Raw genomic sequence first — 144,179 nt, 5'->3', positions numbered from 1 at the left:
TTATAGGCAGTCATTAAAGTCATTTAATTTTTCAACACCTATTTATGAAATTACCTCTTTGTGTGCGATCCTGGAGGTTTTGTATGCTGGCAGAGTGCCTTAGACTAAGATTCAGGATGAGTTAGAAGCACGCATTTCTTTTCAAAAATGAGAGAAGGGCAATTGTGAAGGGTGAGATCAGAAAGGAGTACAGCACTTCCCTCCCAGATGTATTTTCAAGGACATTGATTTCATGAAAGAATAGATGTGGACCTTGAGGTTCCGGAAATCAGTTCCCACTAAAATTGTATTGGCCACGAACCCCCTGAATAGTCTCTACTTCACCCTCAAGCGTACACAACCCTAGTTTGAAGACTGTGCCCTTAGAAACACTGGTCCAGGGCCGCCTGGGTGGCTCAGTCAGTTGAGTGACCGGCTTTGGCTCAGGTCATGATCTCATGGTTTGGGAGTTCCAGCCCCACATTGGGCTCACTGCTGCCAGACTGTCAGCCCAGGGCCAGCTTCAGATCCTCTGTCTCCCTCTGTCTGCCCCCTCGCATTTGTGCTCTCCCCCCAAAATAAATAAATATTGGAAAAAAAGAAAAAAAAAAAAGGAAACACTGGTTAGTTCCAGGACACTGCTCTCTTGCCCTGCCGCCTCTCCTTCCTCTCAGGGCTGGTCTTGTGATCATGTGACTGTAGGAGAATTCACTGGAACACTCTGTGCCCTTTAGAGACCAACCTGTTTAGTATAAAGGTGAGAAGACGCCACCTGGAAGTCAGGGTCCCAGGGGTGGGGCACAATCCTATCATCTTGGAGTCTAACCTGGCAGAGTCAGCGTCCTGCCCTGTGCTCCACTTTCTCCACCGAGTGCCCCGTGTGTCTCACACTCCTTTTCTCACTTTCTTAGGGGTTTAGTTGTGTCCAAATCCAAATATCCGGAAGTCTCTGATCTATCATGAATATTAATGTTTTCATTGTTCTCTGATAGGATGGCAGCCAATCCTCTGCCCGTGCGTGCGTGTGCGCGCGCACACACACACACACACACACTCACACTGACGCTCAGTGTTGTTTTTAGGGTGAGCTCCTGGATCCTGCTCTCCAGTAATTAAGCTTTCCTGTCCTTTCCCCCAAGTCCCCCCTTCCCACAGTATTCCCCTGCTCCAGGCTGCGTTCCCCCCTAATCCTTTGCTCCTCCGTTCCCACCATCCCGCCTTCCGGATGGCCATTCGATTCCTTCAGGGGCACGCCCACCACCAATTCTCCACTGTGGTGACTTCCATCAACAGCCTCACAGATGTACCCTGAGGTTCCCAGTTTGCAACATACCTCCAGGCGTCCTCTGTAAATCCTGCAAAGCCATCCCTCAGCCCTGCCTGTCAGATTTCCCTTACCCAACTGAATTCTCTCGTTGGGTGCGGTTGGTATTGGCGGCCGGCTCTCACGCACACAGATGTGTTTAGAATCATTTCACAGGGCTTTATCAGTGTCGCTGTCTTTCTTTCCTCCTTCTGGGCTGTTTTGCTTTCCTATCACATTATGACTTCTGAAAGCAGAGGCTGTTCTAAGTTTTCTATCAGGTGAACAGCAAATATTTGAGCAACCACCGTTATCCATAAGTATTCGAACAATTACAGTTCCAACGGATTTAAGCAATTATGCAATTAAGCCATTTGAACAACTCCCGTTCAAATAGTGTCAGACGTGGCTTTGGCCATGGCCGATCCTACAGTCTTGCTGCGGGAGACTAATGACTAACTCGTTCCCATGAAACAAGAGTGAAGTCGGGTGGTGTCCACTCTGCAGTAAAACCCACTGGAGTCGTGCAGGAAGGCTTCAGAAACAGGAGTGCGGGGCTGGGCCTTGAGTGAGGAAGGGGGTGCTCCGTGCAGGAGCCGGGGAAGCACAAGAAAGAGCCTGGAAGCGGGAATTAAACTCATTGGTAAATATTTACCAGGCAAAAGATGCGTTGGACAGGGTCAGGAAACCTGGTAGAGTTACTCAACCTTTTTGAGGCTCGGTTTCCTTCGTTTCTGAGATGGGAAGACAATGTAAGCCGATCCACTCGACCCATTTCTGGCAACAGGGCAGGCACCTGGTGTAGATGAAGGTCCGCTCCACTGCAGGTTAGGTTATAAACACGCAACGGATGGGGAGCTGGAAGAGATCACTAGGGCCCCTGAGCGCAGTGGGATCTCAGGAATCCTCAAAGGCTGGCAGAGTGGGGATGGGGTGGGTGCAGATTTGGAGCGAGAGCAAGGAGAAGTTAACAGGCAACCTCAGCTTTCTGAATCAGCTCTGGTGGAACTAGGTAGAGTTTCTAAGAGACAAATACCAACCTTAGCAGACGAGGCTCCTCAACCTGATACACCTCCAGATCGTCTCAGCCCAGCCACAGAGGGGACGGTGTGGGACTGACTTTTGCTCCAGCCTGGGTCTTTCAGCTTGTCCTCCCTAGAACTGTTTCTGGGGCGGCCACACATCCAGACCAGGTGATGAGGCACCCAGTTTATTAGGACTGGTTCCTAATAAACCTAACAAACCAGTTTCCTGCATCCTGGTTCCGCCAGGGCTTATACAGCTCGCTCCAACCCCTCGTGCTCCCGGGTGACTGCTGAGGCTCAGAGCCCTGGGGAGGTGCTGGAAACAGACCCACCCCCATATCCTCTTCAGGGGTCCTGCAAGGTTCAGGCCTGGGGGAAGAAGAGCTGATCCCCTAGAGACAGTGGTCACTTGCTCCGGTCTTGAGGCAGAGGGAGCCTAGGGTCTCCTGGAGGAGTTGGCACTTACGGTTCATTCTTAACCAGCAGAAAGACTCCCTATCTCCTCCCGGGATTCTGAAGTCTGGATGAAAAAAAGTCATCTTGCCCCTTGGGAGCGGGCAGAGAACTGGGGGACAGCTTACCCAGTTTACCCAGAGGCTCTTCTTGGCTGGGCCCTAATCCTGGTCAAATGAGTTGGTGGCACTGAGCTCCATAGAGTCTGCGGCTGGGGCTAAGTGCCTTTTCTTGTTATTTCTGTGTCCCAGCAGCAGGGTTCTGAAGGGGAGTTGGGGAAATATAGGGCAGGAAGTCTGAGGCTTGACCCTGTCTACGACGCTCTCTTGGTTTGGGCAGCCAGGGAATCATCTACGGAGGCACTGGGGGCCTTGTTAACAGAATAGGTAATTTATTTATATGAGCGATTTAAAAAATTCTATTGTCAGAAAGGAAGCTAACTTCTCAGCATAGGAAATGCCGATGGGCATAAGGAGGAGCCCAGGGGATTGTTAACCAAGAACCAAGAGCACAGTGAGCATCTCCCAGCTGTTGCTTTGTCCCTCCTTCCCTCCCCTTCCTGCCCCCGCCCTGCCACCCCCACTGCTTTGAGGGTGGAGAGGGGCGGCTCCCTCCCTCCCCACTCTCAGCTGGCTGGCTCTCCAGAGACTTCCTCCCGCTGGGCCCAGCTGAGGCTACTGGTGGGAAGTGCTTACAGGTGTGTGAATCCCCCACTGTTCTAGGTGGAGAGAATTACCGAGCATGTAGCCCGGAGGCCCTCAGCTGAGGTGTGATGGCTCAGCAGGGTCTGCGTCAGGACCCGGAGAGTGCTCAGGGCACCAGCAAAGTAGAGGCACAACAATAGAGAAAGGACACATTTGAACATTTTAAAAAAAACACCGGGAAATGATAAGAAATTGGGATTTGCTTTAACATAACCTGGGTGGGCACAGGGGGGGAAAAATATAAATAAGGGCATTTTGGAGACAACTGGTGAGATCTGATATGAACTGTGTATTAGATAATCGTACCGTATCACTGTAAAATGTCCCAGTTTCGATAACCATACTGACGATGGGAGAGAAAGACGTAGTTTTTTCTCTTTAAAGATTTTATTTATTTACTTATTTTTTTCATGTTTATTTATTTATACTGAGAGAGCATGAGCAGGGGAGGGGCAGAGAGAGGGGGATAGAAAGAATTCCAAGCCGGCTCCACGCTCAGCACAGGGAGCCAACTTGGAGCTTGATCCCATGGCCATGAGATCGTGACCTGAGCCGAAATCAAGAGTCTGATGCTCAACGTACTGAGCCCCCCAGGTGAACCCTAGATTTTATTTAATTAATCAGTTAATTTATATTTATTTTATAGTTTTAAGTAATCGCTACACCCAACATGGGGCTCAAACTCATGACCCCAAGGTTAAGAGTTATATGCTCTCCCGACTGAGCCAGCCAGACACCCTGAGAACGACTTATTCTTAGAAAGTACTCACTGAAGTGTTTATGGATAATTGGTTTGGAAAAAATTTCATATATATATGAATATTCTATGTGTACATATACATATATATACAGAAATGTGAACAAGGGACGTCTCTGGGTAAAGGATATATAGACTTCCAGTATTATTCTTGCAACTTTTAGAAGCATATTAAATATATTATAAACATAAAATATGTGAAATCATGTCAAAAACAAAAGGTAAAAAAAAGTCTGGGTGGGAGGAGCATTTTCGGGGTAAATGAAGCAGGAATTGGCTGTAGGTTGATCATCGTCGAAGCTGGGCCATCAGCACATGAGCGTTAATTTATCATATTATTTTCTTTGTATCTATTTGAACTGCTTCATAATAATTTTCAAAGATATTGAAGCATCACAGAAAAATCAAAATTTTCTTGCAATTCCTTATACTGAATTTACACCTTAAAATTTACATGTGGAGTGGTACACCCCACAATTTTTCAGTGTTTATCTTTTTTTTTTTAAGATTTTATTTCTAAGTGATGTCTACACTCAGCATGGGGCTTGAACTCACAATCCAGAGACCAAGAGTTGCACGCTCTACGCATTGAGCCAGCCAGGCCCCCCTTCAGTGTTTATTTATCTTAAGGGAAACAAAAATGATGTTCCAAGAAAGGAACCCAGGGTCATGCAGCTGATTAGTTCTAGACTCAAGAATTTAGCCGGTGTCTTCTGGGTCCCAGTCTACAAAACACAACACCTTTGTCGTCTTAATTTGTGCCCGGTCAATAATTTGGGATTAATGAGTGCATAGAACTTTCTATCTTTCCCCAACACTATACTTCAGTACTTTACTGCTTCACTTTTTGGGATTTTTTTTTTTTTTAACAAATTGGAAACAGAGATCAGTGTAATAAACACCCATATGTCCACCACTTTGACTTAGTAAATGTACATGTTTTTCCTATGTATGCTTTTTGAGAGAGAGGGCTCAAGTAATCGAGGGGCAGAGAGAGACAGAGAGAGATTGAGAGAGAGAATCCCAGAATGGGAAGAGGGAGAGAGAAAGAGAGAGAGAGAGAGAGAAAGAGAGAGAGAGAGGGAGACACAGAGAGAGGAAAGAGGGCTCATGCTCACCCGAAGTGGGGCTTGAACTCATGAACCATGAGATCATGACCTGAGCTGAAGTCAGACACTTATGGACTAAGCCACCCAGGCACCTTCCCTTTTTTTTAATTTCAGAAATAACACATCAAAGGACATTGAAATCCCCATGTATTCTATCCCAGTCCCATGCCCCTCCTTCCCTAGAGACAACCATTATCATAAATTTGGCTTGTGGTCTTTATAGCCTATGAAAGCATAATTTTCAAAAAAAATTGGGACACTTTGTTGGCTAGTTGGTTGAACATCTGACTTTTTTTTAAAAATTTTTTTAATGTTTTTATTTATTTTTGAGACAGAGAGAGACAGAGCATGAGCAGGGGAGGGGCAGAGAGAGAGGGAGACACAGAATCTGAAACAGGCTCCAGGCTCTGAGCTGCCAAGCACAGATCCTGATGCGGGGCTTGAACTCATGAATCGCGAGATCATGACCTGAGCCAAAGTCAGACGCTTAACCGACTGAGCCACCCAGGCGCCCTGAACATCTGACTCTTGATTTGGGCTCAGGTCTTGATCCCAGGGTCATGGGATAGAGCCCAACGTCAGGCTCTGCTCTGAGCATGGAACCTGCTTGAGATTCTCTCTCCCTCTTTCTCTCTCTGCCCCTCCCCCAAAATAAAAAAAAAATATATTTAAAAAAAAGTAAAACTGTGACTCTTACAAATAGACACGCATATCAAAGACTTTATTCAACTTGGGACGCCTGGACGGCTCAGTCGATTAAGCATCCAACTTCAGCTCAGGTCATGATCTCATGGTTTGTGAGTTCGAACCCCAACATCGGGCTGTGTGCTATTAGCACAGAGCCTGCTTTGGATCCTCTGTCTCCCTCCCTCTCTGCACTTCCCTGCTCATGCTCTCAATCTCTCTTGAAAATAAATAAACATTAAAAAAAAAGACTTTCTTCAACTTATCAATGAGAAAAACGGTAAGATATTAAGGTCAGTACAAAGAGCATTTGAGGGGGTGGGAATTTATAGTCAATAAGCTTAACACAATTAATAGAAGAAAACTGGTTGAAAAGGCAGTTAAAAGAAGATTGCTAGCTTGGATTCTCCAGTGACTCTTGTCTCATTGGGCAATAAACTATGACCTTGGGGTTATTTTTTTCTGCAAAACAGATATTGCTTGCATTTCTACTGGACAACAATCTATAAGCTAACATGTCATTTCACTAAGTTTGGAACTTTTAATCAGCAGTAAGCATGGGTCAAAGCAGGTACATTTTCCTGAATAAATCCTTGGGTGGGCCTGTTAAACAACACCCCACTCGAACATTGAAAGGACATGCCATTCACTTTCCCCCATTATTTTCAAGTTTTGGATAATTTTCCTTAGCAAATATGTATTCCTATATGTTCCCAAAGATATGAATCTATAAATAATAATAGTAGCTATTTGTTAAGCATTAATTTGGGCCAAGCACTGTCTTAAGGGTTTTACATGTACTGAGTCCTTTGTCCCTCAAAAGCAATATTAGGTGCTATCATTATTCTTATTTTACAGATGAGGAAACTGAGGCACAAGAGTGCAGTAAATTCCCTAAGGTCATAGAGCTAGCGAGTGGCAGAACTCTGATTCAGTCCCAGGCTGTCTGGTGTCATGCTATATACTCTTTTGCAATTTGCTGTTTTACCTTCAATATCATATTTTGGAGAACTCTCCAGGATGGTATATAGTTATAGTTCATTCATTTTGACTGCAAGTTTACTGTTTACTGTTTCAACATATTACTATACAGCAGTTAATTTACCTGTTCCCTGCATTGGTGAGCACAGACGTCATTTCCAGAGTTTCATTATTACAGCGTGCCCTGAATATTTTTGGATACGTCTCTTTGTGTGTGTGTGTGAGGGTCTTTCTAAGTTACTTACCCCAAAATGAAATTTCTGCAGGAGAAGATGGGTCCTTCCGTGGTCTTACCATAGCTTCTAACCAACTCCAAGATGGGCCCAAATGTAGCTCTCAGAAGGCAGGAAGACTCTTCCCCCTTTTTCAAAGAGAGACAGAGAGTAACAGAGACGCAAAGACAGAGACAGCAGGGATTTGTATCTGAAGGGCCCGAGTCTGAATAGGAAGAAACAACTTATCTGACCATCCATCCGAAAGAAGAGGGACCGCCTTCACATGCATTAGGACAACTACTAGAAAAAGACCCCTGGAAATAACAAGCGTTGGTGAGGACGTGGGAACGTGGAACCTGGGTGCATCGCTGGTGGGAATGGCAAGTGTTACAGGTGACAGTACTATAGGTAACAAACAGTCTGGTGGTTCCTCAAACAGTCACACAGAGAATTGCCCTGGTTATACCAAGTCCATCGTCATGACTTGGAAGCAGGTGTCTGAGTTTGCTTGGGCTGCCACACAAATGACTACAGACTGTGTGGCTTAACCAACGGAAATTTGTTTTCTCCCAGTTCCGGAGGCTGGGAGTGTTGGCAGGTTGGGTTCTTCCAAAGCCTCTATCCTTGGCTGCTCCCTGTGTCTTCTCATGGCCTTTGTTCTGGGTGTCTGCCTCTTAATCTCTTCTTATCAGGACTCTTTCTTCCTTTCTTTCTTTCTTTTTCTTTCTTTCTTTCTTTCTTTCTTTCTTTCTTTCTTTCTTTCTTTCTTTCTTCTTTTTCTTCTCGAGAGGACATGAATGAGGAAGGGGCAGAGAGAGAGGGAGAGAATCCTAAGCAGGCTCTACATTGTCAGCACAGAGCCCAATGCAGGGCTTGAACTCATGAACTATGAGATCATGACCTGAGCCAAAATTAAGAGGAGGACACTTAAATGACTGAGCCACCTACGTTCCCTTAATTACCTCTTCAACAACCATTTCTCTAAATATAGTCACACTCTGAAGTACTGGAGGTTAGGATTGTAATGTGGGTTTGGAGGGGGACATAATTCATCCCATAATGCAGGGACTCAAACAGAAGCTTGTATCCAATATTCCTAGCAGTCTTATTCACAGTAACAACAAGATGGAAACGACCCAGACGTCCACCAACAGATGAGTGGATAAGTAAAATGTGGCCTATGCGCACACTGGAATATTATTCAGCCAGAATGATGAGTGGAATATCCGACACACGCTATGACGTGAACGAACCTCGAAAACTTTGTGCTAAGCCTGGCAAAAACAAAAAGACAAGGACCGTGTGATCCCACTTCTATGAGTTACCTAGGAGAGGTAAATATAGAGAACAGAGGTTGCCATGGGCTTGTGGGAGGAGGGAGTGAGAGCTACTTCTTCGTGAATATGGAGTTTCTATTGGGGATGATGAAGTGGTTCTGGAAACGGACAGTGGTGCTGGTTGCCCAAAATTCTGAATGTACTCAATGCCACTGAATGAGGCACTTAAAAATGGTTGAAATGGTAAATTTTATGTTATGTGTATTGCATAATAATAATAAAAAAGGGTGATGGAATGGTAATAACACTTGACTTCCAAGCTTGCTGTGAGAGCTAAAAATATATTTTTTGTGAAAACACCTCCTGGGCCACAGAGAAGATGCTCAGTATGCGTAGCTGTTACTTGTTTCTTCTTCTTCTTCCTCATGACTTCTATCATCTGCATTTTCTTCTGACTTGCACTAATTTCTTCTTTTTTAAGATTAAAAAAAATTTTTTTTTGAGAGAGAGAGGGGGCGGGGGAGTGAACGGTGGAGGGACAGAGAGAGGAGAGAAAGAATCCCAAGCAGGCTTTGAGCTGTCAGCGCTGAGCCCAACACAGGGCTTGAGTCCGTGAGCCCCAATCTCATGAACTGAGCCAAAATCAAGAGTCAGATGCTTAACCACCTGAACCACCCGGGCCTCCATGACTTGTGTTAATTTCAAAGTCCAGGATCTGTATGGACTGAATTGTGTGCCCCCCCCAATCATATATTGAAGCTCTCGCCCCCAATGTGACTGTAGTTGGAGGACAGTGTCTTTGGAGAAGCAATTAAGGTTAAATGAAGTCATAAGGCTGATAGGACTGGTGTTCTTGTAAAGAGAAAGAGACACCAGAGATCTTTCTCTCTCTTCTTGTGCATAGAGAGAAGAAGCCATATAAGGACACAGCGAGAAGGTGGCTGTCTACAAGCCAAGAAGAGAGGTCAAGCCAGAAACCAACCCCAATGACACCTTGATCTTAGACATCCAGCCTCCACAACTGTGAGAAAAAATAAATTGTTTAAACCCCTCGGTCTGTGGCATTTTGTGATGGATTCCTCGTAGACTAATACAGAGCCAGAGGATATGGTTTTAGGGCTGACTTTCTGTCACCCAGTTAGGCATTACTTTCCAACCAGGTGTCATTTCTAATCCCACCAGGTGGTTACCCTTCTCAGCCTGGGCTTTTTCACCCTGCCCTCAGGTGAGTATTAGAAAGTGAGTATTTAGAAAGTTCAAATTTATCTTAGTGTTAGCCTGAGATAAACAAAAATTAGAAGGAAAGCCTGTTATGAAAACAAAGTATCTTGCAGGTTTCTGAGACAAAAATGAGTTATGTTTGGAATGTCTGTGCAACTGCTCTCTCCCCATGGATACTGATAACCAAGGGCTGGCTGTAAATAAATGATACAACTACAAATATAGAAACCGAGGTGCTTATGTGGATTGAGTAGATTGTTCAAATAGCATAAGCTGATAGAAACCAATTTACATGGAGGTGTGAGTAGGTGGGAGAGAACAAAGTAGAAAGAGCAGAGCTTTTGCAATTAAACAAATTAAGACAATATGGCTTTAACAATCGTTATGGCCTTAGTTAAGTCAACTAACCTGAGCTTTTCCCTTTGCAAAATGGGAGTCAAGTGCTTATTCTCTCTATATTTTTTAGTTTATTTATTTATTTTGAGAAAGGGAGAAAATGCAAGTGGGGGAGAGAGAGAGAGGGAGAGGGAGAGAGTCCCAAGCAGGTTCTGCACTGTCAGTGCAGAGCTCCATGAGGGGCTTGAACCCACAAACTGTGAGATCATGACCTGAGTGGAAACCAAGAGCCAGATGCTTAACCAACTGAGCCACCCAAGTGCCCCTAAAATGCTTATTCTTTTTTTTTTCAATGTTTATTTATTTTTGAGACAGAGAGAGACAGAGCATGAACAGGGGAGGGTCAGAGAAACAGACACAGAATCTGAAACAGGCTACAGGCTCCGAGCTGTCAGCTCAGAGCCCGACGTGGGGCCCGAACTCACGGACCACGAGATCATGACCTGAGCCGAAGTCAGATGCTTAACCAACCGAGCCACCCAGGCGCCCCTAAAGTGCTTATTCTAAAGCATGATTGTCAGTGCCTGGTGGCTCGGTTGGTTAAGCATCTGACTCTGACTTTGGCTCAGGTCATGATCTCACAGCTCATGAGTTCGAGCTCTGTGCTGACAGTGTGGATCCCGCTTGGGATTCTCACTGTCTCTGCCCCTCTCCCACTCACGCCTGCACACTCTCTCGCTCCCTCTTTCTCTCAAAGTAAAATAAACATTAAAAAATTTATCAAAGCATGATTGTAGAGATTCACATGAGACAATGTTTGCACAGCATGGATAAACTCTAATTGCCTTCCTTTTATATTTTGGAATAGAATTAATCAAGCAGATGGTTTTGTATAGACACATAAAATGTAAAGTGCAGGAGAGGAAAGACTGATATTTCCCAACAGTGTAAGACAGCAGAAAGGCTAAGGACATGTGAGGGGATGGTGAATTTAGTAGAAGGTGAGGAGACAATAGGACTTTGTTTTTAATAGAGGCTTAAAAATAAAATCTGCTGAATTAAATAGCATTATTAGATGAATATATTACATTTGTCCAGCTATAAATAACAAAAGACTCAAGCAAGATACCTTAGGTGATGAGGATATTTATTCCTTACTTAATAATAAATTTGGTGGTTGATTTCTAAAAAATCAGTGAACAAATAAATATCTTGCCCAGAAGCCAGTTGGCTAATGTCTCCTGGAAGCTCATTGGCCAGAAGTGGATCACAGGGTTACCTCTAATCACAAAGGTGACTGAGAAAAAGAGTATTTGGCTTATTAAGCCTCTATAGTTTTGAAGAAGGGAGGGGAGAAGGAGTAAGTATGAATGTTGGGTCTGCAACACTGGGCTTAGATTGGTAGCGGAGACAGGAGTGACTCCTTAATCTGCTATTAGCCGAGCCAAAAAATGTGACCTGGATGGATTTGATATCTATATTTAAACTGCTGTCTCTAAGAATGACAAATGGGAACTTTCTCTTATTCCACTTTCTGTCTTTATTACATGTTCAAAACCTACTTACATGCGAATGCCTACTGTTCAGTCATTCATGCATGCATGTAGGCATTCACTTATTAATTCATTTAATAAATATCAATTGAATACCAACATGTGCCAGGAACCATAGATGGTTCCTTTGTCTTAGATACCTAAGGGAAGCAGAAATGGATACCTGAGGGGCCCCTGGGTGGCTCAGTTGGCTAAGCATCTGACTTTGGCTCAGGGCATAATCTCACGGTTTGTGGGTTTGAGCCCCGCATTGGGCTCTGTGCTGACAGCTCAGAGCCTGAAGCTGCTTCGGATTCTGTGTCTCCTTCTCTCTCTGCCCCTTCCTCACTCGCACTCTCTGTCTCTCTCAAAAATGAATAAACATTAAAAAATTAAAAAAAAAAGAAATGGATATGTGATAGGAGCTAAATACAGAGGACTCTAGAAACTTAGCAAACTAACATGTGCAGTTTCAGGGCCTTAAAGATTCATCAGAGATAAAACTTGCAATTTTGCTGAGATATGAATTCAAACCACCTGCACTGTCCTGCTGGTGTTTGGAGGGATCCACTTTCCTAGTGAGTAATTTAGCTGAGTCCCAACATTTGCACTCGGTGTGCCTTTGTTGACTATGCACTTTATGAAGAAATTGTATGCTACAGTGACATTTCTAAGATTAGGGATTGGGTGAGTTTTCAGAACTGTAACTCAGTAACATAAAAAGTCAAGCCTAGCACCATATTTGCTAAAAGTCCGTCATGATTTTTGCTAACTTTACATGCTACTTGTAATATTTACTTAATATTTAAAAAGACAACTCACTTAAGAATGAACAAAATCTAGCCCTACCTTAAGAAAAAAATATACCTAAAAGCCATGGATTTAATGAGACCATTGTATTTTTAATGCATATTAGAAGAAAAATGTAACTACTAAGATAAATTTGTTAACTTGTGTTTTACCTAAAATCCAATAGTCCACACTAACATGGGCTTGGGAAGCACTTTAATCAGGTTTAAATCCTGGTTCTGATATTCATTAGTGGTGTAGTCTTGGATAAATTACATCCAAGTGTCTGTGATTCCCAGGTTCCTCCTCTGTAAAAGTGGAGTTGAAAATCCTTGTCTCCCAAGGAATGCCGAGAGAACCAAATGAGATACAGTACATATAAGATATAGATTAATGTAGTCCCTGGTACATAGTAACTTCCAGTTAATGTAGTTTATATTGACCATGGATGACAATTTAGATTCACTAATTGCTGAATATAACTTTGTCTTCCTGGAAACAAAGACAAAAAGAGTAAACTATTTGATTCCATCCTAGTAGAATGGATTTGGAGGAGTGTGTGTGTGTGTGTGCGCTAAATACAGGCATCTCTAAGGAGGTCTCAGAAATCCATTAAACAGCTCTCAGAGGATTGGTAAATGGTGATTGGAATGAAAAAGAAAAAGGTGAATCTGAGGTAGAATTGAAACAAGTTAACATATCTACTTTTGAGTAGCCAATGGGAAGAGCCTGGGGGAAGGGGGTGGGGGGGAGTGCTGTCCAGTCACCAGGGTGCTGAAATGACTCCTTGAGGCAGCCAGCAAGTTGCAATTAACTGTGTCTGAACGCGTCTCTGCTTTTCAACCGTCGTATCTCAGGTACGCCTCCTCTTCTCCACCTTTCTCACCGTCTGTCACCTCAACCTTCCACCTACATCTACCATTCTCACTCAAGGCTCCACATCCCACCTTGTCTTCTTTTCCAGCTGGCTGACTGCTGACCTTCCTGCAAATAAGGCTCACTGCTGCCAGCACATGCTTCATTCCTAGGATGGTGCTGAGTGTGGGAAGTAGCTGGAATGAGTCTTTGAGGGCTGATGACTACTCAACACTTTCTCCTTCAGTCATAAATAGCCCCCGGTGTTAATGTGGCTGGATCTCAGCCTCAAAGACTGGAGATACGGAGGATGACAGCTTTCAGAAACATGGTTATAGCTGCCTCTTATTCTGTGCTAAACCCTCAGCTTTATCTCCCACGTCATCAGCATAGACTGCCCCTGTGCTCCATCCAGGCAGGCTGTTGTGTGTAACACCCTGCTCTGGCTCCTGTCTTCTTGTTCTTTAAGCTCATGATAGCCTTCCTCCTTCCCCAGTCAAGATTTATCTTTCCCATATTTGAATGTCCAATGTAAACTTGCTTTCTTCCAGATCAACCTAACGGAAAGCAATATTCCTTTCTTTTGAAATCCTACAGCATTTTCACCTCGGGTATGCCACTTAATCCTTGGTTATAAACTTAAGTTCATTTTGAAAATTGCCAAAACATGTGGCAGTTTTGTCTCTCCAGCCAAGTGATAGGCATCAGAGGGCAGGGACCACGGTGTTTGCATGTTCTCTGTTCCATATAGTTCCAGACGCCATGGCAGGATACAAAGTGGTGCTCAATAAATATTTATTGATTGAGTAATAGAAGGAAATGACTTGGGGGGGGATGAAAGGCACAAAAAATGAACTGAAAGTTGACTAATAGCATCTCAGGAAGGGTGCAGGATCAGAGAATCTGATAGGTTGTTATAGTCCCCGAAGGATAATTGGGGATTGGGCATGGGAGGAACTGGATGGAGTTGGGGCAGAGTAGGCTACAACAGGATTTACAGACACAGACTCAGGTGTACCTAAGCCAAAAATTTTAGAGTTTCATGGAATTCAATCTAATCTCAAACTATACAGGAATGTAGAGTCACTGAGTTTGAAGAGACTCAGGGGTCACTCTGAAATTCATTGGCTGATGCATGATTCACCTTTTCAATATCTTCACCAGGTGGACATCATACCTCTTCTCAGACATCTCTAGTACTGGGGACTTTTCTAGCTATAGAGACAATGTGTTCAATGGAATAGAATTCCAGTTTGGCTCAGTTCAATGATTTTAAAAATTTGAGAATCTAATGTATACCAGCATTGTGGTAGGTACTCCTGTTGGAAAGGAACAGATGACCTATGGCTCTGCATTTCTGTGGGTCCCATGCAGCTGTGAGGTGTTCTCTATAACTTTTTTGCCAGGTACATCTCTATTTTTTTCTACATTCTCTTGTCCTTTCCTCTATGGTTAATTCTTCCTCTTCCAACTCCTTTCCCCTCCCTACCCCTTTTTATATCTTCAACATGATTTAGGTTTTCTAGGAGTGCTCAAATCTTGGGGTAGCTTCCTTGGAAATACTGAGGGGCAAAGGAAACAATTGTTCTCTGTGCTAACAACATATGTAAGAACTGGAAGAAACCGTAAAGACCATGTATCCAACTCTGTTGCATAAAAGAAGTTACTAAGGGCCAGAGTGGAAAAATGCTTCATCCCTGATCAAATAGATAGTGAGGTGAGCGAGATTAGCGGTCAATCATTTCACATAGGAGGTCCAGGGGAATAGTCCCAGTGACCAACACTCAAGTATATAAAATAAAAGGACTATAAGAATTTGAGCTGGTGTGGATGTCACATTTACATATATTTGCATACACCCACACCAACTCCCTGCAGTCTCTTCTCAGTTATTTCTCAAGTGAGAATGTATCATTGCTTCCCTTGTTTGTCATTTTTAGCTTTTCATTTCTCCATTCCTTTTCACCCACTCAGTCTTTGGCCCAGATCCCCTGCAGCATGCAAGGGAAAAACGTATTCACAGATCATTAAAATTAAACTTCAGATACCTGGGTTTCTCTGACCATCTGCTTCCTCCTAGAACAGCCACTTCCCAAAGACAGGGCATCTTGGTCTCAGTTAACCATCCAGTGCCTGGAAAAGGGAGATGCTTAGTAAGAAAGGCCCAAGTTGGAGAGGATGATGGTTATAGACAGAGCCATCCAGAGATGGTTGGGATACATAGTCTGACAAGGATTAAAAAAAAATTTTTTTTAATGTTTATTTACTTTTGGTTGGGACAGAGAGAGAGAGAGAGAGAGAGCGAGGAAGAGCAGGGGAGGGGCAGAGAGAGAGGGAGACACAGAATCCAAAGCAGGCTCCAGGCTCTGAGCTGTCAGCACAGAGCCCGACGCGGGGCTTGAACCCACGAACCATGAGATCATGACCTGAGTCTGACAAGGATTTTAATGCAAGACTGTATATTCCTTGAGAGTAAGGACTTTCTTCTTCATCACCCATTTCTAACACTTATGTAAGGGTGTAAAAGCCAAATATCTGTTAGTTATCTACTGAATGAATCACCTACATGAAAAATAATAACACTTGATGCTTTTGGAAACTTCACAGTCACCCTCTTACTTGATCTGCACCACAGGTTTCTGAGAGTGAACATCTATTGGGAAAATGCTATTTGAAGTCCCAAGGGCTACACCAGAGTGATGTTATTTTTGACATAATTAACAGATTAATCAGTTTTTAGAACACATATTTCCAGCCCTAGACTAGGTTTCTGGGAGGCAGAGTTTCACAATTTATCCTCCAGACCTTATTAGAACAGAGAGACACATCAATAAATTCTCAACAAGGACATTTGAATGCAGCACGGAGGAACCCAACTTGAGTCCATTTAGACGAAAGAGAAAAATTTCCCATACGGTTGGTTATAGAGGTATCTCATGGCCTTGGCAGTGATTTAAAAATATCTCCATACTCTCTGAGAGTATTCCTTTCAAGAGGTGAGGCTTCATTCCCCTCCCCTGGAGCATGTGCTGGACTGGTGACTCACTCCTGACAAATGGACTGCCAAGAAATGACGGGTGACTCCTCAGAGCTGCTGTAACAAACTGCCACAAGCTGGGGGGCTTAAGCGACAGAAGTGTATTGTCTCAGTTCTGGAGGTTAGAGGTCTGTTACTGTATCAGCGGTCTTGTTTCCTTCGGAGGGCTGGGAGGGAGAAGCTGTTCCATGTGTCTTTGCTGGTAAACTTTTGGGTTCACGGCTGTCTGTCTTCATTGTCATGTAGTATTTTCTTTATGCGTATCTGTCTCTGTGCCCAGAGTCTCCCCCTCCTGCCCTGCCACAGAATAAGCAGAATGTATTATTTCAATATTCATTCACTTACAAATTAAGACTCCATACCATTAATTTGACCTCATTTTTAATGTGATTATCTCTATAAAGATCCTGCCTCCAGTTAGGGGCACTTTCTGAGGTCCTGGGGGTTAGGACTTCAATATGTAAATTTGGGGGAGGACACAATTCAAGCCAAAGCAATCATAAAAGACCACATGGCTTTCTCCTTGCTATCTCTCTCTTGGATCACTCACCCTGGGGGAACCCAGCTGCCATGTTTTGAGGACACTCCAGAAGACCTACGATAAGGTTCACATGGGAACTCAGGCCTCTAGCTAACAGCCCTGTGAATGAACCACCTTGAAAGCACACCTGCCAGCCCCAGACGACCTTGAGATGACTGTGGCTCTCTCTGACATCTTTCCACCCCCTCCCCTCCCTACTCTCCCCACCTTGATTGAGGTGTAATCAACAAGTAAAGATTGTGTATATTTAAGGGGTACCCCTTGATGATTTGACATACAGATCCATTGTGAAATCATCATCACAATCAGGCTAATTAACATAATTGTCACTTCACATAGTTATCATCTCTTTTGTGGGTATGGTGAGAGCACTTAGGATTTGCCCTCATAGCAAATTTCAAGGATACAAGACAGTATTAACTACAGTCACCACGCTGTATCTTAGATCTCCAGAACTTGGTCATCTTGCATAACTGAAAGTTGGTGCTCCTTGACCAACATCTCCCATCTCCCCGTCTGCCCAGCCCTTGGTAACCACCACTCTACTCTGCTTCTAGGAGTCTGTTTTTTTTTTAGATTGCACATGTAAGTGAAATCATGTATTTGTCTTTCTGTGTCTGCCTCATTTTATTTATTTAGCATAATGCCCTCCGGGTTCATCCATGTTGGGGCAAATGGCAGGATTTTCTTTTTTTGAAAAGGCTGAATAATATTCCATTTTTGTGTGTGTGTGTGTGTGTGTGTGTATACCTATCTGTCTATCATCTATCTATCAATCATCTATATCACATTTTCTTTAGTCATTCACCTGATGACAATATTCAAATTGTTTCCACATTTTGGCTATTATGAATAACGCTGCAGTGAACATGGGAATACAGATATCTCTTTGAGATCCTGATTTCATTTCCTTTGGACAAATGCCTAGAAGTGGGATTGCTGGCTCAGAAGGTCGTTCTAATTTGGATTTTTTTGAGGCACCTCTATACTGTTTTCCACGGTGGCTGAACCAGTTCACATTCCCACCAACAGGGCACCAGGGTTCTGGCTGACATCTTTTCTACAACCTCATGAAGGACACTGAGCAGAATCATCCGGCTCAGCTGCTCTCAAATTCCTGGCCTGCAGAAATAGTGAGATAACGAACGTTTGTTGTTTTAAGCTGCTAACTTTTGGGGTAATTTGTTATTCAGCAATAATTAACTGAAACAGACCCCACAGGAAGGGAGAAGGCAGAAACCAGAGTCTAGAAAGTACACAGAATGATCTGCCCCTGGCTACCCTGCCTACTGGCTTTCTCTAGTACTTCGTCCATAGAGAGAAGCCTGGTAACCCCGTTAACTCCTGAGTTTATACATTACAGTTCCAGTAACACAGAAATCCTAATTCCAAATTTCTGAGAGAATGTAGAGTCTAATCTGTGTCAGTGGTGGCAGAGGATAGGTCTAGGGACAAATCCAAGTTTTGTGGGGCTTGCAGATTATATCATTGTGGGGAGGCTCATTAAGGAAAGGAACATAAGTTTACGTCCAAAAAAAAATGATTACTGGGAGTGACTGAGAAAATAAATCACAAGGAATTAAACGTGTTCTAAAACTGACAGATACCAAAACATTACGAAATTTTTAAAAATCGCATGATATTCATAATAGCTCTGATGGCTGGGAGAGGGTTCCATAGATATCTTCTGGCTCTGTCCCTGTCAAACACACATGCATCTGGGTGCTGTAGGCTACGTGAATGCAGTGATGTGAATCCTGACTCTGTATGTTCACGCATGATGCTGGGTGAGTTGTTACGATGGGTGATGGTGACTCCTGGAAGTCATTTTCCACTGGGCTGACTACCGGAACTTAAGTAAGATGAAACTATTTACAAGTCATAGATAAATGTAGTAAGCCCAAGTATATTCCCGCCTCAACTACCCCTTAGCTGGATCTCCTATTGTCTGCAGCCACCCTAAAGCTGCAAGGGAGAACGTGTGACGGGGCAGGGGAGGGGTGGACCTGCGGTGGAAAGATACACCGGTTTTAACCAATTGTAGCTAAAATTACTTCCTCTTACAATTTTACAAAAAGCATCTGACCTCGTGAACACCTAGCTATGAACTTCCCAGAGCCTTGGAAGAGTCTGGGCAAGCGAGGAACTTGCTTCTGGGCAGGGTCTTGTAACTTTTTTCAAGTTTATTTATTTGTTTTGGAGCCGGGGAGGGACAGGAGGGGAGGGAGACAGAGGATCCCTAGCGGGCTCCAGGCTGTCAGCACAGATCCCGATGCTGGAACTCATGAACCGTGAGATCATGAGCTGAGCCCAAATCAAGAGTCAGATGCTTAACTGACTGAGCCCCCCAGGCACCCCAGGGCAGGGTCTTGTAGCACAAAATGGTAGCTGGAGACCTAACCTGAACCTGGTGGGTGAGGTGAGTGTTCCCTGAGAAAACAAACCAAAAAAATTCTTTAATGTAAATACATACAATATGCAGCGAGGAGAGGTTTGGGCAGACTGAGAGAGCACGGGAGCAGAAGTGGGGGTTGACTCAAGCTTGTAGGGTAGACCTCCCGGAAGCCTTGTGTGGAGAATGACATCTGGGGTGAATTACAAAGGGTGAGTGAGAGCGAGGTGGAGAATGTTCTGGGCAGGGAGGTGACATATGTAAATGGGGGACGTGTGGGAGCCCGTGCTGACAGCAAATGTTTTAGTGATGTTGAGTAAAGGGTGTGAGGACGGGCTTGCCAAGAAGCCAGAATCAACCAAAGCCAGATCATGAGGGGCCTTGCATGCCAGGCTGTGCTCTTTAGACTAAACCCTGAAGGACACGGGGACTCAGGGAAGGGAACAGAGAATTCAGAAGACCAGAGTGCATCAGCCCAGTACTTTTAGTCACTGTGGGTGACTTAGTGGTGTTAAAAGAAAAAGTTTCACAAATAATTTAGGGATCTAGTAAACTTTTATTTGGCGATGCATGAATCAGGCATCATCCCCTCTGGCAGATAGAAAGGAGCACCGAGGAGCTGTACAAGGTGAGGATGTTCATAGACCAAAGTGAGCAGGAACAAGGAAGCTGTACTGAGCACTTGCTACCTGGTCAAAGCAGGGTTACTTTCTGTAAATGGAGAAAAAGGAAGTCAGGGAGGTGGGTCAGGTAATTTGTGTTGAGCAGACAAGTGTTGATTGGATGACCTTGGTTTACTTTTTCTGGCAGAGCCGAGCATAGAGCTTAACCAAATTTTGGTTTGCTGCCATGGGCTTGGCATGAGCAACTCCATCTTGGACCTCATGTGGTTACTTTCGCAGTGGAAACAGGGATGCCTTCCCATCTCATGTACAGAAATATGGGGGGTGGGGGGGAAATCACAAAATCATTCAAAAGCTATGACTGGGCTCAGATGTAAGGAAAGGAAATCCCGAAGAGCCAGAACTGAAGAGCCTTCTAAAAGCCAAAATAGTGACTGGAACTTGAACAATGGTTCCAAGGGGAAGGAGACTGGATAAGGATCTTCATAGTTGAGGCCTGGGGCTTTAACGGCCATCTTGGGAGGGGAGTTTGGACCACACGCTTGGCAAGGCAGAATGTTGGAACTGACCTTAGGAGTCATGAATCTGGCTGTTGCCCAGGTTCTTATAGATAAAGGGTTAGGACATTGGAAAACAGCAAATAAGGGGTCACCCCTTCCTGAACTTCAAACATGGAGACCTCTCAGACACCCCTTCCGCCCAGGGTCTGGGCTGTGTTTGCCACCTATAACAAATTCATACATGTAGGTATAGAGATCTTACTATATGCCAAGTTTCATGCACTAGGGACATAAAGTTTTCTTTTTGTTTGCTTTTTTGTTTTAAAGCTGCTGAATGATTATCTGGGAACATTTCCAGTGAGAAAAAAATTGGAAAATTTTGGAATTTCTTCCCCTTAGATGGTCCTGGCCTCAGCATTTCTTCCTTTTCCCTTTCCTTCCCTCCTTCTTTCCTTCCTTCCCTCCTTCGTTCCTTCCTTCCTTCCTTCCTTCCTTCCTTCCTTCCTTCCTTCCTTAAGTTTATTTATTGATTTTGAGAGAGAGAAAGAGAGACAGCACATGCACAGTTGGGGAGGGGCAGAGAGAGAGAGAGAGAGAGAGAGAGAGAGAGAGAGAATCCCAAGTAGGCTCCATGCTTGGGGCCCACCCAAGCCTCGATCTCATGAACATCAAAATCATGACCTGAGCCGATATCAAGAGTCAGATGCTTAACTGATGAGCCACCCAGTGGTCTCAACATTTCTCTTTTTCCATCCAAGCTGCTGCAGGGTCTTTGTTTGAGCCAAGAAGAGTTGATTCCTAGATGCACATCTGGGCAGAAAGAATGGGGAAGACCCCACCCATAAAGAGAGACTATAACTCTCCATCCAGGGTTGCAATTCTAGGCCTGGTGCCTTGACTAGGAATTTCTCCACAAGGCTTGGGGATGTATGGATCGGCGAGAGGTGATCAACGTAACTGAGCACCTTATCTGTCTTCCAGGAAGCAGATCCGGATGAAAGGTTAGTGAATAGATAATGGCCCACAGGTTGGGGGCCACAGGGCCTTGCAGATCTGAAGTCTTGAGTGAGGCAAGTGGTGAGCAAATTGAGCTGCAGGGAAAAGAGCGGGGTGTATAAAGCCTGGGTGGACGCATCTGACTCGGGAAAATCTACACATAGGGTGGGGTTAGACTAATTTACAGCCTGAAGGTTTATAACTTTCTTCCTGACGCAGGGTGTGGCGTGCAATGTCTGAGGTCCAACCTGTGAAAAGGGCCAGAGACACCTTGGAAGCTGCTTTGTTTACCTGCCCAGGGACGGGGCATTGTTTTGGATGGAGTAGGGCTATTTTGTTCCCTGAGTTACAGATATATTCTTCTTGGAGGATGTGGTGTCTACACACACACACACACACACACCACACAGATTGAGAGAGAGGGTGGGTGCGGATCTTATCGGTTCTGTTCCTCTGGAGAACCTTGAAGAATACCGATTTTGGTACGAATAGTGGTTCCAGAGGAACAGAACGTTAAGGGTGAATTTCCTGAATTGGTTCCGGAGTTTCTGGAATTGGCTCTAATCTGATCAGACTTAAAGATACTAGAAGGAAACAGAGCCCTGGTGGTCCATGTGGCAACTGTTTACAGAGATGCACAAAAGATCTGCGTTGGTTACTCCCAATCAACCACGTGTAAGAAGCAAGGAGCTAAGTAACTCTGTATATGATACTTTTGAGCGTTTTGGAAAATCAAGAAATAGAGTGACACTGGTTGGCTGCTCCGAGGGCCTCCGGACCAGGTGGCAGAATAAAAGAATGAGCTCAAGTGTTTGAATTCCCAGCTCAAGCCGCAGAAATGACCTAAAAGCTTCCATGTGTTCTCTGAGGCAGCCCCTTATCGGTTGCAACCCCAGGACCAAAACTGCTGAAACATCAGACGCAGGATCTCATCGTGTGACTGTCTGGTTTACCAAGCGAGTGAAGGCTTCAAGTGAGGGCACTGACTGGGAAAAAAGCGGAATTTAAACAAGTGTGTTGGGGACGTGTGGGAAGATGGTGGTGAAGCTGGGAACATTGAACCCTAAATCCTGATGGGCAGTGGAAGAGGTCTCCCTACCCCCAGTGGCAGGGGCATCTCCCCACCTCACAGTGGGCGTGTCCATCTCTGGCCTCTGGGGATCCATTCGGCATTGCCTGAGAAAACAGTAATAGCCCTCCCTGAGGCAGATGCCAGGCAAGACAAGGCTGAATTTCCTTAGGATCCTCTTTGCTTCTGGACCTATAGACTGTGTGTGTGTGTGTGTGTGTGTGTGTGTGTGTGTGTGTGTGTTTATTCTTTAACGTTCATTTACTTCTGCTGAGAGAGAGAGAATGCAAGCCGGGGAGGGGCAGAGAGAATCCCAAGCAGGCTCCACACTATCAGCCAAGAGCTGGACTGGGGCTTGATCCCACGAATCGTGAGATCATGACCTAAGCCGAAATCAAGTTGGACCCTTAACCGACCGAGCCACGCTGGTGTCCCTATAACTGGGTTTAGAAGAAAAAAAGGGACTCTTGGGTGGCTCAGTCAGTTGAGCGATCAACTCTTTTTTTTTTTTAATTTTGTTTACTTATGTATGTATGTATGTATGTATGTATTTTTAATTTATTTTTGAGAGACACAGAGAGATAGGGCATGAGCAGGGGAGGGGCAGAGAGAGAGGGAGACACAGAATCCGAGGCAGGTTCCAGGCTCTGAGCTATCAGCACAGAGCCCAACATGGGGCCAGAACCCATGAACCATGAGATCATGACCTGAGCTGAAGTTGGATGCTTAACTGACTGAGCCCACCTAGGCGCTCCTGTTCATTTCAAAGCAGGCCTCACTGGGGCGGCGGGGGGGGGGGGGGGGGGGGCGCCTGGGTGGGTCAGTGGGAGGAACTTGCAAATCTTGATCTCTCGGGGTTGTGAGTTCGAGTGCCGCATTGGGTACAGAGATTACATTTAAAAAAATAATAAACTTAAAAAAAATTCCAACTGAGTAAATGTGAACGTCTAATTGGCTTTATTAAGTGATTTGTGAATGGGGGGGGCAGCCCATCTTGGAAGCAGAGGGGAGCTCTGAGGAGATGAGAAGGGTTAAAAAAATTTTTTTAAGTTTTATTCATTTATTTTGAGAGAGAGAGAGAATACGTGCTCGGGCGCTCGCAGGCTTGCACAAATGGAGGAGGGGCAGAGAGAGAGAGGGAGGGAGAGAGAGAGAATCCCAAGCAGGCTCCACACTGTCAACACAGAGCCCGGTGTGGGGCTCAAACCCACAAACCTTGAGAGCCTGACCTGAGCCCGAGATCAAGAGTCAGACGCTCAACCGACTGAACCACCCAGGTGCCCCAAAATGGAAGGTTGTTTTTGTTTTTTTAATAGGAAGGAGTGTAGGACAAGGAAGTTATTAGGAAAAGAAAGGATTGTTTCAGGCCAGGTCACCTTCCTTCAGAGGGAAAGGCAGGGGCTCTTATCATGCAGATGACCTCATCTTCCCTTGGGGAATAGAGAGGGCCCTTGTGACCCATTAGCTCATTGGTGCTGACCAGAAAATTCCTGACTGACCCATTAAGACTTCTATTTATGGGGGAGGTTGAAACTACAGTTAGGTCAGGTAGTAAACCCCGGTTTGGTGACTTGGCCTAGGGGACGCCATTTTGGGCATGTGGTTTTCCTTCTGACACTTTACATTTTTTATAAAGGAACTAACTCCGGGAACTTGATTCCTTCTCCGTGAGCAGTACTTACTGCTTCTTGCCCGCTGCTCTGAAAAAAGCAGCAGTAAAGCCCTGATGTGATTATGGCCTGAAGGATAATCTCCACGAGTTGCTAGGAGAGGCAGGTGCAGGAGAGGACAGAAGGAAGGTGGAGATCCCCGTCCCCGTGTTCTTCGTAAGGAAGGGAAGGGAGCTGGCAATCCTGATGAGGCCGGGGTCTCCACCGGGCTGACTCCCCCCCCCCCCCCGACCCCCAGCGGATGCGTGGCAGTGTCTGGAGATGTACTTGGTCGGCACACCGGGGCGTAGGGGGTGGTGTGCTTCTAGCTTCTCAGGGGGAGGTTAAGAATGCTGACAAACATTCTATGGTACCGGGTACAAGCCGCCCCCTCCCCCACAAAGAATTATCCAGCCCCAAATGTTAATAGTGTCAAGGCTGAGAGATCCTGGCCTGCACCTAGGAAGGACTCTGAACATCCTTGGACAGGGGTCAGGCAGGAGGGTGTGGACGCTGACACAGCAGAGGAACCTGTTCCACCCTCTTCCATTCCCTGGCTCTTTCTAGATCATCAGTGACTCATGGTCTTCCCCCCCTCACTGAACTCCTGAGCCTGTCTGAACTCATCCTGGTGGAGACAGAAGGAGTTCTCCTTCAGAGGTGGGACTCACCCTCCCGGAGCCCCAGGTGGAGTTCGCTCCCAGCTGGAGACAAGCCCTCTGGGAGAAAACTCTAGAAAGCAGACTGGTCCATCCACAGGGGCTGCGTTACTTGCCTACTTGTCCCCTGCCTTGCCTGTCTTCTTCCCGTCCCCAGGGCCCTCTGTAGCCGTCCTGGAGCTCATTAGAAGTTCCTGGTCAGACCAACTCTACCACAATGGTTGGGCAGCCGTCCCTGAGGAGGAAGCTGGTGGAAGCTGATAGGGTTTTCTCAGAGGGAATACAAACTGAGCTGCCCCCAGATTTCTTGAGGGAAACTGGGTCTCCAGGTGTGCAGGGGGAGCGTGCTGGGGGTTAACTCTGTAACTTTCCACCCAGATTTCCTCGAGCTCCCCACTCCCTGCCCTTAGGGAGTGCACAGTCTAGCTGGAGACACAAAGCCTGCACACTTAAAATGATTATAAATGGCTTTAAAGAGGGCTCAGAGAGCACAGGCTTCAAAGGAACAGCGCTGGGGGTCAGAGTGATGACAGGGTTACCCATATCCAGAGCTATGGAAGGAGCCTGTGCTCCAGAGCCCCCAGGCTCTCAGGACAACTTTCAGGACAGTTTTCCAACCCTGTGACCTTCTCCACAACAGGAAGGCAACAATAAAAATCTATGATTAAATGAGACCGTGAACTGCCTCTGCTCCCACTCCCATGCGCGGTAGGTAAGGCCCATTTCTAGGACTCCTGGATGCTTCCAGACGGCTGTGTGGCAACATGGTCCACAGGTGCAGCTTGGTGCTTCGGAAGTGAGGGGTATCAGCTCCTCACAGGAAAAATGCAGCTCTGTGACTTTGGAGGCATCCCCTCCGGTTCTAGGGAGAAAGGTTCCTGCCCATTATTCAGTCTCTGAGCTTCTATTACGTGTCAGGTGCCGTGCTGGGCACTTTGCTGTATTACCCGTGTAAGCCAGGCAATTAACAAAAAATGTAACATTCTCATAAATAAACTTTAAAAAAAAAAAAAAAGGCAGGGGCACCTGGCTGACTCAGTCGGTAAAGCATGCAAGGCTTAGGATGGTGAGTTCGAATCCCATGATACGTATAGAGATTATGAAAACAAACAAACAAACAAACTTAAAAAAAAAAAGAATCTAGGGGCTCCTTGGTGGTTCAGTTGGTTAAGCGTCCGACTCTTGATTTCTGCTCAGGTCATGATCTCACGGTTTGTGGGTTCGAGCCCCACACTGTCTCTGCACTGACAGCACGGAGCCCGCTCAGAATTCTCTCTCCTTCTCTCTCGGCCCCTATCCCACTCCTGCTCTCTCTCCCTCTCAAAATAAAGAAATAAACTTAAAAAAAAAAAAGGAATCTAACATTCTCTCTGTATCTAATACCAGGTCAGGGGCTGTTCAACGGGGACATAAGATTAAAAAAAACCCAAACCAAAAACAATGCACTCCAGGCACTCATGTCTCACGGGGGAGAAAACATGTTTTCTACCATGGTCTCCTGGCTTTAGAAAACCACTCTTTCTTCTTCCCCATTTTCCTAGACTGTGCTGGACTGGGGCTTCCTGCTTGAAAGTAAATGTTTCTTTTTTTCCCACTCAGCACTGTTTTTTTCTTTAAGAAAGGCAAACCACAGCGCAGAGGAAGGAATGAGAAATTCTCTCTGTAGGAGTCAGAGAAGTTTCCCAGAAGAGATTACGTTTAGGCTGGGACTAGAATGACAGCCGGAGGGATTTGTCAGGCAGGCTGATAGAAGGTTAGATCGCATATTCCAGGCGTGGGGGAAGCCATGAGCAAAGGAAGAGCAATGTGAACATGCAAGACTGGTTCTGGCCAGCCCAGGTCATGAGTTGTGGCTGCTGGGCAGGTGTTTGGTGGGACCTGTGGGGTGAGTGTTCCCTCGAAAGTTAGGTTGGGACAGGCTTGTAAGGCAACACTAAGGAGTTGAGAATTTCCCCCACAGGGCAAGGGTTGCATACTCCAATGCCTTTAAGGGCTACTCAAATACCTTACATGGACGAAAAAGGTAGGTTTCATTCTTTCTGCCTGGATGTACGATTTTGGTGGGGGCGGGGAGCTCATTTTCCATCCCTCTGCACAGTTTTCACATCCAAAAGATAAACGTTATCTTCATGCATTCAAAGAGTACTGACCGAGCCAGGCATTGTCCTAGGCACTGGCTCTCTGACTCGAAACATGTTTTCTCTTCTCGTGTTTACCAGAGAGGTGAATACAGTCAGTTTTCTTTCCTAGCAGGAAAAACTGTGATATGAAGGCAACACTTTATATATTTTTTAATGTTTGTATTTATTTTGAGAGAGAGCATGAGTGAGGGTGGGGGACAGGGAGAGAGACGGAGAGAGAGAATCCCAAGCAGGCCCTGCACTGACAACGCGGAGCCTGAAACATGGGGCTTGAACTCATTGAACCGCAAGATCATGACCTGAGCTGAAATCAAGGGTTGGATGCTTATCCGACTGAGCCACCCAGGCGCCCCAGTTCAGTCATCTTTTAAAGGCCCTGTCTCCAAATACAGTCATATTCTGAGGTGTTAGGGGTTAAGGCTTCAACGTGTCAATTTGGGTGGGGGGACACAATTTAATCCATAGCAGAAGTTGTGTACTAAAGATGCTGGGACAGGGGCGCCTGGGTGGCTCAGTCGGTTGAGCATTCGACTTCTGCTCAGGTCACGATCTCGCGGTCTGTGAGTTCAAGCCCTGCGTCGGGCTCTGTGCTGACAGCTCGGAGCCTGGAGCCTGTTTCAGATTCTGTGTCTCCCTCTCTCTGACCCTCCCCCGTTCATGCTCTGTCTCTCTCTGTCTCAAAAATAAATAAATGTTAAAAAAAAAAAAAAGATGCTGGGACAGAAAGAGGGAATTTGCCTGGATCTCCATTGTCTCCAGGGAGCCTCCATACCAGTGTGAATCACTTGCAGCCTTTAAAAAAATATATGATTCCATTACAATTCAGGACGCATGGACTTCTCCCCGATCCCTTTGTCAGCCTGAAAAATCTCTTTGTTATCAGTCTAGCCCTAGCGTCAGCCTAACTGCTCTTTGGGAAACTTCTCTGACTCCTACAGACAGACTTCCTCATAAGCAACCTTAGGACTTTAAGCCGTTAAGGTCCGTTCTCTGTTGCTAGCTGGGTAAGGCAGTTCCCAGCAGATTCATAAGGGCTTCCTGGAAGAGGAGCGATTTAGCCCAGTGTGTGTTTTCCCGAGGTGTGAGGCAGAGTAGGGGCATTTGGAGGCAAGGGAGACCCTATCGGAAGAAACTAAACCGGGAAGGCAGGGAGAGGGCAGCCCGCGGCCACGACGATCCAGAACGTCCATGTTTTCTGAAATGAAGTTGAGAAGTATGTTCTGGGGATTCCATCATGAATCCTCAGGGTGCCTGGGTTCTCTGCTCTGTGCTATTTTACCGCCATCCAGGAGGACTCGGCGCCGGCCAGTTCAACCCTCAGGTTAATTGTGATGATCTTGGTTATGTGTCAAATGGGGGTAATGACACCTGGCTTATCTAACAGCATTCGATGAAGATCAAATAAAAGCATGAATGGGAAAATGTTTCCAAAAATATAAATGATGCAGATCAGTGCTTCTAAAGTCATTCATTTGCATCCTTTGTGATGTTTTGCCTTGGGTATCACCTGTATTATGATTTTTGAAGATGGGACTTCTCTAAGCAATTTTTTTATCAAAATATACTTTTTATCATAAGTATTATGATACTTATATATTTATAAGTATTTAGCATAGTAAATAAAAATGAAAGTAACATAACATTATTTAAAATTTTTTTAAACTTTATTCATTTTTGAGAGAGACAGAGAGAGTGAGTGGGGGAGGGGCAGAGAGAGGATTCCAAGCAAGCTCCTCACTGTCAGTGCAGAGCCCAACGCGGGGCTTGAACTCACAAACCGTGAGATCGTGACTTGAGCCGAGATCAAGAGTTGGACCCTAAATGACTGAGGCACCCAGGCGCCCCAACATAACAGCTAGCTACTTACTCTTAAGTGCTAAGGCTTGCTCTCTCTTTTAAAAAGGGAGACTAGATTAAGAAAGGTTAAAAAGAAACTTTTTTAATGTGTATTTATTTTTGAAAGAAAGAGAGAGAGAGAGACAGAGCAAGAGCAGGGGAGGGCAGAGAGAGAGGGAGACACAGAATCCAAAGCAGGCTTCAGGTTCTGGGCTGTCAGCACACAGCCTGGCATGGGGCTCGAACTCACGAACCGTGAGATCATGACTTTAGCTGAAGTTGGTCATTTAACCAACTAAGCCACCCAGGCGCCTCTGGATTAAGGAAGGTTTTATGTCAAACTAACACCAAGCAGGGGCGTCTACCTTGATGTAATCGTAAGAGGTAAGGACAAAATAAAGAATTTTCTGGTGATTCAACTAAATGCTATTTAATATCAGAGCTACATGATATCATCTCATTCTTAAAAAAATACTAACGTATAAAAATATTTGGTCTTGGCGGTACATTGAGTTCCATAGAGACGGCCCCGGGGCAAGTGAGAGCCAGCCGAGCACTGGGCTACTCTGTGCCTCGCTGAAGAAAATAATTAAACATGGGCATAGGAGATACTAAGAAGTCAAGAGGCAAAAATGTCATCGTATGCATTCTTTGTGCAAACTTCCCAAGAGGAAGCATGAGATGCTTCCGTCAGCTTCTCAGTGTATTCCTTTTTTAACAAGTTTATGTATTTATTGAGAGAGACAGAGAGAGAGAGCACACAAGCAGAGGAGGGGCAGAGAGAGGGGGGAAAAGACAGAATCCCAAGCAGGCTCCACACTCAGAGCAGAGCCCAGTGCAGGACTCAAGACTCATGGGGGCGCCTGGGTGGCGCAGTCAGTTAAGCGTCCGACTTCAGCCAGGTCACGATCTCGCGGTCCGGGAGTTCGAGCCCCGCGTGAGGCTCTGGGCTGATGGCTCAGAGCCTGGAGCCTGTTTCCGATTCTGTGTCTCCCTCTCTCTCTGCCCCTCCCCCATTCATGCTCTGTCTCTCTCTGTCCCAAAAATAAATAAACGTTGAAAAAAAAAATTAAAAAAAAAAAAAAAGACTCATGAACTGTGTGGCCCTGACCTGAGCTGAGATCAAGATTCGGATGGACGTTTAACCGACTGAGCCCCCCAGGCACCCCTCTCGGAGTATTCTAAGAAGTGCTTAGAGATGGGGCACCTGGGGGGCTCACTCTGTTCAGAGTCCGACTCTTGTTTTCGGCTCAGGTCATAACCTTGCAGCTTCTTGAGTTCGAGCTCCGCATTGGGCTCTGGGCTGGCGGCATGGAGCCTGCTTGAGATTCTCTCTCTCTCTCTCTCTCTCTCTCTCTCTGCCTCTGCCCCACTGACACGATCTCTGTCTCTCTCCAAGTAAATAAATAAGTAGATAAACTTAAAAAAAAAGTTTAAAAAGAAGTGCTCAGAGAAGTGGAAGACCATGTCTGCCCAAGAAAAAGGAACATTTGAAGACAAGGTAAAGGTAGACAAGGCCCATCATGAAAGAGAAATGAAAACTAGTATCCCCCCCTAAAAGGGAAACAAAAAAGAAGTTCAAGGACCCCAGTGCACCCAAGAGACCTCCCTTGGCCCTTTTCTCCCCTCCCCCCTTCCCCCCTCCCCCCTTCCCCCTCCCCTCCCCTTTCCCCCTCCCCTCCTCCTCTCTCCCTCCCCTCCCCTCCTCCCCTCCCCCTCCTCCCTCCTCCCCCTCTCCCCTCCCCTTCCTCCCTCCTCCCCCTTCCCCCTCCCCTTCCCCCCTCCTCTCCCTCTCCCCTCCCCTTCCCCCTCCTCCTCCTACCCCCTCCCCACTCTCTCCCTCTTCCCCTCTCCCCTTCCCCCTCCCCCCTCCCCCTTCCCCTTCCCCCCTCCCCTTCCCCCCTTCCCCTCTCCCCCCTTCCCCTCTCCCCCCTTCCCCCCTCCCCCCTCCCCTTTTCTTCTTTTCTTTCCTTCTCTTTTTTCTTTTTAATGTTTATTTATTTATTTTGAGACAGAGAAAGCAGGGGAGGGACAGAGAGGGAGAGAGAGAATCCCAAGCAGGCTCTGCGCTGTCAGCACAGAGCCCAAAGTAGGGCCCAAACCCAGGAACCAGGAGATCATGACCTGAGTTGAAATCAGTAGTCAGAGGCTTAACAGACTGAGCCACCCAGGCGCCCCCTGCTGGTATTTTCAATAGCCGCTAACCTTGCCTGGTACCTTATGGGGGTTGTAAACCGGCGTGGAAATTTAAAGCAGGTTCTTGGTGCACAGCACAAATGAGTTGCATATGGGGATGGTAGTTTGTTCATTTTTCAGTTGTCTCTGATGCAGCTTCTATGAAATAATTATTGTTCTGTTAGCTGAATGCCACTCTGGAATTGCAAAAAAACCCCACAAAGTTGCAGCTGTTTTGTTAATATTCTGAGTGCTTCTAAGTAAATACAATTTTTGTATTAAAAAAATATGTGTTCTTATGAAGAGGTTTTTCCAAGCAAGAAAGGAAAACAGTGGTGTCTGAATAATTGTTTGTGAGCCTCCTGTACTCTCACGGGACCCTTACAATGACCACTTGAGATGGGTGGTTGTACCCCGTTTACGCTTGGGAAAACTGAGGGTCAGGGGGTTATGTACCTTGACTCGACGTCACAGAGATGTCAAGAGACAGAGTCACTCTGAGGTAGCATGAACTCAGGTGTGCTAAGGCCCTAGTCCCTTCTGTACCACTGTATAATTCTATAATCTGGTCCTTCCCCGTGACGTATGAATTCAGGAAAAACCGTGCCCACTGTCTGTCTGTGAAGACGCAGTCATCAGAAAGGGACAATATAGCGTATTGGCTGAGAACATTGCCTCTGGAGCCATTGCCTACCTGGATTCAAATTCTGGCTCTGCTTTTTATTAGCTGTGTGACCTTGGGCCAGTTACTCAGACTCTCTGTGTCTTGGATTTCCAGGGATAATAATAGTATCCGTTTCATATGGTTATTGTGAAGCTGAAATGAGTAGTTAGTGTAAAGCTTTGTAAAGCTTTAAAAATAGTACTCGGGGCGCCTGGCTGGCTCAGTCAGAAAAGCATGCAACTCTTGATTTTGGGGTCACGGGTTCGAGCTCCATGTTGGGTGTAGAGATTACTTAAAATTAATAAAATAAAAAAAATAGTGCTGGCATACATTTGACTCTATCTAAGTATTAATATTATCCGTGCTTTAGGGGGTGGCTACCATGGTTTGGCTGGGCTAGAATGTTCCACAGTCGGTTAGGAAGGCAGCTTGCCAAAAGCATCTCTTCTCTAAGCGGCCTTCACCTCCTTATTCCTCAGGCTGTAGATCAATCAGAGGGTCCAGCACGGCGTTGACCACAGAGTAGAAGATGGACACGACCTTGTCCTGTTGTTTCATGGAACTACAACAGCTCAGCTGAGCATCCGGTACGGAGATGCTGCGCACCATTGACGACGCAGGTGACGGTGAGGTGGGAGGCACAGGTGGAGAGCACCTGACTCAGGAGGAGCCACACACCCTGCGGATGGTGACTGGGATGTAGGCATAAGAGGCCAGGGTAACGCTGACGTAGAGAATACGGTAATCGGGGCAGAAGATGCCCTGATCACTGCCCTCAGCAGTGTCTGCACAGGTGGTCGGAGCACAGGCTCACAGGAAGTGACTAGAAGTGCTAATGAAACCAACATATGTGTGCTCTTTGAAGGTCTAGATGTGGCTTCCCCGACTGCTACTTCCTTTGACCTTCAGAATAGCCCTGGGACATGCGCTTGCTGGGGTGTGTGTGTATATATACCCGTATCGAGCAATAAGGAAGACCTGCATCATCATACTTGGTGGCTGCGTCTTGTTTTGTTGTGTATGTGTGTCGCTGTTTACTTAACTGGTCCCCTTGGTTGACAGTAAGGTATCTCCAGCTTCTCCCTGTTGTAAGCGACTCTCTGACAGACGCCCCCAGGTATGGCGTCCGGAGGCCAAGTCCAGTGAGCACAGGGTGTAGAGAACCTGCTTTTCCTCTGCCAGGAAGGAAGACTCTTGCTGGCACCTTGGGGAGCCTGGCACCCTGGGTTTCCACAGCCCCAGGGGAAATCACCGCACAGAGCAAAGGGCCTTGTTAGGCAAATGATTTGTTTGGGTAGAAGAAATTTGGTCCCTAGACTCTGATCTGGCAGACAGTCTCAGCAGATGAGCGGCTGGATTGCCCACACTTCCTGGAGGTAAGAAGGGGTCTCCCCATGGAAGTGAGACAGTGCTCTGTCCCCTGGCCTTCCCCACTGCACCCAACCTGCACTGGTCGTGGGACGCATCTCCCTGGTAAGTGCCCCCTTTGGTGGGCCAGGCCTCTGCCTGTGAATGTGCCAGAGCCTCGGCCGGGCCCTCCGTGGTGGATGTCGTTATGGTGCCCAGGAGTCAAGGTTGTTCCTTGGGGCTCCATTATCTCCGTCCCTTAGACTTAGCTCGGCTGCATGATTTGGTTTGGCCCTGGAGCATGAGAGGAAGCGAGTTGTGCCCCCTTCTGAGCGTGGAAGGCTCTGGAGCCCCCCTGCAGTCTCCCACTTTCCCCCTCTTTCCTCTATGAGGACACCAGCCATGGGCACGACATAGAGGCTCCTCTTACCTCAGCCCGAATCTGGGAGGGAGAAGGAGCAGACTCACCATGGACTCATGACAAACGGGAACACGAGTGAGAAATAAACTTATTCTAAGCCTGTGAGATTTGGGTGTTAATTGTTAATATGGCGGCCTCCGCTGCCTGATGTCTTCTTCAAGGGCAAACTTCTTTTCTTGGCTATGGCCCCAGGTCTATCTCATCTACCCTAACTCAGGTCATCCGGGCCTGTCAGGTAGGGTTCCTTGTTGCCTCCTCCAGAGGCAACGATTGTTGACTTTTATTAATTTTTGAAAAATATTTATTTTTTTGAGGGAGCAAGTGATAGAGAGTGAGTATGAGCAGGGGAGGGGCAGAGAGAGAGAGAGAGAGAGAGAGAGAGACAGACAGAATCTGAAGCTGGCTCTGTGCTGTCAGCACAGAGCCCAGTGTGGAGCTCAATCCCATGACCTTCGAGATCATGACCTGGGCTGAAGCCAGCTGCTTAACCGACTGAGCGGCCCAGGGTAAATAAAAGCCCCGACTTTTATTAATTTTTAAAAGTTAGGGGCACTCGGGTGGGGTTTGTGAATTCAAGCCCCGCATCTGGCTCCCTGCTGTCGGCACAGAGCCTGATTCAGATCCTCTGTGCACCCCCGATCTCTGCCCCTTCCCTGCTCATGTGTGCTTTCTCTCTCTCTCTCTCAAAGTAAATAAATAAATAAATAAAATAAAATTTAGATATAACATTTTATATAACATATATATAACATATATGTAACATATGTACATATATATAACATTTATATAACATTTTATAATTTCAGATATCCAACATAATGATTTGACATTTGTCTCTGTTGTGAAATGATCACCGGTGAGCCTAAGTGGACAACCGTCACATTCATAGCTGCAATGTTTTTTCTTGTGATAAGAACTTTTAAGACCATTTAATAATCTACAGTATTATTAACTACAGTCACCATGCTGTACATTACATCCCATGACTTTATTTTATTTTTATAATATGAGATAATATAATATAATATAATAAATATAATATAATATAATATAATATATAAGCAATTTATTTTTATAATACGGGATAATATCATATAATATAATATATAATATAAACAATTTATTTTTATAATATGAAATAATATTATATAATATATATAATATAAGCAATTTATTTTATTTTTATAATATGAGAAGGTTTTAGCTATTAATGGCAGGTTCTGTGTGACTCTGTTCTTGCAAACCTGGTTGACAGGCGATAGGATGCAATGAAAGAAAGTCCTGGGCTAAATTCTACCAAACTTACAAGTTCTGCCAAACAAACACGCGTTAGTAAGCAAGTACAAACAACCGATAGTCCTGTCTGTAGGTTGGGAGGGCCCTTTCTCTCTCCTCAGGTATACTGACCAGCAAAGTTTTCATGAAAATCTCACTCAGAAGTGAAATATCGGTGTTCCTACACCAGTTCCGTCAGCTGGCAGGATCCTCCAGGAAGTAGAAAGATGGAGAACCAGAGGGCTGTGCGTTGTTACCACTCGGCGGTAAGTGGGAAAGACAATTGCGTGCTATGAGCTCTTTGTGCTTCCTTCTGCATGGCACTGGGCTAAGTTCTACTCTTTTTTTAATTTAATTTAATTTAATTTAATTTAATTTAATTTAATTATTTTTTAATTAAAAATTTTCTAATGTTTATTATTGAGAGACAGAGAGAGACAGAGCATGAGCATGGGAAAGGCAGAAAGGAGGAGACACAGAATCCAAAGCAGGCTCCAGGCTCTGAGCTCTCAGCACAGAGCCCCACGCGGGGCTCAAACTTACAAACTGCAAGATCATGACCTGAGCTGAAGTCGGACGCTCAACCAACTGAGCCACCTAGGCGTGCCCCTTGATAAGTTCTATTCTGAGTAATGCAAGTCCATGGGCTTAGACGGTATGTTCTTGAGGAATGTCCCCACAGGGAAGACTATATAAAGGCTATGGAAGCAGCCATAGCCATAAAGGATGTCCTTTACTATCTTTGCATCTTTTTTGATCAAGGGTGGAAATACATTAGCAGGGCCAGATCAAAGAACCAGAAAGCCAGAGTTGAAAGGACTCCTGGGAAACATCCCACCCAACGTGTCTGAGAGTGGGAAAAGAGGCCCAGAGGGAAGATGCTTGCTAAAAGTTATACACAGCCAGTGACTCTGGGGCTGGAGACCTGGTCTTTCTGAACAAAGCATATATCCTAAAATTACCTAACAATGCCCTAATAATGTACTGCTGTTCCCAGGCCCACTGGGGGAACTGGATCCTTTTGGATGAGTGCTGATTACTCATTAACCATCTGGGGCACAGATAGGCTATGTGCACATGGCAGTGAGCTCTTTTCCAGCTGAAATGATCTCCCTATTGACTGTCCCTGCTCATTTGGTGGGGTGGGGTGGGAGAAACATTCAGAATTATGTCATCCAGTCATAATGTCATTGGTGGGGGAAGTGAGGTGATGTTCTGTCTCCAGGGGAATAGAAGCATGCCCCACAGTGGTGACTGTTCTTAACATTTTTTAATGTTTATTTATTTTTGAGAGACAGAGAGAGAGAGAGAGACAGAGCATGAGTTGGTGGGGGGGGGGGGCTGCAGAGAAAGAAGGGGACACAGAATCGGAAGCAGGTTCTAGTCTCTGAGTTGTCAGTGCAGAGCCCTATGCGGGACTTGAACTCACGAACTGCGAGATTGTGACCTGAGCCAACGGACTGAGCACCACCCAGGCGCCGCCCCCCTCCCCCCATGTGGTGTTTTAAAATAAGAAGTTGAGAGGCAACTGGGTGGCTCAGTTGGTTAAATGACGGACTCTTGATTTTGTCTCAGGTCATGATCTTGCTGTTGTGAGACTGAGCAGTGCCTCGTGCTCCATGCACTGAGCATAGAGCCTGCTTAGGATTCTCTCTCTTTCCCCCTCTCTCTCTGCCCCTCCCCTGCGCATGCTCTTTTTCTCTCTCTCAAAAATAAATAAACATTAAAAATAAATAAATAAATAAATAAATACAACAATAAGTTGAATTTGAGAATGGAGATCCTCTGTATGCACATGGCTTAACTCTCAGGAGTGAGAGCAGTGACTTGCTACGGCGACAGGCCGTAACTATTGTTCCAGGAAATTCAGCCCGGAAGATAGGACCATAACCGAAGAAGTAACTTCACTGCTTGCTTCATGAAATCCCTGCAAGAGCCAATTTTATGTAAACAAATAGTTTGCTCGTCTGGGCAAACAGCTGTCCTATTCAGACTGTAGATTGCTCACCCGGGGGAAACAATGTCCTCCTCAGTAAATCTTCCTTCTCAAGGTTGGCTTTCAGGCCCTGCTTTCCCTGTACCTGCGGATCCTAAACTATAATGTCACAAACTTCATCCAGTCCTGATGTGCTCCCCGATTTGAAAGATCCACTTTAGGGGTGCCTGGCTGGCTCAGTTAAGAGCATGCAAACTCTGCATCTTGAGGTTGTGAGTCCCAGTCCCATGTTGGGTTGTAGGGATTGGTTTAAAAACAATGACATAAATGGGGCACCTGGGTGGCTCAGTTGGTTAAGTGTCTGACTTTGGCTCAGGTCATGATCTCATGGTCTGTGTCTTCGAGCTCCGTGTTGGGCTCTGTGCTGACAACTCAGAGCCTGGAGCCTGCTTCGGATTCTGTGTCCCCCTCTCTGCTCCTCCTCTGCTTATTCTCTGTCTCTCTCTCTCACTCTCTCAAAAATAAATAAAACATTAAAAAAATTTAATAAAAAAACAGTAACAAAAAATATTAAAAAAAAAATCTACCTTGGGGCGCCTGGGTGGCTCAGTCGGTTGGGCGTCTGACTTGGGCTCAGGTCATGATCTTATGGTTTGTGAGTTCGAGCCCCATGTCGGGCTCTGTGCTGACGGCTCGGAACCTGGAACCTGCTTTGGATTCTGTGTCTCCCCCTCTCTCTGCCCCTCCCCTGCTCATGCTCAGTTTCTCTCTATCTCTCAATAATGAATAAACGTTAAAAACAAAAAATTTTTTTTTAATCTACCTTAACCCACTTGGGTCCAGACCCCCAAACTCTGTAAATATCTTCCATTGATTTCCTCCTTTTGAGACATCAAGATTCTGTGCATTCTCTTACTATAGTAGGCCGGGCAAAGACAAGCTTCGGCTGAGCAAAGGTTTTCTGGTGGTCTTTTGAAGAGTTATCAGTTGACTATCTATTCTTTACCCAGGGTTACTGTACTTGAGAACATTTTGCTTCTTGCTTTTCCTCCTCCCTCTTCCCTCTTCCCCTCCCCTCCCCTCCTCTCCCCTCCCTTCCCCTCCTTTCTCCCTTCCCTTCCCTTCCTTTCCCTTCCCTTCCCTTCCCTTCCTTTTCTTTGGCCCTTTTGCTTCCTGTTTTGACTACTTGATAATCAGGAAGAAAAGTAGAGTTACGATGCCTTGTGAAGGTTACCTTGTCAGTATATTTTTTATGGGTACACAGGTTCACTGGTAATTTCATGTGAATGTCAAGACTGGAAGACACCTTACATAGATCATGTTTTCTTAATACCTCCTTTTGCCCCAGGAATAATTGAGGTTCTGGGACAACAGACCCTTCTCTGATTTGGAGGAGAGATGCTAAACTTTAGGCAAAATCACTCCTTCTCTAAGCTTCAATTTTTTGATCAATCAATGAATCACTGCTTGTTCACTCTTGAAACCAGTCTGGACTGGCCATGAAAGAAACAGTGCCTTTATTCTTTGTTATGACTCACAGAGAAAACTCTGCGCTAGCGTTAAGATGGGGCCCGGGAAGGGCTTGACAGAGAGGTAACCGGCTTAGGGCATTGGGGCTTTCTTTTGTGGCAAGAAGGCTGGGGCCAAGGCAGGGGTACCAAGGGTCCTTTCATGCTCTAATTCCTTCTGCCTTTTCTATCCCACTTCTGTTTTCCTGTTCCAGGTTCCTTTTCAGGTGCTCAGTAGAAACTGGGAACTCCTGATAGGAGTCAAGACTCTATGGGACTAGCAGAAAGCTGGGCTCTGGTGGGAAATATGGGAGCAGCTCCTTGGAATTTTTGGAAGTAGTGGAAATAAACTTGTTGCATAATTTCCTGCAAAAATCCAAGGGGTTTTAGGCGCTAGAGTAGAGCCTAGGCTTTGGAATCAGCTGGACTTGGGTCTACCAATTACGAACTATATTTGACCTTAGAGTTCATGGGCTCTCAGTTTCCTCATATGTGCGGTGGGTACAACCTACTCACAGAATTCCTATGAGGGTTAAATGAGATAGTGTGTACAATGTGCTTCCCAGAATGCTTGGGACATAATATATGTTCAATAAATATTAGCTATTAATTATCATTGTTGGGAAAATGCCTTCCTCAGGTAGCAGTAGTATTTTGTTAGGCCTGAGCCTTAGAGAGGAATGACAGCTGGTGTTCTTTTTGTCATCTCCTGCCCCAAGACCTAAAACCCAAGAGGAAGAGATCAGATATATATGAATAAATATGCCCCGATTAAGTACCCAGCACTGTTTCAGGCTCTGTGGGGATGAAACCAAGTATGAGGCCGGGCTCCTGTTTTAGTGAGCCTGTGGTTCCTCTGGGGAGGTGAGATGCCAGCCAGGTAACAGCGGTGAGCAGAGTCTGTGGGCGATAATTCCACAGTGTCCCAGTGATGAATGTACTTGTGTTTGCACGCCGCTCCCAGAAGTGGAAGTCTCATGACCAAAACAGGAACTGGTAAGAAAACAGGGGCTGGAAAAGAGTATAGTTCCCTGCAGCCTCTGGAGTGCTGTCTTTGGCCATTGTCTCTTATCTGGGAATAGAGATGTGGAAGACAGATCAATGTCAGGGGCCAGGATCCGAGAGGAGCTTCTCAAAGCTTCAAAAGAAGCTTAACTCCAAACACATTTTGTGCATAAACAGAAGTCTGGAGGGATCTGGAAACACCCCTTTACTCTGAGTCTGGCTCCTCATGAGCTAGGTTTGACCTCCCAGTGGGCTTAAGGGCAAGAAATCCAATCTTTGTCTTGCTCCCGAGGCACCACCTGTTGGTCTAACTTCATGCCTGACCCTGATTTCACTCACGATGCTGCTTCCCTTGTTTTGAGCCAGGTTTGGAAATCTCATCTTCCTCTCCTGGCATTTGACCCGTGGCTCGTCCTTGGTTTGGAGTCACCACTCTGCTCTTCAGGATCTGATAACCTGTCCTGGGCTCTGACCCACCACAGGACCGCACGGTCGGCCCATCACGAGAGGCTGGCTGAGCATGTGTGAGCATCATGGAAGAAGATGGGACGAGGAAAGGTACAGACGGAAAGAGGTTTGCTTCGGGCTTCAGGGGCTGCCTCCTTCAGAAGGTGACTAGGACGCCCACGATGGGGAGGAAGAGAAAGCAGAAGGAAGAAAATGGCCCTGGCCTTGGCAACATCAGCACAGGTGGGTTGGTGGTTGAGAAGAGGAACGGAAGTAGGGACTAGTGATGCTGGGGCCACAGGAGAGCAAAATGAAGCTGTCATTTTGCGTGACCACATCACTGATAACCAGCAGTCAGTGCCTTGTTCAATGCCCAGAATGGATAATGCTGGGGGCCAGGGGGACAGTGTTTCAAACGAGCATCTACTCAACAGCACACTTTGTGCTAGTTTTTTTTTTGTTTTGTTTTTTTTTTTTTTTTTTTTGTCATTTGAGTATTTAATCTTTACCCAACTTTCTTGTTTACAAATCATGCCAGATTGTATGTTGTAAAACCGGATTGAGACATGGGTCTTGTCTGATTTTAGAACCCCTTAACTTCTGTTCTTGTGAATCTACATTTTTTTTCTGGCACAGCGTTTCTGGTTCACAGGGAAAGAGAAGGACATTTGGGAGTGTGACTTGGGGGCCCAGGAGGCGGCTTCATTACCTGATAGGTCTGGGCTGTATCGGGGGGCTTGTGATTTCCCAGTGACTGCTGGGCCTGGAGGAAAGGGAGTCAGGCAGGGGCACGGCAGACCGGGAGCTTGGGCAGGCCTGACACCTGGCTGCGTTTCTCTGCTCACGACATATAGAGCGAGCTTGTTGCTGGTTTGTTGCTGGGGACCCCGCCAGCCTCATGGTTATGTGAACTTGTGGCTTCACGAAACTTCCTCCCCTGCAGAGAAATAATCAGGGAGATAAAAATAATAAAATAACACAGGTTGGAGAAATGATTCAGTGTAAGCATGACTAATGACAGCGGCTAAGACGTGCTGAACACTAATTAAGGGCCTGACATCGTTCTAAGTGCTTTATAGACATTAAATCTCTTTTAATCCTCACAAACCACGTTATGAGGTAATTACTATTGACAGACTCATTTTTCAGACAAAGAGACCAAGGTCATACAGCTTTGTGTGGCAGAACAGGAATCTGGTGCCCGGTCTGGCTGTCTCCAAATGCCGTGCTCGGAGCTCAAGGATGTGCGGCCTCCCCCAGGGAAATGAAAGCGGGCTGGGACACGGCTGCACCGGCATGGAGGCCACGCCTGATGGAGCCGCTGCAGAGAACCCCGCGAGGCTTGGGGACCGAATTCCAAATAATTCAAGGACAATCCGTTAGCGGTCATTCCAGTTATTTTTACTGTATAAGAAAACTTCTTAAAATGTAGTATCTTAAAACCACATTCATTGGTTATTTTTCACAGTTAGGGTTAGGAGTTAGAGTAGGACTTGGGGCAAATCGTTCTCCTCCACACGGTGTGGACAGACATCACTCACACAGTTGCGTGCAGCTGGGCCGTCCTGGAAGGTCAAGGCCTTTCTCAACACCTGGGGCTTCGTGCTTTTCCATAGGGCCTTTCCACACGGCTAGCTGGGCTTTCTCACAGCACGGTGGTCTTAGGGTGGGCTTCCAAGATGGAAGAAGTGGACACCAACAGCCTTCTTCTTCTTCTTTTTTTTTTTTTTGATGTTCATTCATTTTTGATAGAACGCAAGTCAGGAAGAGACAGAAAGAGAGGGAGACGGAGGATCTGAAGCAGGCTCCACAGTGACAGCAGAGAGTCCAATGCGGGGCTCGAACCCATGAACCGTGAGATCATGACCTGCGCTGAAGTCGGACACCCAACCGACTGAGCCACCCAGGCACCCCCCAACTTTAAGGCTTTAAGATCTTTAAGTCTCGGCCCTAAAATCGGCACATTTTCACTTCTGCTGTGTGTTATTGGTCAGAGCAAGTCACAAATGAGGTTGCCAGAGAAAATACATGGTACCTACCTTACCGAATTTCAAATAAACAAAATAGAGTATTTTTTAGTATAAATATGTCTTATGCACTATTGGGATGTATTTATGCTAAAAATTATTAGTTGTCTGTCTGAAGTTTGATTTAAAAGATAATTAATTTTTTTTAATGTTTGTTTTTGAAAGAGAGAGACAGAACATAGGCAGGGAAGGGACAGAGAGAGAGAGGGAGACACAGAATCCAAAGCAGGCTCCAGGCTCTGAGCTGTCAGCACAGAGCCTGACGCGGGGCTCGAACCCATGAACCGTGAGATCATGACCTGAGCCGAAGTCAGATGCTTAACTGACTGAGCCATCCAGGTGCCCCTGAAATTCGATTTTAACTAGGCATCTGTATTTGTATCCCAACCTCGATGGGATGGGCAGTATGTCGTTCAGGGAAATAAGGAATTAATGGTGGCCATCCTTAGAAATTCAATATCATAGGGTCCATGGAATACTTTCTGAAAAGTAGAGGTGGTACAGAATAGTGGTTAAGCCCTCCTGGCACTCCAGAGTCTAAGTTTCAGTCCTGGTTCTGCCCGTTTTGATTTATGTAATTTCAGACAAGGGACTTCACCCTTCTGTGACTCAGTTTCTTTATCTTAAAAATGGAGCGATAGTAATTTGCGTCTCACAGGGGTAGATGGGGAGAATTTTATGAGATGAAAATAAAATTCCTGTTGGCTCAGTTGGTTAAGCATCTGACTCTTGATTTTGGCTCAGGTCATGATCTCACAGTTCGTGAGTCTGAGCCCCACATCGGGCTCTGTGCTGACAGCAGGGATCCTGCTTGGGATTCTCTCTCTCCCTCTCTCTCTGCCCTTCCCCGGCTCATGCTCTCTCTCTCTCTCTCTGTCTCTTTCTCTCTCTCAAAAAGTAAATATATAAAAAAAAAATTAAAGAAAATTCCTGGCACACAGCAGGTGTTTGATAAATGTTACCTATCATTAAGGTAGGATTTCAAGTGAAAGTCTGGCTAATGTTCCAGTCCTACCTCGTCAGAGAGCAAAGGGCAAAGAGCCCCCCTGCTTCCACCCTTCGCAGTCCCATAGAAGGTCACACCTAAGGTGACCACCATTTCTTTAAAAAAAAAAACAAAACAAAACTTTTTGAAAAAATGTCTTATTTATTTCTGAGAGAGAGAAGGAGACAGAATGTGAGCTGGGGAGGGGCAGAGAGAGGGAGAGGGAGGCACAGAATCTGAAGGAGGCTCCAGGCTCCGAGCTGTCAGCACAGAGCCTGATGCGGGGTTTGAACTCACAAACCATGAGATCATGACTTGAGCCGAAGTCAGATGCTTAACCAACTGAGCCACTCAGGCGCCCTAAGTGACTACCATTTCTAATACTGTCTTCATAGTGGCAGAGTGGCCATATAGTTGTACCTCGGTACTTTCCTCAGGCTTGCCCTGAGAACAAGCCAACACAAGCTTGTGACATGTGTCCTGGAACCCCCACCCCATATCACTACAGTTACTTTCCAAGGTTTTAGTCACCCTGGGACTCTGCGATCTCAGGCTCATAGAGCACAGGAGATGAGCCCCCAGGAAGAAACATAAAGGACAAGCCACAGAGTTTACCATGAAGCAAATATCGGGTTGAAGAAGTTAAAGCTAAGACATTGTGGGGGCGCCTGGGTGGCTCAGTCGGTTAAGCATCTGACTTCAGCTCAGGTCATGATCTCACGGCTCGTGGGTTCGAGCCCCGCGTCAGGCTCTGTGCTGACAGCTCAGAGCCTGGAACTTGCTTCGGATTCTGTGTCTCCCTCTCTCTCTCTGCTCCTACCCCACTCATGCTTTGTCTCTCTGTCTCTGAAAAATGAATAAACCTTAGAAAAAATTAAAAAGAAAAAAAGCTAAGAAATTGTGGCTTGTAGGAAAAATGCTGCCAAGATCCTCCCCACCATGCTTCCCGTTAGAATGAAGGTGTCTTCAGGCTCCTTAATGTGTGGAAACAACGTGAGCAGTGAGAAAAAAAGGGGAAACAGCTCGACTGCGTCCCTCAAATGGATTCTTTTGCCTTTTCCACATCTGTGAGCAGCTGTCAGCCCCATGGCAAATGGGTGATCAGGAGCCGGGGCCTCTGGTCGCAGGTAGATTGAGACCCTTTAGCTAACGTGTGAATTGGATTTAGCCATGAACTGTGATGGCCACACCACATGAAAAGTCTGGCTGGCAGAAGAAGGCACTGGGGGATGGCTTCCCCGGGGAGGTCCACGGTGGGGACATTCGTGCCAGGACAGACACCCACATTTGGGCACCAGGTCTGAGCACAATGTCGGATGGGAACCCTAAGAAGTTGGGCAGGATCTCGTCTTGCCCAGAGATCCTTTCTCTGGTCCTTCTTCCCACTGGGGCTCTTTTTGAGAGCCTGCCAGCCTCGCCCACATCACTTATTTACTGGTACTTTGTAAACTGAGTGATTGGGTTACTTACATTAAAAATTGCAACTTTGAACTTAAATGCACAAGTGAGTAGAACAGAGTAGAACAGTGAGTAGAACAACAACTGTGTTGTCACATACAGTAATAATACCCCCAGGAAGCCACGGTGTTCAAACCCTGAGGTCATGCTCAGACACATGGTTCATTGGGCAGCACTTTACGGATTTGTGGGCATGGAATTTTCTGTGTGGTTTTAAATCTGGAGGACCGGCCCTGGAATCTCTGTCTCTCGAATTACGGCAGACATCATGCTTTGTGAGCATCTTAGAGGAGAACGGGATTCCGAGATCAGCCGGTGCCCCTCCTTTGAGCAAATCTATCTTCACGGAGCTTATCCGCACACTGTCCACGAGCCAGGCTTGCTTCCCATCTGGCTCAGCTTCTTGGGGCTGGTGGCCAGTTTCTCTGAGGTCCTGGAGAGAGTAGGGATGAAACTCGCGGTCTATGACACTCTGGAGTGGGGGCGTGGCCAGTGTTCCGTATTCTGACCTGTGGAGAAGTCAGGGCAACTGCTCAGTGGCGGGATCCATGAATCACCCGGAGGATGTCTGTCCCTTTTTTGATACTGGTCACCTCTGACCAGTCCCAGCTGGAAGCGTCCTTGGACCGTCTTGGGTTCTTTCTTCCAAGAAACACCCCTTTCTCACTTGTATCTGGCTTCTTCCATCCTGCACCAAGTCGTCCCCGGAAGTGATGCCTGGAGAGACATCCCACGTGACCAGTGATAGCTGTCAGCGATGGAGAGCGTGAGTGTTCCAATAAATATCCCCAAACCAGAACTGCCTCCCCACCTGGTTACAGTGTCCTTCCCCAAGGGCCTCTAAGGTTAGTTTAAATGAGTTTGAGACGCTTGGGAACAAGATGGACATCGGAGAGATTCACAGTGACTTACCCCCTTTTCCATCTGTAAACGGCAGGCTTTGGCCATCACGTCTCCATTCCCTGTGGGACAGGCGGGGGACCAGCAAGGCTAACTCGCTTTCCTCGGGTGATGGAGCCAGTGCCTGCTAACAGTACCCATTCACTCAGCATCCAGTACTTGCCGGCAGTGGTCTGCTGCGGCCCAGTGCCTTGGCTGCCTGGCCAGAACCATACACCGGCCTTCCTTTCGCACCTGTGGCTGCAGCCGCCCCTCCACCTGACCTTTGGCTTCACCACCACCCAATAAAAAGTTCCACATCACAGGTACTGAGTGGACTCTGGGTGGTCCTAAGACACAGTGTTGATAAAAATTTAATTCAAACGTTCTTGAGACAGGTAACACCTTGACTTCATTTCTGAACAACATTCCAATGACTCCTATTGGGTTCCACATGGTTTTAGGTGAAGGAAGAGGGGAAGAGAGGGTGAGCTCTGTTCAAACAGGGCGGTGTGCATGGGGCTGAGGGAGCTGGGTGCCTGGTCTCTGAGCAAACTTTGCCGTGTCCCCCGCTGCTCCTGTGCTCCCCCTTCTCTGCCTTATCTTCCCCCCCCACCCCGGCCCCTTCCTTGTAGGAATTTCTGGCAAGCCAGTTTACTTTGTGGTCTGTGACTGGGTGGCTCAGGACCGTGGAGTGAGGGTTCTCAGGAATCGATAAAATTAGGAGCAGAGTGTGAGTTTACTGTGCAGTGAAAAAGGGGTTGACATCCCCACGTCTCTGTTCCTGGATCTTCTGTGTCTCCTTGACCCTAAGGGAAATTATTATTCAAAGGAAAGTTTTCTGCCAGGCAAATGGCTTATTTACATGAAAAGATCACAGTCCCTAAACTCCTGAGTCTGGGATAGAGTGTCGGGTGTTGGTGGTGGGGACGGGCTGGCACCTGCTGTATTCCTTAGTACGTGTGATTCTTCATTTATGTGTCACCTTGACCGGTCTAAGGGATGCACAGAGAGCTGGTAAAACACAACTTCTGGGTGTGTCTGAGTGGGGTCTCCAGATAAGACTAACATATGAATCGGTAGACTGATTAAAGATCACCCTCACTAACGGGGGTGGGCCTCATCTAATCCATCAGGGGCTTGAAGGGAACAAAAAAGGCAGAAGGGTGAATTTCCTTTTTGCTTGAGTTGAAACATCCACCTTCTCCTGTCCTCAGACATCAGTGGGAATGGTTTTGGGGGCCTTTGGACTCCCACCAGGACTGACACCATCAGTCCCCAGTTTTCAGACCTTTTGATTTAGACCGAATTACACCACCAGCTTTCATGGTTTTCTGCTCGCAGATGGCAGATGGTGGGATTCTCAGCCTCCATCATCGCATGAGCCAATTCTTATAGTAAATCTCCTCTTCTATGTATGTATGTATGTATGTATGTATCTATCTATCTATCTATCCTATGTATGTGTGTATGTACCTATGTATCTATGTATCTATCATCTATCTATCTATCTATCTATCTATCATGTCCTATTGGTTCTATTTCTTTGGAGAGACCTACTACAGTATATTAAGAAAAATGACCCCAAATGTGTAAACAAAGCCAGAACCATCATTGAGCATTGATCAGTAGGTTCACCCATACATTATTCACTTTGCGAAGGACACGTTGTTTCACTGTGATATTGATGAAGTTACGCGTGAACAGGGAGGTTTCGTCTGGAAGAGACGCGGTTGCTTCTTGGTTTCCTCTGGGATGTCAACCCCCTTGTGTTGGCTCAGCCCAGTGTGCTCAAGTCTCCCCCTGCCCCCTCCCACCTACAATGGTCAGGTGCTGTTTCCCTGTCATCCCCATTTATACCATCCACATTTCTAGCTCCGTGGTTTTCCCCCCTTCCTGACACATAAGCCAGAGTACATCAGCGGATTTAGGAATTTCAAGCTAGAGGTAACTGGGAAAAACACAAACCATTTACTCCCCATCCCCCACTACCTCAGATTTGCCAGATGGATAGGCAGAAATACAGGGATTTCATCACACATGTGATGGGGTTCAAGCTAATTTTATTTGACTCCCAAAAAGATATTAAACCTCAGTTGACATCTGGGTGTTACAATACATTTCACCTTGTTCTTCCCCTCTTAAAGTAGTAAGATTGATTTCTGTTACAATAAAGAAGGCTTTGTCTATGACATAAAGTTAATTTGACTTTGATTGAAGAAAGTTCTATGGCCTGTCAGCTTTTTATTTTGTTTAAATTGTTGATTTATATAGAAATAGTGGCTCATTATTGCTGTAGATTACATTCTGATTCCTGGCTGATTATAGTGGAGATTTCTGGAGCAGGGGTTCCATTCTATCCCACAAAATCAAATGATCATGATCTCCTTCTGATACACAACCCCACACAGACCATTTCTCCAATATCACAGATTCAGAAGGGCAATAACCCCTAAGATGACCTTTTAGGGAAGGTTGCTGTGGCATTCAATGATTCTTTCTATATGTGAGAACTGTCAAAGATAGGAGGAAGATAGAATCTGACTCTCACTGGGAATGCAAACTGATGCAGTCACTCTGGAAAACAGAGTGTTTTGAGGAACCTTCAAAAAACTAAAAATAGAACCCTATGACCCAGCATTTGCACTACTAGGCATTTATCCAAGGGATACAGGTGCACTGTTTCAAAGGGGCACATGCACCCCTGTGTTTATAGCAGCACTATCCACAATAGCCAAAGTATGGAAAGAGCCCAAATGTCCATCGATGGATGAATGGATAAAGAAGATGTGGTATATACATACCATGGAGTATTACTCGTCAATCAAACAGAATGAAATCTTGCCATTTGCAACTACATGGATGGAACTGGAGGGTATTATGCTAAGTGAAATTAGTCAGAGAAAGACAAAAATCATATGACTTCACTCATATGAAGACTTTAAGAGACAAAACAGATGAACATAAGGGAAGGGAAACAAAAATAATATAAAAACAAGGGGGTGGGACAAAACAGAAGAGACTCAGAAATATGGAGGACACACTGAGGGTTACTGGAGGGGTTGTGGGAGGGGGAATGGACTAAATGGGTAAGGGGCACTAAGGGATCTACTCCTGAAATCACTGTTGGCATTACACGCTAACTAATTTGGGTGTAAATTTTTAAAAAATGAAAAAAAAAAAAAGAATCTGACTCTCACTTCTGGGACCACTGATTGGAGGTCCTAGGGGTCTGTAAGATACAAGTGTGGATGTACAAGGGGGGCACCTGGGTGGCTCAGTTTGTTAAGCACCCAACTCTTGACATCTCATGGTCCAGGAAATCGAGCCCTGCATCAGGCTCCGCAATGACAGCTTGGAGCCTGCTTGGGATTCTCTCTCTTCCTCTTTCTCTGTCCCTCCTCTGCTTGCTCTCTTTCTCTCAAAACAAAGAAATAAACATTAAAAATGATTAAAAAAAAACCAAGTGTGGATGTAGGATATCAGGGGATGTAACAGATCCGAGCTGAATGTAGTGTATTGACAGAAGTATAATAGTGATGTTGCCAACCAGGTAGATGTTCCTGCCTAGGGCTTGAACTTCAGGGAATGATGGAAGGGTGTAGGGTCAGTTAGAGCTGATATGTGGCTGGACGCTATAGAGGGTGGTACAGTGGCTAGTGTAGGTGGCTTTTTCTGGCAACTGAGCAGTGCTGAATGCCCAGGGGCAGCAGAGCTAGCCGTGGCAATGGACGATGTCCCCTATGGTGGCAGCCTGCACATACCATTCCTGTGGCAGGTGTTCAGCTGTGCTTGGCCACTCTTGGTTCCTGTCCCAGGCTTCTCTTCTGTTTTATGAGCTACCAGATACCTTGCTAACAAATTCCTTTCCTGCTGAAGTTAAGGACCCTAATTTGTACAGCAGCCTCGACATCTTTATTCCTTAAGCTGTAGACCAGGGGGTTCAGCATGGGGATCACAATGGTGTAGAACACAGAGAGGCCCTTGTTATAGGCTGCAGCATTTCCAGGGTTGGGTTGGACATAGACAAAGAACACAGACCCGTAGAAGAGGGAGAGGGCAGTGAGGTGGGAGGCACAAGTGGAGAAATCTTTGCGCTGGGCCTCCAGGGACCTCATCCTACAGATTGTGACCAGGATGAAGGCATAAGAGATCAAGATGGCTGAGACCGTGGGGACAGTGACCAAGGCAGAGAGGCAAAGCAGGATGATGTTGGCCACTGTGGTGTCTGAGCAGGCCAGTTGGAGCACAGGGAGGATGTCACAGAAGAAACGATCAATGACGTTGGGACCACAGTAGGGCAAGATGAAGGCATTCCTTGTCTGCGGAGCTGAAACGAACACCCCCGCAGCGTAGGTGACCATTACCAGCTGGATGCACAAGCGCTTAGACATGATGGCGTGGTAGAGAAGAGGGTGGCAGATGGCCACAAATCGATCATAGGCCATTATGGCCAAGAGCAGGCTCCCCTGTGCCGTGGAGGATCACGGAGGCCATCTGGATCACACAGCCTGTAAACGAGATGGACCGGTCCGTGGTGAGGATGCTGATCAGCAGCCCGGGGGTGAACACGGAGGAATTGCAGGTGTCCAGGAAGGAGAGCACGCTCAGAAGAAAGTACATGGGGGTGTGGAGGGCAGAGCTGGCACGGATCAGGTCTATCATGCCCAGGTTGCCCACCAGTGTCACGGTGCAGATCATCAGGAAGACGGCAAAGAGGAGTTGTTTTTGGTCAGCCTGGTCTGTGAGGCCCAGCAGGATGAATCTTGTCACTGCGGTGTGATTCTGCCCCGATATCATCCCACTGGTGTGTTACCCACAGGACAATGAATGAGGGGAAGAGAAACAAGAATGTTAACATTCTCATCAAAGAGGTAGCCTTTAACATCTTCCACTGCGTGCATCTCTGAGTGGCAGGCTGGTCCCCAAACTCCATATCAATCCCATCATGTCACCGTCATGTGAGGTACTGAAGGTCCTCTGTACCCCTCGGGATAATGTCTACATTCTTCAGCTTGCCACACGTCCTCTGCAACGCCTCTGTGCTACTGTGCACTCAACTTGCAATTCTGGACAACTTACTTCCACAAACACAGCGCGTGATTGCAAATGTCTGTGCTTTTTCAAATTCTACATTCTTGTTGGAATGTCCTTTGGTCTCTCCAGACCCAGCTTAGAGGTCTGTCCCCTCCCTCTCTCCCTGGACTTGCACAGATGCTCCTTTACTTGACATGACACTGTATTTTAACTTTAAAAATAAAACGCCCGTCCATCTTTCCTGTTGGACTTTACTTTATTTTTTAATTTTTAATGTTTACTTATTTTTGAGAGAGACAGAGTGCGAGCAAGGCAGGGGCAGAGAGAGAGGGAGACATAGAATCCAAAACAGGGTCCAGGCTCCGAGCTGTCAGCACAGAGCCCGGCGTGGGGCTCGAACTCACAAGCTGTGAGATCATGACCCAAGCCGAAGTCGGCAGCTTAACCGACTGAGTCACCCAGGCGCCCCTCCTGTTGGACTTTCTTACCCCTAGCAGCTGGAGAGTGACTTCATATCTCAGTAATTTGTGCCCTGGTATCTATCAAGTGCTGGTGTCAATGAATAAATAGAAATTCTCAGTTCGATAAAATCTTCCTCATTCAGGGAATGCCAGCAGGATCCTCTCAGTTGTTTTGGCCAAAACCATTTTTGGCCACTTTTTTTCTCACCCCTCATTGAACCCCTCAGCAAATCACATCGGCTCTACCTTCAAAATAAGTACCAGCTTCCCACCCCTTCTTTGCAAGACACCCTCATAAGCTTGCTTGAATTAATGCAACTGCTCTTAGCTGGTGTCCTGCTTTCCTGTTAAGAGGAGAAGCCAGGGCAAGCCTGTCACCACACCAGAGAAATGCAGATTGCTCACAATGGCTCTGGGAGCCTGGCTACTACTCCATCACTTCCTTGCACCTCTCTGTCCTCTGGCCCACTCTTTTCCCTCTTGCTTACCCTGCTCCAGCGACTCGTGCCTCCTTGGCCCTCTTAGGACACACAGGTGTGATTCAGGACATCTGCACCGCTGTCCCTGCCCCTCGGAGCACTCTTGTTCCGGTTAGCCACAGAGCTCCTTCCCTCATTTCCTTTAAGTTCAGGCTCAGATGTCACCTGCTTGTAAAGCCCTCCCTAAGCATCTTATTGACAATGAAACCCTGCCCTACATCAGCACTCACTATCCCTCTTCTCTGTTTCCTTTTCCTCCTCAGAGGACCTTTTCTCTTCTAAAGAATCTTTTTTTTTTTAAATGTTTATTTTTGAGAGAGAGACAGACAGACAGACAGACAGAATCTGAAGCAGGCTCCAGGCTCTGAGCTGTCAGCACAGAGCCTGATGCGGGGCTCAAACTCTCAAACCGTGAGACCATGACCCGAGCTGAAGTCGGACGCTTAACGGACTGAGCCACCCAGACGCCCCGGACCTTTTCTCTTCTAATAGAGAAACATACACATGCAACATACGCATGACTTCTTGCTGTTGCTTACCATCTCTGTCTTGATATTAGGATGCTAGAACCGCAGAACCAGGCATTTCTGTCAATTTTTCGTTCATTGCTGTATCTCCAGCGACTGGCACGTAGTAACCTCTCAGTAAACGCTTATCGAATGGGAGTAAGGAAGCGGTAAAGAAGATACAGAGTCTCTTGGAGGCAAACCTGGCTGCCAAGAGGACAGTTACTACCCAGATGGGTGGGTTCAGAATTCCCGTTGCCCAAATCAGGTGGTAAAAATTGGGGAAGGGTTATGATAAGAAGTGGGTAGGGGTGGAATCGGACGACAATGTCCTGTGAAACCCAGAGCCGCTGAAAACTGGTGCCTGTGGTATCTTAGGGTCACGGCAGCAGAACCTGACTACGGGAGGTGGTTCGGCCGCTTAATGTGCAAGGTGGGCTGGACGTTGGGAGTGGATTTCCTGTCCTGGAGTTTGGGCCCAAATGTCTGAATTCACAGCCCTCATCTTGAATCTCTGACAACCATAAATTTTTAACTCCAGCTGTGGAGGCCTTAGGGTGATTCTTTTCAGATGGGTATATGCTTTGCAGCCTATATTGATAATTTTGGTAAGATGTCTTTATAAGATGATAAATTTTTGGTAACAAGTATATCATTTAATATGAACTTGAATACGCATTTGAATATATACATATTAATATACGATTTGAGGTGGTTGAGATGGTTAAGAGTATCTGCAGGGCGCCTGGGTGGCTCAGTCGGTTAAGCGTCCGAGTTAGGCTCAGGTCATGATCTCATGTTTTGAGAGTTTGAGCCCCACGTCAGGCTCTCTGCTATCAGCACAGAGCCCACTTCAGATCCTCTGTCCCCCTCTCTCTCTGCCCCTCCCCCTCCCCCCATCAAAAATAAATAAACATAAAAAAATTTAAAAAAGAGTAGCTGCTTAATTTGACGTAACATAAGGAGGATGCTTAGCTAAATTGAATTAGCTGAATTTACTTTTGATTTGGCTAAAATGCAGAGGAACATTTGATTTATTAGACATATAGTTTTTGATTTAGTAATTTTGAGGAGTTGTTTAAACACTTATGAAGTCTTCTGAAGGGCTTGGGAAATGAGGTACATTAAATTTGTGATTGTGGTTTAAAAAGTTCAAGAGCATTTAATTAATTATATTTGTTCTTCTTCTTATTTTTTATCATTTAAAAAAATGTTTATTTTTGAGAGAGAGAGAGAGCGAACACAGAGGGGGAGGGGCAGAGAGAAGGGGAGACACAGAATCTGAAGCAGGCTTCAAGCTGTCAGGGCAGAGCTGAGTCAAAGTGAGATGCTCAATGAACTGGTGGCTGTGTCAGCCACCCAGACACCCCTAATTAGTCATATTTATTTTCTTTTTTAATGTTTATTTATTCTCATGAGAGAAAGAGAGAGAGAGAGAGAGAGAGACAGAGACAGAGAGACAGAGTGCAAGTCGGGGAGGGGCAGAGAGAAAGGGAGACACAGAACCTGAAGCAGGCTCCAGGCTCTGAGCTGTCAGCCCAGAGCCCAACACGGGGCTTGAACTCACGAATCATGAGATCATGATCTGGGCTGAAGTTGGATACTTAACCCACCGAGCCACCCAGGCGCCCCAATCATATTTATAAATGGTATTTAAATGTTTAGGAGAATTTGCATCTATAGATTTTTTTGTGTATATGACTTTGAATTGTTTAAGAGAATTTGATTGTAAATAGTGCTTAAATTAATCGAAGGAATTTAATCTGTTAAATTTTGAGGCTAAGGGAACATTAACCAAAGATTAAGTGTGATTGTTTTAAATTTTAACAAACATTACTAGATCTAAAATTCAATTGATTATATTTGAAAATTGCATTTAGTGGCCTAAGAAAAATTAAGTTCTAAATTTACAACTTAAAATATTATAATCAATTAACAAATGGCTTTAGATAATCTTTTCCATGTACAAAATATTTGGACATCAAAAAAAGTCACTTGTGGGGCACCTGGGTGGCTCAATTAGTTGAGTATCTGACTCTTGATTTTGGTTCAGGTCATGATCCCAGGGTCGTGGGATTGAGCTCTGCGTCAGACTCTTGAGAATTGAGATTCTCTTTCTCTCTCTGTCCCTCCTCTGCTTACGTGTGTGCATGTGTGCTTGCTCTCTCTCGCTCTCTCTCTCTCTCAAATAAAACAAACAAATATTTGTTGAACCTCTGCTCTGTGCTATTCCGTAGGCCAGGTACTCCCCTCACCCTGGCCTCATTTGAGAACCAAGTAACCTGCTTGCGGTCACACAAGGATGAACGGGTATTTGAACTTGAATGACCATGTGGACAACGCTTGGCAGAATCCTCTATTCATTGGGTAGGCATTATAGCCTGAGGAAAGAGAATAAATAACTAGAGAAATAAATACGCTAGAGAAATTACTTAATGAAAACTAATAGATCAAATAAGGTAACCAGAGAAGAATAGTAAAACCCAATAATTCAGCCAGCCCAAGTCAGATGTTTAAACCAGAAAAAACTCGGGAGAACAGAACATGTTCCAAGCGCAGCAGGAGGTCCTTACGGGAAGTCTTGTTAGGGGAAGTCATTGCTCTCCCATTTGCAGCTCTGGGCCACAGATTCTGATTCAACCATCCAGTTGTACAAGGGTGACCTAGGTGTACAGAATTTCTTCCATCTGCAGAGAACTCTTGCCCTCAGTGGCCGGGTCTCTTGAATCCCCCAAGGGAAACTGGGACCCCCAGAGGCTCCAGACTCTGAATATACACCTTTTGTAGTTTCTACACTCCTAGAACATGGACACATTGGAAACACAAGGCAATGCTACTCTGATCCCTGTTCCAAGAACCAATTCTACGGGGGACGCACTAAGAGGGTTCTTGAAAGTGTCGAGTGAATCAATTTCGTTGGATTTTTGGGTGGATGGAGGTATAGAAAGAACAGCGGGGTTACCTTTCAATTTTACCTTTTGTTTTTTCGAGTGGGAAATGTATTCCAGTTGTACAAAATTCAGAAGGGACTACGCTGAAAATAAGTCCTCGTCCTGCCTGCCCCCTTCTGATTCCCCCCGCGCTCAGATCTCTGCCTCAGAAGCTACCAGTGTCTTGTGTACCTTTCCACGGTTAGTCATAGCTTATGTAAGTAATATGTGAACCTATATTTTCTCCTCTTTTTTAAAAGATGCAAATGGTAACAAACTATACATATTGTTCCGTACCTTGTTTCTCTTTTTTATTTAACAACTTATTTTGGGGATCTTCCCAGTACAGAAATTAAGGACTGCCCACCTTTCCAGACTAGAGGCTGCACAATGTTACGTTTCATAACATTGAAGCAGTTCCCCACTGAGGGACATTTAAATTAAACTCTTCTACAGTTAGCAACAAAACAGCGCCTAACTTAAGGCAATTTCCAGTGAAAGCAGTTTGCAATTTAGAGCCTGGAGACCCTCAACAAAAGATATTCGCATGCACCTGTGACTTGGCTTTCGTGCTAGACTTTTCACTGTTTTCTTTTGCGGGGGGAAGAAACCTGCCTCGCTTTCTTCTGCTTCTTTTTCTTTTTCCCTCCCAGTCAGATGAGATAGATGCTCACCAGCTTTGGTCACCGGTCTTTAGCACCTGGTCATACCTGCAGCTTCAACATCACTGGGTGCTCCCTAGAAATGCAGAAGCTGGTTCCACCCCAGACCAGCTACTGAGTGGGATTTGCATTTTAAGCAAGCAGTTGACTTCTATTCTGGTTTTGGGTTTGAGACATGCTGAACAGCAGCCGGAGGGGATTGAGCTCATGTGCCAGGTGGATGCCTGTAGAGAGGTGCAGAGGGGAGAAGGCTCCTGGTCCCTAATTGTGAAACTCCCCCACAGGACCTCTGTGTCGAGGCTGATACTGAAGTGACCTCACATCTGGTGCCAATGTCTGCAGGTGACTTGGGAGGGCTGAAAGGGCGAGTGTCATTGGAGACAGGGGACTTGCTGAAAGAGAGAGCCCTTGAGAGGTCGGCATTCTCCATTCTGTCAGGATGAAGGGATGTCAGACAGTGCCCCGGCCACGGGAGAGGCCCCTCCCTGGCATTGAAGGATATTGAAGGCCCCTCCCTGGATATTGAAGTAGATTTTTTTTTAAAAAAAAGATGTTTTTATGTAAGTGAATGGAAAGGACAAATTGAACTTCATCACCATGCCCAGGGGCAGCCTCACCGATGGGATCTCAGGAGACAACTTATTGGTCCAGAGACCCAGAGCCCAAGAGAACGTGCAGACTTTGAATGTCTGGCCTTGAGAACCCAGCTCCAGGGACAATGGCGAACACAAGTGGCCTAGACCACAGAGAGATTCCATACCTCTCTCTCCCCCCGACCCAACCATTGGAAATTGCACCATCGAGAGTTGAAAGTTTCACCACCTTTGAGAAGGGGTTTCTTCCATCCACTGCTGGCTCCTGGCTTGTTTGGGGCTCGTGGCTTGTTTTGGGGCAGCACCACTGCCTGGCAGTGGGGAGCATGGGACATCCTATTGGCCTTCCCTGGATTTGAATCCCATGGCCAGCCGTGACTGTTTTTGTGACCTTGGGCAAGTTATTGAACCTCACTCGGTTTTGCCTCCTGCAAAGTGGAAATGATAGTGTCAACCCTGGGGGCTGCTGTGAAGATGAGTTTGAAGCGCTTCTCAGCGCGTATGGCAGAGAGGAACAATTCAAGACTTGTTACTATTTCTAAATGGGGATGTGAGGGGACGGGAAAGAAGGGAAGCCAGGGAGACGAGGCGGGGCAAGGAAGCAGTGCCCGGAGACACAACCCCTGTGGATGTGTGAGGTTTGGGACCCACAGGGAGGGGGGGCAGGGCAGACCCTCCTCAAGTCTGTCCCTTGAGGGCCTCTCCTCAAGTTTAATGAGTGTGAAAACTTTCATAGAAACCCACTCACACAAGTCACCTTCCTAGGGGCTTGAGGCAATTAATTCCCACCCCCCGTCATTAACAGAAGAGAGGTTGTTAGTGATTCTTTTCCTCTTTCTCATAAGACCTGAGACCCTGTAAGTTTCTCTGTTATTATTATTTTTTCTGACGACACAGAAATAATAATAATAATAATAATAATAATAATAATGGCAACTGACATTTGTATGGTTTAGCCATAGCTTGCCTGTGTGCTACCTTATTTTGTCTTCATACAAACCCTCGGAGGCCTGCTTAGCAAACGTTATTGTCTACCTTTTGTGGAGGGGGAAATAGCGGGTCGGCAAAGCGACATGATCCTTTCAGGGTTCGTGACTGGAAAGAAGCACAGATCTAGGATCTCCGACCCTTGGTCTCTGTTTCCTCCCTCAGCTCCCAGCCTCCAGAGGCTGGGCCATCTTGGAGGTGCTTGGTGTCGTTGTTGTACCCTAGAGAAATCATCCAAAATGTTTTTCAGGAGAGGTGGGAGCAGATTCAGCACCACACCCTGTGCCCCAGGATCACCGTCCTTGATGACATCGTCCATTCCTGCCCTGTACATCAGCAGCGGGTTCTGATAACAGGATTCCTACTATTTTCCCTCCAGACTGTATGCCCTGCAGGACTGGGATCTCTTTGTCATAGGACTTGGAGGCTGTTGCTGAGTCCCAAGTGGATTGACTGCAGCCTCCCAAGCATCACCTCCCCCCTCCCCCCGCCCCGGGGGTGCGCCTTCTGCATTTCTCTTCATGTTCTCACTCTCCCTGGCCCAGACGCATCCTTCTTCAGGGGACCTCATTCACACCGCATTCTTTGTGAATGTCACCTCTTGGACTGTCTGACTTAGACCTGTCCTTATCATGGGCTTTGGATGCTTCCCGGTGGGGCCAGCCCTTTCTTTTTGTTCTCACAGCTGCTGCTCCTGAGTCTGTCTCCTGCCTCCTGAGAAATCCCACCTCTCTTTCCCTGTGAATTGTGTCTTCACTTCCTGTATCATCCTGTTTGACTGCAGGTATGAGTCATGCCTCAGAGGTGAGACAGGGTTTGACTTTATCTTGAGGATCACATGGAACATCCTTCTGACAGAGGGACCTGTAATGCATGTTTGTTCACTTAAGAATAATTCTACCAGGGGTGCCTGGGTGGTTCAGTCAGTTAAGCGTCTGACTTCTGCTCAGGTCGTGATCTCATGGTTCATGGGTTTGAGCCCCACATCTGGCTCTGTGCTGACACCTCAGAGCCTGGAACCTGCTTCGGATTCTGTGTCTCCCTCTCTCTCTGCCCCTCCTCTGCTCACACTCTTGTCTTTCTGTCTGTCTGTCCATCTCTCTCTCAAAAATAAACAAACATTAAAAAAATTTAAAAAAAGAAGAATTCTATCATGGGGTGTCTGAATCATAGGGACTCCTGGATGGCTCAGTCAGTTAAGCCACCGACTCTTGGTTTCGGCTTAGGTCATGATCTCGTGATTCGCAAATTTGAGCCCTGCATCAGGCCCTGTTCTGACAGTGCAGAGCCTGCTTGGGATTCTCTCCCTCTCTCTCTGTCCCTCCCTTGCTCATGCTCTCTCTCTCTCTCAAAATATATAAAGAACAATAAAAAAAGATTAATTCTACTATAGAAGATAAGAGAATCTATGTCAATTATATACTTCAATTGAAAAAACAAACAAACACCCAACCTTGTAAGCCCTTGACCTTGGACTTCTAATGTCCAGAACTAAGAGAATAAAAATTCCTGTTGTTTAAGAAAAAAAAAAAAAGAAAGAAAGAAAGAAAGAAAGAAAGAAAGAAAGAAAAGAAAGGAAACTAAGTATAGAGCCAGGGAGCTGGTGAGAAGGGAGGTAGAGAATACGTTTGAGGAATACTTCTAGGAGTTCTTGGAAGGACGAGAAGCAGCACATGATTATGAAGCGCGTGAGAAGGCTCAGGAGGCACTCATTCATGAGGTCTTCAGTCGGGCCCCTTGGTTCACGTTCATTTTGGGTTCCACTCGTTCTCTGCCCAGGGCATGCGGAGAAAAGGTACAGTTGCTCAGCCAGTTCCTGGTGCACTGCAGCTGCTGACCAGGCACGTGTGCTCCTGCATCTTTCTGATGGAGCACCGAAGGCTCCAGACGCCTTCCTCCCGACGCTCTTTGTACGTCTTCCCACGTTGTCGTGACCAGCAGGGAAGCTGATGGCAGAGAAAGAGGACACGAGGGTGACAGAGGGATGCAGGCATATGCACATGCACACGCATGTGCACACGCACACGCGCACACACACACACACTGGGCACATGCACACACATACACACATTGGGCACATGCATACACCTACACACATGCACATGATAGACACACACGTACGCACACGCACACATTGGGCGCATGCACACACATTGGACACATACACACACATGCACACGCACACATTGGGCACACACGTGCACACGCACACATCAGGCACACACATGCACACATGCACACATTGACACACATATGCACACACACAGGCACACATTGGGCACACGCATACGTGCATGCACACGTACACATTGGACGCACACAGAGGCGCACGCATTGGGCACGCACACATATGCACACACACACATTGGGCACACGAACACACATACACACTTGTACACGCACACATTGCGCACATGCACACGCACACAGGATGCACGTAGTGTGGTTCTTACTCCCTGCCTGAACTGTTGCCTAAATATGTCTCTTTCCCCCGGCTTCTCCCTGTATTTTGTTATTGATTTAACAAGCCATTCTTTCTGAACATCTGAATTTGCTCCTTGAGCTTTTCTGCTCAGTTGCCTCCCTGGTGGTGCACGAGGCTCCTGCCATTGCACTGAGGTGATTTCCCACATAGCAAGTCCACTTTAGCCCCATCTGATGAGCCATAGAAGGTTCTGTCCCATCCGTGGGTTTATGTGGGGGTGTGGAGATGAGACGGCTTGGAACACACAGGGAGCACACGAAGGAAGCTTCAGGGAGGAGGGAGAGAGGTCAGAAGTGAATCCTGAGCTCTCTGCACCAAGTTTGCTCGTAGGACCATTTGTCAATGGCTGGCCACACGTCTCTTTGTGGGACCTCTGCCTGGATTCTTCTTTAATTTCTCCATCCACATCTCGCCCAGGGCTTACAATCTCAGGTGCTTCTCATTCTAATGAATTCTCTTCTCTGAGTCTGAAGGGCTGCCTCTTTCAGTGTTGGGTCTGAGGACTGGACGAGCCAGCAAGGAGGGACTACAGCCAGGATGCCGCTCCAAGGTGAAGCCGTCCAGGGTGGCCCCACTCCTCCCCTGCATTTGGAGACCCTTCATTTCCGGCCACACTGGGAAATGGATGAGGCAAAACAGAGTTTTGTTAGGCAGGCAGCTTGTTTGTTTCGGGGAGATCCAGTCTCAAGACTCCTGAGGCTGGGATGGGACACTGGGGTAGAGAGATTTGGAGAAGGCTTGGAAAAGGCAGCGGATACACTCTGGAGAGACCCACAAGCCCCCTTGCACAGTCCTGTGGATCCTGACTATCCTACCTGCCATCAGACATCACCACTCTCGTCCTCATACTTCCCACTCATGGTTATATGCTACTGCTTTGAGTAATGATCTGGTGTTCAGTGGCCTTACTCAACTCACAGCGGTTTATCTGCAGACTCCTTTGGGTTTTATAAATACACAGTCACATCATCTGCAAATAATGGCTGTTTTATTTCAATATTTATTACAGTGGCTTGGCCCTCCAACTCAATATTGAATAGAATTGCGTCAGTTGACAGACTTGTCTCCTTCTTGATCTCAGGAGAAGCACCTTCAATATATTACCATCAAGAACCACGTTTGCTGTAGTCAGTTTGTTTTTGGGGTTGGTAGATATATTTGACCAGATTAAGGAAATGTCTTTTTATTTCCAGCTTGCTAGAATTTAAAATTTAAATGTAGATTTAAAAAGAACCACAAATAGGTATTAAATTACATCAAGAATATTTTTCTACATTTACTGAGGCAATCATACAGTTTTTCTTTCTATATTCGAAAAACGTGGTAACTTACATTGATTAACATTTAAACATTAAACGAGTCTTGTTTGTATGCCCAGAATAAATATGAGAATTAATCCAGGAATACAACTTTGAGATGTATAACCCTTCTGAGATATCACTGGATTTAATATGTCAACATTTTTCTTATGGCTTTTGCGTTTATTATCATGAGGGATTGACTTATACTTTTCTTATGTGTTGTGTTATTATGGATTCTGTTTAGCTGGCTTCATAAAAGACTTGGGAAATGATCCCATTCATTATTACCTTAAATGTTTGGAGATTTCACTTGTGAAACCCTCCTGGGCCAGGAATTGTCTTTGTGGGAAGGTTTTTCATACGAATTCAATTTCTCTCTTTTAAACATTTTTTTAATTTTTAAAGTAATCTCTGGACCCAACATGGGGCTTGAACTCACAGCCCCGAGATCAGAAGTCTCATGCTCTACTGACTGAGCCAGCCAGGCACCCCCATATGCATTTAATTTCTTGATGAGGTATAAGATTATATATGTTCTTTCTCTTCTTGTGTAAGTTCTTTTTTTTTTTTTAATTTTTTTTTTAACATTTATTTATTTTTGAGACAGAGAGAGACAGAGCATGAACAGGGGAGGGGCAGAGAGAGAGGGAGACACAGAATCAGAAGCAGGCTCCAGGCTCTGAGACATCAGCCCAGAGCCCGCCGCAGGGCTCGAACTCATGGACCGCGAGATGGTGACCTGGGCTGAAGTCAGACGTCTAACCGACTGAGCCACCCAGGCGCCCCTTGTGTAAGTTCTTTTAACTTTGGTAGCTATCAGAGACGCCGAAGCAAAGTACACATGGGCTTCATTCCCTATGTGTACAGGTGGAAGGAACCCTAGATGTGGGTGAGGAGTCCCAGATGTGACTAATAGACTCAGGTTGTTGTTTTGATGGTGCTTGGCAGGAAGATATAATGGGTGGGTTTTAAAAACTCCCCCATTTATCGGCAGTGGCATGAGCTTGTATCAATTTGACTATATTCAGAAAATGAGATATTCTTTTGGACATTGTCAGGTTTGGGTCTCCATTAGGATTACTTTAGCAAGTACAGCTCCAGTGGAGATTGGGGTAGAAGCCTGCATGGCATAAAATAGAGGAATCTGTGGCTACAGATGAGCCAAAATATTCTGGATATAGAGAGGGCAAAAGAAATCAAGGATGTAGTAAAGGATGAAGGATTCAACCCTTTAAGAATTTGTGGGTAACCAGAGGAGACCGGCTCACTGCTCAGTCTGGGCAGTTTCCAGGGAGGGGCAGAGGACGTGGTAATGGGACGGGAGGGCAAGGGATGTGTGCAAAGAGGGATGGCAGTGACGGACTGGAGAGTCTAAACCGGGTAAGGAGGAAAGTGAGGCCATGGGGAGGTTGAGAGACCTTGTAAGTGTGGTGGGGTCAGTGGGCTTTAGGTCTTAGGGGGTTTCCAGAGCTGGGATACTGGAGTGTAGACTGAAAAGATGGCAAGTGTTGGCTGGAGGATGGGAGTCTTAAAATTGAGGTTATGGAGGGGTTGTTATTGATGGTGCCAATGTCTAGGGCATAATTATAGCAAAGACCAGCTGGGAGAGATAGGTGGTAAGGAGGAGGTCAGGAGCTTAAGGGTTGGGGCATTAGGAGGATCAGTAATGACACTGTTCTCAACCTTGGCTACATATTGTAATCACCTAGAGAATTAAAAAAAATTGATGCCTCAGTTCTCTGTAGACCAAATTAAACAGAATCTCTGTGGGTTAGATTTTAATATAGGTTTTTTTTTTTTTTTTTGAGCTCCCTAGGTGATTCCAATGTGCAGCAAGGATCGAGAACCTCTGAGTTGTAAGGGGATCAGAATCACCAAAAGAATGACCTTGGGCCAGAAGCTACAACTTTCCCAAAACAAGGGGTAGGACCCACTGGTATAGACGGTTTTCACAGGAGGGCTGGTGGGCGGCATAGGGACAATGTGAGAGTACATTTTCTTTAATTTTTAATTTTTTAATTTATTTTGAGAGAGAGAGAGAAAGAGTCAGCAGAGTAAGGGCAGAGAGAGAGAGAGAGAGAGGGAGAGAGAGAGGGAGAGAGAGTGAATCCCAAGCAGGCTCCAGTGTCAGCACAGAGCTGGATTCGGGGCCCAAACTCACAAACTGTGAGATCATGGCCTGAGCCGAAATCATGGGTCAGACCTTCATCCAACTGAGCCACCCAGGCACCCCAAGAGTACATTTTTTAAAAGTGTGGTGGTGGGGAGGGAAAATGGGTTGGAGGGGCCAATGGGGGGGAAAAGGGGTATTCTTTTGCTTAAAACCCACCATGGGTCCCCATCTCATCAGAATGAAAGTATAGGCTCCTCCCATGGTCTGCAGGGACTGACTTGGTCTCTTCTCACCACCTTCCCCCCCTCCCCCCCCCCGCCCCCGCCACCCCCCCACCCCCCCCCCCCCCCGCCGTTTCCTTGGATCTCCCTCTTGCCCATTCTTCTGTAGCCACCTTGTTTCCTTGTCTGACTTCCATCCCAGGTTTCTGCTCACATGCCCTCTTATTAAAGAGACTTTGCTGGGATTTTATTTAAATACAATGCTTGACCCCCGCCCACCCTTCCCCCTCTTGCTTACATAGCACATTGCATGTGCGAGGAACGAATGAATATATAGAGCAAATGAAAAAAAAAGCAAAGCAAGTTGCATTGCCAGATGTCCAACATGATCCTGTGTGTGTGTGTGTGTGTGTGTGTGTGTGTGTGTATGTGTGTGCATAAACTACATATACTGAAAGGTCTGTCAGGGTATGTGCTAGATGTTAACAATCATTCCTGCAGGGCAAGGGAATGGGTGGGACTTTCACTTTATACCTGTGGATGTCTGAATTTGTTCAGCTGTTCTGTATGTCCTCTACCCCCCCCCCCCAACACTCCCTTCATTTCCAACAACAAATAGAAAGGAAGACAAAAAGACCACCTGACTTCAGTGAGGGAGGAAGCAGGCAGCAACTGAAAACTTGGGGCAAATTTAGGCAAAGTCTGGTCCGAATCCACATGAATCTCTGAAATGAAGGCCCCACCACATCTGAACAGAAACAAGGATGAGGAGATCGGGCTCCGAAGGAAAAGGTAAATCTGTAAATTTATTTTGCGAATTTCCCTCAGGTTCAAATCTGTAACGAGAAGGTATAAAATATCTATCATCCCTGGAGAAAGGTATAGATGAGAGATGCCGATTCTGCAGAAAAAAGCAAAGACCTAGAGATGATAGAAATAGGAATTTCTGAATTGGATTCCTTTAAGATCATACACTGTAAATTTGGGTGCGTAACTTTTCCATTTTCTTCATTTTTATTTTTTTTTAAGTTTATTTATTTTGGGAAAGAGAGAGAGACGCAGAGAGAGGGAGAGACAGAATCTGAAGCAGGCTCTGTACTGTCAGCGCAGAGCCCTACCCGGGGCTCGGACTCACAAACTGTGAGATCATGACCTGAGCCGAGATCAAGAGTTGGATGCTTAACCGACTGAACCACCCAGGCGCCCCACTTTGCCGTTTTCTGATTGAAGGTGAAATTAATCAGAGAAAGAGTATCTACCTGGAGAAGGAGCACTGTGTAGTGAAATAGTTAATGAGAACTACAGGACCCTGGGATTACAGAGGCAGGTTGTTTTAGACAAACAGGTAGGTTGTTCAGCTGAGAGAATGGGACATAGTGTACAAAGTCTGGAAAAATTTTAAATGGGTATGTGGGTCCACGCTAGTCTTGGCATTCAAGTTTGGTTATTTGTACAGAGGATTGATTTACCTTTGAATGGACGGTTGTCTTCCTTTGGTATCTGTTAGTGGACAGAGAGTTAACTTGTTTCTAAAACAGTACAAGGCTTTTTTGGTTTCATCGAGGAGAGTGAATGGGTCTATTTTCTTTCAAGGTTTCACATTTTTCTGCATTTCGTCTGTGCAGAGATAAGAACTGGAGGGCCAGCAGAGCACAATAGGCTATTCTTGTAATTCAGATGTGACTGGGCACCGTGAGTACCTCTGTTCTTGACCCTACACCCACCTTGAAGTGGGAATGTTCTTATCTTTTCCCAGAAAGCACAGCAGAATGAATAATGACAATTTTACTGAAAGTCTTGGGGAGACCAAAAAGCTCTACGAATCTTGGGGAGATAGTTTCGGTGTATGACAAAACCTAGTAACAATTCCCATTAGTCATAAATGTTTTCCTTCCAAAGGGGAAAGATTTCACATTTCCTTCATATCTCTTCTGTTTTTTTTTTTTTTCTGTGTTTATCCATTTATTTTGAGACAGAGAGTTAGAATGTGAATGGGGGAGGGGCAGAGAGAGAGAGAGAGAGAGATAGGAAAATTTTGCTGCTGAATTGCAATTCATTCATTCATTCATTCATTCATTCATTCATTCGATGTTTCTTGAGCACCCCCTATGGGCCAGGCAGTGTTCTAGGCCCTGGGGAAATAGGGACAAACAAGATTGAGAAGATTCCTGTTCTCACCGCTCTCACATTATGAGGAAGGGGACAGACATAAACAAGAACGTATCAGATGTGATAAAGTCTTTGAAGAATGCTGGCCAAGAATGGTGGACAGGGCTGTGTTGGGGTGACGGATGGAGACGGCCTTTATGATCAGGTGACATTTGTTGACTTAACCCTCTAAGTTCACAAAATACATTTCAAGTTTACTTTTTATGGCTTCCTCTCAGAGTCTGAATTTGGGGGTTGGTGTTCTAACACCACCGGTGTGAGATGGTACAGCTCCCATCGCAGAGATAAGTGTGGATATAGACCAGGGATTGGCAAGCTTCCATAAAGGGCCAGAGAGCGCATGTTTTTGGCTTTGCAGTCCATTTACAGCTTTACTATTGTGTTTGTAGCACAGAAGCTGCCATAGCAATAGGTAAATGAGTGGAAGGGCTGGGATCTGATAGAACCTTATTGACGAAAGCAGGTGGCAGGCCGTAGCTGGCCCACCCACTGTAGTGGGCTGAACTCTGATCTGGACTGTGCTTTGCCTTAGTTTACTGCCCCCCCAACCTCCACTTGGCGGGGGCAGCAGCTTCAAAGGGGGAAAGCCCCTAGCCTTAATTGTTCTTTGTTAGAAAAAAATACAAATTAAGGTAGACTAAAAGAAACTTAAATACAGAGAACAAACTGAGGGTGGCTGGAGGGCAGGTGGGTGGGGGAATGGGCTAAATGGTTGATGGGCATTAAGAAGGGCACTTGTGGGGATGAGCACTGGGTGTTACATGTAAGTGATGAATTAATCTCTGGGTTCCACTCCTGAAGTCAAGACGACACTGTATGTTAACGAACTTGAATTTAAATTAAAAAAAAATGGTAAAAAGAAAGATGCTTTCTCCACAAAAAAAGATAGACTAATTCAGAAAGTTTATACCATACACAAGAAAAATTTAAAAAAGAGGTCTTTTTTTAAGTTCACGTTTTTTTAAAAAAAATTTAAAGCCAAGTTAGTTAACATATAGTGTAATAATGATTTCAGGAGTAGAATTTAGTGATTCATCACTTACATATAACACCCAGGGCTCATCCCAACAAGTGTCTCCCTTAATGCCCCTTGCCCATTTAGCCCATCCCCCCACTCAACCCCCACCAGCAACCCTCAGTTTGTTCTCTGTATTTAAGAGTCTGTTATGGTTTGAGGGAAAAAAAAGAGTCCTACCTTTACCTTCAAAAACACTCTAAAAGTAATCAGTAATCACTTTTTTTTTTTAAGAATAACGACTCTTAATGTATATCTTTCAGATTTTTCTCTATGCGTGTGTATACGTAAGTATATACATACAGGCAGCCAAATAGAGGTTTCCTTTTGTTTGGTTTTTCTCCCCCACCTTCCCTTCCCTCTTTTCCCCTCCCTTCCCCTCCCTTCCCCTCCCCTCTCCTCCCTTGCAACCCTCTCCCTCTCCAGCCCTCCTTTCTCTCTAGCACTTGGGGGATTGATCTGAAATACCGTTCTGCAATTTGTTTCTTCCACCCTGTGTTACATCACGGTATGCCTCTTCCGATTTGAGAGGCAGCATTCCACAGTTGGTGGAGTCCGGTTGTCGCCAGCTGACATGACGGGAGGGTCGAATTCTTTTTGGGGAATGGTGCTGTGAGCAGGTGGCGGCGGGGGGGGGTAAGGCTTCTAAGTCTCCACCCCACCGGGTGGTTGCCGGCTGCACCGGACCCTTGTGATGAGAGCAAGTCTCAGGCCAGATGCCAGCAGCTGCACGGCCTTTTCTTGGTGAGCAGGGACAGACAGCTTGCCCGGAGTGTGGAAGGGGTCTCTGGCTTGAGAGGCTTTTTCCCAAGCGGGCACCTCCTGCAACAGGATTGGCAGACTCCTCCCCGCGATGCAGAGAGAGGGGCCCCAGGGGCCCTGGCGGCTCCTCTCCACAGGGATGGTTGGGCTTGCTTTTCATTTTTTTCCTAACACCTTATTCGTAGGAAGGTCAGGAGGCCTCCTACACGATCCACACAAATCACAGAATCCCTCCCCCTTCTCAATGAGAAAAATCAAATGATAGTATAAAGAATATGATTACAATGTAATAATAAAGAGAGTAATACAATGAACACCCATATATCCTTCACTCAGACTCACCATCACATTTTCCCACGGTTGCTTTGCCCATTTTTCTTTCTAAAAAAAAAGATATATACGCACTCACACACGCATATATAAATTAGAAACATATATGAATATATACATTTAAAATTTCTGTTTTACTTTGAATTGTGGTTTCGAAATTCACTATAACTCTGATTTCTCCACTCAAAGCTATTTCTTTTCTTTTTAAAAATATTTGGACTCTGTCTGATGCTTTCTTTTTAGCTTTTGATTTTTCTTTTTAAATGTTTATTTTTGAAACAGAGACGGTGCGAGCACGAGCTGGGGAGGGGCAGAGAGAGAGGGAGACACAGAATCCGAAGCAGGCTCCAGACTCTGAGCTGTCGGCACAGAGCCGGATGTGGGGCTCAAACTCATGAACTGTGAGATCATGACCTGAGCCAAAGTCGATGCCTAACCGACTGAGCCACCCAGGAGCCCCAAAGCTTTTTGTGATATTCTTTATGCCTTATTCCTTAAGTAGCCCTGAGGGGCTGAATAAAATTTATTTTTCTCAAGTAAGTTCCTATCTTTAGTTGAGCTGCTCAGAAATGTTGAAGCTGAGGCTTATGTGATTCTCTTCCCTTTTCTCCAAGTTGCCAGATGGTCCACTAGAGCGTATGCACCACCAGGGCAGGGGTTTGGGTGTGGTCGCTGTGCTGTCTCCATAGGAAGAGTGCCCGGCACACGGCAAATACTCATTAACTAAACGTTCATTGAGTGGCTTGTTCCGGCTCCGGCTGTCGCTTAAGAAATCCAGGCAGATGCAAAAGAAGGCCTAATCTCTATGTCAAGAGAATAAAACATTTCCAGAAAATCCATAGCCAGTGGACTGAAATCCATAGCTCAGTCCGCTTGAGCCGCAGTGCCCAGAACTCGGGGCTACCTGTAAAAGAGCCTGGGTGTAAAGTTTTCAGCTTGGCACATGCCTGCCACACACACAGGGGGAGAAAGGGGAATGGGTGCTGAGCCGCGGGAACGTTTCTGCTGGACCCTGGGCGTGTGCGCGTAGACTCGTCCATGCAAGGCCCTGAGCGTGGAGAGTGTGAGAGATCGCTAGATGGTAGATAAAAGCCAAGTGGTCAGGCCACAGGGAAGGCAAACACAGCAACTGCTTCTTAGAAAACTGTTCAGAATCAGCAGAGAAACATCCTGGTGGTGACCTTGTGACAGCCTTCTGTCTGCGTGACTCACATGTCTTATTTGTGTCCAACCAAAGGCATCTGACGGGTCAACACAATTTCTAAAAACCAGAGACCGACTTGGAGGTTTAACAATGGGCCTGAGCTGAGCCCGCCTACCAGTCAATTCTGAACTGTCAAGATAATGAATTGTTTAAATCAGACAATCTTTTTTCCTTGTGAACTTTGTGGCCTCTGCCTTTGCACATCCCACTCTCGTCTTGGGTTGGCAAAATTGTCTTCACAGGGTATCTGTGCCTCATACATATTCAGGACTGGCCACAGGGGTGGCCATGTGATTTGTGGGGCCCAGGCAAAATGAGAATGTTGGGCCCCTTGCTTAAAAATTATTAAGAATTTCAAGATGGTGCTGTAGAACTTTCAAGCAAGCAGGTGGGGTCTTCTGTGGTTGCACAGGTAACAAGCCTGTGAAGCTGGCTTGCTGTGTACCTGGATGTGATGAAACCCTCAAGGCTTAGGCTAATTGTCTCTGAGTTATTTTTGACAGTTAATCTGAAGATCCCATCCCACAAGGCTGAACCTCTCTGCGTTGGATCAGATTTTCTCTGCTTTGCCTGGTGGTGAACTCAGACTAATGAACACTCTTGACAATTAAGAAATTTCTTTTATTTTCTTTTTAATCAGCAGCAATTAGGAGTGGCTGCCACATAGGAATTACCCTGGTTAAACATGGGGGCTGAGTATATGATTTTATGTGGGTTCCCTTCTACGAATCTACTGAAATGTTAGCAAAAGAAAAATAAAGGATAGGAACCTGTAAAGACAAAGAGAGCACGAGAGGAGAGCGGAGTAGTTGAGGGAAACTAAGGAAGACAAGTAATTCTTTTAAAAAAAGGTTTAAAATGTTTATTTACATTTGAGAGAGAGAGAGAGAGAGAGAGAGAGAGAGAGAGAGAGAGAGAGAGAGAGAGAATGAGCAGGGGAGAGGCAGAGAGAGAGGGAGACACAGAATCTGAAGCAGGTTTGCAGCAGAGTCTGATGCTGTGAGATCATGACCTGAGCCGAAGTCCGACGCTTACCCGAATGAGCCACCCAGGTGCCCCAAGACAACTCATTCTTAAGCTAACAAGACATTAGTTAAGTCTTGCCGTGGAAGCCCCTAAAGAGTCACGGGCTGGAGATGCAGGGTTATCTCTAGAAGCAGAGGAAGACTGGTGCCAAAAACAAGGAGATAATTGAAAGTGAATTAACGACGATTGTACCCTGGATTCCTTACCTTGCCCCAAGAAAAGGCTGGGGGCAACTTTTTACTCGGGAGAAGTTGGACCCCAGAGCTTTTGTATCTGGGGATACCGGACCCAGTTGAGGGCAGTCGTCAGGTGCCAGACTGAAAATAGGGATTAATGAAAATCTTGAAGAGGTTTCCCTAGCCAGCTGAGCCCCATTTGACTTCCAGAATGCAGGTGGCAAATTCACAGCCGATAAGCAGGGATGCAGAGCAGTCCTTTCTGGGGAGACCACCAACTAGGAAGACAGTGTCACCCATAATCCATATCTCCCATCCCCAAAGGCCAGTGTCTCTTTCTATTTCCATTCCTTGTTTTAATTTTTCTTGTAGTGCTATCATTCTCTACTGATAGTATATAGTTTATCCATTAGTTGCTTACTGTCACTCCCAGTTGGATGTAAGCTCTGTGAGAGCAGGGACTCCTTCTTGTTCGCGTTCTATCACCAGTACTGACGATGGCACGAGGCAAGTGCCTAACAGATATTGCTAATTGAATGGATAAGAAACTGTATCCACAAAGGAACAGGGTATTATAAAAAAAAAAGCAGGAAAGATATCAAAATACTAGTAACGTGATCAGAAAATTTAAAACTTCAATAGACTTGCAAAATAACATTGGGAAAATATCTTCAAGTATAGAATAAAATAATGGAATATAATAAAGAAAATAGAAGAAAGCAAGAAGATCATTCAAAGAGTTTTAAAATCTGATGAGTAGAAATTCCAGAAAGAAAGAACAGAAAAGTTGGAGGGGGAAAGATGATCACAGAAATGAGAAAGGAAAATTTCCAGGACTGAAAGATATGCGTTTTCAGAGTTCAGAAGTTCACTGAGCACCTGGGAAAACAAATGAGGACAGTAATCATGAAATTTCAGATTGCGAGGATAAGAAGAAGATTCTGTAAATCTCCTGGAGAGTAAAAAAGAGCCAACAGACAAGAGGCGAGTAACGAAATGGCATTGGACTCTCAACAGCAGCCCTTGAACCACAGGACAGTGGGGTAGCATGTTCAAAAGGCAGAGAAGGTGATCGCCAACCCTGAATTCCACTTGGACAAACTATTAAATCAATGTGATGGTGAAATGGAGGTTGGTTCACATCTGCCAAGTCATTAAAAGATACCTCGCATGCACCCTGTCTCAGGAAGTTACACAGAGAGTAGCAAAATTAGGAAACGAACCAAAAGAGAAGAAGACCTGGGATCCAGAAAACAGAGAATTCAAAGAGGAGAGAGGGGGAAGGAGTGCCCATCCTGAGGTGGTCCTAGGATGACAGCCATGCATCAGATCAAGAGAGCAACTGGTCTGAGAAGAGCAGGAGTGTGCTGGGTCCTTGGAGATGTGTCTCTGAGAAATACATTGAATTAACGGATCACTTGGTGTTTTTATTTGGTGTTGGAAATGGGTTTTTGGTTCTGTCTGGAAGTAGTTTGGAGATAGTTTGAATATGTGTCAATTATAGGTGCATCTAGAACTAAGCAGATGGAAAACCAAGGCAATTATTAATCGAAGAAAAATAAAAAGTCATATGAAAAAGGGTATGTCATCGTAACATACCAAATGACTCAGCTATGCATTACATTTTTATAGCCAATAATGTATGCATTAAGTTTCAATTTAACAAAAAATCTTGATGTAACTTTATTAAAAGAATAATCTAGAAGGGAGGGATACAGGGATGGGGGTGTGGTGTGTGAATTAGAAGAGCTAAATCCTTGTTTACCATCTTATGAAGTCAAAAGTTAAAATCTTGAACTGAAAAACAAAAGAAACCGTAAGCATGTGACCTAGAAGTAGGGCAGTAAACAGGATAAGAAACAAATGAAAGAGTCGAAAGCGATCCCTTTGGGGTGTGGAGACTGGGCGTAGGGAGGAGTGGAGCAGGGAGGCTTTTCCTTGTTATAAGCCCCGTGGTAAGCTGCACAATGAAGTCCTTTGATAAGAAAAAATAATTACATAAAAAGCAGTATGCTAATGAGGGGCATGCTCCTATACGGCCTCATCTGAGGGCTTGGAGACAGCTGCATCACTGGGGTTTAGTCATGCGGGATGTGGTGTTTTCTTTGAAGCCATCACGAGCTTATCATGTTCTTTTACTCTGTTGGGGTCAATGGTCTGGGAACCAAGGGATGGAAAGGGGCATGGATTCTCTCACTATACATTTAAGGATAAATGAACATGCAAACATTGGTTATCTCTCCTAGCTGAAAAACACCCCAAACCTTCTCTGACCCCACTTTCCCCTGTAGCTATTGCCCTATTTTTCTGCCTGGGTTTACAGCCACATTTCTCTCAGGAGTTGTCCCCTGTGTTTCATTCTTCTCTCATTTTCCCTTGACCTCATTGCAACAAGCTTTTGCTCCCACTACAATACTAAAAACAGCTCTTCCCAAGATCTTTATTTTTTTAAATTAATTTATTTATTTTGAGAGAGAGACAGTGCACAAGCAGGGGATGGGGAGAGAGATAGAGAATCCCAAGCAGGCTCCACACCATCAGCCCAGAGCCTGACGTGGGGCTCGGAGCCGGGAACCATGGGATCATGACCTGAGCTGAGACAAAGAGTCACTTAACCGACTGAGCCACGCAGCCACTCCATCTTTCCAAGATCTTTAATGGCCTCCATGTTACTAATCCAATGGTGAGTTCAGCAGTAGCTCAACTGACTGAGCCACCCAGGCATCCCTGGCAGTGTTTGGCATGGTTGACGATACTGGATTCCCTGAGCCACGTGCTTTGCTTGGCACCCACATGGCTTACTCTCCAGTTTTCTTCTTATTGTTGGCTGCTCCTTCTCTGTGTCTTTTGTGGGTTCTTCCTCATCTTCCCAGACTCATCGTCTAGACCCGCCCAGGGTGCAGTTCTCGGATGGCTTCTCTTCCTACTGCTTCCTACTACTCTTCTTCTAACCTACACTCACTCCCAAGACACACTCAGGTGGTCTCATTGCTTTAAATAAGATCCAGCTGAAGACTCCCAATCAACCAAAAATCTCTGTCATATCCAGCACCTGACCACTTCTTGTCCCCTCTACTGCTCCTCTTCTCCAAGCTACTGTGATTTTCCATCTGGGTTATCGCAATAGCCTTCCAACTAGTTCCCCTGCTTCTGCCTTTTCCCCTTTGCAGGCTATTTTGAAAAATTCAACAGCCAGAGCAATCTTTTTAGAATTCAAGTCATACCGTACCACTTCTCTGCTCATACGTCTTCAATGGCTTCCACTATGACTCTCCTTCCAGGGAAGCCATCTTTCCTTACACTTGTAACAGATTTTCTTTATAAATTTTTGAAGTTTTATGCTTAAATTCATCTTCATGGCATATCTTCTTGGTGGCATGCATCTTTACTCAATAGAAAATTACATTGTAGGGGTGCCTGGGTGGCTTAGTCGGTTAAGCGCCCGACTTCAGCTTAGGTCATGACCTCGCAGTTGATGAGTTCGAGCCCCGTGTTGGGCTCTGTGCTGACAGCTCAGAGACTGGAGCCTGCTTTGGATTCTGTGAACCCCTCTCTCTCTGCCCCTCCTCTGCTTGTGTGCACCCGTGTGTGCGATCTCTTCTCTCTCTCTCTCTCAAAAATAAACATTAAAAAATTTTTTTAAAAAGAAAATGACATTGTAAAATTGGCTGCTTTTTTTTGGCCCTGAGTTTTATCTTATTAAGTTCATATTGCCATACATATTTCCTTTTTAACATTTTTTGTCTTCTGTTACTGTATTAGCCAGGAGAGCCTTAGCTCTGCTGCAATAACATATAGATACCAAATATCTGTCTTAACTCAACATAGTTGGCTCCCCCCCCCCCCCCTCATGGTAAGTATCCAAAGCCTATTGTCAACAGCTCTCTGCCTAATTGGTGTTTCTGGTTCAGTGGTCAGAAGAGGAGAAAAGCTGAAGGGTCACAAAGGAAACTTCTAGTGCTGCAGGCTGGAAGTGACAGACATCTCTTTTTCTCCCATGTTATTGCCCAGAACCAGTCTTCCATGTGCCCAGGAAGGAGGAAAATAAATGGCATTTGTGGACCAAAAAGCATGGTCTTTCCCTTAGTCACTTTTCAGGAGCCTGAGGGTCAAAGGGAGTATATATGTACCATCATGGAATCGCACCTATATTTTGGTTACGACATGTACTTCATTATTAAAGAAACAAAAACCAAAACCATATTTATGTAATTCCCCAAGTCAGCTCTTTTCTTGTCTCCTGCTTCTGGTTTAGGGTGTGTGTGTGTGTGTGTGTGCGCGCGCGCGCGCGCGCACGCGGGCGCGCGTCGCCATCAGTGCCTTCAGGCAACTCTACTGCTGAATTCGGCAGCTCTTCCAATTCTTTGAAACTTTACAACAATCTTGAGACCTAATTCTCTTCATTTTAGGGATTGAGACATGAAGGCCAGCGGGGTTCTGTGTCGTATCCAAGGTCACACCACAAGTGAGTGGCTGCACCAGGATGCCGGTGCCAGGGTCCTGACTCCTGCCTTGGTTTCAATGCTTATCCTGCATTCCTGGGGATAGAACCTACCAGACAGGAAGGCTGCTCTTCCCATCCCGCCCCGCAGCTCTCTGCTGCCCTCTCCTGACTTCCTCAGTTATGACCGGTGAGAAGTTCCCACAGCGAACCCCTTATGTTCTGGCAGCCTCGAAGGCCTGTGCCCTCTCTTCTTGATACTTCATACCCTCATCCCCTCTGATTCCCAGGTGCTGAGAATATAAATAGGAACTAGTAAATATTCTTGTTGATTAATGTTTAAGAGCAGCAATCCCGATGAGGTGTTAGAGAGTTCTAGTGGGTTTCCACTACATGCTGATGCATAATCCCCAAGGACTCCTCATAGCAATGCCACAGAAAGTGCTATTAAGTCTCTTACAAATAAAACCGAGTGCCAAGAGGATGCGCGAACATGCTCAGGGTTATCCACTTACTAACACTTATTCTACACACTGTTAAAGAACATTGCTTATCTGCTGGACAGTGTGCTGGGTGTTGGGATATAATTAATCAAAATCTCTGCATTTGACTAATGAGTCAGAGATGTATCTGTAGTAATTTTATTTACTCTTGAAGGAAAGACAGACAGAGCGTGAGTGGGGGAGAGGCAGAGAGAGAGGGAGACACAGAATCCAAAACGGGCTCTGAGCTGTCCCGCAGAGCCCAAGTTGGGGCTCGAACTCACAAACCGTGAGATCATGACCTGAGCTGAAGTCGGTCGCTTAACCAACTGAGCCACCCAGGCACCCCATATTCAAAAAAATTTTTTTAAAAATATTGATTCATTTTTGAGAGAAAGAGAGAGGGAGACAGAGTGAACACAGAGGAGGAGCAGAGAGAGAGGGAGACACAGAATCTGAGACAGCCTCCAGGCTCTGAGCTGTTAGAGCTGGACAGGGTCTCAAACTCAGGAGCCGTGCCATCATGACCTGAGCCAAAGTCAGATGCTTAACCGAATGAGCCACCCAGGCACCCCTGATTCTAATTATTTTATTTTATTTTATTTTATTTTATTTTATTTTATTTATTTTATTTTATTTTTGAATATAATTTATTGTCAAATTGGCTTACATACAACACCCAGTGCTCATCCCAACACACAAAACATTGAATCAGTGATGCTTCCCTCATGTGTGAATTTCTGTGGGGTGGTTGACCTACTAATTCAGACCTCACCATCTCCCCGGCATAAAGGGATGTCTCCGAATGCCCCTGCTGTGATCCTCCCCATTGCCAGTGTTGGACGCACACTCATTTGGTTTCTTTCCTTTTTTTTTTCTTTTCAAAAAATTTTTAAAAACTTCTAGCTAGTGAACATACAGGGCCATATTGGTGTCAGGAGTAGAATTCAGGGATTTGATTCTTTCCCTTTTGGATTCGAGGTACACTAAGTCTTGGAGGCTGAGAGAATGAGTATTTCCTCCGCTGATTTGCTACCTTTCTGTAGCCACACTATAAATTCATTCTCACACACACCCGCGTTGGGATCTGCTGCAGCAAACATTTTCTGAGCTTTTCATCTATTCTTTCATTCTACAATTATTAAAATGCTCCCTACGCCCTGGGCAGAAATCTATGAACAACACAGATAAATCCCAGCTCTCATAGAATGTACTAGTGCATTCCAGACGGTCTAGGAATACATTGTCTTCCTAGTAGCTTCTCTGGATTTACAAAACCTGCGGATTTCTGTTAGTAATTCCTTGTTTATTGTGAGCAGGGTGAAGGTTACTGGAAGGGGGGAAAAACTTCATTTCATTGGTGATAATCATCTTTTTCTGTTTTTAATCCTTTCCTTCTGTTGGCTGAAGAGTCGTTTCCTCTTCCCTTTTGTTTCTCTCGTCCTGTTAATCCTCTAAAGACCTCTATACCCAACGACCCATCCCCAGTGGCCCCTTTATAGTGTGTTCTAATACCAAGTGCATCATAATAGACTTAATACATGTTAGATAACGTAGTAAGTCCTCCCTGCCCCATTTACTCCTCCCTACAACGCTGTGAGTTTCTATCACAGGAATACATCTTTCTTTCTTTCTTTCTTTCGAGAGAGAGAAAGGAGGGCAGAGGAAGAGGGAAAGAGAGAATCCCAAACAGGCTCTACTCCCAGCACAGAGGCGGATGCCGGGCTCGATCTCTTAACCGTGAGATCATGACCTGAGCCGAAATCAAGAGTCAGATGCCCAACCAACTGAGCCACCCTGGTGCCCCGGGAATAGATTTTTTTCTAAAATGAGTTAACTTCAAATCTTTATTTCAATCCTATTGATTTCTACGCTATTACTGTCTGATTTTTGAATATTCAGAATAGCTTCAGTTAATATTTAGATTCAACTGCCTGTTGTATGCCTGGCACTTCAGGAATATGTGACAGATGGAGACAAAATTAGGCCTGGCTAAGGGGACATTCAGTACCACGGATGATGCGGTCTAGCCACTTTGGGCATCCAAATTTTGACCACAGTCGGGATTTACCCAATCCAACTCTCTAGCGTGAAGAGTACCTATGGACAACTGATGGAGTTCATGCTGCAAGAACCCTGTCTGCTCCATAAACACAGCAGTACTGGATGAAACAAAAAGAGAAAATGGAAGAAGGCATAGTCAGGCTTAACTACAAGACAAGCAGTTTTGAAGATCCAAGCTGACACAGAAAAGCACAAACAGCGATCAGGGCTGAGAGGGTGGGTGGACTTGTAGGGTTTGGGAAGCAAAAGCAGTCAGCAGTGGAACGGGCGTCCGAAGTGTTCCCTGTGGGATGGGAAAGCAGAGGCATCTCAACCGGCTGAGCGCACGGCTGGGCTCGGCTCGCCTGGGGTGCATTCCTCATCCCCCACCCTCAGGGGAAGAGCCTGGAAATAAGCCTGCTGCCAAATGCTGAAGGGGCAGTGGCTCATATCCAGATCCAGGCTGGGGGAGAAGGATGAGACGGCCTGTGAACAAATGCTGAGTCGAGCTTCTCCTTGATCCAGCCTGGGTTGGCCCATTGGCTCTGCAGGACAGTCCCTCTTGCTGCCTTTACTAGACCTGGATTATGACTGGGCCCCCCCAAAAGCTGCTCAACAGGATAAGTGCATATGGAGGTAAAGGAGAAGGGAGGAGGAGGAGAAGGGAGGCAGAGGAGGATGACAAGGACGAGGAGGAGAAGGAGCGGAGAGAAGCTAAAACAAACAGACCACCTGCTATCCCAAAGGAGATTGTAAATCAAATAAAAAACTGATGGATAAAAGCTAATACTGAGAAAAGCAGTCGATAAACCAGCAATCAAGACATGGATCCACTTTGGGTGAAACTGATTTTACAGAAAGATCAGACAAGGCTTTCAAGTAAATGTACTGGTTATTTCAAAGAAATATATGATATCAAAAATTTCATTAAGATAATAAAAGGTTACGAGGAAATAAGAACGGAGAGATATGGAAAAAGGCCAATTAGAATATTTGAACATAAAGAGGTGCGTGGCTGGTTCAGTCGGTTGAGCTCTGACTCTTGATTTCGGCCCAGATCATGATCTCATGGCTTGTGAGTTCCAGCCCCACCTTGGGCTCTGTGCTGACAGCATGGAGCATGCTTGGGATCTTCTCTCTCCATCCCTCCCTCCCTCCTTCCCTCCCTCTCTTTCTCTCTCAAAATAAATAAATAAACTTAAATATTTGAACATAAAACAAATAGTGATTGAAATAAAAAATGTGGGGCTTTGAGTTACAATGGCTGTTTTGCTGTATAGACCTAACTTCACTCCCTTTCTAAAGCACAGTGAGATTACAATAAAGAGATGAACGAGAGAAAAGAGAAACAAACCAACAAGAACGGGGAAAATAGGCGAGGAGACAATGGCAACAGTATTTTGGGATGTGGAAGGGAGATGGGTGAGTGGTAATTGATGGGGGTGAACCTGGGGCAGCCAAACCTTGAAATCACTGTGGTCTCGGAAAGCTGAACAACAACAAAAAAATCCTGTTCATGCTGAGAACCCTCTAAGTCTCAGGAACTAACAGTTCCAGAAAGCTCTGGATTGGAGCAAAAGTAGAGCTAAACAGAAGGATTGAGTGACAGCCGTGGAGAAGCAGTTCCCTCTTCAGATGTCCTCTCCCACCTGCCACGCTAACATGTGATACACATACATATGGATCACACATGATAGTTATAATATGTGATGGATACATATATATTAGAATACATTCATTCAAGAAGGTGGATTAAATAACATTTTTAAATATACAAAGACTGACTGCAGGGGTGTCTGGGCGGTGCAGTTGGTTGAGCATCTGACTCCTGATTTTGGCTCACGGATGTGAGATCGAGCCCCACATTCGGCTCCACGCTGGGCATGAAGCCCACTTAAGTTTCTCTCCTCTCCCTCTGTCCCTCCCTGATGCATGTGTGTGCACGCTCCTCTCTCTCTTTCTCTCTCTCTCTCTCTCTCTCTCTCTCTATATATATATATATATAAACCCTGACTACATTACCACACATAGATCCTCACCAAAAGGCTACTAAAATTTGCTTCAGAAACAGGAACGTGAAGACAGAAGGGAAATGTGGAATGCAGAAGCAGGTGTCCTTCAATCAGCTCAACTTCCCACCTGCCCCTAAACCAAACGACTTGTTCTACTGAGCACAGAGATTGAGAAAGTGTGTTGAACATGTCAAGTAATGGAGTCTAAAAATTACTTTTTTGTTGTATATGACAAGAATTACAAGATGGGGGGGCTATTCAAGGTGGGAGGTACTTAAAGCACATTGAGGACTGATTGAAGTCAAGAGGAATTGAATAATTGCAGACTTTGTCAGTCTGTAGTTAAGCATGTACATTAAAAAAAACTCAGAGCAGCCATTGAAATAAGACTTACAGTTTCCAAGTCAGAAGAGATTAAACGTTATCAATCAAAAGAAGACAGAACAGAAGAAAAAGAAGATAAACAGAAAGCACAAAATAAAATAATATAATTAAGTCTAAATTCCTAAATTATAAAGAATGGAAATGGGTTATATTTGTCTATTAAAAGACAGAAGCAATCAGCTAGATCAAAATAAAATGTAGCTTTATGCTTCTTATAAAACACAGAGTGAACACACACACACACACACACACACACACAGACTGAAAATAAAAGAATGGAAGGGCACCTGGGTGGCTCAGTATACTGTGTCTAAACTCCTGATTTTGGCACAAGAGATGATCTCACAGTTCTGAGATCGAGCCCCATGTTGGGTCCGTGCTGATCATGGAGCCTGCTTAAGATTCTCTCTCTCACTCCCTCTTCCTCTCCCCCACTCGCACACACTCTCTCTTTCTCTCAAAGAAAGAAAGAAAGAAAGAAGGGAAGAAAGAAATGAATGGAAAAAGATGTGTAGCATATACTAACCAAAAAGGTAGAGCAAAATTAACATTAGGACAAAGTAAATATTAAGGCAAAAAATGTTAATGGGGATAAAGAGAGTAACCACAAAATACTAAACGTACCCACTCAGCAAGGAGATGTTACAATTATGAAATCGCATTCTTCTGATACAATTTCACATATTACAATATAGTAACAAATAGAGGAAATAGAGAAGATTTATAAGAAGAAAGTCAGAAAGCCTAGCAGAGGACTAACACAACTCATAAATCAAGCAGACAAAAATTAGGAAACATAGAGCAGCTTTGAACAATAAAATTAGCAACTGTGTATATGTATGTTTCTAAAAACTTCACACCCAACAAGGACATATATAGCCTTTTCAACTGTGGATAGATTCTTTGTAAAATTGGACCATGAGGTCAAAAAGGACATCTCAACAACTTTGAATAATTGATATCATACCAACCACAACATCTTACCACATAATTAAATTAGAAATGATTTAAATGATCAATTAACACCCCCACTCTCTCCCTCTTTCCACTAATTGAGAAACTTAAGAACACAACTTCGAATAACTCTGAATAAAGATGAAATAAATGCCATAACAAAAAATATTTATAGCTGAATAATAAATGTGCTAAAGCAATAAATTGTGTGATGAGGCTAACGTGGTATCTAGAGGAAAATATGTGGCTTAATTGCATTTATTATAAACTAGAAAAATGAAAATAAATGAGTACTCTTCAACTACAAAAATAGATAAAAAAGAACAATAAACTAACGTATGAAGGTGGAAGGAAACAATTAATATAGGAGAAGAAATTAATGAAATAGGAAATTAGGACACAAAACCAAAAACCTGTTCTTTGAAAAAAGGAAAAAAGAAGGAAAGTGAGGAAGGAGGTAAATCTCTAGCAGAATTCATCAAGAAATAAAGGGAAACTAGGTAAGTAAGTAATATTAAGGAAAAAAGCTTGGTTGACAGCCATGAGGTTGGTAAATATTTGGAATATCCTTCTGGATACATGACCGAAGTGACATTATCAGTTAATGGGGAAGGATGTTCTCAATATGGAAGCATTTAGATCTCTGCTTCACAGCTTAAACAAAGATCAAGTCCACATGCATTACACACCTAAGGGTAAAAAGCAAAATCTAAACATTTTTAGAATACATTTTAGGGCGCCTGAGTGGCTCAGTCAGTTAACTGTCCAGTTCTTGGTTTCGGCTCAGGTCATGATCTCAGGGTTTGTGAGTTGGAGCCCCACATAGGGTTCTGCGCTGTCTGTGTGGAGCCTGCTTGGGATTCTCTGGCTTCCTCTCTCTCTCTCTCTCTCTGCCCCTCCCCTACTCATGCTGTCTCTCAAAATAAATAAATAAACTTTAAAAGAAAGAATACATTTTAGTTAAGGTACAAAAACACAACCATACAGGGAAAGAAATACATTTCGCTACATAAAACCTGAAGATGCTTCCTACACAGAGTTAAAAACCGGGAAAACACTGACTATATAACAAAGTAGACACAGTTGGAAAATACACAGAATTCCTAGAAATCATTTAAAATGATGGACTGCTCAATGGAAACATGAAGAAATGCAACGCGCAAGGGGGTAAGTCCGTGTGGTCAATATGCGTTTGACCTGATGCCTAATCCTCAGGGGGTCACAACCGTAAGAGGCCACACTTATCTAGCGCTGGCCTTGTGTGAGGCATGGCTGGTGGGAATATAGTCGGTCAACCTCTTCAGAGAGCAATTTGGTATTATCTGGTGATGTGGGAGATGCTCGTTTAGGTGTATGTCCTAGAGAAGTAGTCCTTAAACTCCGGCTTGTCTCAGAATCACCTGGACGGCTTGTGAATGCACACCTTGCTGGGCTCCGCTTCCAGAGATTTCTAATGCCGTGGGTCTGGGGAAGGGACTGAAGATCTGCGTTCTGACGTGTTCCTGGTGATGCTATCGCTGCCGCTGGGCTTTGAGAACTTCTCCCCCTAGAAGCCTTTTGCAGAGGTACACAACGTGACCTGCACAAAAATGTTCCTGTTAGGAACACAAAAAGGAGAGACAATTGAAATGCTCTCCAGCAAGACAATGAATAAGTAAACTGTGGGTTTTTTTTTATATAACAGAATATGCATAGAAATGAAAATAAATGAACTAGAGATAACAGAAATATAAAAAAAACAATATGCTATGAAAAAAGCCAATTACAAAGTGATATATGGACCTCAATGCCATCTTTGCACATAACAAACAAAACACAAAACAAACAGTATAATGTTTATGGGTAACAAATGGTATAAGTCAAGCATGAGTAGGATAATACCAAATTTAGGATATTTGTTAATTGTGAGGGGATGGGGGCTGAAGTAGATAGAGGGCCTCAACTGTATCTGCATTGTTTCTATCTATTTATCTATCTATCTATCTGTCTGTCTGTCTATCTATCTATCTATCTATCTATCTATCTATGTATCTACCTATCTATCTATCACCTGTCTATCATTAATTGTATTTTCTCAAAAAAAGATCTTAAGTAAATATTGCTGTCCTAGTTCAGGCCACTATAACAGAATACCATGGACCGGGTGGTTTATTAACAACAGAGACTATTTCTCACAGTTCTGGAGGCTGGAATTCCAAGGGCAGGGAGCCAGCATGGTTGGGTTCAGGTGAGAACCCTCTTTGGGGGTACCTCCTGCCAAATTCTTGTATCCTCAAATGGTGGAAAGGGGGCAAGAGTCCTCCGGAGTCCTTTTTATAAAAAGGCAGTAATCCCATTCAGAAAGTCTTGTCCCTATGACCAAATTCGTTCCCGGAGGTCTGCCTCTTCTCTTAATACCATCACCTTGGGCATTACATTGGGCATTAGGATTTAACCTATGAATTTGGGGTGACACATTCAGTCCATGACAGTTGTCAAAGCTGGGTAGTGGGTATAAAGTTATTATGTTCCTTCTTATGTTTATATTGGAATCATTTCATGATAAAAATGCATTAAAAAGAATACCTGCAAAAATACCAGGCCAGACTTTGTTTCTGGGTTTTTTAAATGTTTATTTATTTATTTTGAGAGAGAGAGAGAGAGAGAGAGAGAGAGAGAGAGAGAGATGGGGGAGGGGGAGGGGCAGAGAGGGAGGGAGAGAGAGAATCCCAAGCAGGATCCATGCTGACAGCACAGAACCTGATGTGGGGCTTGATCTCACAACCATGAGATCATGACCTGAGACGAAATCAAGAGTCGGACGCTTAACCAGCTGAGCCACCCAGGCTCCCCTGTTTCCAGATGTTTTTAAGGCTGACCGTGATCATTTAGAGAAGATTGAGCCTCTCTTCTGGAACAATAGCCATATACAGCTTTGTCTGCTTCATCACGACGATGCGTAAAAGTACAAGGAATGATTTCTAATCCCTTCGGGGAGGAACAGTGAAGACCCTCGGCTTTTCGCTCTGGTCTGGGTCCCTCTTCCTCCGTCTGAGTGTTGGATCTGCTCCTCCACCTCTGTGTCTCGTTTCTGGGCTGGGATATCTGACGCTTTGCGCAAGAGGCACAGAAAAGGAATCTGCCCATCCAAAGCCTCTTGTATTACCCTCACTCACAAAGAAGAATTCTGCCTTTAACTGCTCGGTTTTGAACTTCTCGGGGGCAAAGCTGGGACAACGCAGTGACAAACTTAAGAAACCTGCAAGGCTGGATTGGCTTACACTGCAAAGTATTACGGGCGGGAGACAAAATGTTCCCGAGGGGGGAGGGGACGGGAAAGGAGACAGGAGCCAGCCACGTAGTTCTTTCCCTCCTGCTGGTGCGGTAGTCTTCCTAGCTGCTTTGTCTAGCTTCATAGGTCAGCGCCTAAGAGGGGTTTTGCTTTGCATTTTTAGGGAGTGAGAGTCTCTGTCAGACTGGGTCAAACAGGGTCAGGGCTGAAAAATTTCCATGGAGCAGGGACATAGGTATGACACTGGTTCAATGTCTTCCTAGCATAGAGCTGCCCCAAATTTGAGTGTAGCTACCTTGTGTCCCCTGTTAGGTGAGGGAACACTGCTTTTGTTGCCTCGTTTACCTCTAGCCACATCCTTGTCGGCCGGCATTATTTTCCCACCTTTACCAATGAGAAAGTGGGCTCAGAGGGGCCAACCTGCTCCAGGTAACAGGTCCATCGAGAGGCTTATGTGGATTCTGATCCATGTCTATGATGTGTGTGTGTGTGTTTTAATTTTTAATGTTTAGTTTTGAGAGAGAAAGAGAGAGAGAGAGAGAGAGAGAGAGAGAGAGAGAGAGAGAATGAGTTGGGGGGGGGGGCAGAGAGATAGGGAGACACAAAATCCAAAGCAGGCTCCAGGCTTTGAGCTGTCCTGACACGGGGCTCAGACTTGGGAATGATGAGATCATGACCTAGGTCGAAGTCGGATGCTTAACCAACTGAGGCACCCAGGTGCCCCATGTCTGTGACATTTTATACTGAGCCACACCGCCCTAGGTGCTGGGGGAATGTGGTTAACTGTAAGACATGGCCCTGTCATCAGGGAGCTTTATCATTTACCTGGGGACACATATACCTGCACTTGAAGCATTTAGGCTGACACAGTCGTATGACACGAAGAGAAAGAATCTGGTGTGTTTAGGGTTTTAGGATATGTCACCCTGTCCTCCACAGGGTGCTGTTTGCTTTGGCTCAGCTGCCTCCTGTGATCAGAACAAGATCACACCCCCCCATGTTCCTTTTGCTTTATAGTGAAATGATGTCATATTTCCTCTTTGGAGAAAGAGATTACGCAGCCTGCAGATAATCATAAAATGCTCTGGAGGAAGTTCTTTGCAAGGAAGGCAATTTGGCACAGTTATTTTCTGGATGAAAGAGAGCCTTAGTCACAGGCATTGTTGGACTGTGGGCTCCTTAAGGACTGAGGCTGGGTATTTCACATCGGTACGGCACATAGCCTGGCCCAGGGTAGTTATGAAGTAGCTAAGGGCGGGATAAAGGGCAGGCAGGTAGGTGGGGGAGGTGGGGGATGTGTGGTCCATTCTAGTAAAGGAAGCCCTCATGGCATCCTTGATAAATGTGGAAGTCTCAAGATTTCATTTCACCCTGAACCTGAGTAGTTTAGATCCAGAGACCTTGGCGAAGAGTCTAGCTGGCGTGGCGTCCTCCTTGGCTGGCCCCTCACCCTCCAGTCGTGTTTGTCCAGCTTGTCTACAAACTTGGGACTCCCACGGAGCTTCTGCACATCCCCTGGGGCAGAGTTTTCAATGATTTGTCATCTCCTTTCCTTTGTTGTCTGAGCGCTTCAAATCTCTGTGGAGACTCGATCCCACGGGAGACCCCTTGGGTGTAAGAGCCACATATGTGGAATGTGAGTCATTTTATAGCCAGTGACAACCCTTGCTTCCTTCTTCTCTTGTTTGGCTCATGGTGGATCTCTGCCCTTCTCCGCAGGTTCAGAGAAGCCGTGATCCTTGAATTTGGGGTCTCCGTGCCACAATGAGATCCAGTAACCCGCACTGGCCTCCAGCCCCAAGGTTCTGAGCATGTTGGGCCTTTGTCTTCCATCCACCCAGAGAAGAGATGGGGAAGTACCCAGGGGCAGGTGAGTGGCCCTTTGGAGACCCCCGAGCACCTGGAGGGAGGTGGTTTAGTTTCTGGTTTACACAAAAGCTGGAAACCACAAGCTCATACCCAGAAAGCATGCAGACAGTGGCAAGTGGAGGGACGCCCTCTCCCAAAGAGACCCCCAGTCTAGAGTAAGGATTCTTGGCTTCACATAACCCAATCCTTTCTTCCGAGTAGTCCCAATTTGTTACCTCATTCCTTCTTTCGAAAGTTCTTTTACGGAGTCACTGTGCTTTTAAACATCAACCCATTTTTCAAGTGAGGAAATAGGGACACACAGAATTCCACTGGTTTGCTTCAGCTCACACAGATTGGGGGGGGGGCGGAGACTTTTGGGGGGCTTTGGGTCCCCTTCATCTCTGTCTGCCCCTTCGAGTCACCTCAAATTAACCTACAATCTAAACAAGATCGGCTTGCTTGTTATTCAAGCAGCTTCAGGGCCATCTCTGGGCTCCGCTGAGACTCCCATCCCCTAGGCTTTCCTGTTATTGAAATTCTGCAGTAATCATAGTCCATGAGCGATGGAAGCAAGATAATAAGATCTTCCTAGAGCACACCGTGAAAGTTTTCAAAGAGCCTGCACATCCATTATATTGCTGATATACATAATATCCCGGGAGACTGGAAGTGTAGGTATTATTCCTATGTAAAGATTAGGAGCTAGAAGCTCAGAAAGTTTGCTTCCTTCTGCTGCACTGGGCTCTCCAGCTCGCCCCAGCACGGTGCTCTCTGTTGCACGTCTGACTGCAGAGACGTCCCGTTTATTTTCTTGTGCCTCCATTTCCCGTTTGCTCTCATTATGGGGAGACCGTATGTGAGTAGCTTTGAGGAACAGGTCATGCCTACTCAGTACTGAAGCTACCAGAATAATGTGAGAAGCCCTCAGTTAATTGATCAGATTTGGTGTTAGGAATGCTAACCCCCCGGGGGAGGTGGCATAGTGGAAAGAGGGTGGGCTGTGGGGTCAGACTGGGTTGTATTTCCCTCCAGACTCTGCCACTTACTAGCTGGTTGAAGCCAGGCTCCTGGGAGCCCCGCATGTTAGATCCCTTTCTTTTCCTTCACAGCTACCTGGGGACAGAGGAAATCTAGGGCTTAGTGGAGTAGAGTTTGAAAGGAGATGATAGGGACGCCAGGGTGGCTCAGTCGGTGAAGTGTCCAACTTCGGCTCAGGTCATGATCTCATGGAGTCCTGCGTTGGGCTCTGCGATGACAGCTCGGAGCCTGGAGCCTGCTTCGGATTCTGTGTCTCCCTCTCTCTCTGCTCCTCCCCTGCTCACCCTGTCTTTCTCTTTCTCTTTCTCTTTCTCTCTCAAAAATAAACAAACATTAAAAAGAAAAAAAAGAAAGGGGCGCCTGGGTGGCACAGTCGGTTAAGCGTCCGACTTCAGCCAGGTCACGATCTCGCGGTCCAGGAGTTCGAGCCCTGTGTCAGGCTCTGGGCTGATGGCTCAGAGCCTGGAGCCTGTTTCCGATTCTGTGTCTCCCTCTCTCTCTGCCCCTCCCCTGTTCATGCTCTGTCTCTCTCTGTCCCCAAAATAAATAAACGTTGAAAAAAAATGTAAAAAAAAAAAAGAAAAAAAGAAAAGATGACATAGTACAGGTTTTCAGAAGTTTAAAATTAAGTTCAGGAGCCAAGCGAAGGAAATTATACATGAAATCACTTCCACTTGTCCCCCCCCACCCCTCACGACAAGCAGGTGCGAGTGGGTTAGTCCAGATCCACAGGCCTCAGCTTTGCAGGCCTCTCCAGGCGTGGGGCCGATGGGCAGGAGGTCGCCCACGCTGGATGGTGCTTCCTTCTGGAAGTACTGGTGGGCTTCCTTGCCTTCCTGTTGCCTTGACACCAGTAGCTGAAGGTGGAAAGGAAGCAGCACTCTGGGTCAGCATGACGCTAGGAGCGTGTCCCCTCTTTTATGACATCACAATTTATTGCATGCAGGTACGTGCATCCTGGTGACTCTTTTTGGCAACACAGTCACGGACAAACAAAGGCACTGTCTTCAATGAGCTGTGCTTGTGCATGTGGGGGGGTGTTAGAGACAAACAAATAAATGTCTAACAGGTGACAGCGAAGCTGTGACAAAAATGCCAAGGCAAGAAGCAAGTCGGAGAGTGATGGGTTGCGTTTTCAGACGGGAGCTCAGAAGGGGCTAAAGTGGCCTTACGCAGATAATTGAAGGAAGTGCAGGAGGAAGCCACACAGGCAGAGAAACAAAGGCAGTAAGAACAAAGGCCCTGCGCGTCACTTCACGCTGTTTCCTTCCATCTTTAGACCAGCCCTGCAAACGTGCGTATCGCGTCTCCCAGGCGAAGATGTGAAAAGAGAGACTCAGCAAGAAAAAGCGACTTGCCCAAACTAGAGCTGGTCCCCGCTGGCACCAGAGTCAAACTCCGATCCTCTGATCTCAGAGGCGGTGCTGGGAACCAGGGCCGTGTGCAACGGACAGTGTGAGATGTTGCCGGAGGAGCAGAGAAGTGGGCACGCGGTGAGCGAGAGGGAAGGGGAGCCAGGAGAGCCAGGACGGGGAGGCCAGGGGGTGGGGGTGCCCCTGGGCATCTAGCCTTGCCCGTCCGCCTCATGCTCAACTAGGCGTGGTGGCTGGTTCCTGACAGTTTTGTTGGCGTGCCAGTGAGTTCCTTTTGCAGTTCCTTCACCGCAGGGGACAAGTGTCCCAGAGGTCAAGTGGACAGAAGGGACACAGGGAGAAATCCGGTCTCTCTGACCAGGCTCATCACGTAGCTGCACAAGCAAACAGCTGCAGGAGTGAAGTGTCAGTTTCCCTGTGTGAGCCCCACACCGTTGTCCCCTATTCGTCAGGGAAAATCTTAGCCAAGGAAGCACCTTCTTTTGAAGACATCAAATTGGGCCAAGTGCCTGGGCGGCCTCTCTCCACATTCAGTCGCATTCATGATCGTCCCCCGTGAGTGTCCCCTTCCCTGTCGGCTGCTTGCTCCCGATGTTGTACTTGGCTGGTTCTCTCGACCTGGGGAGGACGCCTTGGGTTAATAGGGCCGCGGAGCCTCACTGGGTCCCTGCAGGTCCCAGAGCCTGCGGGGCGTTTCTCCAGCGGGCCTCTGAGCACAGAGAAGTTGACCTCACGGGGGGGCGGGGGCCTGGGTGCAGGGGTGACCTTCAGTGAAAGGCAGTGGCAGAGGGAGGTAGCATGGCCTGAGCAGGGAACACTGGCTCTTGTGCCAGGCCTGCGGGCATTTGCGCTCTGTCACCTCCTGGTTCTCCTATCTGATGCAAGTTACTTGCTGTCTCTGAGCCTGTTTTTTTCCAGTGCGAGAAACCCAGGACAGTCATATGTCTCTGAAGTCTGGGTCATGGGATCGCAGCCTTGTGGGTTTGAAAGGAGATAATGACCTAAGCCCAGCAGAATGTGGCCCACGGAAGGGACTTCTAAACATCCTCTTCCTCCTCCTTGGAGGGAGGGTCCTCTCCTACCCACACAGGACCTGAACACTCTGAGGAGGCTCAGCAATTCCTGAAACTTGCCCAGAAAGCTTTCCATTTAACCCATCTCTGGGGACTCACACGATTCCATGAGAAATCCATTCATCTGGGTTGGACCTTGCCCTCCACCTAGGTTTTTCCATGGCATTTCGGTTAGGAGTGGTGGACCTGGGCTATGAAGACACCAAGTAGTCTGACCCCTCCCCCTCCTGCCTCTGTCGGGGGGGCGGGGCCCACAGCCTCTTCCCAGGGACTCATCTTTCACGCTTCTCCTCCCTGGCCCACCTGACTCTCTTCTGCTGAACCTGGTTTTGTCAGTCAAGGATTATCTTGTCTCTCAGCCTGCACATGGTGATCTGGTTGGGAAATTCTTTCTTGGTTTCACCTATCCTGTCTTCCTTCTGGGCCAGACAAACTGTCCCTGCTGTGTTCTCCCAGATGCATGGAAAGGGGCTCATCTTGTGGTGGTTGTTCCGTTTGGAGAGTTCTCAGACTCCCCTGAAAGACTCTGGGCTCTTCAATGGCAGGGCTCTTGAACCTTTATAGGCTTGGTGCCTAAGTGCAATGCCTGACACGCAAGAGGCTCCTGGAAGAGTGCTCAACTGGGGAAGTGGCCAGAATCTAAGTCTGGGTAAATCACATCAGTAAATTACAAATGAATGAGTTTCAAATGCTGTTGGTTTCAAAATTTGCCAAGGATTAGATAATTGGGGAGGATTCTTTCTCCCTTTTTAATGAATGAAAGGGAATGAATAAGTTAGTAAATGAAGTAATGGGTCATCCATTCAAGTATTTTATTCATTTAAACCTTTTTTTTTTCATTTAAACCTTTTGAATGGTTTTCTCAGTATAACGATTCAATCCATTTGACAGCTTGAGTTAGTGTCTTGGGCCTCAAAGTATGCAACTGGGTCTTGGGCAGTAGAGAAAGAGCTGATCCCAATGACTGTGTAGTTTAGATACTAGGCTTTGGCTTGGAAATGAAGACTGGGCCCTGTTTTACTTTCTTTTTAATTTTTTTGCCCTTTTTTATAATGATTTTATTTATTTATTATTTTTTAAAATATAATTTATTGTCAAATTAGCTTCCATACAACACCGAGTGCTCGTCCCAGCAAGTGCCCTCCTCAATGCCCATCACCCACTTTCCCCTCTACCCCACCCCCCCAACAACCCTCAGATGATATTTTTAATTTTTTTAAGTTGATTTATTTATTTTGAGAGACACATAGACAGCACGAGTGGGTGAGGGGCAGAGAGAGGGAGAGAGAGAATCCCAGGCAGGCTCTGTACCACCAGCACAGAGCCCAAGGTGAGGCTCGAACCCACAAACCCATGAGCCCAACCATGAGATCATAGCCTGAGCTGTAACTTAATCAACCGAGCCATCCAGGCACCCCATTTTACTGTATTTAAAAACAATTTTTTTAAGTTTATTTATGTATTTTGAAAGAGAAAGAGAAAAGCAAGGAGGGAGAGAGAGAGAGAGAGAGAGGGAGAGAGAGAATCCCAAGAAGGCTCTGCACCCTCAGCGCAGAGCCTACTGCTGGGCTTGAACTCACGAACCATGAGATCAGACCTGAGCCGAATCAAGAGTTGGACACTTAACGGATGGAGCCACCCAGACGCCTCCGCCCCATTTTACTTTATTAATTAGAGGCTAGGATATGGGATGCAATGAAGCCTATTTATAACACAATGAGTCAAGTCAGGCTCTACAGTACGTATGTGTAGTGAGTATCTTCCAGGAAGGGCATCCAGGAAGGGTAAGCACTGCCCTCAAACTTTTACATTATAAACCAGATTGCAAAGGGGAGAAATATTCAGGGATTGTGTGCTGAAATTTCCTGGAGCCAGCAGAAGCATGAAGTCTCTAGGGCTGCAATGCAGTTATATTTGGCCAGGAAGCCCATGTTTATAGACCACTCGCCGTGGGGATGTTAAAGAATGGACTTAGGAATGCAGGAATCTGAAGACTTTGACCTTTTTCTGACCATCTCTGTGTGCTTCTGTTGCCAAGAAATCATGGGTTGTTGAAGCCAGAAGGAACCTGCTTAATTCTTTTTTTAGGGGAAGGAACAAGGAAGGTTTTAGACCTTGTCAACCTAAATTCAGATTCCAGTTTAGACATTTATTTTTTTTATTTCCCACGACCCCAGGATCACGATCTGAGCTGAAATCAAGAGTTGGACGCTCAACCAACTGAGCCACCCAGGTGCCCCAAGGCATTTGTGAGCGTGGGCAAAACATGACACCTTTTCCTACAGAGGGTCCAAGTTATTGAATAAGTCACCCAAGCTTCTGGAACCAGGGCACCATTGTTTCAGTTATATAGTGCTGCACATCAAGCCACTCCCAAACTTAGTGGCGTAAAGTAGAAATAATTTCCTATTTAGCTCAGAAATCTGCAATGTGGGGAGGTCCCAGCAGGGAAGGCTGGTGTCTGCTGGGCCAGCTCAGCTGGGGGTTGGAGACCTATTTCCCGGACGGCTCAGTCACCCGGCTGGCACGTTGGGGCAGTGAGAGTTTGGCTGAGGGAGGGAGAACTTAGTCCCTTCCCATGTGGGCCTTTCTGCAGGCCGCTTGGGCTTCCTCACCCTGTGGTGACCAGGTTCCAAGAAGCAGGGAGAGGAATCGATTTCTTAAGACCTGAGCCTGGAAATTGGCATAGCATCCCTTCTGTCTTGTTCTGTCGTCAAGCAATCAGCAAGACCGGGTTTAAGGGAAGTGGCCATAGATCCCACTTGTTAATGAGAAGAACGTCAACGAATTTGAGGCTGTGATTTAAAAGGACCGTATGATGGAGACATTATATTCTTTCACTGAATCTAAAACAAGGTAGGGATTCATCTTAGTAGTCTTATTCTTATTCACCTCTTTTTCATTAAAAATAGTATTATTATTTTAGAAATCTTAATTTTGGTGTAGTTAGCATGCGGTGTTATATTTGTTTCAGGTGATTTCAAGTGATTCGACACTTCCATACAACAGCCGGTGCTCATCATAACAAGTGCACTCCTGAATCCCCATCACCTATTTAACTCATCCCCCACCCTTCCCCACCCCTGTAGCTCTCAGTTTGTTCTGTATAGTGAAGAGTCTGTTTGTCTCTTTCCCCCACCTTTGCTCATTTGTCTTGTTTCTTAAGTTCCACATATGTATGAAATCATATGGGATTTGTCTCTCTGTGACTGATTTATTTCGCTCGGCATTATGCCCCCTAGATCCAACCACGTTGTTGCAAATGGCAAGATTTCATTCTTTTTTTTATGGTTGAATAATATTCCCTTGTCTATATCTAGACCACATCTTCTTTATCCATTCGTCTATCGATGAACACTTGAGCTGCTTCCATAGTTTGGCGATTGTAGAGTAGATGATGCTGCGGTAAACACAGAGGTGCGTGTATCCCTTCGAAGTAGTGTTTTCATATTCTTTGGGTGAATACCCAGTAGTGGAATTATTGGATCATAGGCTAGTCCTGTTTTTAATTTTTTGAGGAATCTGCATACTGTTTTCCAGAGTGACTGCACCAGTTTGCATTCCCAACGCCTGTGTTTTTTATTATCGGCTTTTAAAAAGGGAATTTTGAGTGATTTTTCCCAGGCTCACATATCTCACGTTGATGGTGGAACTTGGATTCAAACTCAGTCCTATTGATTCTGTCTCTTATTAGCTCTGTTCGCTCCCCATGCCTCGAGCCCGCGGCCATCAACACCCCATGCTACACCTGCAAAACCTCCCCACCTGGCCTTTCTGCCGTGTTCCTCTCCAAACCTGCCTCGGCACAGCACACTTGGTCCTTATGAAGGGCAGGAAGCTTACCTTGCTCCTCTCCTTAAGTTCCTCAACACTGTCTGTTGCCCCCAGACTGAAGCTCGGCTCTGTCTTTTCTCTTAACTCGGCTTCTCACTCTCCGTGATGCCCTTGCCTGCTCCTGGGCTCAATGAGTGCCGTCTTCCTCCCATACTCTACTCCAGAAGTCTACATTTAAATTTTGCTCTGTTATGTATTGACCCAAACGTGGTGCGAAATGCTTTAGAAGGACTATCTATTTTAAAATTCCACTAGTCTGTTAAATTCTTTTGTATTGAACTTTTAAATTTTTGTAATTATTAGTATTATTATTTTCAATGTATTTATATTGAGAGAGGGAGAGAGACAATCCCAAGCAGGCTCCTGGATACCAGCACAGAGCCTGATGTGGGGCTCGATCCCATGAATCATGAGATCATGGCCTGAGCCAAAACCAAGAGTTGGATACTCGACCGACTGAGCCACCCAGGCCCCTCTATGATTATTTTTTTAAAAGATCCCCTAAATTCTTTTGTATTTAAAGCCAGGTATGCTTGATCAGGAAGCCAAGCTCTTTCTTTTTTCAATGTTTATTTATTAAAAATTTTTGAATGTTTTGTTTATTTTTGAGAGAGGGGTGGGGAGGGGCAGAGAGAGAGGGAGACACAGAATCTGAAACAGGCTCCAGGCTCTGCACATAGCCCGATGCAGCGCTCGAACCCATGAACTGTGAGATCCTGATCTGAGCCAAAGTCGAATGCTTAACCGACTGAGCCACCTAGATGCTCCCCCTCCCCCCACTTTTTAATGTTTATTTATTTTTGAGAGAGAGGCAGCGAGTGCGGGTCAAGGGAAGAAAGAGAGAAGGAGACAGAGGATCTGAAGCAGGCTCTGTGTTGACAGCAGAAAGCCTGATGTGGGGATCGAACTCAAGACCTATGAGATCATGATCTGAGCCAAAGTCGGATGTGTAACCGACTGAGCTAGCCAGGCGCCCCCAAAACTAAGCTCTTCACTTCTGTGGTAACCTGTACCTACTTGAGGTTTCCCAAATGCACGGATTTCTCTCCGGTATCCGGGGTTTAATACTTGCTGTGCTCTCTTTACCTCTCTAACTTTTTTCTCACTCATTTATCCTTCTCTTCCAGGTTCCAGTTGAAACAACACTTCCTCTAGGAAGCATTCACTGATTCCTCCAGACTTGGGGGAGCTTCCCTGCTATTTCCTCCCATAACGTCGGCATCTTTATCCAGCACTTTAAATTTTGTACTGAAATTGTCTGTTTTCTGGAGCTCCTCACAGGCTATACATTCTTCGGGGGCAGGGCCAGGGTCTTGACTTTGCTTTCCTCTTCTGAAATGAAAGATGTCTCAGTGTGCCATCCTCACTGGTTCTCCTTGAGCTGTCGTTGTCCGTGAGGTTATGAGTGTCCTGACTCTCACTTCCACCTATGCAGCCATATGCCCCAAACTGGACCCACGTAACAGAGTTTGTCATAGTGGGCTTTGCTGGGGTGCATGAAGCACGCCCCCTCTTCTTTACACTCTTCCTCACCATGTACCTATTCACCCTGGTGGAGAATTTGGCCATCATCGTGGTGGTGGCTTTAGACCACCGGCTACGTAGACCCATGTATTTCTTCCTGACGCACTTGTCCTGCCTTGAAATCTGGTACACTTCGGTGACAGTGCCCAAGATGCTGGCTGGTTTTATTGGGGTAGGTGGGGGCAAGAACATCTCCTATGCTGGCTGCCTGTCCCAGCTTTTCATCTTTACCTTCCTGGGGGCAACGGAGTGTTTCCTACTGGCTGCCATGGCCTATGACCGCTATGTGGCCATTTGTATGCCTCTCCGATATGCGGCCTTGGTGTCGTGGGGCGCCTGCGTCCGTCTGGCCACTGCTTGTTGGCTGGCGGGCCTCCTCACACCTGTTTTGCCTATCTACCTCATGTCCCAGCTGACGTTTTGTGGCCCCAACGTCATCGACCACTTCTTCTGTGATGCCTCACCGCTGCTAGCCTTGTCCTGCTCAGATGTCACCCTGAAGGAGACCACAGACTTCCTCGTTTCTCTGGCAGTGCTCCTGGCCTCCTCTATGGTTATTTCTGTGTCCTATGGCAACATCGTCTGGACGTTGCTGCACATCCATTCAGCTGCTGAGCGCAGGAAGGCCTTCTCCACTTGTGCAGCTCACCTGACAGTGGTGAGCCTCTTCTATGGCACTCTTTTTTTCATGTATGTCCGCACCAAAGTGGCCTCCTCCGTCAACTTCAACAAGGTGGTGTCTGTCTTCTACTCCATTGTCACGCCAATGCTCAACCCCCTCATCTATAGTCTTCGGAACAGGGAGGTGAAGGGAGCTCTGGGCCGAGCCTTGTCCCTCAGGTCTTGGAAAGGTCAGCAAGGAGGAAGGTGAAGACCTAGTTTTCTTGCCTTGGCTCTTCAGAAGGAGGGTGGTGAGGACGAGGGGACAGAGCAGTGACCTGGGTGGTCATGAGTTATGGATTATGTATTAGTTAAAGTAAACTGTTAATCTGGTGTAACGAGAGACACCTAGCTATAAAGGGGCTTAAAGAAGGAAAGAGATTTGTTCTTTCCTGCAAGAGTCCAAGGTGAGCGCTTCAGGTTGGCAGGTGGCTCTGCTCAACAGGCAAAGATGGAAGTTCCCTCATTCCATAGTGTCAACATCCCTTAGGATGTTGGCAAACTAAGCGCCGTGGGCCAAATTCAGCTCGACACTTGTTTTTAATGAGCTGTAAGCTAAGAATGGTTTTTAGACTTTTAAATGGTTGTAAGCAAATCAAAAGTAAAATAATATTTCATGACACATAGTCATTTTATTTTTTATTTTAATTTTTAATTTGAGAGAGAGAGAGTGAGGGAGAAGCAGAGGGAGAGACAGAGACAGAGACAGAGAGAGACAATCCCATGCTCAGCACGGAGCCTGATGCATGGCTCCATCTTACAACCATGAGATGATGACCCGAGCTGACATCAAGAGTCAGATTCTCAACTGACTCAGCTACCCAGGTGCCCGACCCATAATCACTTAATAAAATTAAAAGTTCAGTGTCCATAAATCGAGTTTTACTAGGATACGATCACACCATATGTGTTATCTATGGCTCCATTCGTGCTACGATGACAGAGTTGAGTAGCTGAGATAGAGACCACATGCCAACCCTCAGTCTAGGGCCTTCTTGTTATCTACATGGTCAGCATGAGGTTCCAGGGAGCAAGAAGGGTGAGGATAGATCAAGGAGGAAACAAACTTCATGTCTTAAGGTTTCTCCACTAGATGTAGAAACCATCATTTCTACTCACCTCTGTTGGTGAGAAATTAGCCATAGCTCCCAGCTCTTTGCCAGGGTACTGAAAAGAGTCTGTAGCTAGGTAACCAGGTACCCAGCCCCAATTTGATTATTGTGGAGAAAAAGGAGAACAAATTTTGGCAGACGACTAGCTGTTTCCACCCACAAAGTCCCCAGAATCATAGCTGATTTTCCATGTGATCCATGTACTTAATTTCTTTGTAGCTACATTGTCTTATTTGAAGTATAGGCCCATCTGACTTCTATATCAACCCGCTTCTTTGAAATATAAGAAGGCGTCAGCTTGCTTGAAGTGAGGCTTAAAAGACCATTATAATTCAAGTAGTTCCCTATGTGTAGATAGTTGTATCTTAAAGACATTTATAATCATCATTTGAATGTGGATTCCAGAAACTATAGTATATGGAAGGAGAAAATGCTGAGCTTGACTGGATCGGGGGAAGGACAGATTTTTTTGTGATGGTGTTTCTCAACTGGCCAAGAGCAAGCAGGTTACATGATGGTGCCCGTAGCAACACAGTCTCTACATCCCCCACTCAACCCAGTATCTTAGCGGCTGCACTTGTTATGGTTGGCAGAAAGGGCACAAGTCATAAGTTTTGAAAAACATTTCATTTAATGAATGTTATATCAGTAATGAGCTTTATGTTCTTTTGGATGATGGCAGGATGCAAAATCAGTGCAAAGATGAGAAACTTTCAGGATCAAAAATAAGAATTCATATGAAAGAAATAGGACAGAACTTTCAGATACCTGACCTGAGTAGATTTGAACACAAAATGTATTTGACTTTTAGGTTTCTGGCTGATGGAAACAAACAAAGCATACTGGGTATATAAGAGTTCTCCAGAGAAACAACCAATAAGATCTATTATCTATCTATCTATCTCTATCTATCTATCTATCTATCTATCATCTACCTACCTACTATAATGATATAACTATACATCTATTTAGATTGATTGAGAGATGGATATAAGAAGAGATTTATTATAGGTATTGGGTCACACAATATGGAGGCTGGGAGGTCCCATGATCTGTCATTTGATAGCGGGAGAAGCTAGAAAATCAGTGGTGTAATTCAGGCTGAGCCTGAAGGTTTGAAAACTGGAGGAGCCTATGGTGTAGGTCCTGGTCTGACACCAAAGGTCCAAGAATCAGGGGCACTAATGTCCAAGGACAGGAGAAGATTGATGTCCCAGTGCAAGCCAAGAGAGCAAGTTCTCCCTTCTTCCCCCTTTTTGTTCATTCAGGCCCTGAATGGACTGGATGATGCCCACCTGTATTGGTGAGAGCAATCTTCTTCTTCTTTCTTTTTTTTTAAATTATTTATTTAAATTCAAGTTAGTGAACATACAGTGTAGTATTGGTTTCTGGAGTAGAACCCAGTGATTCATCACTTACATATGATACCCAGTGAGAGCAATCTTCTTTATTCAGTCTGTTTATTTAAATGCTAATCTCGTCAGAAAAAAACCCTCACAGGCACACCCAAAATAACATTTTAAAGACTGAACATCCCTTATCCCAGTGAACTTGACACATAGAATTAACCATCATACCAGGTCATGACATTCTCATTTATGGTTCCAGAAAGAACTCAAATTCAAACCCAGGGAATGCTTTCTGGATTTGACTCTAAGAACAACTCTGTGGGAAGTGTCAGTAAAGTCTTACAATTCTGAGCTTATGGAAGAAAGAATCTATATTTTTGAGATAAATTACTTAAAATGGTAAGAACTCAGAGGCATACTTTTAGAAAGGATCCTACATATGTAAAAGTGCATCCTGGTTTAATAAAACCTGATACAAGAAAATAAACTGATAATATGGTATTATGCATTCACTATACTTCAATAAAAGAAAAAACTGAAAAAAAGTCCTTTGTGAGTGTGATTATTTACATTGTAAAGCAATCACTCCCTTAAAAAAAAGACCTACCTGCCAGAATCTGGAGTGCTCATGAAGTACATGATATGTGTAGGTATTGACAGCTGAAGTTTTTATTCTTAATTAATTAATTAATTAATTGGCTTCTGACTTTGTTTTCACATTATAATGGACACAATATTATATTAGTTTTAGGTGTCCAAAATGGTGATTCAGAATTTTTGTACATTATGAAATGACCACCTTGATAAGTCTAGTTACAATCAGTCAATCAGTCACTAGACAAAGTTAGTACAATGTTAATAACTATATTCTTTGCAAGCTGGTGCAGCCACTCTGGAAAACAGTATGCAGGTTCCTCAAAAAACTAAAACTAGAACTACCCTATGGCCCAGCAATTGCACTACTAGGCATTGATCCACGGGATACAGGTGTGCTGTTTTGAAGGGGCACATGCACCCCCATGTTTATAGCAGCACTATCAACAATAGCCGAAGTATGGAAAGAGCCCAAATGTCCATCGATGGATGAATGGATAAGGAAGATGTAGTATATATGTATATAAAATGGAGTATTACTCAGCAATCAAAAAGAATGAAATTTTGTCATTTGCAACTATGTGGATGGAACTGGAGGGTATTATGCTAAGTGAAATTAGTCAGAGAAAGACAAAAATCATATGACTTCACTCATATGAGGACTTTAAGAGACAAAACAGATGAACAAAAGGGAAGGGAAACAAAAAGAATGTAAAAACAGGGAGGGGGACAAAACAGAAGAGACTCATAAATATGGAGAACAAACTGAGGGTTGCTGGAGGGGTTGTGGGAGGGGGGATGGGCTAAAAGGGTAAGGGGCACTAAGGAATCTACTCCTGAAATCATTGTTGCACTACATGCTAACTAATTTGGATGTCAATTTGAAAAAATGAAAAAAAAAAAAAAAAAAAGAAAATCCCCCACAATAAAGTAACTATGATCAGAAAAAAAAATAACTATATTCCTTATACTGTCTCTACTTTACATTCACTGACTTATTTTAAACTGGAAGTTTGTGACAGCTAGAGTTTTTATTTTTTATTTTTGTTTATTTTGAGAGAGACAGAGACAACACGAGTGGGGGAGGGGCAGAGAGGGAGACAGAGAATCCCAAGCAGGCTCCAAATTGTCAGTGCAGAACCTGATGTGGGGCTGGAACCCATGAAACCGTGAGATCATGACCTGAGTTGAAATCAAGAGTCGGATGCTTAAGCAACTGAGTCACCCAGGTGCCTCTATTTTTTAATTTTTTGGTTAATTTATTAATTTTTTTCATGTTTATTTATTTTGAGAGAGACAGAGAGTGAGTTCATGGGCATGCGGGTGGAGGAGGGGCAGAGAAGAGAGGGAGAGAGAGGATCCCAAGCAGCCTCCTTGCTGTCAGTACGGAGCCCAATGGAAAGCCCAGTGTAGAGCCTGAAGCTGGACTCCATTTGCAGAGCCCGATGTGGGGCTCAATCTCATGAACCGTGAGCTTATGACTTGAACTGAGATCAACAGTTGGTTGCTTAGCTGACTGAGCCATCCAGGCTTCCAACAGGTAAAGTTTTTTTTAAATTTTCTTTTTTTTTTGAACGTTTATTTATTTTTGGGACAGAGAGAGACAGAGCATGAACGGGGGAGGGGCAGAGAGAGAGGGAGACACAGAATCAGAAACAGGCTCCAGGCTCTGAGCCATCAGCCCAGAGCCTGACGCGGGGCTCGAACTCCCGGACCGCGAGATCGTGACCTGGCTGAAGTCGGACGCTTAACCGATTGCGCCCCCCAGGCGCCCCCCAACAGGTAAAGTTTTTAAGGCCACTACCAATGGTAGATAATTCCGCAGTGAAGATAAATTATGAAACCATGACAGGAAACATACGTACCCTTGTAAATGGGGAATTTCTGAGAATATAATTTCTTCTTTGGGGGTATATTTGTTCGTTGAGTGAAACATAGGCAGGTGTGCTAACAGTATATAGACATTACTTCACCAGAATCCAGAGAATGTCACAATGAATAATTAGCAATAAGACTTACCAACACAGAATTCTGTAAGGAGCACTGCTCCTCTTGTTTTGTCCATTCTGGGTACCAGGATATTGACTGAATTGTTAGTGAGGGACTATTTGGGAGCCATCCAGGAGAAGGTCCTTTGACTTAGGACTTGGTGTAAATGACTGGATCTACATACTGAAATCAGAACTCTACAGTTTGCTGTGTACCATTATGTAACCATTGTGGTAGGCTTTGATGTGGGTCTATGTACCTAAGGCCCTTCTGGACCCCCTTCTATGATTCCATATTCTTTTTATCCTTTGCACCTATGCTGGGATTCCAATACCTTTTTCAGGGGTCTTCGTTTTTGGTTGGTCTCTCACTTTTCAATTTTCACATGTGAGGTCCTTAGCAACTGATTTCTTTTCTTTCTTAAAGTTTATTTATTTTGAGAGAGAGAGAAAGCAGGGGAGGGGCAGAGAGAGAGGGAGTGAGTGAATCCCAAGCAAGTTCTGGGCTGACACCACAGAGTCCATCACGGGACTCATACTCATGAACCATGTGATCATGACCTAAGCCAAAGCCAAAAGTGGACGCTTAATGGACTGAGCTACCCAGGTGTCCCCTTAGCAATTGCTCTTGAAGCTATGTTTGTCAAAAGCTGTGGAATGCTACGGCTTTCTGTTTCTCTAAATTGAGTCTTCTCTATCTATATCCTTGTTTTCATTGGTGGCTTCACTGTCACTGGCCTAAATATTATTCTCGGCCAGCCATGGCAAGATAGAAGCATTTTATTTTATTTATTTTAATTTTTTAAATTATTATTATATTTGAGTAGGCTCCACACCTAAAGTGGGGCTTGAACTCACAACCCTGGGATCAAGAGTCAGATGCTTTACCGACTAAGTCAGCCAGCCACTCGAAGACAGGAGCATTTAAAACCCCTTTTTGCAGGAACTTAAATGGATCTCATCGCCAAGAAAACGTGGATGCATCCAGACCTTGAGACAGTATGTGCAGCACCATTCAGCTCTGTCCCTTCCCATAGAGCATTCCAGGAGCACTAAAAGTTAGTTAACTGATGCCCAATACTTTGTCAGTTTTGTTAACATCCTCAGACTCTCTTGCAAGTGGGAGAGCTTTATTTAGAGCAGACTTTGCTCTGGTGGTTGCTCAGCTGGGTCTGTGACAGTCACCTGTCTCCACCTACCCAAAGATAAGCAAGCTGACCAGAGGAGGTGCAAGTTGTTTAATTCTTGTAGAACAGTTTCACAATAGATATATTTAGTTTACTCTGATCAGGTTAGGTCGGAAATGTTACACCATAAGCTTTGCAAGGGCTGTATTTTAGCCTTCCTGGAGGTCCCCCCTCAGGACCTAGCTTGGAGCAAGGGTCTCATAAAAGCTTTAGTTATTTAGCAAAGAGTCAAGACGTCCAGGCGTGCCACTACGTATAATTTTATTGAGCTATCTAACAGATACTTGTTTAGTTCTTACTATGTGCCAGGTACTGTTCTAAATGCTTTATAAATAGTAATTCATTTACTCCTCGCTGATAATCCCACAGAATTGGTGCTGTTATCTTCCTTTGCACATAAGGAAACTGAGGTACCGAGAAGTAATGTAACTTGACCAAAGTCACACAGCTGAGTAAATGGAGAACCAGGACTTTAAACTTACTCATCTAACATCAGCACAACGATGCCCTGGGTACCTGGGTCTCTTCTTGTGAAAGGACAGGGTGGATGGATGACTTTAAATACCGACCTTTGAGTGTTAAATATGTGCTGGGCATTCCTATACATTTTCTCACTTTATCATATCAGCCCAGAGAGGGAGGCTTAGTCTCATTTTACATCAGTGGAATCGGAGTCTCAGAGAGGTTAAGCCACATCCCAAGGTTCACACAGCTACAACATGGAGAAGCTAGGAGGATTTGAGCCAGGGTTCTTTGACTCTATTGAGCCACTCTCCTCTGCAAGATCTCTACCAATGCTAGCTTTGCATGCATTGACTTATTCATTCACCAAACAGCTATTCACCAAACAGCTATGTCTCCTCTCCATACCACACATCGGCTGGTTGCTGAGTGGCCAGAGGATGAATTACACTAGATGCTTCCATCCAGGACAACATTACTGCAAACACACCTCATGTTCCTCTGACAGAATGAAATACAATATAAAAGCCACTAAGTGACAAGGAGGGGTCTGGACCAGGGTGACAGGGAGTGTTTTCCTGGTGGCCAGTCCAAAGAGGGCCTCCCTGGGAACACAGCACTCCCCATGGTCTGCTTTTGACCTTCCCATCTGAGATGACACCTGCCAAGCATTTTCTCTTTTGGGTTCTTCTCAGGATGGAGAAGGATGACGTAGCGTTTGGGAAAGAAGAGGCATGACACGAGACCTGCTGCTGATGCTAAGATGGCAAAGACCTCCACGGCCACCGTGTCTTTGCCTTGGGTGCTCATGTGGGCAGGGATGAAGGATGCCCAGACACAGGAGCACACACACATGCTGAGAGTGAAACACTTTGCTTTGTTGAAGGGGTCAGGTAGCCGGCAGGTGCGGAAGGTCACCAGCAAGCTGAGCAATCCTAGCAAACCCAAGTAACCCAGCATGGCATAGAACAGTTCCAAGGAGCCCTCATCACACTTTACCATCATCGTGGTCCCAGGCTCCGTAGAGCTCACAGGCTGTGGGGGCCATCGGATCACCCAGAGTGCACACAAGTTTGTCTGCACCAGGGAACAGACAATGGGGATGGTGCTAGGGAGAAGTGGCCACGCCACCCTCCCAATCTGGGTATCTGGCTAGGTGGTGTGGAAGGCTGCCAGGACCACGACGGGCTTGGCCAGTACAGTGGACACACAGGTTGTGAAGATGACCCCAAAAGCTGCCTGGCGCACAGCACACGTGAAGGGCCCTCGGTGCCCATTGAACAGGAAGGGGCCGAGGAAACAGCGGACCAAGGAGGACAACAAAAGATAGCTGAGCTGGTGGTTACTGGCTTGGATGATGGGGGTGTGGTGGTGCTGGATGAAGATGCCTAAGATGGCCAGGGCAAGGAGGAAGAGCAGGGCTGTGCAGACAGCCAACACTGCACCGAGGGGCTCAATGTAGGAGACGACGTCAAGCATTTTGGGGATGCACCAGCTCTTCTCCATATCAGGCCACTCGTCCTCAGGGCACCTCTCACATGTAGCACCATCTGAAGGGAGAAAGAGAAACTGAGTCAGAGAACATAATGGGGAAGCTTCTGGAAACTTTCCCGTGGTCAAACAATTATATGGCTACTGATGGCTTTTCCAGTAGGTCCTATGTATTTCAGTCTTGTTACGGTGGACCTTCCAGGCTGCTGATGTCCTCAGATTGAAGGCCGAAGACACAGATGGCAGAAATCCTGATAGCAGCTGTTCATCATGCATCAAACTATAGTGAAATAACATTGACACAATAACCTATGGAAGCTCTAACTCTTCTCTGGGCTTCATCCCTTTGAATCGAACCGCCATTGTGCTCGTGTCATAATTACTAGTGACGGCTAACTCATTCATGCACTTATTCATTCAGTAGCCCATTTAATTTAAGGAATTTCAATGGGTTGCTTACTATGTACACAGACTCTTTCTATCTCTTCCTCTTTTTTAATGGAGGCACCTATGTCTAAATCACTCCTTGGATAGAAATGATCAGAACTTTGCTTTCCATAGTGATTTTAAGGATAGGTTTTGTGACTGGAGCTCTGGAGCGGTCAAAGGATCTCATTTCACCCCTTTCTTTGACTGGGTAATGTCTTCATGTTCCAGATGCTTGATTCTATGCTCTAATCTGCAAGTTCAAGGCTGACTTCTTATTTACCATTTCCGTCATCCTCTCTTTAGCATCTGGTGTCTCTTTCTCAGCTTCATTCAGCAGTGCCTTTCTCTTTAAATGGGCAAAAAGTATCCTCAAAGTCCCTGCCTTTCCCACGCTAAAAATTTCTGGTGTGACAGAAGGCCTTCCCCATCCTGTGGCTTCAACGATTTCCTGGATTCTGAGCCTGTTCCTCCTGCATTCTCTCTCAGTATGTGGGTTGCTTATCAATCTCCCCAAACACACTGAAATGCACTGCTTCTCCACTTAAGTAATTCTGTGTCTCCCAGTTCTTGCAGAGTAGGGTCCACGATCCTGAGTCTGGCAGAGAAGGGCCTCTGTTATCCAGCCCCCTGCATCCTGCGTCTCTCATCAGGGACTATGCTCAAGTCACTCTCTGCTCCTTATTGCTCTCCTGTCTTGAACCTTTGCTAATGTGTTCCTTGGCCTGGACTATCGTTGTCATGTTTCGTTGCCTCAGCAATCCCACTTGTTGCTCAGGTGAAAAGTCCTCCTACAGACCCTTTGTTAGAATTAATTGTTCCTCTGAAGTCTCATGGTTTGATGTTTGAACTTTTATTAAGGCAATGGACTTCACTTTATAGTCTAGTTCCTTTACCGTGTCAGGTCTGGGGACACAAGGATCACCTCCTTGAAGAGATCATAAGCTCTGTGGGTCTAGGGGCTGTGCTTCATTTGTTGTTATCACCCTTGCACCCAGAACAGTGGCTGCATACAGTAGGTGCCAGTTAATATCTGCTGAATGAACGGCATCTTAGCAAAATGCAGATTAGGTCAATAGAGGGATTTTTTCCCCCAATATTTACAGAATGGCTACGATGTGTCAGACATGAAACTAGGCACAGAATTTGGACAAACTCATCGTTGTTGAAAGAACTAATAGCCTTAGATGCCTTTAATGTAGCAAGTGGGAAGGGCATCTTGACAAAATCTTTTTGATTTCCTCTTGCCTGGGTTTTTCTTTCCCAGTAAAGGAGTCTTCCCATCATGTGACTATCAGGTCTTGTCTGAAGTCTACCCTGGCTGCAGGCTGGACCCTCTGTATAAGGGCAACCTCTTTCTTACCCGGTGTCATGGTCATCTCTCCTTTGGGGCAGGCAATGCAACTGTAGCAGCAGTTTGACTTCTCAGATATGATTGACTTCCTGGTTCCCACAGGACATTTTTCATTGCAGATTGAGGTAGGGACCTATTCACGAGAGGCGAGACAGTGCTGGGGAGACTTCATGGGGGACTGAGCAGCATCTGTGAATTCAGGTCTTGGAAGAATTACCAGCAACATCTACCTTACTAGGTCCCTTCCTCTCTTCTTTGCTCCTCCCTCTCTTTCCTTTACCTCCTTCTCCTTTCCTTTCCTCTTCACCTTCTCTCCCTTTCCTGCTTAGGTAGTTACCAACGTGTTCCATGTATCAGGTACTGTGCAGGATATTAGGGAAATAATAGGTAACAATGAACTCTTAGAAGAGAAGAAAGGAACAGAGATGAACTACAAGTAGAGCCTGGATCAGTTAACAAAATAGCAATAACCACATACCTATCAATAATTACTTTAAATGTAAATGCACCAAATTCTCCTATCAAAGGATAGAGACTTGAAACTATAAGACTGAAGGAAAAAATAGTGAGTAATCTGGTAAACATTGGCCTAAGCAATGTTTTCCTAGATATTTTTCCTCAGGTACAGGAAATAAAAGCAAAAATGAAGGATTGGAACCACACCAAAATAAAATGCTTTTGCTCTGGAAGCCATCAACAAAACAAAAAGGCAACCTATCCAATTAGAGAAAATGTTTGTAAATGATACATCTGATAAAGGGTTAATATCTAAAACAGAGAAAAAAACTTACACAAGCCAATGCTGAAAAACAAACAATTCAGTTGCAAAATGAGCAGAGGACCTGAACAGACATTTTTCCAAAGAAGAGATACAGATGGCCAATAGACACAAGAGAAGATGTGTCTTCTCTTCTTAGGCAACATCCCCAGTCATCAGGGAAATGCAGATCAAATTGAATTAAATTGGAAGTTATATATACTCTACTTTCCCATTTTCTCATTCATTGCCTTTGCCTTTAGCAAGCTCCTTTGTTTGGGGAGCCATGGGGTGGTTTGGGAAGGTTTTGTTTGCTGAACAGTCTCTGAGTTGTGTAAGTCAATGGTCCACCCTCCCCTCCCATTGACAAAGTGATTTAAGTCGGTTCAACATAACAAATACTGCCAGGCGCTTGGAGCTGTGAGGTGCTGTGTGGGTGTGGTCCTTAAGTGGGTCTTAGCTCTTATCTTTAGGAGTCCTTCTGCCCACATAATGGCTCTGTCATTTATCTGCAGCTCTTTTCCAGGAAGTGCTCTGAAGGCAAAATGTCCAACAATGGCTGTCTGTCCTCTCTGGTCTGGGAGGAAAGAGATGTTTTTAATGCCAAACATTGTCAGCATCTCCCCATCTTTGGTGAGGAAAACCTCTTCGTGGGTTCTGGGGGTGAAGCCAATTTTCCGGGCTTAATGGAGCACCTGAGGCAGGGACAGAAAGTGCAAGGAAAGAAACTGGTTAGGCACAGAACAGGCCCCATCCCTGGACTGTTCTCCCACAGCCGTGCTCACCAGCGCATGGGGGAAGGCACCTCATCTTTGCACATTACGGAAAAAGAGCTCTGCTTTCTTATCCTTCAAGTCTGCCTTCATCTGCAGTGAGTAGGGGAATGGAAGTCAAGTTAATGGACATCTGGAAGTCTCAGGTGTTGCCTAAGACACTTCACACACAGGCTGGTCTTATGAATGTGGGTTCCTCCACGTATTCATAATATCGCCCCCTTCATACATGTTACTTAGCATCCTTCCTTGTGCCAGATACGATTGGTGATCAGGAAACAGAGACACTCAGAAGGCAAGCACACATTTTACACATTTCCGTATCCCATGTTGCTCCAAGGTGCATGAACGTGCTTGGTAGATACTTGTGTCACACACACACACACACACACACACACACACACACACACGTGTTGAATTAGGCCACTAGAACCCAGTAAGAGCATAGGAGGGAGTTTTAGCAACTATCTTGGCTAGGTGCAACGTTGGGCTTGGATATCGAGAGATTCCAGGAATTCTACCGCTTACTGAGGCTGCAGGGAGCATGGCCCAGTGCCCAGCCTCTGGAGCCAGGTTGCCTGGTGTGCCCCTGGATATGTTATTCCGCCTCTCCATTTTCTCGTCATGCCAAGGGGGCCTACCTCATAGAGTCGTCCTGAAGGTGAGAACGCCTTAATACATATAAAGCGCTTGCCACATTACTTGGCACAGAAGACCCTTGAAAAGTGTTAAATATTATTACTCTTCTGGCCTTTAAAAACCTCACACTATACAGTCCCGATGGAATCACTTAAAACCCATCTTAAAGAAGCTGTGCCTTGTTTGAAAGCATTCTTTTAGCGTTAGGAGGATTTTCCTTCCGCTCTGACTTTTGTTTCTATCATTTTGCTTTCATATGGGTACTGGCGTGCTGCTGCGTATACGACAGCTGGCTTTCTGGGGGAAAAGCCAGGGCTTTTTGGGGTTCGCTGCTTTCCACGGTGAGCGAGCACTCGCACGATTCCTGAAAGTTTTACAAACAAGGGATTCTCATTGCTGTGGGAGCCAATCCTCTCTTCTAGCTGTAGACCCCTGACATCTTTAATAATAAGGGATCTGAGCCCAGAGACTCTGGCTCTAAATGCAGTGCTCCTTTTGTTAGACCTTGCTTCCTCTGTGCTAGCCTGTGCCTCAGGGCCAGCTGGGAAGGACAGGGGTTGGATTAGGGCTTCTGGGCTGCTCACCTGCCAAGGCCGGCCACTGCCAGCGTCAGCACAGGCGCCTCCCGGGAAAGGCCCCTCTCCTGGGGAGTAGGTGGTCGGGTTCTGACAGGCGGCCAGCAGGGCTCTGGCTGCCGGGTAGGCTTGGTGAGTGGCCATCAGGTCATGCAGTCTGAAGGCAGACAGGTGGACAGCTGTCAGGTTCTCACGCCCTGTGCAATTTGGAGCCTGATGAGCCCCTTCCTTGGCGCCGGCGGTGGCAGCCCCTGACCTGTATCACCTGCATCCCTGCAGCTCCCAGAGCTTCCCCACCAGGCCGTTGCCCGCGTGCACGCCTGGGCGCCGCGCCAGCAGAAAGTCCTCAAAGCCAGGCATGAACGCCGAGTGGATGGCCAGGCTCAAGCTGCCGCTCAGCAAGGTGTGCGCTCGGGGGCGCAGCACCGATGGGTTGGAGGAGAGAGAGATGGACAAGACCCACGTCCTCCCCGTCACATTCTTCTCCCAAAGGGCCCCCGCCAGCAGGCTGAAGTGGAAGTGGTAACAGGCACAGACGAAGCGGGGCTGGAGGCGACCGCGCTGGTGGGGCTGTGGATGCCGCGGTCCTGGCGGCGGATCCCCTGGGAGAAGGCCCTGCAGCCGCCCGTGCGCCTCGGCTCCTCCCGCAGCCGCAGGCCCTGCCGCTCGCAGTCGCCACTGTCATTGCCCACCAGGCCCACCCAGATCCAGTTAAAGTGACTCGAGCGCTTGGCGGGGACCCAGGGCTGGTGGGGGCTGCTGGGCGCTGTGCAGAGGAAGGATGGGAACCCCGACCAGGCGGAGAAGAGGGGGGTGCTGAGATCCACGGCTCATCTGGGGGATGAAGCTGGGCCGCAGACCCGGATGGGGACACCTCACCACCCCCTGCTTGGGCTCCACCTGCCCCCAGGTGCTCTCATGTGCCGCCCTGGACCCGCCCTCACTGCTCTCCTCTCTGCCTTGGATTATTACAAACAGTTGTGGTTTTTTTTTTTTTTTTTTTTTTAATTTATTTAACTTGCAAAATCTGTGCATGATTACCATTTACAACCTGATGAGTTTGGAGCTAAGTACACGTGTCTGAAACCATGAGCACCACCTATACCATAAACCTATTCACCAGTCCAAAGTTCCTCCCGCCCTCTTCCTTATTATATTGGTCTGGTTTTGTGTGATAAGAGCCCTTAGCGCACTATTTGTCCTCTTGGCTGATTTTTAAGGATACAGTACAGTATTGTGAACTCCAGGCACTCTGTGGTACAGGACATCTCTAGAACTTAGCTTGTATAACTGAAACTTTGTGTCCTTTGACTACTATCTCCCCGTTTTCTCTCTTCCCAGGCCTGAACCACTACTCTATTATCTGCTTCTGGAAATTTGACTACACATATAACGGGGGGTGGGGGGGAGGTGAACTCACCACCCAGAGATAAAGACCTGAGTTGAGATCAAGAGTCAGAGGCTTAACTTACTGAGCTACCCAGGTGTCCCTTGACTGTTTTCATTCATCACATACGTAGTAGGAAGTCCCATTAATCCTTCTGTGTCTGTCTTTTGTTTTTATTTATTTTTATTTAAAAAAAAAATTAAAAAATTTTAAGTTTATTTATTATGAGGGTGGGGTGCAGAGAGAGAGGGAGAGAGAGAATCCCAAGCAGGCTCTGCATTGCCAGTGAGAAGCCCAATGCAGGGCTTGAACCCACAGACTGTGAGACCATGACCTGAGCCAGAACCAAGAGTCGAACGCTTAACTGACTGAACCACCCAGGAGCCCCTGTCTTTTATTTTTAGATATTATCTCAGCATGTCTCATCGTGCTGCATCCAGGTCTCTCCAAAGCCTATATGCTCAGGCCTGGGAGGCCAGTTCACCATAAGAAAGACAGCACTGGAAGGGGAGGGCCGCCTGGGTGGCTCCACTGGTTGCGCGTCTGACTTCGGCTCAGGTCATGATCTTGCGGTTCCTGAGTCGGAGCCCCACCTGGGGCTCTCTGCTTCTCGGCTGTCAGCCTGTCAGTGTGGAGCCCGTTTAGGATCCTGTGGCCCCCCTCTCTGTCCCTCCCCTGCTTGCGCTCTCCCCAAAATAAGTAAATATTAAAAAAAAGGGCAGCAATGGACTAAAGAACATATTGTAGGAGGCCAGTGGGAGAAGCAGAGGAATAAGGTGTTTTCATGCACTGTATAACTCTTGACGTTGCTTGAGAAATAAAGGTTCAAGTGAGTTAAAAAGTTGAATAATCCTGAGAAAAATAGAAAGAAGCTACACAACTTCCAAAGCACTAGAAGAAAAAGAAAAGTTCAAAAAAATTAGGAAACTTCAAGAAAGGACAAGACAAAAAAAGCATAATGGATAGAAAACGATCATAACAGAAGTGAATGAGAGCATAGAAATGCCTTCTAGCTAACTAAATAAAAAGATTTTCTGTCATTTCTAGTATTATGTCTTTAACCTTTTTTATGGAAAGTTATGACAAAGCCAAGGAAACAGAAAATCACATAAGAGGGCAGAATAACATCACACACACCGGCCATCAGAGCAAATGTAAAAGGTTCAGTGACTCCAGTTTAGAAGAGTGTAGTGTGTTTTTCATTTGGCATCTAGACAAACTCTATAGCCTCCTACATCCTTGCTACAAAAGCAATTTATTTTTATGCCTTTGTAAGAATTTTCACATAAATAAAAAAACTGGAAAAAGCAATCCTCAATCAGCTAAGTGTCCTGATTGCTGACTGAGAGGCCAAGGTCACCCTCACCGAACGTTTCCATCTGGAACCTTGAGGCTACATTGTTCTGCCCCGACTCCTCCTGCAGCCTACCCTTCGAGAGCCAGTCGGTGCTCCCGTGTTACAGCTTTCTGGGCTCATGCTTGTCTTCTTGTCCACAGTGTGAGTGCGTCCAAGGTCAGAGCCATGGCCTCATATGTGCCTCATGGTAAGTGCAGTTATAGCACAGAGCTGTATGCCATGAGTAGTGTGCTCAGTAAAAATTTGGAAATAAGGACCAGTCCTACAATAGGCAGCATTTGTGCTTAGGCGAGGTTCTCTCCTCCTTGCTTCTGTACCTGTTTTTCCTCTTGGAGTCTGGTTGCCTGGCTTTGAACCCTGAACTACTACTTACTAGCTGTGAGAATTGGGGCAAGTGACATTACCTCTTTGAGTCTCAATTTCATAATCTGTAAAATGGAAATAATAATACCTACCTTCCAAAGCTGTGAGGATTAAATGAGATAATGAAAATAATGATAATAATACTAATAATAGGAAATACTGATATATAACTTACTATAAGTCAGGCATTTCCCTGAGTGTTTTACCTGTATTGACTCATTTAATTCTCCTAAATATTTGATACATGTAAAGTATCTAAAAAGCAGTTTCCACCAAGGAATTATTCAAGAAAGGATAGATACAGTTATTATTAAGTCATATATAATTATTAGGTCATCATTAGCCAATGATGCATGCAGAAGAAAGCATGTGACAAACTCATTTATACTAGGGTGTGAATGGTTGACAATAGCCATCCATCACTGAAGAACAGCTACTGAGGGTTAAGTGTCTGCATCTCACTGGATGATTTTTCATTTGGGGCATTTGAGGTCTCAGGGAAATCCAGGAGAGAAGATATTTAATATTTCTTGGGGTGTCTTTTGAAGCTCACAAGTAATAGTCATGTAACTTATTTCCAGGCCTGGTGAGGAAAAATAAGGATTTTGCAACTGGAAAACAATTTGATAAACATTACTTCCTTGCCTAACAGATTTGATACACACAAAATAAAAGTCAGGTCCAGGCAGATGCTTCATAGAAACATCATGAAATCCTGCAGTATGGTCGGTCACATGTCCAACTTTCCAGCTTTCTGAGAAGGGCGGGGAGGAAGAATGAGGTCATCCTGGCCTGGGCTATAAATCTTGAGTGCGATCATCAGCCCTCGGATCATGGGCTGTTAGAGCACATGTGTCCCAGGTTATTTAACTAACCAACCAAAAATTACAGGGGTTTGGCCCAAGGTTGGCAAAGTTTTATTCTATCACAAAAGTTTGTTGGAAAAAATAAAACCTACAATAGCCAACACGTGGAAACAACCTAGATGTCCGTCGATGGATGAATGACTAAAGGAGCTGTGGTGTGTATATATAATGGAATATTATTCGGCCATAAAAAAGGAGGAAATCCTGCCATTGAGACCACATGGATGGGACTCGAGGGCATTATGCAAAGTGAAATAAGCCAGACACAAAGACACGTACTGTATGATCTCACTTCTCTGTGGAATCGAAAACAAAAGACAAACCCTGACAAACTCACGGAAAAGAGATCAGATTTGAGGTTGGAGGGGAGGGGGAATTGCAGGGGAGGTGTCAAAAGGTAGAAACTTCCAGTTCCAAGGCAGGCAAGTACTGGGGATGCATATACAGCGTGATGACCGTGGCTGACACCGCTCTAAGGCACGTGGGAAACTTGTCAAGACACTGAATCCTGAGAATTCTAATTACGAGGAAAAAAGTGTTTTTTGCTTCTTTTGCTTTCTCTCTTCATCGTATTTATAGGAGTCGCTGGGTGCTAACTGCACTTCTTGTCATCGTTTCGCAGTGTGTGTAAGTCAAACGATCATCCTGTACACCTTGAACTTGCATGTTGATGTATGCCAGTTATGTCTCCATAAGACTGAAAAAACAAAAAAGGCAACCACTGATTGAAGAGGGCTGGCAACCTCACGCTGACACGTAGGGACCGTACCTTTTCTTTGTCGTGTTGTTGTGAACCAGAGAAAGCATCGCGACGGATCAGCACCCGTTTGCGGACAAGCCCTGGGGACCCACCCGCCCAGTCCACTACCAGAAACTCCATTTTGTGGAAGAGGAATCCAGGCCCAGGGTCACAGCCTGTGATGTCTCTACCCAGTTGCAGCTTTGTTCTGGGGCACCCAGCCAGAGCTTGCTACCAGTTTCCTCTCTAGATGCATCCGCACCTGAGGGGCTCTGCGGGACAGCAGCTCAGCCGTGGGCTCCGACTCTGCGCAGGTCACATCGCCTACCACCCCCAGGAGCAGCGGCTGGGGGCCACGGCGCAAGTTGGGCGTGGGGCGGGGCTGGTTGGAAAGCAGGGCCAGGGTGCTCCCCAGCGCCAGAGACCCCGAGATACGGGAATCATGGATCTGCAGTCCCATGGTGATGTCGGGCAGGAAGGCTGGGTCCCCTTTCGCCTCGGACACAGCAAAGAGAAGGGCCAGGACATTCAGGAAAAAGTGGATACTGAACCTTTGAGAGAGTAAAGTGCGGGGTGGGGCGGGGGGGAGTTACCATTGGTCAGGGGTGTTGTGCTGAGCCACACAAAACAGCCACGGACACTGTCTGTTCAGGAGGAGCGAGGGCAAGATGGGAAGTGGGATTGAATTTCCACGCTTGCTGGAAGAAGGAAGCCTTGGGGGGATTGGGGATCTTAGGCAAGACAGACATACCTAAGTAGACAGACAGGCAGAAATGCAGACAGGCACTCAGGTGCGGGAAAGACAGGGAGACAGACGTGCAGGGGCTGGCGGCCGTGTACACGGGCACACAGATGGACAAACACCTGCAGAGGCAAACGGCCCCAGACACAGCAGAGAGCCCTGAGTGAGCGCGTGAACAGCTACCCCGCCTCTGACGGAGACCTAGGCAGGGAGAAGACAGACAGACGTGGGGTGGGGTGACATTGTTCTGGCTGCATACTTCCTGGGCATCTTTCTGGGGCGACCCCGCAGATTGCAGGTTGAAATGTGGCGAGAAACCAGGGTGGCCTTGGGAACAGTTCAGACGTCTGTGGAAGCCAGGCTGGCGGAGCCCCCCGCGGACAGGCATGGGCCTGGGGCTGCCTTCCCTCTGGCCCCACGAACGGCCCCTCCGTGCCTCTTCCCAGGGCTCTGGTGCCGTGACTCTGAAGCCATTCCCAGGCCGCCTGCTGTGGAGCTCTTCTCTCCCTCAGACTCAAGGAATACTAGCGTGGTGCAGAGAGAGAAGGAGACTTGCCTTGGGTGGTTCGGTGACTCAGGGAGGGCTGGGAGTAGAACCCAGTCTGACACCCAGGTGCTTAGAGCCAAGGACTGTCCCTGCCAGGGGCCTGGGAGGGTGGATGGCAGATCTAGGGCTCCCCAGCTGCCTCCAGTGATCAGAAGGCACCCCTTTCCCCCTCTCTCCCTCCCCAGGTGGCTATCCTGTCTAGGGATAAGGCCTGGACCCACCGTTGGCACAGCAGCTGCTCTGGAGGTTTCTGGAAACTTACTCGTGGCTGATCCAGCACTGCGTGTAAGGGCGTCATGGCCCCCATGAGCACGTTGTCTTTGGTGGAGAAGACATCCGAGGTCCCTCGACATTGGCAGGTAGCCAGGGGCCTGGACAGTGTTGCCCCCGGGCCCTGCCAAGAGCAAGGCCACCAGGACGACTGGACAGGCTATGTTGGCTGTCCTTTCCTGTGGGCGTGTGGCTGGGGGGCCCCTGGTGTCAGACCCCCGGGCCTGGCTTCCTCAGGGAGACTCTAGGCACATCAGCTGAGTCTTCAGGGGACCCTGGAAAGAAGGTGAGTGAGTGTGGCTGAGCTCCTGGCCGTTGTCCTACATGCCTGTTCTTCCAGAGTTGGGCAGTGTTCTGTTACCCCTTGCCTCACTTGTCCTCACAGCTACTAACCCTCCTTACTTGCTGGCTGAGGTCTGGCAGAGACAGCCCCGCCGCCCGGGAGCAGGCAGCATGCCCTGCCCACCTGCACCTCCTCCCTTCTGGGGACCCTTTTAAGGGGGCTTGTGTTCATGAAGTCGTCGACCTCCCTGCCCCGGGGCCCCTGGGCCTGCTCACACCCCGTAATCTTCAAGCCAGAATCACCGCCGTGATGCGCAGGGGAGGCCGAGGCCTCCAGGGAGCCAGGCTGCAAAACACACACCATTGAAGCAGCCTGTCATCTGCGGCCACAGGCCTGAGTGTCCCTGGGCTGGGTACAGTCGACATCATGCTCACGGAGGGACACAGCCAGGGAGGGCCGGCCTTAGGGTTCAGCTTCCACGTGTTTGTGGCCTGAATACTACCCCAGCTGTGCTGTCAACGCTCTGAGAGCTCTCAGGCAATTCACTTCCTGTCTCTGGGACCTCAGTTTTCTCTTCTGTGACAGGGAAACATTGGCATCAGCAGGTGGTCCTCAGGCTGTTTCAACAGCAAAGTCTGTAACACCCCAGGAAGAAGCTCAGTGCATGACGTCGGGGGGCGGGGACGGGTGGAGATGCCCTCTGGGCTGCAGGGTCAGTGGCCTCCAGTTTTGCCTGCTGGGCCCCTGCACCTCCCTCTGCTTTCTTGGCGCCCGGAGGCCACCTGCAAGGACCACAGTTTGAGGCCTCGGGAAGAATTGTCTCTGAGGCTCCTTACAGGTCTGAGTCTACTTTCCAAGTGGGCATCATGGGGCGAGCATGGGGACAGTCACAACGCTCGGCCTGGGAGGCACTGGGGCTGAGGAGAGGCGGGGGGAGTCCAGCCTCAGGCTCAAGGGGGGCTTTGGGACCATGCCCTCTGCATCGGGGACTAGCAACACCGAATGACAGGAACCATTCATAAACCGACAACTGGCTCCGCGAGCCCAGCTGGCAGGCATTCGATGTCCGCAAGCCTCGCTTTCCTCCCCTTAAGGTGGGAGCCATGGTGTGCCTTCCTGGCTCACTCGGCCGCTGAGAAGCTCAAGTGTGATCCTTTAGGCATCTGAAAGAGGCCTGGAAATTGTCAATGCTTTGAGAAGGAAGGCACGGCTCTGCCAAGATGGGAAAGAGCGACGGCAGCGTGGACGAGGTGTCACTGGCAGGTCCCAGGGGTGCTGGTGGGGGTCCGGCTGGGGCGAGCCGGTTGGCCTGAAGGGGGCGCCAGGGAGTAGGAAGCCTTCTGGGCTTGAGATCAGGGTCCAAGAATATAAACCAGGCAGGCCCCCTGCTTCTTAAAGTTTTATTGAAACACACCTGCCATCTTTCCTGTCAGTATTGCCTAGGGCTGCTTCCTCACTAGGACGCAGCTTTTGAGCAGCTGCCACAGAGACCGGTCAGCCCACGATATCTAAAATATTTACTATCTGGTCTTTAAGGAAAAGTTTGTTGGATGCTGCTTTCAAGCTAGCTTTTACTTTATTTTATTTTATCAAAAAATTTTTTTAATCTTTATTCTAGAGAGAGAGAGAGAGAGAGCGAGCACACGTGCACGCGCATGAGTGGGGGAGGGCCAGAGCGAGAGAAGGGACACAGAATCTGAAGCAGGCTCCAGGCTCTGAGCTGTCAACACAGAGACCAACAAGGGGCTCGAACTCACAAGCCATGGGATCATGACCTGAGCTGAGGTCGATGCTTAACCGACTGAGCCACCCAGTCGCCCCTACTTTATTTTTAAAAAAATGTTTTTAATTTTTAGAGAAAGAGAGAGCACACGAACAGGGAAGGGCAGGGTGGGGGGAGGGGACAGAGGATCTGAAGCAGGCTCTGCGCTGACAGCAAAGCCCCTAATGTGGGGCTTGAACTCATGAACCGTGAGATCTTGACCTGAGCTGAAGTCAGATGCTTAACCAACTGAGCCACCCAGGAGCCCCACACTAGCTTTTCCTTTATGAGAAATATAAGAAATGAGTGGCATTTGTGAGTTTCCTATTGGTGAGTAACAAATTACGCAAAACTAGCATCTTAAAATGACACACATTTAGCATCTCGTAATTTCCAAGAGGCAGGAGGCAGACAGTGTATTATCTGCCTCCTCTGGGCGGGGGCATCTCCCGTGACTGGAATCAAGGCACTGGGTGGGGCATCCATTTCATGAGGATGGCATCTTGAGGGGCAAAGTCCTCTTCCAGGCCCCATCTGGTTGTGGGTGGGATTCATTGTGTGCAAGTTTTGGCCACGGGCCCATTTTTCCTTGTTAGCTATTGGCCAGGGCTGGTCTTGAGCCAACTCTCAGGTCTCCACTGTGTGGCCTTGCCTCTCAAAACATGCCAGCTTCCTTCATCAAGGTCAGCAAGAGAACATCTCTGTTGCTTTACATGGGGCCGAACTAGGGGCCTGAACTCATGACCCTGAGACCAAGACCTGAGCTGAGATCAAGCCACTTGACCAAGCCACCCAGGCGACCGAAAAATACAGCTTCTATTTGATGGAAAAACCATTGTAACTTGTTTGGATGTGTAATAAATTATATGTATTATGACTGATTCCAAATATATTTCTTGTTCCAGAAGTTCCATAATTCAGTAAGAGTATTGCTTTTATTGTGATGCTGTGCTACACTAAAATTTGTATTTTCATTATATCCCCAAACAGAACTGTTTCTGCCAGTTTGATATTTTCTGCTGAATTTACAACAGTGTTCACAACAATGTTAGATATTTCATCTCTGACGGAATGAACTTTCAACAGCTTTATTCTGATAGGTTGGATGGGAAAATGTATTAGAAATAACAGATGATCTCCCGTCTGACGCATTTAATGCCACCGATATGAAACTGTCATCATTTTACTGTGGGTAAAATTGTTCTTTTCTTTTGACGCCAATACGTTACCAAGTATTGCTTTGGTTTTTTGGGTGTACGTGTGTGCACGCACACAAAAAATGGGAATGAGATAAATGAGCGAAGTGACCTTTGATGGGAACGGAAAGTCTTGCTTCCGAGAGTGCAGTGTAAACACACCCATGATTTTCAGTCATTTCCGTCTGGCACAGTCTCTGAAAACACGTGTTGATGTGTCTTCAGCAGATTTGCGTCTTCCACTTTTCAAGTCCTTGGAGGCATCACCATGACTCCCACAGCGGGGGATAAATGCTGACAAACATCTCATGCAAAATACATGCTCATCATCAACTTTCTTGAGCAACACACGCTTCTGTTTTTGTTTTGGTTTTTTTTGTTGTTTTTTTTTCCTTTATTGCTATGGCAAGTGCTTATTGCAAAATATAAAAGTGATACCAAACAATAAAATACATTGCTGTGGCCTTCTACCCTGCAAACATGGACCAAACCACAGAAATGAAAGCTTTCAGATTTGTATATGCTCCACTGCATGGTCTCTTAGTCCCCGTTTTCTGCACGCTGTGCATTTATGCTTAAGTGCCTACCCATGGAAAACCTGTTGGCTTCACGTGCTCTGGCGTGGGCCACGTACAGCTGGCTGGCACACCAGTGGGTGCCAGGGGGGTGCAGTGTTCAAGGTCTCCCTCACCACCACCCTAAACCAGAGAAATGACCCAACCTAGATCCTTGTGCCTGAGTGATTTTTTTTTTTTTTCTAAAGCACTGGGCACCTTGTGTGATGTCGGTGGACAAGAGATTTCAGTCTAGAGAGAATCAGGGAAAGACAGGTGAGAAATGGCTGATTTTGCTTTCAGATTTAAACACTCGTCAAGGCGACAACTCCATTCACTGTATGCGTGTTCCACACACTACTAGGTCCTAGCATGGCAGACGCAAGAAGTATAGGTTGGAAGTCTACTGAACTATTATCTAAAAATGTGCGAATTCTGAGACAAATGCTACATTGACTAGGATGCCAGGACAGCAGATGCAATAAAGTCTCCCCTGGGAGAAATTTGAAGTTGTGAAAGTGCTTTTCCTTCCTTCCTTCCTTCCTTCCTTCCTTCCTTCCTTCCTTCCTTCCTTCCTTCATTCCGTCTTCCTTCCTTCCTTCCTTCCTTCCTTCCTTCCTTCCTTCCTTCCTTCCTTCCTTCCTTCCTTCCTTCCCTTTCTGGGGCTCTCTCTCCTGTTTTGTAAAGTTTATTTATTTTGAGAGAGCACATGCACTCACATGAGCAGGGGAGAGGCAGAGACAGGGAAAGAGAGAGAATCCCAAGCAGGTTCCATGCTGGCAGGCCAGAGCCTGATGTGGGACTTGAATTCACAAGCCGTGAGATCATGACCTGAGCCAAAACCAAGAGTCGGATGAGTAGCTGACTGAGCCTGTAGGTGCCCCTTAATTTATTATAATCTAGTTTAATTTTATACTGTTTCGCTTTCAATGTAAAAAGCTTATAATAGTGTAATTCCATTTATTCCCTTCCTTTGATCTTTGTGTTATTGCTGTCATCTATTTTGTTTTCCTCTGTGTTATGAACTGTAACATACATTGTTATTTTAAGCAGTCAATAGCTTCTTGAAATTTTTGAAAAAGTGGTCCTTTATGTTCACATATATTCACCCTTTATGGTGTTCTTTTTTCCTTCCTATGAACTCAGCCATTCATTTGGCACTATTTGTTTCACATTTTTATCTTAATATTCCGATTTGTTATTTCTTTATGTTCATATTTATATTTTACATCGTGTGTATGCAGCTCGGGCCTGCTGCTAATGCTTCTTATCAGCTTTATTAATTTATCTGAAAATGTCTATTTCATTGAATAGTCGTTTGCTGTTGAATGCTATTTTCACTAGGTATAGAATTCTGGGTTATTATTTATTTTATTGTATTTTTTTAGCCTTTGAAAGATGTCATCCATTCAAACATTTCTCTTGTCACTTTTCTCTGTGCCTTTTTGTGTTACTCCAATTACATGTATGCTGGACCATTTGCTATTTTCCAAGATGTCTCATTCGGCTTTTGTGTTTTAAACATTCTTTCCTCTCTCTGCTTCAGTTTGGACCATTTCTGTTGACTTGTATTGCTGTTTATTGATTCTTTATTTTGCTGTATCCAATCTGCTCCATTTCGGATACTGTGTTATTTAGTTCTAGAACTTGTATTCTGTTAGATTTTTTTTTTGTTCCTCTGCCTTAATTCCCCATATGTTCATGCTTAAATCTGTTTCTTCTAAATTCTTTAACATATTTACGGCAGTTATTATAAAGGCCTTTAATGCCAACATCTGGATCATTATGCATCTGTGTGAATTTTTCTTTCAGCTTCGAGCCACAGTCACTGCCTCTTTCATATCTACTACCTTTTTTTATTGTGTTTGGGCTTTGCAGATGGCCTGTTGTAGATATTCTGTAAGGCAAATGACAAAAAGAACCATAATGATGTGCTGCTCTTTTCTGCTGGTTCCAAAAAGGTCTTTCTATGAGGGCCCTTACCAATGAATTTAGCTCAATTTACAGCTAAGTTCTTGAATCTTTCATTTAGAAACTTAACATATTTGCTGTTATAACTTTATAGAGCCTTTTAAATGATTTCATGTGTAAGAATTCTCTTGGTTTCAACTTGCAGTTGACCTATCTTGGCATATTTGTATCTAACCTTAAGAAAACTCTGCTAATAGATCTGGAGAGAATGAGGGTTGGTAGCACTGGGGCAGGAAGAGAATCAGCTTTGCCTTGCAGGGTAGCAGGTAGCAGTAAGGCTGTGACTAGGTCTTCATGCAAGGCAGGAAGCTCCCTTAAACAGAGAAGGAGACGATGCCTGAGCCAGCAAGGGAGGCTCAGTGGGGGTGAGGCTGGAGGGACTCAGAGTCACCCAGAGTTTCCCTTGCACTGCCATTCCAGTGGGCTGCTAGGTTTTCCCAGTATCTCTCTTTCTCATTCTTTTTCAATAAGCGCCACAGCTTTAAGCCTAGGTGGATACAAAACTTGGTTCTGGACGAGGGGCAGTAATTTAACTGGCAGAATAATTTGGCCTCCCACAGCTTAAATATTAGGCTACTTTTCCCATTAGCAGCCCTAATGCTGAAAGTGTAAAATATTTTTAAAAGAATAATAATTTATAGTCCCTAATTTTTATTCTGTGTTTTGATCAAGACTTTAGGAAATGTCATGCCATTCAATTTCCTTAAACTATCCAGTGCCTTTAGAAGCAACCACCCACCACAGAGTCTTTAATTACTCATGCCTTACCTATCACACATTATGTGACAGAGACCTCATAGTTCTCAAAGCTTTGCCTTTACTAGACATTACATTACAGGATCAAAATCTGCTATTGTTTCACTGTTCTGAGCTATGGGAGAAGGGAGTATTAGTCTGCACCCTATATCGTAATACTGGATAGATTCTCTCTGTTTCAGTCTGACTCAGGCAAGATAGCCAATTCTGTGATGATTAGTTTTATGTGTCATCTTGACTGGGCCATGGGGTACCCAGATGATTTAGTTAAATGCTATTCTGGGTGTGTCTGTGAGAGTGTTTTTGGATGAGATAACATTTGAATTGGCAGATGAATAAGGCAGATTTTCCTCCTCAATATGGGTAGGTCTCATCCAATTTGTTGAAGACCTGAATAGAACAAAAGGCTCAACAAGGAAGAATTCCCTTTCCCTGCCTGACCATCATTGAGTTGAGGCATAGGTTTCTTCCGGTCTTTGAACTTGGACTCAGACTGGAATTTATACCATCAGCTTTCCTGGGTCTCCAGCTTGCTGACTGCAGATGGTGAGACTTTTCAGCCTCCATAATTACCTGACCCAATTCCATATATATATACATATACACACATATATCTATATCTATATCTATCTATATCTATATCTATCTATGGTATAGTTTTTTGGCCATAGACTCAATGTAGCTAGGAATATGACTTGATTCCTCCAATTTTTCCAATGGTTTCTTGCCTATAACAATCTTGCTGCTGATTTCTGTATCAATAAGATTTCTTAGTGGTAAGCAACAGACATAGACTGATTTAATTAGAAAAGGAATTTATTTAAATGATAATGGGTAGCTCAGAGAATTAGCAGGAAGGCTGGAGAAGTAAAGTCATTTCAAACCAAGAAGAGATGCCTACGCACTGTAAGACCACAAAGGTGTTGCCCCAACCACAGCACCGACACAGGATGTTGGATACTTACTCTGGCACACTGGTCTCTGAGGCCCGCCTAAACCAGATGGGGGTTCTTTTTGGGTTAGAACTGTTAGAATTTGCTGATGGGTTGGATGTGAGAGAATGAGAGGAATAAGAAAATGAGGATGATGATTATAATTATTTTGTCTGGACAACTGGTTTCTCCAGGTGGTACCAGAGAAGATTTGGGAGGAGTAAGTGTTGGGGGTGGGGGATCAAGACTCCTATTTGGGGTATGTTGTGCTTGAAAAATGTATGGGTCAAGTGGGATTAGGGCTCTCTTTCCCTCTCTCATCTTTCCTCTTTCTCTGTCCTCTACCCCTCTAGTTCATGTGGCTGGAGTCATGGCCTTCTACAAAACACAAGTTACATATCTTTTTGTTATATATATATTATATATATATAATATATATATTATATATACATATAATATATATTATAATATTATATATACATATAATATATATTATAATATTATGTATATATTATATGTATATATAATATATATATATATTGGCTTCAGTTAGTAGTGTTAATATTTTATATTTTTATATATAAAAGGAGTATTTTAGACTCCTTCTCATTTCACCAATAATATTCCCAAAGCACTCTGATGAATTGAGCGTGGGTGAAAAGCCCATGGGGATCCTAATGGCACTTGGCCAGGTGGCAAGTGAAAGAGTGGACCTGTTTCCCTAAATATGGGAGAGGTGGTTTGTAGTAAATGATCTGAACAATCAAGAAATAATCTGATTACTTATGATTTTGTGGAATGCTGATAATCGCAGCCACAGGGGAGGCAGAGTCAATATTGCTTTGCATATATTCCATTTGTACTTTTACCTTTAACGGCTCCCTTCTAGAGAGGCGGGACTGTGTGACTCCTTCTAACCAGTGGGCTGTGGGAGAAAAGGTCCATTATGATTCTGCAGTAGTCTTTTATCCCCTGCATAGTTTGCATTTTTGACAGTAGAGCTATAAAATGGAGGGGCCTCTTTAAGCCAGAATCCCTGAGTGACTACGTACAGCAGAACGCCCCAATTTGCATGGGAAAAGTATTATGACCAGTTTCAGATTTGATTGTTGCCACAGCAAACTCAGCCTCTTCTGACTAAACCAAACCTCCACATTGATTTTCATCCTCTTCTTTAAACATTCTTTCAATAATTCTTTCAAACAGGAAGTATTAATCTTTTTTTTTTTTTTTTTTTTTTTGATTAGAGGAAACTGATGTTCCAAGAGGGTAAGACATTACCTGACAAGGTAATTCCATTTAAGACCGTTTGCTGTAGGTCTACCGTTGCTGACTTTGCAGCCTCTGGGAGTGAGTTTTTTGAGAGCAGAGACTGTCATGAGTCAGGTGCTGTGTTTAGGAGGAGGAGAAACAAAAGAGTTGGAGATCCAGAATGTAGACATTTGCCACTTGAAAGGCAGAGAGTAGAGTCCTGGAGATACTGGGCACCATTCGGGAAGACATAAGTGGGGGAGTAGTCAAAGGGAGCACCCTTCCTTTTACTCTTGTAATCTGTGCCAATGGGAAATTCCACTGGGTTCACGGTACTTTTCATTAATTTCCTCATAATGAGTTGGTCGGTTATCCATACCATAAAAGAAGAGCAAAATTCCTGGCTCTCCTCCTGTTAGTATGATTCCCAGCTATAATCTTCCACAGAGAGTAAACGTCAGTATCAGGGAGCACAGAGATGGCGGGATAAAGAGGGGGCAACTGGGGAGCTTCAGTGTGCTTGAGTTGAAGATGGCAGCTTGGATGTGGTAGTCAGTTCACTTATGACTGTGTCAGCTTTTTGCTCGGTGGTATCAGAGAGTATCCCTAGAACCCTGATAGTTTGAGAGTGGGCTAAAGACGGAGAAGGAAAAAAAAGAGAGGTAGAGAGAGTCATCTAAGTAAATTTCACCAACCTTGTGGTTTTCCCCAAATTAAATTAAAAAAAAAAAAGGTGGTAGTTCTTGCCTACTTCCTGAGTGCTACTGAAAGCTGCCATTCTTGAGGGCAGGCACTGCATGGTGTTGATACTTATCAGAGCATGAAGATCTGGGGAGAAAATGGGTCAGGATGAATGATTCTCACCTGAGGCTGCATTCTTTGGGAACTGGATTTTACCAATGAGTTTTCTGAATGTGCAGCTTTTACATCTTTGTTCCTCAGACTGTAGATCAAGGGGTTCGGCATGAGGATGACCACGGTGTAAAAGACAGACACGATCTTGTCCTCCTCTGGGGATGAGTCTGAGTGGTTTCTCTGGTACACGAAGGCAAGTGTCCTGAAGAAGAGGACAACAGTGGTGAGGTGGGACGTGCAGGTGGAGAAGGTCTTGGCTCGTCCACCAACAGATTTCACCCTTGAAATGGCTCTGATTATGAGCCTATAGGAGACCGGGATGATCAGGACATTGGCCAGGAGCATGAGCTTGGCAAAAAAGAGGATGACAGTGGCACTTTGTGTCATGCTTGGCAGGCAAGCTTCAGCAGGGGTGGGAGGTCACAGAAGAAGAAGTCTGTCACAGACAGAGATGGTCACAGAAAGAGAAGGTGAGGGTGCATGTGGTATGCAGGATGGTCCCTGAGACCCCACAGACATAGGCTGCAGCCAACAATCCCCAGCAGGTGCCTGGAGTCATAACGAGGTTATAGCACAATGGGTTGCTAATGGCAACAAAGTGGCCATAGGCCATCAAACACCCTGTGCCTGCACAGAGGGTGAAGAAAAAGAAGTGGGTAGCACATTGGTCATAGGAGATGACCGTCTTGCCTGTGGCCAGTGTGGCCAGGATCTGAGGGGTGATGACTGAGGCGTCGCAGGCATCCAGTAGGGCGAGGTGGCTCAAGAAGAAGTACATGGGCGTGTGGAGTTGGACACCCTCTTGGGTCAGAATGATCATCCCCACATTCCCCAGAAGGGTGACGATATAGAAAATGAGAAACATCAGGAAGAGGGGCACCACCAGTTCAGGGTGATCTGTGAAGGCCACAAGAATGAACTCTGTCACAGCAGTGAGATTTTAGGGGGCCATAGCCTCGATGTAAGTAGGTGGCCTGAAGAGGAGAATGGAATCAGAGATTCCAGAACTGAAGGACTTTGTTTTCTTCAGCGTCAGATGTTAGGTGAATATCCCAGATATTCTCTGCTCAGAGAGAGAAGAAAATGTTTACCACCTTAAGAATCCACATCTAGCAGTTACCAGGTAACCAGTTACCTAGTTACTATGAAAGACTTTTACCTATCTCTGCACCCCTCCTGAAATCGAACCTTGGGTCAGTATTTCTTGCTTGTTATCTTTAAGACCAGAGAACCTTAGACTATCAAGACTGGGAGGGACCATTGTAGAGTCTCTCATTCTAGAACATTCCCAACAAATTGTCATGTATCCCTGGTATACACCGGGCCTCAGATGGCCTCTCAGGTTGTGCCCTCCTGAGTTGTCAGATGCAGAGTCTTATGCTAACCCTTTCTGTGGTGGGGACTTCTGGGGGCACCCTATCTTTGGAAAAGTCTCCCTGTTGGGAAAGCCACATGGTTTTTTCTATATCTTCTACATGTTGATATATTCTACACATTGATACTATGTGGACTGAATTCCCTTTCTCCCAAGACAGACAGTGTTAATGATCACTTTCATCTGATCTCATCTCCAAGTCAAATATCTCCAGTTAATTCCTTGTGAGTGCTTTCATAATCTACCTCTGCTCTCCTGTGAACCAGGTCATCATCTGTCTTGGGTTTCTTTTTCAAGGGTCCGAGAAAGAAAGTGATTCTGTGGAGACCATTAGACTTATGGAGCCCTTGTTCTGTGTGGAACATTTCCTTTCCATATTAACTTAGTGAGTCCGCTCAATAATCCCGGAATAACCATTATGGGTTTCACTCTTGAAATGTGTTAGCCAAGGCTCAGAAAGTTAAAGTGGCTTGTCAAAGAACAAATTGCAAGTGGAAAAGCCAGGATTTAAACCATGGTGTCGTAACTCCAGGGGACTTCTCGTTTTAGTGCCCTACACTGGTCCTTCTTAACTGTCTACTTTAATTTGTAGCCTCTGTAGTCCAGAGTTATGGAGTTTCTTGTGTTTGATAGAACCAGTTTTCTACAGAAATCAAGCTGATTCTTCACTTCCTGTCAGCGGGATGAATTCTTTTGTCAGCCACTGATTGCTCTGGGCTCTACTCTCAGGGATGATGCCTCTTGGGGATAGGAATGGAGGCTATGCCATCAGGGATTCCAAGACTCACTGGGAGGCTGATTGGAGTCAGGGTTAAAGAAGACTTGTTTGTGAGCTCTGTGGTTCTCATTAGCTCTAGAACTTCCGCAGAACATTTTGGGGTGGTCTGTCAATTTTGATCCCAGGAATTCTGTGGATTCATAAGGCAAAAACTTGGTCCCCGTATTTCAGACACAAAGTACCAGGGACACGAAGTTTCTAATAACATCTTCAAAAAGATGTGGCAATCAGTGCATATCAAATCTATTGCTTGGCCGTAGCCTGAGCATGAATTGCCCTAGTTCCTTCTATTACTTCCACCCTTTTTGACCTGTGCTCTAACCTGGGTGCAGTGGACCCTGAAGATGGAAGGAAATCCTAGATTACTGAGCTGACGGGAATTCTCGGGACCTTAAAAACTGGAGCCTAAGCATCTTTCCTCCAGAACACTGTTATTGGGATGTTTTCCTCCCTGTGCTCCAACTGTCTGCTTCTTTCTGTCCCTTTCTCAAATGGGTTTCCCATCATTTTTATCTTCCCTGCTTCCTTTGACTCTGACTTGTACGTCACGGTGGCTTATCATTCCTTACAGGTCTGTTACCATCAGCACCATGGAGAAACTGAAAAGTTATTTCAGGATTTCCTGGTTCAAATATTTTTAAAAAAGAGAGTTTTATTATGAATAGACATTTTTCCAAAGAAGACATCCAGATGGCTAACAGACACCTGAAAAGATGCTCAACATCACTCATCATAAGGGAAATACAAATCAAGGCCATAATGAGATACCGTCTCGCACCTGTCAGAATGGCTAAAATTAACAACTCACGCCACAACGGATGTTGGCAAGGATGTGGAGAAAACGGAACCCTTTTGTACTGTTCATGGGAATGCAAACTGGTGCTGCCACTATGGAGAACAGTATGGAGGTTCCTCAAAAAGTTAAAAATAGAACTACCCTACCACCCAGCAATGGCACTACTAGGAATTTATCTAAAGCATACAAAATGCTGATTCAAAGGAGCATATGCACCCCGATGTTTATAGCAGGGCTAACAACAATAGCCAGATTATGGTGTGGTAGGGTCCCCTCCCTGAGGAATGGAAAAAAAACAAAACAAAACCCCAAGGCACCTGGCTATACGTGTACATGGCGTTCCTCATGACCTTGTAACATGAGACCACTTAATCAGACTGCATGTTTGTGTGTTACTATATATGGGAGACAAAGAAGTAGAAAATGTATAATAAACTATACCACGTGGTGTTTGGGGCTCAGTTCTATGGGTATGAACCCGACTGAGCCGTGTCGGCATGCATACAGCTGCTTCCTGGAAAGAAAAGCCTCCGTGTCATGACTCTCTGTGCGAGAATCCTGCTACAGTGGAAAGAGCCCGAACGTCCTTTGACTGATGAGGGGATAAAGAAGATGATATATATGGAATACTACTCAGTGATGTAAAAGAATGAAATCTTGCCATTTGCAGCAACGTGGATAGAACTACAGGGTATTATGCTGAGCGAAATAAGTCAGCCAGAGAAAGACAAATATGTGATTTCACTCATATGTGGAGTTAAGAAACACAACAGGTGAACACGGAGGAAGGGAAGGAAAACTAAGATAAAAACAGAGCCCTAAGAGACTCTTTTTTTTTTTTAATTTTTTCTTTAATGTTTTTATTTAGTTTTGAGACAGAGAGAGACAGAGTATGAGCAGGGGGAGGAGCAGAGAGAGAGGGAGACACAGAATCCAAAGCAGGCTCCAGGCTCTGAGCTGTCAGCACAGAGCCTGACGCGGGGCTCGAACCCACGGACGGTGAGATCATGACCTGAGCTGAAGTCGGACGCTTAACTGACTGAGCCACACAGGCGCCCCCTAAGAAACTGTTAAATACAGAGAACAAAACTGAGGGTTGCTGGAGGAGAGGTGGGTGGGGGGATGGGCTAAACGGGTGATGGGCATTAAGGAGGGCACTTGCTGGGATGAGCACTGGGTGTCCTAAGAGATGGATCACTGGGTTCTACTCCTGAAGCCAAGACCACACTGTGTGATAACTAACTTGAATTTAAATTTAAAAAATAAAATAATATGAAATATCCATGAAAGAACTAAAAAGAGAGTTTTATTTATCCAGTTGCCTTGTTTCCCCCCAGGGGGGACAGTCCATAAGTTACAAAGTTGAAAGTATGTAGCCAGCCCACAGGATCCAAAGGGACAAAACAGCTTTCCCCCACCTTCAGCGGGGCTGTGAATGGAGCTGGTATTGCCTTTAAAAAAAAGCCTCAGTTAATCAATTATTTTATTATAATTAATTATTTAATTATTAATAATTAATTATCTTTCAAAAAAATTAATTATTTAAAATGTTTTAAATTTAAATTCTGTTTAGTTAACGGAGAGTGCAGTATTGGTTTTGGGAGTAGCATTTAGTGATTCATCACTTTCATACAACACCCAGTGGAATGGAGCTGGTGTGGTGACATTTCTCTGAGACCTGCCCTGTTTTTAAAATTCAGTTTGGACTGAGATTAGTGTAGACATCCTGAATTGGCACCCAAATCTATTATTTTGTTTTATGACTCAGTGACACCTTCTTTCATGGCAGCATTTTCCGTCCTTAGTTAGCCATAAAGTTTTTCTCTGTCCTTCTTTCCACAGACATGGAGATTTAGAGATAAGGAGCCTGTGTTTTAGGTATGACACGCTTAACTAGAACGTTCTCCAAGGACTTTTCCTCTGCTATGCCTGTCTCTGAATCATAAGATAACAAGGCTGTTAACATACTATTCTCAAAAAGGGCACCTGGGTGGCCCAGTTGGTTAAGCACCCAACATCGGTTCAGGTCATGATCTCACGGTTTGCGAGTTTGAGCCCCGCGTCGAGCTCTGTGCTGACAGCTCAGAGCCCGAAGCCTCAGATTCTGTGTCTCCCTCACTCTCTGGCTCTTCCCCGCTTGCACTCTCTCTGTTGAAAATAAATAAGCATTAAAAAATTTTTAAAAAATATATTACTCCCAAAGTTTCAATAATTTGAACTAAATAACCAGTGAATTCAGATTTCTAAACAATCATATGCTTTATAGACTTATGGCAATATCCCACTGCTTAACAGGATTTGGGCTGTCATGGTTGGCCAATCACAACACTGTTTTTTCCAGAATGGTCATAACCTTTCTGTCCAGCCCTTGGAGATGCCCCACAACACTTAATACAACAGTTCACACAACCTGGGAATAGACACCGTGCTGCCCTAATTGACCTTTTTTTTTTTTTTTTTTTTAACCTCAAGGGACACATTCATTTGGCCGCTCTCTCCTGGACAGTGGTAGCTCCCACCTGCATCTATTCAAGACATTGTCTCAATGGGAAAACCTCACAATGAGAACATTCCTTGAAACGTCGAGCCATTAGCTGTTGTCTCCTGGTTTCTGCATCCATGTTTGTCCAATGCCTGCCATTTGAATGTGGCATTATGTCAGGTTTGCATCTGGGTGACGGTTTTCTCTTTCCCTCCAGTGTTTGGGGGTCAATGTGCACACGACCCTCAGGATAGGCTCTGTGAGCCTGAGACACTGAAAATGGCGGCTCACATGCTCCCCTCCACACTTGTTGAAAGCACCAGAGACCTTGGACCTCACAGACACACAGAACCTGGAGTTGGAAAGGACCTTGCTGTTGTGGTTCTGTGATTTTCCAGCCCTGTTCCTCAGAGGCCCCAGCCTTCCCAGAGCTGCCAACTCAGCCCCAGCTTCAAACAAAGCAGCAATTCCTTGAACTCTTATAAACAACCAGGTGCTTCTTTTATTTTGTTTGGAAAGGGAGTTCCAATGTTAAAAAGAGATTTGAATGCACCGGGTCTACTGTGTTCTCCTCATTGGGCAGAGAGGAAAATTGAAGTCCCGAGAAGAAGTAACTTTTCCTCAGTGTGTCAGAAAGCATTCCCTCTCCAATTTATCCCGGTGGGGGCCTCAACACTGCTGTCCTATTTGGAGCCTCAGGAAAGGCCTCGGAGTCATTAAAGAACAAACCAGAACTGGCAGGCCCAGGATGAGGCCATAGGGATGGGAGGATGGCTGGGACTCCCAAAGGCCGGGTATAGGGACCTCCCTCACTCAACTTCCTTCCCGTGGCACTCATTTCCACATCATCTTCTCAAAAGCTGCTTATTATGAGTGTCTTCCTTTCTGACCTCGGCAGCTGACACAGCCTTCCCAGTGGGGTCCAGGCCCATCCTCGGTTCATGCTCTGAAGACTTGTTACTCAGCGGTGTGGGTGTCAGGGGAGTAATAATATCTGAATGCCAACTCTTGTTGCCTGCACTTGACATGTTTGTTACCAATCAGTGCAACCATCAGCAAGGTATGTATCCCTAGGCCTGATTTAGAGAAGACAGAGTTGACACTTTGGGAAGGTGACTTGTCCAAAAGGTCACCCAGAAAAAATTTAAGTTATGTTCAAAAATGTGGAAAGCCCATTTCATGGTCGGGAATCTATGTGATCTCCCAACGTAGTTATAAGACGTACATTACCGCATAGGAAGACCAAAGACGTATGACCTTTGGTTGCTGTGAAAGACTTCCACGAAGCACTGTTGGCATTTTCTGTTTTCTTCGCAGATCCAAGGAGATTTGCTGTTGCGGCGATCTGAAGACGGTAGAAAACACCGTTATCTCATCGTCTTAGGCTGGCTCTGTGCATATGTTGAAACCCACCTTTGAAGGTTTCCAGCGGCTAGCAAAGCCAGGCTCTGTGCTCGGTTTATCTAGCGTCGCTGGGTGGAATTCAGAGCTTGCAACCTACAGGTCCTCCGGGCAGCTCGCTGTTTTGTTTTCATGCCCAAACAACCCAATTAGGATCCTCTTGTTCCTGAGTCACTGAGTTTTCTGATCCAACTGACTCCTCGGGTGGTTTTAACATCTATTTATAGATATCACCGAGGATGATGCTTGTGTACTGGTGTACGAGGATGATAAAGATAAGTGGAAGACAGATTCTTTCTCCACATGATTCACTGTGATGATTTCCCTTACAGTGGGGGCCATGTGAGCCGGGACTTGCCTGCAAGTTACAAAGTGAGGGGGGACGGCTTCACATTTCTGGGAGGAGGCAGTCTCTTGCAGTCAGAGCTGACTTGGGAGTATTACATTCCCTCTCTCTCCATCTAAGGAAGCAAACAACGGGTCTGGGGGTTAAAAGGCTCAGGAGGATAAGTGGCAGACCCTGAGTGACATCATTTCCCATGTTCCTCAGGGAATGAACATTGTCACCTTCATGTCACTTCTTCTGGGGTTGGGGAAAAAAAAAACTGAGAAAGAATTCGGACTCCGTTGACACATCACAGATGGAGAAACAGACCCAGAAGGGCTGTGTGTCTTTTCTGAGGCCACTAAACTTCTTGGCTGACAGCTGGATGTCGTGTGGTATGGTGAGAAGTGATGGGGGAGGGTGGCTTTGGTGGGGAGGAGGAGACCGAGACCACACAACTAGGGTGCGTTCCATCAGGTTGGCGTCCCTGTTAGTCTGCTTTGTTGCTCACGGATGCTTCCTGCTGGACCCAGTTCAAGCCTCACCCCTTCTGGAAAGGCTGACTGGATCCCATATACAAGTTCCTCAGCCCTCAGCGGGCCACACACTGCTTACTTTTCCATTGTATATCGTGGCAGGGTCTTGAGCACCAAATCCTCTTTAGTGTAAACACCTGCCTTCCAGAATATTCTGTGGGGTAATGTGCAGTTGTGCAGTGTACGTAACTTTGAAACAGGAAGATCACCTTACCGGTGGAAAATTGGTACCAGTAACAGAGGAGGGTGCAGGGGGAGGCATTTCATGATCCATTCATGTATCACTAACAAGGTTAGCTTATGGTCCATAATGGCTATCAGGCTCCAGCCATCACATCCACACTTTGGACCAGAAGAATAAAAAACTAAAGACAAGTGTTTTGAATTTTGTGCTATTATAATGCCTTATGGACACTTTTGTACCTGTGTCCTGACAGGCACTTGCAAGAGTTTCTCTACTGTGCATACGTAGGTCACTGGAATATCTGGGTCAGTGGTTATGTGTATCTGATTTTTAAAGGTTAATGCCAAAATATTTTACAAAATCTTATACTACTCTTTAACTTATACTACTTGTTTCATATATTTGTCAATAGAGTGGTGTCATACTTTAACATTTTTCCTAATCTAGTGGGCCTATTGTGTTTTTAATAAGCATTTTCCTGATTACTAATGAGAATAAGCATCTCTTCATAAGGATATTTGTGAATTGCCTGTTTGAGTGTGTTATCTTTTCTTAATCACTTTTAAGTATATGCATACACACGCAAGATTGTAGTTGTGATTGTATACCTTAAAAATATTTTCTGCCATTTTGTGTCTTGATTTTTCATCTTCTTTTAAAATTTTTTTAATGTTTATTTAATTTTGAGACAGAGAGAGAGAGAGAGAGAGAGAGAGAGAGCAAGTGGGGGAGGGGCAGAGAGACACAGAATCTGAAGCAGGCTCCAGGCTCTGAGCTGCCAGCACAGAGCCCGACACGGGGCTCAAACTCACAAACTGTGAGATCATGAACTGAGCCAAAGTTGGATGCTCAACCAACTGAGCCACCCAGTTGCCCCTTTCATCTTCTTTTTTTAAATAAGCTGGAGTTTCACTCTATGTTTTTTTTTTTTTATTTTAATGTTTATTTATTTTTGAGAGAGAGGTGGGGGGAGGGCAAGAGAGAGAGGGAGACACAGAATCTGAAGCAAGCTCTGGTCTCTGAGCTGTCAGCACAGAACCCAACATGGGGCTCAAACCCATGAACTGCAAGATCATGACCTGAGTTGAAGTCAGATGCTCAACCGGCTGAGCCACCCAGGCGCCTCTCTTTTAGGTTTTTAAAGTAGGTTTCAATGTAGGGCTTGAACTAAAAACCTTGAGATCAAGCGTTTCATGCTCAATGACTGAGCCAGCCAGGCACCCCAAGTTTTCATCTTCTTAATCATGTTTTTAATCAACAGAACCTCTTTAATGAATACTGACACGTTTAGGAAATATTTAAATTTATGATTAATGCTTTTTGTTTTGTATATAAGAAACTCTTCCATATAATGATTCTATTTGAATTTGTTTGGTGAGAGGTACAGGACTTACATCAGTCAGAGTCCCTACAGGTAACAGCTGTTACATTCAATTGGGTAATTTGAGGAGAGCTTAGTAAAACCACTATTTAAAAAAGTATGGACAGGATTTAACAAAACCAGGATGAGATGAGACAGTGCTTCACAGCTAGTGACAGAGTGGGGGCCATTGCTGGTCTTCCAAGTAGTGATTCCTGTCATGCCTCTGTGACCTCCAACCTGTGGCTTTCAAGGTCACTCTGTTCAAACTAGCAGAATGGGAAGGAGCATGGCTTGGAAATGGTCCACACCAATTATTCAAGCATCCTCCTGGCTAAAAACTCTGCTATATGTCCATACTTAGCTGCAAAGGAGGCTGGGAAAAGTAGCTTGGCTGTATCGCCAGTCCCGGCTGCATAATATGAATCATTTGGGGGGGTGGGATGTCGCTATTGAGATTAGGTTTCAAAAAGAGCACGGTGTCTATCTTGGGCACCTGCTCTGATGAGAGTCATGTTTTAAGTTTCACTATGGAGAGGACCACGTAGCAAGTAATGAGCATATTTGGTCAACAGTGGGGAAGGACCCAACTCTTGTCAACATGACGGGAGCCCTGGTCAACCTCTTAATTAGTTTTGTGAGAGACCCTGAGATGGAGACTAACCAATCTCACTAACCTGTCCCTGGATCCCTCACCCACAGAAACTGTGATCGTAAAGGTTTGCTGCTTCAAGCTCCCAATTCTTTCTTTCTTTATTTGCTTGCTTATTTATTTATTTATTTATTTATTTATATTTTTAAAAGTAGGCTCCACACTCACCATGGGGCTTGAACTCATGAACCCGAGATCAAGAATTGCATACTTCACTGGGGCGCCTGGGTGGCTCGGTCGGTTAAGCGTCTGACTTCAGCTCGGGTCATGATCTCGCAGTTTGTGAGTTTGAGCCCCGTATCGGGCTCTGTCCTGACAGCTCGGAGCCTGGACCCTGCTTCGGAATCTGTGTCTCCTTCTCTCTCCCTTTCTCTCTCACTCCCCCAAATAAATAAACATTAAAAAATATTTAAAAAAAAAGAATCGCATGCTCTACTGAGCCAGCCAGGCACCCCTAAGCTACCAATTAACAGTAACAGACAACTAATATATCCTCATAGGGAGATGCTCTTGATTGCAAACATAGTTTCAATACTCTGCTTATGTTTTAAGGTTCTTATTTTCTCTCAAATGTTTAGCCTTTGATTTCTTAGTGTCTTTCCACTGTTTTTTTTTTTTATTTTTCATGATTTTCAGAGGGGAGGTTGGTCAGAAAAACCCGAGTCCACCATATTGCCAGAAATGGAAATCCTATTCATTTGTATCTTCTTCGTGTTTTTCCTCAGGCATTTACTGAGCATCTACTGTGGGTCAGAAGGTGTGCTAAAAATAGCAGTCTTTGAGTCCATGGGGGTGGTGATAAAAAAAAAAAAACCATTCTACTGGGGGTAGGGATAAAAACAAGCAGATATCAAGTACTGTGAAGTGTCTTGAAGAATGAAATAGCAGAGTAGGGGGATGGGGAATGATAAGCAGTAGGGAAGCTATCATTTTAGATAAGGTGGCCAGAAAAGGTTTCTCCCAAATGAAGCACCACTTCAACAGAGACCCAAATAAAGAATAAGTCCTGCAGATTTATAATGGGGGAAGAATGATTTGTACAGCTTCTCCTTTGTAGGTCTGCAGAAGATGCTGGGAAGGAGAAATGAGTCTCTCCTGACCTCATTCCTTTTATTCAGAGAAGTTGAATGCAGAGAACTTGGACGTACCGCTTGGCTGGTAGATCTGAGAATCCGTGTCACTCTCATTCTCTCAAGCATCAATGGAGCTGCCTTGTCTGGGACAAGCCTTATGGCCGATGCTGACCTAAATGCTCTGGTCACATCTTAGCTGTCACAGAGAATAGGGTCTCTTCAGCTCAGCTCAGTGTAGGTTCTGACCGAATCTTCATGGAATGAACTTTACATGGAATCTCTTCCAGCTTTCCTTCGGTGGCTTAGCCAAGACCCTGAAGGTGGGTAAGGCACTCTCTTTGTTAAAGTGGTCTTTTATTTTATTTCATCTTGTGGAGACCTCTCCATTGGTCTTTGAATGGTTCTTCACATGACTCCCAGTTCCGAAGCAGGAAAACCATTTTTTTTTTTCTGGCTCCTGGAGAAAAAGCCTAATGAGTAAAGCTACTTTCCCTTACGTGATTCAGTACCAAAAAAGGGATAGTTGTGGATAAAATGGCATCCACAGGTGATATAAGATCATAGATAAGAATGGAGTTTCTGGAGCCAGATATCCTGAGCTCAAATCATGGCCTTCTATGTCTTACGTGGCTTCTGTGACCTAGGGAAACTTGTTTTAACTTCTCTGTGTTGTTTACCCATCTCTATGTGGAGATAGCAATTGCGTCTATATCATAGGGTTGCTAAGGCATCACAGGGTTGTTAAATACATACAAAAGTTCTTAGAATAGTTCTGGCAAGTAATAGGTGCTCTGTAAGACTTAGGTATCATTTTTGTTATTTTGTTGTTAGGAGCCAGGGAGGGCAATGAGTTGTTAGGTCCTTTAGATTGTAACAAAGACCCACTCAGATGATCTAATAGAAAGTGAGTCTATGGCTAAGACTCTCTTATGCTTCAAAAGGAGACAGGGATTTCTTGGGGACCTATGGAGAGCCCTAGAACTCAGCCTGGATCATAATTACATCATTCAAGACCTGAAAGATCTAATGCAGCACTAAGGACCAGGTTTATTGCTGCCTCCTTAGCATCTGACATTCGCGCATTTTCTCTTTGGTCTGCCCATTAACGTGACTCAGCCATTTTTGTCATCTCTGATTATAATTTCTGAGTCTTGTTTCTCAAATAACTTAGCTTTTCTCATATTTTTTGGTTTAGATCCTCAAGAGGGAGATAACTTTATGGGTCCTGCTTAATAATCATTGTATAACGGTAGGACACCTCATGGCTCTCTGTTTTGTTCATGAATTGATGAAATGTGGGTCAGGGGCTTATTCTAGTCTGATCCGATCACCCAAAGGGCAAGACCAAGTGCCAGAACAGTGGTTACCCAAGCAAAGGGCTCTGGGCGGGAAAGTTTCTCTTATAAAGGGAGTATGATAGAAGTATCCAGGGTACTGAGACCCAGTCCTTTCTTTATTTGAAGGGTGGAGATAAAATCAGTGTCTATGAGTGTGGATCTGCTGTAATATGCTGAAGAACTCCTCCCCGTTCCGGTTCTAGAAGTATGGAATCCTTTGAACCTGATGACTAAGCCTGAACTAGTCCCCAAGGGGGAATTCGTTGTTGGATCCCAGTGTGCCTTAAGGGAAGCAAGAAAATTATTGTGGCTGCATTGGAAAGCCCCGAATGGAACCTTTCAGGGCTCCTCCTTAGTCTGTTATTTCTGATTCTCTTTGAATAACTGCTTCCTTTTTGTGTCTTTCTTGACTTCTCTACCTTGGGCAATCTGGTCACCTATTCTGCATCTGTTTTACATGTTCAACTTCATAATGCCCAGGAATTATATTTATTTATTTATTTATTTATTTATTTATTTATTTATTTATTTATTTTTTAATCAAACCTACACTGGGTCAGGTGCTTATTTCTGAACCAATCAACTTTAGGCAGGGCGGTGGGCCATTTTAATACAGAATTTAAATTTAATATGGTTAAATTGAATATGGTCCATTTAAGATGGTTGTTTCCATACAGAGTGCCACAGAGGACCAACTTCTCATAAAATCAAAGTTCAGCAGAGGGGTTTACTGACTGACTGGGTGTTTATGTCTTCAACGAAAAGACATCTTTTGGTTATCCTTGACCATGTGGGGTGCAGATAAATCCACCCCACCCCAGCTAAACACCAATGTTCGTTTTATTTCTTGGGTGAAAAGATTGAATTGTTCATCTTCCTCAGTTCACTATCTTTCACTACTAGTTGTTTGTGATCTGTTTCATTTTTGTTAACAGCCATGGGATTGTGGCAAGGTCCGGGGTGAAAGTGAGGGAAAGGGAAGGGAAGGGAAGAGAACAGTACATATTGAGCAATGGATTTATGCTAGGAGATTTCTTATTCATCACCTCACTTATTTATTTAGTTTAAGATTTTACCTTTTTTTTTTTAAATTTAAGTTTATTTATTTGTTTTTAGGAAGCTCTATACCCAACGTGGGGCTCAAGCTTACAACCCCAAGATCAGGAGTTGCATGCTCTTCTGACTGAACCAGCCAGGCGCCCCTTACCTCATTTAATTTTTACAATATGCTCTTGAATTAGGAGTTGTTACATTTGTTTTAGACCTGAGGAAAATTAAGATCTGAGAAATGAAGCCCTTTACGGTACATTTCACAGTGAGTTAGTAGGAGAATCGGGATTCAGATACAAGCCTGAGTCTGAAAGCTGTGCCTTGTCTCCTGCTGTATGTGCAGAACAAAGAGACTTTAAGCAAAGATCCGAAGGGACTGTGAGAAAGCATTCTCTTAACTGCAAAATAGGAACCTTCTATTCAGCCCTGTCTTTCTTATTTGCTTTACGGAGTTTCCATGAGGGTCAAATGAGACCATGCATGTGCCATAAAAATCCATTCAAAAGTAATTATTGAGAGCTCATTTGGTCCGGACTCTGGATTTGGGGTGAGTTCCCTAAGGAGCAAAGCAGAATTTGCCCTGAAGGGTTTTTGCGGTCTCTTTCACTAAATAGAGGATTTAGTTATTTCCCCTCTTACTAAACCTTCTGCCGGCGAAGATAATGTGTGGTTTAATGTTTTCCTTATACCTGTCTTTGTTCTCTAACATTGCTGTTCCTGGAAATGGGAGGCTTGCTTCAAGGCAGGCAATGGGAATAGAGAAGAGAAGCAATGCGTCGTGTCCCGCAGAAACCAGCGAGTTGGCCTTTGAGGAGCCAAAGGTAAGGTGACTTTAGTTCATCTTGGAGATGTCAGAGTAACCTTACACAGCAGGAACAGCAAAGCCAGTGGGATGTGATCAGGTGGAAAGGCAGCTTGCAAATTCCATTGTTGTGGCATGAGCAAGAAGGAAAGTGACCAGAGGCTAGAATGGTGAGGAGAAAGGCCCGTTTCTCAAACACTCCCTTCCCTTGGCCACTTAGAGACTCAGATTTGTCTTATTTGGCACTCCCTGCTTGCTGAGGTGATCAGTCACTCATCTATTAAAAGAAGACAAAAGACTATTTAGCATTGATCGCTAGAATCCCCAGATAGAATCTTTGACATAGAAAAAGGCAGTATTAATGGGAGGAAAAAAATGAGAAGGAAAGGATGGGAAAGCCAAGGACAGCTGCAAAGACTTGGGGTGAGATGAGATAAACTCAAGGCCCCCTGGACCCCTGACATTCTGTAAGTGAAGATATCAGGCAGTATCATAAGACTGTTGTATGCTAAGAAATGGGCTGGAGTGCGAGATGGGGAGAAGAATAAAGCACCATGGGGTTGCTGGAAATGATTTTTATCATATTTGCAGTTTTTCTTGTGCGCCTGCTGACACCCATCTACCTTCTCTCTATTTGTGGGGCTAAGTTGCATAGACTGCTGGTGCCTGTTAGGATATATTGATATGGGAAGAAAATGGACCAGGAGGTAAGGTCCTATCACTCATATCTACACACTCAGGGACACCTGGAGTCTACCAGTGACCTTTCTGAAGGCTGCTTTCACATCCTTGTTTCTTAGGCTGTAGATCAGAGGGTTTAGCATGGGGATGACCACAGTGTAGAAGACAGACACGACCTTGTCTTCCTCCAGGGACTTGCCCGAGCCACTCCGCTGATACATGAAGATGAGGGTCCCAAAGAAAAGGGCCACAGCAGTGAGGTGGGAGGCACATGTGCAGAAAGTCTTGGCCTTGCCACCTGGAGACTTCACCTTCAGAATGGCCTTGATGATGAGCAGGTAGGATATCAGAATGACCAAGGCATTGGCTAAGATCACAAAGTTGCCGAAGAAGACAATGACAATCTCAGTGTTTGTTGTGTCATTGCAGGCGAGCTTCAGCAGGGGCGGGAGGTCACAGAAGAAGAAGTTGATCTGATTGTGGTCACAGAAGGAGAGGGTGAAGGTGCATGTGGTACGCACAATGGACCCTAACATCCCACAGACATAGGCTTCCACCACCAAACTCCAGCAAATTCTAGGATTCATGGCTACAGTGTAGAGCAGTGGGTTGCTAACAGCAACATAGCGGTCATAGGCCATCACTGCCAGCAGGAAACACTCTGTGCCTGCACAGAAGGTGAAGAAAAAGAACTGGGTACCACACTGGCCATAGGAGATGACCGTCGTGCCTGTGGCCAGTGTGGCCAGGATCTGAGGAGTGATGACCGAGGCGTAGCAGGCATCCAGCAGGGCGAGGTGGCTCAGGAAGAAGTACATGGGCATGTGGAGTTGGACATCCACTTGGATCAGAACGATCATCCCCACATTCCCCAGAAGGGTGACGATATAGAAAATGAGAAACGTCAGGAAGAGGGGAATCTCCAACATGTGGTAGTCAGTAAAGCCCATGAGAATGAACTCTGTTACCGTAGTAAGATTATTCGTGTCCATGGATTCAATATAAACAATTGATCTGAGGGTGAGAATGAACAACAACAACAACAACAACAACAACAACAACATCCCAGAATTGAAGGACAGATTCTTTCTATGGTAGAAGTTAGCTTTATATTTCTGGGCCAACTTATAGAGCTTGTTTTTGGGAAATCCTGTACGTGGCCGAGTCTCCGTGGGCATCTATGTTTCTTCCACGTGTTTTGGAGCTGAGCCCTGAGCTGGTGTTTCTGATTCAAATTAATTTGGGTTTGTATTTGGAAATTCCTGTGAAGACAAGAGACACAGAGATTCAGATTTGGAAAGAACCTGGTCAGCAAGTGTCCTAATCCCCATGGGATGCTGAAGTGTCCTGTACTACGTACCTTCTGCTTGGTCATCTAGCTACTGTATGAACCTCCATCTGTGGACAGTTCTACCCGTTAATGCTCATTTTGGATCTGTTTCCTCTCTCTCTTCATCTTCAACACATTGGTTTTAGTTTTACCCCTTCCAGACACGCACAGCAAATTTAATTCCTTCTTCTCATAAAAGGCTTTCAGAAGTTGGAGGACGACGAATCTGCTCTTTATGTTGAATATTCCCTCATGTTACCCACCGATGTGCTTTCTTTTCTTGTGACGTAATTATTCAGCATGCATTCAAAAACTACTTAGTCAGATGGTATTAAAAGATGTAGTTTAAGGGTACAAACTTGGAACTGGCAGATACGAGTTCTGGAGATCTAATGTACAGCAGAGTGACTGTAGTCAACAACATTGTATTGTAGACATTGAATTATAGCCAACAATATTGTGTTACAAACTTCAAAGTTGCTAAGAGACTAGTTCTTACTTGTTCCCACCACAAAAGAACACTTGATCATTATGGGAAGTGATGGAATGTTAGCCAACACTATGAGCATATCGCAGCTTATAAATGAATCAAACCACACACTTTACACCTGAAGCTTGCACAATGTTATATGTCAATTATATCTCAGTAATAACAAAAAATAATAAAAGTCTTTCTCTTTAATCTTTACCGTTGAAAAATTTTTTAATGTTTATTTTTGAGAGAGAGACAAGTGTAAGTGGGGGAGGGTCAGAGAGGGAGAGAGAGAGACACAGACTCTGAAGTGGGGTCCAGGCTCTGAGCTGTCAGCACAGAGCCTGACGTGGGGCTTGAACTCATGAACAGTGAGATCAGGCCTGAGCTGAAGTCGGATGCTCAACCAACTGAGCCACTCAGGTGCTCCTTTACTATTTTACCTAATGTATTTACCACTTATTTTTTTAAGTTTACTTATTTATTTTTATTTTAAGCAATCTTTACACCCAATGTGGGGCTTGAACTCACAACCCTGAGATCATGAGTCTCATGCTCTTCTGACTGAGCCAGCCAGGTACCCCTAGTTTTTACCATTTTAATCTTGGGAGCCTCCTCCAGCTTGAATCAGAGGTCATTAGTGAAAGAGAGACATTGACATATCATATAAAACATGGTCTCCTGAAGCTGTTCCCCACACCTGACTCCAGCAGCTAGGTCTGGAGATGAGTTAGCTTCTTTGGAAGGCTTTCTTGTACGGTCAATTTCAATGGTTGTCACCTCTAGGACAGACACTAACTAGCTGAGTAACCTTTAAAATTCACTTTCCCTCCTTGGACTTTACTTTCAATTCTGCAAAATGGCGGGGCTAGGCTATATGATCATTGAAGTTTTTACGTCTCTCACAAATCATGATGCGTATGTCTAGGTATATGGGTTAAATGAGGTTTTTGGAAGGATTTTCCCATTATAACCTGCATACTCCTTAGCTACAAACTACTGAGTAAATAAAATACACAGGCACTATTTCAAGTGATTTGTAGTTACTTACGGGATCTTAAGTCTGAAATTGAGTAATCATACTTGCCAGTTCCAGATAAATCATCATTATTGATCAAGGCAAAGCTCTTTTTCACTTTATTATTTTTCCCTCCTTCTCTCTCCATCCCCAATCCTTCTCCTGCTCCTCACAGGTACGCAAGTTAGTGTATGCAAAATATATATCCTCCTACACTCCGTCCTTTCATATTGATTTAAAAATATGTGTATCTTTAAAAAAGACAGTGATTTTGGTGCGGTTTAAATTTTGTATACATGATCTTGTGCTGTAAGTCCTGTTTTGTTTTTTCCCCATATACACTATGTTTTTGTGATTTGTCCATCTCATATAGGTAAGCCTAGTTTTTTATTTCTGATTTTGCTATGGTCTCCTTGGTATGCTTACAGCACATTTACTTAACCATTCTGCTAAAGATGGTGAGGCTTTGTAAAAATCATTTTATTGTATCCTGGAAACAGCCCTTTGAGGGTTGTTGTCTTATTTATTTTTTAATTTTTTTTTTTTTTTACTAGTAAGGAATTTGAACTTCTGGGAGATGAATTTGTTTAAGGTGACCTAGTTTAATAAATGGAAGAGCTGGGTTCTGAATGATAGTGGTTTGATAGCAAATTCTGTGCTCTTTCCTATGAATTTGTTTTGCTGCTTTCCCATACTTAACTGCGTTTTTATGATTGATGAAACGAAAAGAATATCTCTGCAGTTCTTTAGATAATCAGATCCTTACTGCAAAGCTCAGCTAATTTCAACATCTTTCTCAATCTCTAATTCTGAAATCATCATACACCGTTTTCTGTCCATCTCGTGGTGAGGTCCTGGGGTTCCCTTTGATTCAGAGATAAGACTGTTCAATGCACATGACTGGAGAGTGGGTGGCCCAGGTCACTGGGGTACAGCTGCAGCCACTCTGGGTTTGTGCCACATGCATTAGGGTCCATCTCATACTTCGACTCTAATCCTTTCAGCAGCACTGACAGTTGGGTACAGCCTTGGCTATTTTATGGATGAGCAAAGCGAGGCTCAGAGATGTTAAGGAGGTTACCCAACTTGCCAGACATCTAGGAAGAAACATAAGCAACATTTGAATCTGGGACTCTCTACCTCCAAATTCTGTGGTCTTTGCTTCACATCATGCTGTCCCCTTAGGGGAGCAAATTACTTTTTCTACAGACCCAAGTCTCAACTGTTAAAATCATAGCATTTCTGAGATTATTAGGCAAATACTCAACTTACATGGGGAAAGGGGACTAAGTTTGACTTTGGAGTTTTTTGGTGGTTCATGGCTTTTCTTTCTTTTTGGGTAAAGGCAGACTTAGCTGGGCCATATCCCTCCTTTGGTATGTTCTTGAAGAAACTGCTTAACCAGTTATAATCCCAATTTGCTCAATGATAAAATAGGAAATAAATAATGGGTTTTTGAAAAGTTAGAATGGGGGCGCCTGGGTGGTTCAGTTGGTTGAATGTCCAACTTTGGCTCAGGTCATGATCTCACGGCTTGTGAGTTCAAGCCCTGCATCAGGCTCCGTGCTGACAGCTCAGAGCCTGGAGGCTGCTTCAGATTCTGTATCTCCCTCTCTCTCTCTGCTCCTCTCCCACTCATTCTATCTCTCAAAAATAAGTAAAAACATTAACAATTTTTTTTTAAAGTTAGAATGGATTTTTTCCCTAATGTGGTAGAATTTGCTTTTTTTCTAGAAATGCAATTTCCAGAATACTTCCCAGAAGGAAGAATTTCAGAACCAGCTGGTAACACCCAGTTTTGTGTGATCTTGTTTAAGAAGGGGGTTGGGGCACCAGCAGCTTGGATTGGGCCCAGAGGAGAGGATGGCTACAAACTCCCTGAACCCAGAACAGCTTCCAGGAGGGAAAGCCAAGGTTTATGGCCAGCAGACATTTTAGAAAGGCTTAGGGACACTTATGGGTTGACATTATTACTTGTGACATATTTTGATTATAATACGTAACGCAGATGAATATGAGATCTCTGGAGGGGATGGGGAGAGAGAGACGATCTTACCCAGGAGAAAGCCTTCAGAAAGGACCTGGGTCTTAAATCTTGTGCTTACTTTCACTTGGAACCTTCTCCCTAACTCGTGTTTCTCCTTCTTGCTGAGGTTGTGTCCACCGGGGACAGTTAAGGAGCTCCACACAGTTAACTTTCCTCACCTTGTTGGGATTGGTCTAAAGATATTATTGTCAATATTTACTGAGTTCTTGCCCTGAGTCAGGAAGCACGCTGAGCACCGTGAGGGGTTTATTTCATTCCAATCTGATGGCATTAGAAGAGAAAATATTTGTTTTTATTTTATAGTAGAGGAAACTGAGGTTTACAGACATTAAATATTTTGCCTGTGGTTTCACAGCTGGAAAAAGAAGATAATGTTTATTTTTGAGAGACAGAGAGAGAGAGACAGCAGAGAGGGGCAGAGAGATTGGGAGACACAGAATCCAAAGCAGGCTCCAGGCTCTGAGCTGTCAGCACAGAGCTTGACACAGGGCCCCAACTCATGAACTGTGAGATCATGACCTGAGTCGAAGTCTGATGCTTAACAGACTGAGCGACCCAGGGGCCCCAAAGATATTTAGATCTTAACCCTGGTGTCCCGAAGCCCAGAATTGGGGTGCTCTTCCTAATCTTGGTATCCATTTATTGAGCAACTTCTCTGTGCTGATCAGGATGTTAAACATCCTGTATACATTATCTCATATAATCCTCACAATGACCCATAAGACAGGCAATATTTTGTCCTGGAGGAAATTAAATGTGAAGAGGTAAGTAACTTGTCCAAGGTCACTCAACTAGTCAGTGAAAAAGCCCAGATTCTTTTTTTTTTTTTTTTTAAATAATCTCTACACAACATGGGCCTCGAACTCACAACCCCAGATCAAGAGTCTCATGCTATACCAACTTTGCCAGCTAGGCCTCCCTAAAAGCCCAGATTCTAACCCAGGTCTGTCTTATTCCAAAGCCAAAGCTCTAGTATGTAAGATGAATCCCACCTCCAGTGTAATCACAGGGAAGTGCAGTGATTTACAGTGAAGTCTTGGGTCTAAGCTCTGCGGTCTAGTCCCCCATCCCTGCCCCATGAAACTGTTTATATATATCTTTTAAGTTTTTATTTAAATTCCAGTTAGTTAACATACAGTATAATATATTTTCAGGTTTATAATGTGGTCATTCCATACTTCCATATGAAATACCCAGTGCTCCTCACAAGTGCATTCCTTAACCTCTATGACCTATTTCACCCATCCCCCCACCCTCCTCCCCTCTGGTAACCATCAGTCTGTACTCCATAGTTAAGAGTTTATTTCTTGGTTTGCCTCTCTCTTTTCTTCCCCTATGATAAATAAGATGTGATATATATATATATATATATATATATTTTTTTTTTTTTTTTTTTTTTTTTTTTTTGAAGGAGAGAGAGAGAGAGACAGAGCACAAGTGGGGGAGGGACAGAGAGAGACAGAGACACAGAATCCAAAGCAGGCTCCGGGCTCCCAGCTGCCAGCACAGAGCCCGACGCAGGGCTTGAACTCACAAACCGAAAGATCATGACCTGAGCCGAAGTTGGACACTTAACCGACTGAGCCACACAGGTGCCCCATATATATATCTTATTTATACATATGTGGTCATATACTACACACACACACACACATATATATATATATATGGGCATATATTATATATGCCTATATATATATATGGGCATATATATATATGCCTATAGGCATATAATATATATATATATATATATAT

The 144,179-nt window shown here is 45.3% G+C and overlaps 3 protein-coding genes, 1 long non-coding RNA gene and 1 pseudogene across 4 annotated transcripts; 2 read left to right on the top strand and 3 right to left on the bottom strand.

The window, feature by feature from the left end:
• Positions 1-48,644: 48,644 nt before the first annotated feature.
• On the bottom strand, positions 48,645-49,590 carry LOC106979535 (olfactory receptor 1052-like). The gene is given in 2 exon segments (XM_027045129.2): positions 48,645-49,254; positions 49,256-49,590. Coding segments are annotated over 2 exon segments (945 nt in total).
• Positions 49,591-86,475: 36,885 nt separating this feature from the next.
• On the top strand, positions 86,476-97,422 carry LOC106979546 (olfactory receptor 6Q1). Its single transcript, XM_015077430.3, has 2 exons — positions 86,476-87,216; positions 93,131-97,422. The coding sequence occupies exon 2, from the start codon at positions 93,433-93,435 to the stop codon at positions 94,396-94,398; it is 966 nt and encodes a 321-aa protein (XP_014932916.1). The 5' UTR covers positions 86,476-87,216; positions 93,131-93,432; the 3' UTR covers positions 94,399-97,422.
• A 23,870-nt stretch (positions 97,423-121,292) lies between these two features.
• On the bottom strand, positions 121,293-123,677 carry LOC106979534 (olfactory receptor 9I1-like; annotated as a pseudogene).
• A 4,462-nt stretch (positions 123,678-128,139) lies between these two features.
• LOC128311663 (uncharacterized) lies at positions 128,140-135,500 on the top strand. The gene is made up of 3 exons (XR_008290177.1): positions 128,140-128,336; positions 129,474-130,282; positions 135,151-135,500. It is a non-coding gene; the product is annotated as an uncharacterized LOC128311663 (long non-coding RNA).
• A 2,104-nt stretch (positions 135,501-137,604) lies between these two features.
• LOC106979547 (olfactory receptor 9I1) lies at positions 137,605-138,549 on the bottom strand. The gene has a single exon (XM_015077431.3). It carries the CDS (start codon positions 138,547-138,549, stop codon positions 137,605-137,607), a length of 945 nt encoding a protein of 314 aa, XP_014932917.2.
• Between the last annotated feature and the right edge of the window lie 5,630 nt (positions 138,550-144,179).

This window comes from Acinonyx jubatus, chromosome D1 (genome assembly GCF_027475565.1).
Source record: "Acinonyx jubatus isolate Ajub_Pintada_27869175 chromosome D1, VMU_Ajub_asm_v1.0, whole genome shotgun sequence".
Classification (NCBI taxonomy): Eukaryota; Metazoa; Chordata; class Mammalia; order Carnivora; family Felidae; genus Acinonyx; species Acinonyx jubatus.
Note: the sequence above shows the minus strand (reverse complement) of the source record. Positions and strands in the feature narration are given on the sequence as shown.

Bases quoted from the DNA above. Each gene is read 5' to 3' on its own strand.
- LOC106979546 (XM_015077430.3), top strand. From the start codon at position 93,433: ATGCAGCCATATGCCCCAAACTGGACCCACGTAACAGAGTTTGTCATA.
- LOC106979547 (XM_015077431.3), bottom strand. From the start codon at position 138,549: ATGGACACGAATAATCTTACTACGGTAACAGAGTTCATTCTCATGGGC.